Genomic DNA, 144,179 nt, shown 5'->3' with positions numbered 1-144,179 from the left:
AACAATTTCGTGTCGAAGACGTATAAAAATAGATACCTAAAATGTCAATATTTATTTATTTTTTTTGATAGATAGATAATTTATTGACGTATACATTCAGTACATAGTCATTTCACATACATTCTGTATAGTACAATCATACACAATATCATGGTACATGAACAAAAGTTGTAGCACAAATTTTCAATTTACATATTTTTTGGAGAATGAACGTTAACACCATTTGGTACTAAAGTGAACTTAGCTATTATAAGCGTTTCCATTCTTAAAGATATATAAAGAGGATTTTAAACTTAATCATATGCTGCGATTATATTACATTTAACAATGTTTCATAATAGACACATTATCAAGTAATTTCAAGAAATAAACAATGTCACTTTTAAATACAACGAGACAAATTTATATATTGATTTACAGAGCATTTAGTAGTTCAATTCGATGTTTTGAAGCATAATACAAATATTTACCTAAACCTATTAATTATTACATCACTAACATTTGTGATATTTTAAAATAAGATAATCAAAGTTGACTTTCTAAATAATCATGCTGCTTTTTCTTCTAAAACGTTGTTGTTGTTGGTTTTTTTGTTGTTATGTTTTAAATGTTTTATACGATATTATTGGCTGTAATACAAAGTCCAATACAGAATGTGTTGCAAAACCATAAAATTAGCATTAAATCATGTTTTAATTTTCTTTCCTACACTGATTAATTATTAATTATTTAACCTAATGGATAAATAAAGAGGGCAATTCCATTATCGCTTAAACAATTTAATGACATACATATATATATAATGATGAAAACATTATAAAAATGTTACCATAAATCTATTACATGTTAATAAACGACCAAAAATCCGTTTTAAAAACACCTGAACATTACCACAAAGATTTTTTATCACATCAAACTTACAAAAAGGGTGAAAAAGGGGAACATTTTAAGGAATGGCATAAATTTATCATAAAGGTATTTGTATGAAATTAATCTATGCGAAAATTTTCGAACAATTATATTATTGTTCGTTGCGAAGTCAAGTGTTAATTTAAAAGTTCATACCAGGTTCAACGACTTCAAAACTGTTTCAAAAAGTAGAAATGAATACACTTATTAATTTACTTTGATAAATCATATGGTCAGAATAAGCGATTTGGAATTTGATGAACTTGGAGTCTCTGATGTACTTATATCTGATAGGTTTGGTAAACAAGACTATTATTTTTATATATTTCAATCAAGACAGGAACTTACTTTCACATAACAAGTTGAACGACATTCCACCTTTATACAGTGTTTTTTTTTAAATATAAGGTTAATTTAAAACAAATGTGTACATCATTTTAATCTAATATATGATGAGTTCATCCTCATTTGAAAAAAAAGAGAAAAATTTATATTAGATTTAGAAAAAAATGTTGTGTTATGATTGGTAACTTTAGTTTACATAATGCATAGAGAGATATTTATCTTCGTGATTTTTAGATTAAGATCATTCTTTTGTGAATGAAAAGACCCTGTCCAATAACTGTAATAATGGCATTGCTCCCAGCATCAAACAATATTAGAAAATTATAACTATAATAGCGTTCTCTAGACAAATGCTCAATATTTATTGGTGATGGTACTACTTGAGTAAATATCTTGACTAATTATAATGTGTTTGTTAAGAAAATGAAACAAGTTTTTGGATTTTAAAGTATCATTTTATTTTACATAGTAAATTTCCCAGGACTAGTAGGGCTCTGTATATCTACTACAAAGAGTAGTACTACAAAGAGTTTGTTAAATTGTAGGAGATATTTGAGATGGTGTTTCGACGATTAATTTGCCTTTCCATTTATTTAAATCTATTCATAAAAGAGATATATTTTCAAATAATCATTTAAAATCTGAAACATATTGTCAATGTACAACATACAAGTTTTAATGTCTGAAATCGGGTTTTACTTATTAGTTTATACTGAGTTATTAAGTTAAACATATCATCTAGTACTGTTATAATACTTATGAGGAAATATGGGACGGTCTGTTCACTCACAATAAAATCAGAAATTGTATTCACCTTCAAAATGACTTGAAATTAGCAAAGTTATATATCAAATATTCCTGTTTTTTTTATTAACTGGCTAATTAGGTCACTGATATATGTTTGGCAGCTGAAACACAGTTTCCCAACTGTCATGGTGTAATTTTGTCGAATGCAATATGTTTTTACTTAAAAGAAACAAATACATCAGCAGAAACCCAGCTATGTTATCAATATTATACAAGCAGACTGTTTATTATAAAATTATTTTAACTTAACTAGGCCTTGTTATAAGGACAATGTCAGGCAACCTGTTTTAGAATATTTCTTGTCTTCTATTTTAGTATCTGTGGTGCTTCCTACTTAACCCCTCGCACCTGCTGCCATTTGTTTAATAAATTATTTATTCTTATCCTAATATTGAGGAAAAAAACCTTGGCTTTTTATTGCCTCTTGCTGGTTATTTACTACAGCATTTTGAAAACATGTGATATTCTCTATTATTTTAACTCAATGGCCATTCTAGCCGAGAAGTTGATTGAACCTCACATATGTTTAAATAGTTTTACTATGTTTTTTGTCGTTTTTACCCCATATATGATATTGTTTTCATTGTACACCTTTTACTGTAAATGTCGTCAGATCTTTATTAAAGTTAAGAAAATTGTGGTACAAAATATGTTGCCTTTTAAAACATAAATATCCGCTTTTTTGCACACGATGTAATAATTGTAACTACTGTTTTAAGAACGTTCAAATACAATTGTTAATGTATTTCATAAAGATCCCATAAGACCGAGTCTGCAGTTTTCAATTATTCGTTGTTTTTTTTATTTTTTATTTAATTGCAGTTCAATGATTCGCCATGAAGATGTTATGCGTACACAATCTTTTTAAATTGCTTCACATAATGTTATTTAAAATCTGTATATTTTTACTGCACTAAAACAATATATAATGACGCCTAGTTCAAGAAATAATGACTGTAGACCGGTAATAATTGTTGTTTTGGTACATTTCTAACTTGTCTAAACATAAACATTTTAGTTGGGGTTTAGTTTAGCCTAATCGGGGGCTGCGTTCTGTGAACGTGGCTTTACCTTGTTGATCTTGGTTCTCATCTTTTTTTAGTATTATTATAGTATAATGTTACATTACCTGAAATGAAAACATCTAATTGAAACTATAAGAAACTAATGATTGCAGGTTACACAGCGGCAAGATAACTGGTAATTACTTTAGCAGTATTTTTTTGTTTCTTTTATCTTAGATGTGTTTAGAAGGTTTGTTATTTCCATTAACACACATTTTCTTCTCTTTTATTGTCCATTGTCATGTAATAAACTAAAACAAATGATGGTGAATTTTATGTCTGGATCTTTTTTTCAACATATTGAAGATACAGCCTTGCAATATTACGAACGCATTTGACGAACAGACATATAGACATGTATCAATGATACACCGAGGTGGTCACTGATTGTAAACAATTCAAATACACTATCACGAATACTATCCAAAGAAACCTTTACGCAACTTATGAACAAAATAATAATCAAGAAATATCTGCATTCTTAAATGTTAGACCTTTCCGTGTAAATCTGATCAAATGAATGAATTATGAGTTTTCAAACTTATTTATATGAGTCTAAGCATTTGATCGTTTTTTATATTTCTTTGATGTTAATTGTATCTTAAAATCGATCGATTTATGAGCAAGCATTTAGAATTTTAACTACATAGAAAGATGATATCACAAATATTGTCATTACAGGTTGCACAAAGATATATAAATCTTTTACTTGTTATCTTGTTTTAATCAGTAATTAATTTACACGTTTTCCCACTCAATACATTAACTCAATGTTATCTACCAAAATGATCTTGTCTGGTTCCTATTTGAATCGTTAAAATATAGTTATATTTACAGAAATAGTGATTTTATGAAAGTATTTCATAGAACCAGTGTCTATTTTCACCTATGATTTACTTAGAAAAAGCTATTTTAATCATTATCATGGAAATGAATATCCAATAGTCATCGGGCTGTCCACACATTCATGTAAAGTGTTTGAGTTTTTGGCAATTGTCGGAAGATTATTTTTGTTCGAGTGTGGCTTTGAAAATGCACGGGTTCAATTCATTAAAATTGTGAAGAATGGAACTTTTAGGCTGTCCAAAAGATATTTGAGAGTTACTTTGATTGAACTTGTTTTATGCTCAGCAGTGGTTAACAATGATAGCGGCCGTGCTCCCTTACACCCTCTTAAATGGAATTTAACATTGAATAATAGTAAATGGCAAACATATAAGATTTATGAAACATCCATAACTATGTTCATACCGCAGTTATCATTGAAACACCTCCATGCAATTCCAACTTTGTACACAGTAAACGTAAGTTAATTTCTTAAAAAAAATAACAAGAATAAAGATCAACAAGGCAAAGGCAACGTCCACAGGACGCGGCCCCCGACACACCCAAGTAGGGCATCCAGAAGGCACCAAACAAAAACCTGGAATTGGACATGTAATGTGAAATAATATAAACTAAAACGGGCCCATAAGGGAATTAAAGGGACTAAACCTAAAACATTTTTTTGGTATCTTCTTTCTGTTTTTATGACAAATCAGACAACATAGTATTGTTTAAGTTAACGAAAAAAGCGTTCATTTTAAGTAAGCAGTGTTTAAAATATTTTAGGTGTGATTTTTGTTGTTGTTGTCCTGTGTAGTTCTTTTTGTATTTCATACCTATAATCTTTTTAAATCAAGTTTGATATTGACAATATTTAAAAATTTTCTTTTCATTGTATGGTCTTGCTAATCTTATAAACAAGTGCAGGTGTCAAGTGCTGTGTGGCAGCTGTAAAAAGTTGCCCCGTACTTCACTTCAGTGTTGTTATATTTTTCTGGTCCTTCGGGATCATTGATACCAGCACTATTAAATGTTGAGAATTGAGTACCGCTCAAGCCGGTGCTAGGGGGCGTGAGGGATGTTGCACTTATTCAGTATCCCTTATGTACAGACTCAATCAAACCGAGTCTGCAATTCTTATGTAATTTTGTTGTGATTAATGCTTCCGAGGGATCACTTTGTTTCCAGATTTTTTATTAGGAAAGTTTATGTACAAGCACTATATCTTACTATCCTTAGTATTTCAAACAGAATCGTCTGATATTGGGAAAGATTTATGAAAGGAATGTTACAAAAAATGTTTACCTTCATGATTGCATGTCTCATTTTGATGTTATCATAAGAATGTATAGAATCCTATTGGGAATTTTATACGTAATTTGTCGTCTGCAACACAATTATAAGCGTCAAATTTAATTCTTTGATCTCTGTCACTTCCTCTTAAATCTAACGACGAGCGATATCCTTATTGACCTTTTACCTGCTGGAACCGGGAGTGATTAGTCCTTGCCTCCAGCTTACCAAGCTGTATTGTTTAATAAACAGCACAACACTTAATAGTGGACAAATTTCAAATTTATATTACATGTTAAACTTTTCTCGATAATTTACGTTGGGGTGAACTTTAAAAACATTTCATAGCCTAATACAACACAAACATAAAAACATGAAGTATACATGCATATTGAAATATTAAGAATTACGGCACTTTAAATAATGCCGATAAAATATCACTAAATGAAAAACTCGAAAAGCCAATTTGTGCAAAGCAATTTGATATATCATGAATATCATAAATATGGCATAAAGCAACAGAAACATTTGTTACTTGACTATTGTTTTCACGTACATTTTGTATTTGCTTTTGGTGCATGGTGCATTGAACAGTACATGTATTCTTCATTTTGGTTGTAAAATCTATTTGTAACAATTTGAAATTCAACAATCATAGCTTTACATTATAAAAATGCTTTTCTGGAGTACTATACCTTTCTTATTTACAAGATAGCCCACCTTGTAAAATTATTCTGACAAGTTAATATGTATTTGCCTCGCTTGGTATATACTGTTTGTAACGTGACTTTTGTAGGTTGACAATGAGAGAATCAAACTTATCTTTAAATTGTGGCGCGTGTTTTAATTTGATAAATTTCCGTAAATAACCAATTTCTATTACACTTCTAGTCCAATCAAGAAGATTTGTATCCACCCGAGAGCACTAAATTAGTAAATATATCACTGTAAAAATAGAAAGAGCGGGAGGGTAATATGTTATTGTAATTAGATCTTGTAACTCAATAACGGTCACAAAACACCCTACTGTTAGCTTACACGATATAATGTCTAATGTCATTTCCTAGTACGATTGAGAGTGATGAAAAATAAAATATATATTTTTGACTCATTCGACCTTGACATAAAATAAGATAAAATCGCCCATAAGTTTTACGAATCTCATTTAGCATCAAATACATGTATATCACATGAAACATTTTACGACTTTCATAATTGTCCCAGATCTGAAAACAATACATGCACAGCAAATGTTTCCGTTATATAATATTTGTCAGTAAAGACGTGTCGCAGCTTTACATTCAAAAATACTTTTCCTCTACTCCCGGCCTTGGATGGTTTTATAATGTCGATAGAAATATTTTTTTACTTTCAAAGAGGAAATAAAACTACTTCCAGCTGCAGTTGCTATGCTTTGTTATCAACATTATTCCAGTAGTCTTTATTTTATATCACCCTTACTTTACAAGACCATGGTATAACAGTAATAAAAGGCAACATGTTTTTTTCCTTCTGTTTTAGAATTATAATTGATTTTCTTTATACTGTCCAATTTTGCACCTGCTGCTATTTTACCAGTTGATTATTGTTAAATTAGTCTTAAGTAAGAATCTGATATTATAAAGCCTGCATATCACGGATAAGACGTCATAAGACAAATTTAAAAAGCAGGCAACATATCCTACGGGTGATTATACAGTATTAATGTAGGAATACTGGAACAACCCATGTTGAAAAAGGCCAAATAGAAGAAACTAAAATACCACATAGCATGCATACACAACAATAATTTCGTGTTGAACGATCTTCAAGGATCGAAACTATAACATCTTTGATTATATGTACTGGGCGACTTTTACAGCCTCCACACGGCACAAATAACACCTATGTGGCAATAAAATAGAGAAAAACGAAATTCTTAAAGAACGCCCAAAACAACAAAATTGAAAATGTTGCACGCTCGGTTTGATTGAGCCTTTTCATGGACGGTACTGGAAAGTGCAAGTAACCGTACTGGCCCCCATGCACCGGCTTAATCAGAATTCTACATTGAAACATGCAAATGGTGAAATTTTGAATTTAGAAACATCCGCAGATGGAACTTTCAATGTGACACGTTAAGGCCTTTGGTTTATCAATCTTTGAATTGTTAAGAAGCTAGCTGTATTGTAGTCAAACGTTTTGAGAAATTATAGAGCTTGTTGATTTTAACTAATTGCATGTTAAACAATGCACGTACTTGTTAACAAAGTAACTCATGTACAATTAGAGTGTTTGAAGAGTTAAACAGCAGTATTATTATAAATTTTATAACTTTAATATGTTTAAACGTTATATTTTAAAAAAAAGACATCCTTTCTTTCGTTGTATGTGGACACATTGTGGTTGAATGACTGATACCTTTTTAGCAAATTAAAGGTTTTGTTCGAGATTTAATGTTGTCATAACTGAATTATTTCTTTTCAAAATATTAAAGTAATAATGCTGTTGTTTATGTATGTTTTAGTGAGATATCATATTCAAATAAACATACAAATAAAATTCTGTACTGTTTAATTTTTAATCCATATCTAATATTATAAATTAACAAAACTCAATCATTTTTATAGAATAGAGAAAAGAAAGTCCAACAGAACAAAATTGAAAATGTTGCAGGCTCGGTTTGATTGAGCCTGTTCATGGACGGAACTGGAAAGTGCAATTACCGTTCACGCCCTCTAGCACCGGCTTAAGCAGAATTCAACATTTAACACGATAATGGTGTAATTTTGAATTTAAAAACATCCGCAGATGTGTTCAAACGGCGGTTATCATGGAACCCTCAATGTTACACAGTAGTGTCATTCCATGAAAAGCGGCGTATGGTCTCCAAGTAAAAGAATGCTTTTGCCCTAAACGAGAAAACAATGGGCGGAACTAAATAAAATGGAATTTTGAAAGGGGATCTGAGGTTATGAAGCCTGTATATCACAGATAAGACGTCAAAAGACAAATTTAACAAGAGGGCCATGATGGCCCTAGATCGCTCACCTGAATTATCAAACTCATCCAAACAATTACCTAGACAAGCATTCTGACCAAGTCTCATGACAGGTGAGTCAAAAATGTGACCACTACAGTGTTAACAAGGATTATCCATATTTGAGCAGTGCGACCTAGTTTTTTACCCAGGTGACACATATTCAAACTTGACCTAGAAATCATCAAAACAAACTTTCAGACCAATTTCCAGGATACTTGGATCAAAACAGTAGCAACTAGAGTGTTAACAAGATTTTTCTATTTTTAGCTCCGGTGACCTAGTTTCACATGCGATTTCGAACTCATCCAAGCAATTACCTAGACAAGCATTCTGACCAAGTTTGATGATAATGGAGTCGAAAATGTGACCACTAGAATGTTAACAAGGTTTTTTCCATATTTGGGCGGTGTGACCTAGTTTTTCATCCAAGATGACCCATGTTCGATCTTGACTTAGAAATCATCAAAACAAACTTTCAGGACCAATTAACAGAATATTTGGATCACAACAGTAGCCACTAGAGTGTTAACAAGATTTTTCTATTTTTAGCTCCTGTGACCTAGTTTTTCATCCAAGATGTCCCATGTTCGATTTATTCCCAGCAATGACCTAGACAAGTTTCCTGACCAAGTTTGATGACAATTGAGTCAAAATTGTGACCACTAGAGTGTTAACAAGGATTTTCTATTTTTAGCTCCTGTGACCTAGTTTTTCATCCGAGATGACCCATGTTCGAACTCATCCGAGTTATTACCTAGACAAGCATCTTGATCAAGTTTGATGATGATTGATGCAAAAATGTGACCGCTAAAGTGTTAACAAGGTTTTTCTATTTTTAGCTCCGGTGACCTACTTTTTCATCCGAGATGACCCATGTTCGAACTCATCCAAGCTATCAACTAGATAAGCATCCTGACCAAGTTTGATGATGATTGATGCAAAAATGTGACCGCTAGAGTGTTAACAAGGTTTTTCTATTTATAGCTCCGGTGACCTAGTTTTTCATCCGAGATGACCCATATTCGAACTCATCCGAGCTATTATCTAAACAAGCATCCTGACTAAGTTTGATGATGATTGGGTCAAAAATGTGACCACTAGAGTGGTCACAAGGTTTTTCTATTTTTAGCTCCTGTGACCTAGTTTTTCATCAGAGATGACCCATGTTCGAACTCATCCAAGCAATTGACTAGACAAGCATTCTGACCAAGTTTGATGATGATTGGTTCAAAAATGTGACCACTAGAGTGTTCACAAGGTTTTTCTATTTATAGCTCCTGTGACCTACTTTTTCATCCGAGATGACCCATGTTCGAACTCATCCGAGCTATCACCTAGACAAACATCCTGACCAAGTTTGATGAAGATTGGGTCAAAAATGTGACCTCTAGAGTGTTCACAAGGTTTTTCTATTTTTAGCTCTTGTGACCTAGTTTTTCATCTGAGATGACCCATATTCGAACTCATCCGAGCTTTCAACTAGATAAGCATCCTGACCAAGTTTGATGATGATTGAGGCAAAAATGCGACCGCTAGAGTGTTCACAAGCAATTGTGGACGGCCAGACGGACGACGGACGACGGACGACGGACATTCATCGATCCTAAAAGCTCACCCTGAGCAAGCTCAGGTGAGCTAAAAAGCAGGCAACATAACCTAAGGGTGATTATACAGTATTCAAGTAGGAATACTGGAACCACCCAAGTTGAAAATGGCCAAGAGGAAGAAACTAAAAGTACCACATAACATGTATACACAACAATAATGTCGTGCTGAACGATCTTCAAGGATCGAAAATATAACATCATGGATTATATGTAGAAGACTCATTGACATTGCATGAAGTATGTAATTAAAAATTGATTGTTTCTTCATCGGTTATTTGTGTGTTATCGTTCACAGATAACAGTTTTTACATTTTTTTTCAATAATAGATTAAGAATAAAAATATATAGACAACAATTCAAATCAAGACATGCAAGCAAATATCACGTGAAAGTTGTTTAAATAAAATTTTAAAATGCATTGTAATTTAAGAAACTTCTTAAAGACTAATATAAAATATATCGTATATAATGTACGATTTTATAAACGTTCGTCAAAGATTGATTTTGTCTTTTTTGGCGTTCTAATTAGTGATTCTGTATTTCACTATTTCAGTTAAGATGCAAATATGTTTTTGGTAACATTAAATCTTTACACATCACGAAAAAACACCATTTTCATCATAAGTCTATATATATTTAGGGAAAGACATTTCAGAGCAGTTAAAGGCCGTGCATGCTTTTTATTCAACACAATTTGTGAAGTCGGCTATTAGTCATCTGTACAGCAAAATCATATTGCCATGGAAAATTAATATATTTTATCATTTTCTGACAAATGATCAGGAAATGACAAGATGTTTAACTGTTTTATAAAAATGCGGTAAAATAGAGAAAAATAAAAGAATCCCCAAAAGACGTACAAAACAACAAAATTGAAAATGATGCAGGCTCGATATGAAGGAACCTGTTTATGAATGGTTGTGAAAAATCCAAGCTATCGCCCATCCCTCTTACATTTGCTGAAGCAAAGAATTCAACATTAAATATGAAATGGTAAACAACATCCGCAGATAATTTTATTCTTATGTTCATACGGAGCTTTATAGCATGTTTAATGTGACACGTTTGTCCATTTCCTGAAAAGCGGTGTATGCTCTCCGAATTAAAAAAAATGCTTGTGAATCCTTAAATGAGAAAGTAATTGAAAAAAATAAATAAAAATCAATTTTGAAAGGTGATATTTTAGTAAATGAAAAGCTGTAAGTAAAGAATCAATTTTTAAACGTTCATCAGGAACAGTTTATACTTCTCATGTTTTGTAATGTTTACCTGCTTTGCTTACCATACTACTTATTTTTGATAAAAACTTTATCATTTATTGATTTACTTACTACGAAAATTTATATCATGTTGTAATTTATTTAAAGATGAGTTTACATGAACAATTATATTTAATTTTAAACTATATCAAAGATATAAGTAAGTGATATGTTGATCTTGCGAATTTCTTATTTTTTAAATTAAAATAAGAACATTTAAACTGCCTAACATCATACCACAAGAACCGCAGAATTTATAAACTACAATATCCTGCACGAAAATTAGTTTCATAACCCTGTTAATATTCAGTAGTGCCTGTGAAACGTTTGGTACATGGAATATCAGTTATTCTTTCCTGAGAAAAACTTTTAAAGAATCAAACAGAAAAACACGGAAAACATGCGTACTATAAAATCTGAATTACAAGCAATAAAGTGTCTACAACAGATGAAAGCAAAATATCGTATACACCGAGGCCTACATGACGTCTGGATGAAAATACAACATCTTTCATAAAAATATATATTTGGCATTTTCGACTTCAATAATTTCGTGTCGACGACATATAAAAAGTAATTCACATACATGTATTTTTCAAAGAAGGTACCTAGAATATCAATATTTATTATATTGCTAACATTTGTGATATTTTAAAATAAGTTCATCGAAGTTTATTCTCCAAATAAATATGCGTCTGTATTGATTAAAACTTTGTCTTTTCAAACAAAGGATTTTATATTTTACAGGCTTTTAAACAAAATTCAATAAGGAATATATCACGAATCCCTAAAATGGCCCATAAACATGAAATAAGCATGAAATCACGTTTTAATCTTTTGTCCTACTCAGAAAAATTATTTAACCCAGTGGCTAAATTATGAGGACATTTCCGTCATCAATCAAAATTTATATTGATGTATAAATGACGAACATATCATAAAAATATTTCCATAAATCAATTACATGTTAATAAACAACATATAATCCGCTTTAAAAGATTGAAAATTACAGCAATTTTGTTTGTCACAACAAACTTACAAAGAGTTTCATGTAGGGAAATTTTAATGAAGGTATGACATAAAATAAAACAAAAGGGTTTTAGTATGAGATTAATTGTTTGAATTTTTTCTTTCGATAATTTTCAAGTAAATACTTTATTGCACTTTGCGAACTAAAGATTTTATTAAAAAGTCCATTCCAGGTTGACCGACCCCAAAACTGTTTCAAAAAGTAAAAGTTTATATATTAATTCATTTATTTTGATAAATGTCAAAGTTTAGATAAACAAATTTTCATGGACAAAAAATGGGGATTAAATAAAATATCCACAAAGAATGGGGCGTATTTTGAAAATTTCTAAAATTTTACTTAAAATCTGATCCCAAAATTTTTGGAAAAATTTAAGAATATTACCTATATATATTTCATTCAACACAGGCACTTTCATTCGAGTAGCAACGCCATTCCTCATCTTCATTCATAATGAATCAAAAAAGAAATAAAGTATAGTGTATTAAGATTCATTCTAACACGACCCGCATTTTTCCCTATTGAACATAGAAGAACCGAAAGTGTGTGTTATTATGCTATAAAATCACTGTTTGACGTTCTATATTTAGACATGTGACGTAATCATTATACACGTGACGTAACCACTAAAAATGTGACGCGCTGACAATAAGTACGGAAACAAATCAGGCGCAATTTAGCTAATTATTATGTACGGCAGCATTTATTTGTTGATGTCGTGTTAGAATCGAAATAATATATCCAAATCGGTGATTTTATTGCTTGATAACATCACTGTTTGTCGTTCGGATGCGCATCATTATATCACTCGGGCTACGCCCTCGTGATATAATTCCCTGCATCCAAACTCCAAACAGTGATGTTATTGACAAAAAGATTTAAAAGATGTTATTGAAATTGAAAGTACACTTATTGTGTTGTGCTTGGTAACTTTAGTACAGTTTATGCAAAGAGATATATTTATCGTGATTTTTAAACTGAAGATCATCACTGTCTCTTCCTTTTATTACAATATCTTTTATGGTGGCATTATTCCAAGCAACAACAGTTCTGGTATATCATATTGAGCATCAAACAACATTAAAATAACATAAATATAAGATAAATATAGCGTTCTCAAGACACCAGTTCAATATTTATTGTTGATGTTCCAACCTAGTAGACATCCTGGCAAATTTTATTTCATTTGTTTGAAAATGTTACAAGCCTATGGATTTTATGTTTCCACCTAATTTAACAAGGATAATTTCCCAAGATGATAAGTTCTGAATATCTACAATAAAGAGTCGGTTAAATTTTAAGTGAGGGATGGTGATTCGATTATTCCTTTGCCTTTCAACAAATAAATGATATTTAAATCTTTTCATTAAAGACATATATTTTCAGATAAGGATATTAAATCTGAAACATGTAAATTTACAACATACAGGTTACATTGGCTGAAATCGAATTTTACTTAATACAAGTACTTAATACTAATTTAAAGAAATTTTATTTTAAAAATTTATTAATTTAAAGGATAACAGTACGGTTATGTTTTTGTGAGGAAATAGGGAAAATTTTAAACCCCAAAATCCCAGGAAAGTTATTTACCTTTCCAACAATGATTAAAAAATTTTTCCGGCAAAACGTTCCCTTTGGGGGTTTTTTATTTAACCCTTGCAAATTGGGTCAGTAATAAATGAAAGCTGATTTTGAAGCTAAAACACAATTCTTCTTCTCTCTAGCTATTGGTGTATTTGTGTCAAATGCGATATGTTTGAACTTTGAAAGACAACAAAACATGTCTGCAGTGAGCCAGCTAGGTTATCAACATTATACAAGCAGACTTTTTATCATGTTATCATGCAATAATTCTTATTTTACAAGACCTTATTATAAGAACACTGACAGGCTACCTGTTTGATAACTTTTATTCCACTATTTTGTGCCCCCAATTTGTATTTTTATACTTCAACCCATTCGGGGAAACCCGGGTCCCCAATCTTTTTTGTTGTGGGTTTTACTTTTTTTTATAGGAAAAATTTAGAAAAGAAATTTTACCCAAATTTAAAGCATCTTTTAGCGTTGTTTTTGTTTTTTCTATTATATATTCTTTTTTATTTTAACTCCGTTTTCTCCACTAGTGAAGCAGTTAACCAAAAATCACTGAAACATTTAGCTATGTTTGTTCTCTTTGCTTTACATAAGAAATGACGTTATTTTTAATTAACGCTTTTTACTATAAGTGTCGTCATATGTTTATTAAACTGTTAAACTATGTATGTTGCCAAACCTTTATTCTTCGTACATTACGTAATAATTGTATAACTACACACAATTTTTAAGCATGTTTAAATACAATTGTCTATTATGTTAAATTTTTATTTTGTCATTTGTGTATGAATGAGAAACTGAAACTAAATTAAACAAACATTTATATTTGGTAAAATAGTTAATATACTAGTATTATCCATGTAATTGAAATACGAAACACTGGATTGCAGTGCTTTTAATGGAAGAATGGATAAGAAACCCTTATTTTTTGATTCCGTAAATGTGCTTGCTGATATGTCCTTACGTAATTGACAGTTGTAACTTTAAAGCATTTATTATTCTAAAATCTTCGTAACCTCTTATCCCCTCAAATGTAAAATTTAATCTAGTTCCGCGGATTGTTTTCTCGATAGGGCACTACTATCTTACTTACCATACGTTGCTTTTTATAGAAAGTCATAAGAGTGTAACATTGTATTTTTTATGGTCGCCGCCTTGTAAACACATCTTAGGCCGTTTCAAAGATCTAAATTTCATCATTTCCATATTAAATGTTGAATTTGGCATAAATGTAAAGGGGCTATGATCTATTAATGAGTACAGGCTCAACTTAACCGAGCTTGAATCGATGTCAATGTTACCGTTTTGGGCGTTCTGCAAGGTTTCCTTTTGTATTCTTATGTTTGGAAAAGTAAAACTTTAATCAATCTATCAATATCCAGAATAACTTGGGAAAGTTATAAAATGTTGCATCGTTCTTCATTAGAGTACTGTATTTGTTTGGTAATTTGGAATTATAGATTCAAAGCCTTGTAGTGTTCAGTGTTCAATACCTGTCAATCATGTGCTGGGCACCAGTGTTAAAGATGTTTTAGTTTTCAATTCATCACAAACCCGTGTAGCCTTAAAATCAACTTAAAATAAGTATGTGTGTAAATATACATTAACTTTGCAAATGAATTAAATCATCTGTGTATGAAAGAAATATCAATAATTACTTAAAATACAACTTTCATTGTATTAAGGCAGTTATCCTGAAAAAGATTTGCTTTAAACACTTTTAAATAATTTAATTAAAACAAATTATTAACTTTATTCTAAATATAATTAATATTATAATATAATGCTATAAGAATGAATAAAATTAATCGGGTAAACAATATCTGATTCAGACTTTAGACATGTCGTGTCAATTAAAATTTTCAGACATCAATTTGTTGACATCATGTCTTTTGTCGTCGTCTTTGATATCAAATCACGTTGATAAAAATACAACATGCACTTGTGAAATTAAGCAAGTTGAATTACATGAAAGTTGTTGACGAGGTTGTATAAAAACACCTGTTTCTTTAATGATGTCAAGGTTTCAAAATTAAAATTCACGAAATTACTTTTAGTTTAAACCAGTGTCTAAAAACGTTGCGTGATTTGAGCAAATTATGTTGGTATTCATTGCGCGTCAAGCTGATTCTTTCTACTGTTAAATGTTGTTTTTGTACATTTCAAATAAACTTATGATTGTGAATATGAATGGTAGAATAGTTGTAATTGCGTAAATAAACAAGTGATAAACGTAAATATCATGTTTGTTTTTTTATTTTTTATAATTTTCTAAATGCAATAAAATATAAGATCAACAATTAAATTCAAGCAAAGTCTTATATAGTTAAATATGTTGACTAAAGTTGACTTTTACGATGCCCTGTAGGAGCACATTTGTCTCGGAGCACATTTGTCTCACGAAGTGTGACCGATGTGTTCGTAATCATTCATATTTGCGACAAATTGGAAATGAGACAGATGTGTTCGACACACAATAGAAAGGACACTCGAAGCACATTTGTCTCACATTTTTTCCATAAAATTCTTAAAAGGTAATAATTATGTCCATCTGTATACCGGCTACCAGCCATTGATCTGTGTTTTCTGTATTTATAAATACAGAAAACACCGTTTTAAGGTCACTTCCGGTCAGTCAAAAACTTCCTGCTTCTGCTAAAGAGTCATATATTATATTAAAGAATATTCCTGTTCTGCATGTCACAATGAAAATTTCTACAAGTACAGCATCCAGAACCTAAACACATATGCAGCAATTCTCTTGTTATCGTTATTAATTGTGATACGTTTATTTTTAATGCTTAAAGTTTTATAGATGATTTATGGCACTAGAAATATTCTTAGCAAAAACAAGGTAGTATCTACGGTGGCATAAAGGGGACATAGAATTTTCTTATGTATTACGTTCGCACACGATAGATTTTCCGTGGCCACGCGATACTATTACGTGCGCACGCGATAGCTATTACGTGCGCACGCGCATATGTATTGCGCATTTGAACCCTGACCCGGATCCTTGCATGAATAGTTCGACAACCCGTGTATGTGTCGAACCTACAGCGGTTAGGAGCAAGTGGTTTTTTTAAATCACTCGGCCACGGAGGCCCTTAAATGATCTATGGAGAAAATAAGAAGACCATTACACTTCATCAGAAATATATGTATAAAAATCGTCATTTTCCAAGAATTGCGGCTTTCAAGTTCGCCATTGAAAAGGCACTTACAACATGCACGAGTTCTTAAAATAATCCGGATAATGCCATTATTATGGAATATCGGGCCACTCAGAATCGGGCGACCGCGACATTCTGATGAGACGCGAAGTGAGGCACGATATTGTAACAGGAGATCTCGCAATGTCGAAGTATCCCGTACCAAAAGATTTCAGGAATGAATAAATTTTTACTTTTTTAGATAGGGCAAGTATGAATTTATCAATATTCAAATAATGATTTCTGAGGAAGTTAGATGCTTGTTACCCAAAGAAATTCGCGATAAATGTGAAATAATGCGTCATAAAAGTAGCAAAATGTAAACAAAGTAGTATTTTGACCTCAAAACAAAATTCTAAATCACTTTTACTGTACAAACTGTAAAAAAAGCAGCAATGTAAAAATGCTTCAGGTAATTAGCCAATGAGTAACTTTTTGGAGCTATAAAAGTATACCAAAGGTAAAAGCTTTTGAGGAATACAAATTAAAGCATTTCTCAGGCATAATGGGTCTTTAAGTGATTTTATGTAGACTATTAAGGGAATACTACTTAGCGGTATATGACCTGGAATCAATTTCTTGTCTCGCGTCGACGAACGGGATGCAAAGCAAGACGCGAGATTTCGGCGAGATGCGAAACGAGTCACGATATTGTATCATTCAATATCAACCGATTACGGTGTTCCGTTTGGACATAAGTAACATTTTTGTCTCCCTGAACAGCTATGCACAATGGTACAAATGTGAAATTGAGATGGTACGATGATTAAAACACGATGGCACGATTGTGAAATCACGATGATGCGATGACACGATAGAGAAAATAATGTTGTGTTTTCATCATAATGTCATCGCAATATCATCGTATTTTCACCATTGTAACATCGTCTTTCACCATAGTACCATTACGTTTTCATCATCGTACAATCGTTGTTTCACGTTCGTACTATTGTGTTTTCACTATCGCACCATCGCGTTTTCATCAAGGTACCATCGTGCCATCGCGCTGTCACCATTGTACCATCGTGAACGGGATTTAGTATGTTTCAGTGTATGCCTTCAGGTTAAGCCAATAAATTTCTTGAATTAGAAATATTATAATTAATAGTTCACTGTAGGTTTTTATAAAAAAGCATAAGCAAACCTATTGATGATTACACTTGAGGTAAAACGGCGAACCTCGATTCTTAAAAAGAATTTCTGCCGTGGGGAAATATGTGAAAAATAATTCATAGAAAATGACATGAGACAAATGTGTTTTCTTGTCCCTTAAAAACACATGAGACAAATGTGCTTTCTTGTCCCTTAAAAAACTTGATCGGTGCACATTTGTCACACAAATGAGTTTTTTGGGGTAGACATTTGAGGTCCCATTTGTCTCATGTGGGACAAATGCGACCGCATCGGTCTTACGTAAGACAAATGTGCTCCGAGACAAATGTGCTCCTACAATGCCCCCTTTAATATATTTAACAAAGTGTTTTGGCAGTGTACAATGGCTATCAACGCAGTTATTTTAAAACACTACAACAACGTTAGAAACTGTTTTATATTCCATTTCAAAACTTAACTCTAATACTCGATTAAAACTCCTTTTCGTAAGGCTATTACGTGGGTGATTATGACTGTAGGTAGTTACTGTTGGGGTGATAAAGACAATTGATTCTTACGTTGGTTTTGTTGGTCAAGGTCATTGCAAGATCATTGTCATTCCGTTTTTAATAATTTACCAAACTTTACTCGAGTAAGCTGTTGTAAGTAAATGCATGTTTTATGTACCGATTTGATAACGCTCATTCAACATGACTGGCCAAAGCCTGTAAAAGAAGCAAATGTGTTGGGATTTTTTAATGTTTTATTTAACATTATACCATAACTTGCCACGTAAAGCTATGTACATAAAACGACAGACTTTGTCTAGAAAAACATGTAAGAGAAGTCTGACATATATTCTTTGTTGTACTTTTCTTTTATAAGATGTTTTTATCGACTTACCTGCACACTGAAATATCAAATGATTAGTGCACTGGTAGTATTGCTTGTAACAATAAGTATTATTTTGAATAAATAATCAATTATAAAACGGAAATGAATGGATTTTACCCGATTATAGAAAATAATACGACGTCTACGTTGGAAATAACATTCCATGTAGAACCGTATTTTAATGTATTGCTGTTTACAATGATTTCTAAAGATTCATCAGACACAGCTATTTCCGGTTTAACAGTTCCTTCTTTGCCTATCTGGTGCAATATTGGTTTATCTGTCTGGCAAGCCTGTTGTGTGAGGTTCAGAAGGGAAAATCATTTTTCACATTGAATGTAGTGTAAATATCATTTCAATTTTTATTACATGCTAAATGTTAAAACGTTACATGATAAAATCAAGTGTACTGCATTCGGCTTTACTTATACGGAAACACATGAACTTTGTATGGTCAAAGATATATCCAATACTAATTTGCTCTTAATCAATATGAGAAACATAAATCAAGTAACATGTTGGCAAAGATTGATCTACACACATACCAATAAGTGAATGTTACTCTTTCTTGTAAAATATTCACTAAGGAATACTTAATTTGCATACGACATTACGTGATACATTAGGTAAATAAATATCTTTAACAACAATACCTTCCGGGCAAATAAGAATGTTCTGGTAGATGACCGTAAGTTATTTATAAAGCATACTATACTTGTTAAGGTTTGATATACTGAATACGATATTGTTTTCTTCAAATTAACCTGGAACAGGAACTGAGAGTACACGTATAGACAAAAAATTCTGAATTTAGAGCAAAAAAAAAATATACTGAGTTATTAACAGCATATAAAAATGAAAAAAAGTAACATAAAGAGGATTAAAATAAATTTGGATCACAAAAATTATTCTCCATCACTTTTTGTTCCTTGAAAATAAAAAATGTTATTTTCTGCTACGATGAATTAAATGACTTCCTGTTGAAAACTTGAAAAAAAATCTGCATATACTTCAAAACTCAAACACATTTAGTCGCCTGTTACGGTCACACGGGGATAAACGGTGGCTGCAATTTTACTCAGGCAACTTCTTAGACAGAAAAGGGATCTAAAGTGTATGCATTTATGCGATTAAATTGTCTATACCAGCCTCGTTAACACAAATCTAAACTAAGCACTCGTACTAGCCGTTTGACTAAACAGGATTTACTCTCATGTATTATTTACGTAAGCTTACTTATTCGCGAGAAGTTATTTTCTAATGATAACAACAAAACTCTAAAAATAGCTTTTATTATAATATGTTCAATCGCTTTAATTTAAATATTTCATAAATTGTTCATCAAACTAAATTCGCAAAATGAGCACATCTTTATTTGTCGTCTATGCATACGTAGTTCAACTATAAAATGTCCAATAGAATTGAAGCATTAAATTATTCTTTAATATTCTTTATCAATTATTCAACCAAAATGGATGATTTGAGAGAACATTTTCATACTCGATTATGATTTAAATTGATGAATCATGACAAAGATATGATAAAATTGTATTCATAAATTCATTAAATGATAATAAACGACTCATATTTTGCTTCAATATTGTACATTCTCGTAATATTGGTTGTCTCAACAAAGAATCGAAGAACATGATAAAGAGAATTATTTTGAGGGCATAGAATAAATTAATCAGACTTGTGTAAGAATGAAGAGAATCTAATGAAATTTTCTTTGCAAAACATTTTAAGTAAGTAATGTATTGTACTTGTGAAGTTAATTTACAGATCTAATATCTTATGGCTCTTGTTACTGGGTCGTGTTGAGGCTGCGTTCATTGAACGACGCCTTTCCTTGTTGATCTTGTTTATCATATTTTATAGGTACATGTATGAAAGGTAAGAGGAACCACAAAGAGCAAAAGAGCAATACAAAATACGCATGTAATAAACTAAGCGCCTTGATAACAAAGTTCACCTTCCTTTTTGTTGTCAGACCTGAGCAAAAAAGAAGAGAAACGACGCCAAAATAAACAAATATGGACATGCATATCATTTCTGGTGAACGAAGTTGGAATAGCATTAATCTGTTCCATTAAAATGCCGTAATCACTGTCAGTTTAACAGTTTATTTGAAAATGCTTGGCCTCATAGAGGCATCAGTCACATATACAATAATATATACATATAGTATGACATATAAAGAGATATCCACGAAATATGCTGATGTATTACATGGCAAATATAAATCAAAAATGAAAGTGTTACATTATGAAAATAAGCTTAGTTATCAGTTACTTAAATGCTGAAATAATTTTTTTACAGAATACTGCAAGTTTTAACAATATACTCCTATCTGTGCTATTCATTAACATAGAAAACTTGATTGAATTAACATTAGTACTATACTCTCAAGTAATATATTTTTTTCTATCAGTATTAAAGAATTGACAATTAAATAAAAATGATATTCATCACCAAGTGAGCTATTATTGCATAAATTACACACTCTTAATTCTCTTGGTATATTACAAAATCTACCAGACTCAATAGGCATTTTATGGTTCATACATCTAAAGCGCAATAGTACCAAAGCTAAATGAGATGGTAAAATATCTAAAAACTTTTCAAATCTGAATTCACTTTTGTACATTCTATAATTCAGACATTTACTCGATTGTGACATTTCACTATGCCAATTTTGAATGAACTGATCTTTCAGTCTATTTTTAACAATTTTCTTAAACAATGGAAGAGAAGTGGCAACATTATTAATCCAAAAATTTGATAAACCCAGTGAATCTAGTAATTTACAAACACTATTCATCCATGGAGTTTCAACACATTTCTACAATACAAAGAGTGTGACATATCATACAATATATGGCTTATTGATTCCTGTTTGCTACTTAAAATCTTATTCCAAAAGCACAAAACTCTACTTTTTATATGAATAGATAAAGGTAATATCCCTAAATCTCCATAAAGCATACAATTTGGAGTACTTTGTTTCAAATTTAATATGAGTTTATAAAATTTTAATTGAAATCTATCAATGATATTCACATTTTCAATTCCCCACACTTCGCTACCATATAACAATATAGGTGCTACCATGCTATCAAATAAATGAATTTGCATACTGATAGGCAAATCCAATTTTCTAGCCTTAACTATAATTGAAAACATAGCCTTCCTTGCCTGTTCTAATAAATGATTCTTTGTTTTAGCAAATTTACCATTATAAGAGAACTTAACACCCAGATATGAAAAATCATCAACAATTTCTAGCAAATTACCTTCAAAACTAAAGGCTGGAATATTACATAAACCTCTTTTACTTTTACAAAAAACAACAATTTTTAGTTTTACTAGGATTAACTTGTAAATGCCATAATTGACAATAATTTGACATTGCATCTAGTGCTTTTTGCAGTTCTTCAGCAGATTCAGCAAATATGACAGTGTCATCAGCATATAAAAGAATATACAATTTAAAATACATTTCAACATCAGAATCACTCAGGGTATCATTTACAATGTTTGATAGTAGATCCAGACCATTAAAATGTTGTGACAGGAAATAGTTTAAATCATTTAAAAATAAAGAGAACAATATGGGAGATAAATTTTCACCCTGACGAACGCCTGTATGACTTGTAAAAAAATCCGACATATGACTAAAAGAATTAATTTTAACACAAGATTTAGCTTGTAAATACATGTTATAAATGATCTTTATACATTTACCATCAACATTATTGCTAATTAATTTCTGCCAAAGTGCAGTTCTATTTATGCTATCAAAAGCCTTTCTATAATCAATAAAAGAACAATATAACTTTTTACCTTTAGACAGATATAAATCAATCAAAGTTTTCAGAGAAAATATATGATCAGTAGTGCTATACTTTTTCCTAAATCCAGCTTGTTCTTCACAGAGAATATTATTACTTTCTAAAAAATTATTGAGTCTAGAGTTAAGAACATTTGTGAAAAGTTTCCCAAAACAACTAAGTATAGTAATTCCCCTATAATTATCTGGATCGTCTATGTTACCCTTGTTTTTGTATATTGGTAAAATAATCCCTTTACTCCAAACTTCAGGAAAAATTCCAGAATCTAAAATAATATTAAACAAATAACAAAACACATCAAACATGCTGTCGGGTACATTCTTCAGATATTCATTCAATACATGATCAAAGGAAGATGATGCTTTATTGTTTTTCAGTGAAATAATAGCTTTACGTATTTCTAATACAGTAAATGGTTTATCTAAATCAGAGTTATTTGACGAGACATTAGTTATATCAAAGTCATCAATGTCAACTTGAGTGTCAACCTCATTCAATTTACTAAAATGATCAAAAAAAGCCTCAGTTGTTACTTTATTAATAACTTCCTTCCGATCACCTGAATATTTGTTCAATAGACTCCAATAAGATCTAGGATCTTTATTTTTTAAACCTTAAATTTTATCAACAATGCTTTTCTGATATGCTCTAAACTTTTTCTTAACTTCTTTTTTATACTGTCGGCTACTACAAACTAAACTATCTTTATTTTCTGCAGTAGGGTTCCTGCTATACATGTTTTTATAATTCATATATTGAATACGAGCATTTTTACAATCACTATCAAACCAAATTTTATTGTTTTTCTTAGACTTCCTATGATTAACATTTTTCTTTATAAGATCACAACTTACAGCTGCATCGGTTAAAATACCAGACACTTTACCGGTCAAATGATTAACAACATTTACATCAAAATTGCGATTTTCACAAACATCTTTAAGCTCATCCAATAAATTTGATACAGATGTGCTATCAAACTTCTGCTTATAACTAGCACTTAAATTTGAACTCCACACAGGCCTATAACAAACATCATATTTAGATTTGATACTTGTATCCATAACATTACAATCTGGTAAAATGTTCAATTTAAAACAAAATTCCAATGCACAATCCACATCAGATAAAATTGGATCAAATTGCAAAACACTAAAATATGTTATACAAGGGAACAAAATTCCTGACATAAGCAAATAATCAATCAAGCTACCATTACCTTTATTACATGTGTTTCTACCAATATATGCATCATTACCACATCTACCATTACCAATAAAGATATTTGCAGATTTACACAACTGAATAAGTCTCTGGCCATAATTATTACATTTGCTGTCACAAGAAAAACGTTCAACAGGGAAACCAAGTTCATCAAGGTTATTCATAACTATATGTTGCATGGTAATATCATCAAAATTTTCATTAATTACATACTTATCAAAGTCAACAAAATCACTCAAGGAACCAGTTCTTGCATTGAAATCACCAAAAATACAGAATAAACAGTTTGCAAATTTGATTTTCAAATCAATAATACAACTTTCTAAGCTATCAAATAATTCAAGAGAGCTTTAATGAGATCCTTCAGGAGGAATATAAACATTTCCAAAGATGACATCAGAATCTTTGCATTTTAAAAATAAAAAATTCTCAGAGCTACAATCTAACACAGTTAACTTTGTGGATAAAGATTTCTTGATAAAAACTCCCACTCCCCCCGATTTATTACGACATTTATCTCGAAATTTGTGAAAGAAAACATAGTCTTTCATACAAACAGTGTCATATGCATCTAATTTAGTTTCAGAAACAAAAAATATATCGTATTTTTCAACAAAATTAATGAAGTCTGGAATTACAAGTTTAGATCTAAGCCCACATACATTTATAGAACAACATTTTGTAATATTAGAAATATTAGACATACAATATACATGATCATGTGAAATATCATCACAATTATTAAAAGAATTAAGCATACTTAAATCACTAGAGTTAACAAGTGATGATTTTAACTGACTTGAGTAACTTGTACTCGAACAAGGTTGAATATTTATTAAACACTGATCTATACACACATATTAATTTGATTAGAGTCATATTTTGAGTTCATACTACATGCCCCTATATCACTATTATGGTAATAAAAATCAACGTGCGATAACTGTTTATTAATGTTGTCATTTTTACTCACATGAACATACATGTCGGTGTTTTAAAATTCTAATATGTATACCATTTACTACATTTGTAATTTTAATGTTGAATTTCTTTAAAGACAGTATTAGGGGATGGGAACATACGGAATCATTCATTTCTATGAATAAATTCAATCATCCAAATCCTTCACTATCTTTTTGCATTATTGGCGACGTACCTTTAAATTTCAGTTTTTATTAATTAGACCCGTGATGGAAAATAGCTTTTCCTGCGCATGTTCTGAGCTATACTCTAACAAACTGATCTGACGGAAATTTCTAAAAGCTCACTTTACAAAAATGTATGGACGGCTCCGAAAACTATTGCATTCTCATTTCCATTATATTGATCAAAACAGCTGTTTTAAGAAAATCATTGGTGAAAATAGATACTTGTTCTAAGAAATATATTCCGTAAATAATCAACGATTCAAATCGGAACCATACAAGATCAATTTGGTAGATAACCGTGTATATTAACTACTGATTAAAATAACGATAACAAGTAGAAGATTTATATAGCTTTGATCAATCTAAAATGACAATATTTGTGACATCATATTGCTATTTTATTTAATTGTCGAAATGCTTGCTTATAAATTGTTTCAATTTAACTTACATTTTACATCAAACAATCGTAAAAAACAATTAAATGCTTACCCCCACATTGAAATGCAGTCATTCAGATTTACAATGAAAGGTCCACCAGTTGAGAATGTAAATGTTTCTTGATCACTCTTTTCTCATCTTCAGTCGTAAATCTTTTTTTTTTGGATTTAGGATTTGTAATAATGCATTTGTTCTATACGACCAGTAGCCACCTGCCACTATTGAAGTAATAAGTGCTTTTATTCAAAAGTGTAACCAAATTCAATATTTCACCAAGTTGAAGTTATTGTTGTGTATACATTTTAGATGGTATTTTTAGTTTCTTGTATTAGGCCTTTTTCAATTTGGATGGTTCCAGTATTCCCACTATCCCCCTTAGGATATGTTGCCTGCTTTTTAAATTTGTCTTTTGACGTCTTGTCTGTGATATGCAGGCTTCATAATCTCAGATCCCCTTTCTAAATTCCATTTTATTTAGTTCCGCCCATTGTTTTCTTGTTTAGGGCACACACATTCTTTTACTTTGGGACCATACGCCGCTTTTCATGGAATGACACTACTGTGTCACATTGAAGGTTCCATGATAACCGCCGTATGAACACATCTGCGGATGTTTTTAAATTCCAAATTTCACCTTTTTTGTGTTTAAATGTTGAATTCTGCTTAAGCTGGTGCTAGGGGGCGTGTACGGTAACTTGCACTTTCCAGTACCGTCCATGAACAGGCTCAATCAAACCGAGCCTGCAACTTTTCATTTTTTCCGTGTTGGGCGTTCTTTAGGGATTCTTATTTTCTCTATTTTGACATTTTTTCTTTGGGGAGCATACGTCGCTTTTCATGGAATGGCACATTGAAGGTATATGAATACCGCCGTATGAACGCATCAGCGGATGTTTCTAAATTCAAAATTTCACCATTTTCGTTTTAAAATGTTGAATTCTGCTAAAGCTGGTACTAAAGGGTGTTGACGGTGACTTGCTGGTACTAAAAGGCGTTGACGGTGACTTGCTGGTACTAAAGGGCGTTGACGGTGACACTTTCCAGTATCACCCATGATCAAACAGAGCCGTAACATTTTATTGTTGGCGCTATTAGAGTTCATTTTACACTATTTGATTAGTCCTTGGTCTTAAGGCCCTGATACAGTACACGTATAAATAATAAATAAGCAGCAGGTGCGAAGCTGAACATTGTAAAAAAAGAATAAAAATATACTGAAATAGAAAAAGGAACGTTTTTGTTACAGGTTGCCTGTCATTGTTGTTATATCACAGTCTTGTCATGCAAGAATTATTACATGATAAAAGTCTTTCCCAATCACATTGATGGCAAACTGGGTTACTGCAATTGCAATGTTATTTTCTTATCTCTTGGAAAGTACAAAATACTGCTTTCATATGTTGATTAAAATTGAGAGTGAGAAGAAAGTATTTTCAGGTTTATACGAGCTGCAATACATGCATCACGGATAAGTTTAGTAAGGAAATTTTTATACAGATTATTGCAGATTCTTTGAGAAGTTTGAAAGTCTATTATGTTTTAATTTATTCGCTCTATTCCTCTTTTTTGAGTAAACATTATTCGTGTACTAAGCTAAAAATGTGTTTTTTACATATTTTGTTTTCAATTTTATAAAACATCTTTCCTTGTTATGACGACAAATGTTAGATAAAATATTCATTCCTTATCATGACTCTCCGAGGGTTCACCCTTTTTCCAGATTGTCATTTATTTAAATGTATTGAGATTCGTAATCATGCAGGCAAGAGATTTTTTATACTACACAGTACATTTATTAATGTGTTGTAAACTTCATGGACTGAAGGGCAACATTGAACTAGTCCTCAACACTTCTCACGTCATTTGCTAAATGTAGTAAAACTTATGAGTGATTTTATCTTTTATCTTAATAGTCCACATATATCACTCAGTTTTGTGTTAGGAATTAAAATTAGATCATGTTAGTAAACATTAGAATGTATAGAGACCGATATCGAGTTACAAGCCCGAATTGCAATAACATATATGACCCTGTCGCTCTTTTTGTTTTACAAAAACATATATACCAATTTAGTGTTCGCACTAGGATACAATTATTCACTTCTTGATTGGACTAGAATTGTAATATGAGTATTTTGAGCATTAAGACGTATACAAAAAGGCAATTTATCTAATTAATATGTATGTCGTATTTAACAGATAAGTTTTATCTTACAAAGTTACGTTACAAACTTTTCATGAGGCAAATACACGGTTACATTGCAGATTGAGGTCTGCATCGCAGATATAGGTCACATGATCCGAAATCGACGATTGGCGCTTACCGTTAATGAAATATATGTTTTATCGCACAGTCGCCGTGACACTTTAGAAAAGCAGTTTAATAAAGTAGGGCCATTGTTGAATGTTTAAATTACTACAAATAGAATATATATACATATATACTGTATATATAATGGAGAAAACACTTAAATAAAAAAAAATACACAGACTCTTGACACCCAAAGCGTATAACAATATTCATAATTCATGGAAATAATTGTTAAGTAATAAATGTTCTTTTCGATATATGGCATGTTAAAATTCATGAGATTTTAAATTGCTTCTTAATGTGTTATTGGCGCAAATTACCGATTTTTATTGTTTAATGGTTCTATTTAGTTGGTCTTTTTTGTGATATTGTCAAAAATATAAAGTGTAAAATTATTTCTTATTTCAAGTGAAGCACTTTTAATTAGAAAAAAAATAATAAGATAATAAAAAGTATGCTTAACATCGAATTGAAAATCGTTATATTGTGCGATTCTTAGCCAGCTTGAGCTTTTTTTTCTCAATTTAAATGACGGTTTGGGACAAACGAGGTAAGAGAGTGATTTAAAATCTTGCATACAAGTTATTGATCTACAGCTACACCAAAGAGTACAAAATATTTCAAGTGGCTCACATGAAAAGCAGCAACAACAAAACAAAACAAACTCAGTAGAGTCCATGATCACTGCCGTACGGAGACACTAGTAGATGTTTCGTAATACTTTTATGTAAACCATTTACTTTTTTAAATTATATTTCATTAAAGACAATGGTAGGAACGGCATCTTCCATTAACCATTGCTGTACAGGAATATGTTTAATCAAACAAATCCATATTTTTTTGCCGTGTTCTACTGTTCACAACTTTCATTATGTATACGTCTTGAAAAATGCAAAAAACTCAAACAATTTACAAAAATGTGTTGACGACTCTGATTTTTATTGCATGCTCATTTTCATAAAATTGTATAAGAGCTTTTTCTAAGGAAGTCTTTGAGAAAATAGATTCTGGTTCTGAGAAACATCTTCCGTTAAATCACCATTTAACGATTCAAATCGGAACCCGACAATATCATCTTAATTGATAGCATTGAGTTAATGTCTCGAAACGTGTAAATTAACTACTGATTAAAACAACGATAACTGGTAGAAGATTTATATGCTCAATCTTCAATGACAATATTTGTGACATCATTTTGCTATTTTATTTAATTGCAGAATGCTTGCTCATAAACCGAGTCCAATTTAAGATACAATTAACATCAAACGAACATAAAAAACGATCAAATGCTTACATCCATATGAATAAGTTTGAAAACGCATAATTCATCCATTTTATCAGATTTACAATGAAAGGCCTACCAGTTGCGAATGTGAATTTTTCTAGAAATTCTTTCCTCTCGTGAGTCATAAATCTTTTTTTTATATTTATTTAGTATTTCTTGTATAAGGCCTGTAACCACCTGCGTGTATGATAGTCTTTTCTTACCTTTTGGACATTGTAAAGCTCAAGAATTTGTAATTTTGAAAAGCATTTCTGTAAGAAATAATTTATTTTTTCGAAGCTTTATTTATAAAACAAAAAAAAGAACTTTTATTTTGTTTAAATTTAAGATAGTTTGGAAAAGTTGTAGACATAAAAAATTGAAACAATTAATTGTAGTCGAAGCAATATTTATTACATTTTGTTTAAAACACATTGCCGAACGTATGCTTATTTTTGATTGGAAATAACGTTTTTTTTCATTAATTCAAAATGAAAATTGTACAATACAAACATTTTAATCACTAACTTTTGGGATTTTTAAACTTTATATGGACTTTTTGTCAAAGTTCAACGTAAGAGTGCAGTACTGTAGTAAATTCAAACATTATCCAATAATCTGAAAGATAAATCGAGAATATCTTCTGCCACTGATATTCAACGTCGTACATGAAAACTGTGCAGTTCAAATGCATTTGAAACAGTGTAATAGACAATAATAGACAATATATAAACCACCAAAACTAAGTTGTACCTGACCATTGGTAAAGCATTGTATGCATCCTTAAAAGCAGCACGTCTAACTTCAACAAAAAAATGTGTAAGTGCAGTTATTCTAAGTATACACGTATTCGGTAAAATATTCATTCCTCACTGTGTTTTAATAAATTTCATATGATCTCGTTTATCATACGGGCAATAATGTCAGACTCATTGTCACCAGATTACTACTCAATAAATAATTATAAAAATGTGTTGTAAAACGTATTGAATAAAAGGAATGATCAAATTAGTCCTCAATATATGTATCACCCTTCTCATTAGATTTGATTATATGCAGTCAAACCTATGAATGATTTCATATTTATCAAAATCAATGCCGAATTAGTCCACAATATACAAAATATAGAGGATATTTGTTTGTTTGTGTGTAAGATGAAATTTTATTTCATCAAGTGGGCTTTAAAAACAGTATTCTCACGAGTGGCATAGCCACGAGTGAGAATACTGTTTTTAAAGTTCACTCGATGAAATAAAATTACATCTTACACAACAAGCAAACACATTTTTTTTTTATTTTATGCTTAAAAATAAGTTAAAACGAAATTTCCATAATATTAACGTTAATATTAAAATATGTTTTCCCCATTGAGAGCCCCATTTATTCGGAATTTCTCATTAAATACAAGAAGTCTTGAGCTGAAAAATTAGTTCCACAATCAACGTTAAATGACGGTGATATTATTCATTTTATTAAAAAAAATATGAATGATCGCTTGTTTTAATAATAAAAACAAACAATTCTTGTAGGGGAAAAAGTCCAACCATCCATCCATATTTCCGTTACTTACTGCGAATTTATATTAGACCTGGCTTTGTTAAATGTAAGCGGCAGCCATTTTTTAAAGTTGTGTATTTCATGGGAGGAAAATAATTGTGTTTGATTCAGAGGGATATCATTTGGATTTGTTAGTAAAACACCTTTTTAAAAGAAAGAAAACTTATTTGAGGATTGTAACAGACAAAAAATAAGTGTTGACAGATGTGAAATCATTCAAAAAGCAGCAAGGAAAAGGCTGGCTCAGGAACGCTGGGTTGTTTACTTATTCTACGGGGATAGCTGTCATTGCTTTTCAAGTTTTCATAACGCATACGGCAGTTATTGCTCGTAGGATACTTTAATATGCCTAAATATCATCAAGAGCAGTTTTGCATGTGGAAGGAATGTATTTTTCAGACTGTAAAAATGAAACAAAAAAATTAAGAGACAAAATTTGGTGATTGGAATTTAAATGAATAGAAGTAACTTTTCTTCTTTTTATTACTTTGACATTTAAGTTATTTATCAATTTCAGCTTTGCTTTTCTTTAAACAGCCTGACATTGTCAGAATTGTCAGCAAAATTAAAATTGAGGTACTACATGGGTAAAATCTTAAAAAAGTAGTTTCGTCATTGAAAAGTGTGAAATTATATTTTGATAATTTTCACTGTAAAATTATCAAATATAATTTTCACGGATATAGAGGATATTTGTTTGTTTGTGTGTAAGATGAAATTTTATTTCATCGAGTGGGCTTTAAAAACAGTATTCTCACGAGTGGCGTAGCCACGAGTGAGAATACTGTTTTTAAAGTTCACGAGATGAAATAAAATTACATCTTACACAACAAACAAACAAATTTTCTTTTTATTTTATGCTTAAAAACAAGTTAAAACGAAATTTCCTTAATATTAACGTTAATATTAAAATCTGTTTTCCCCATTTAGAGCCTCAAAAAAGTCGAATTTCTCATTAAATACAAGAAGTCATGGACTGAAAAATAAGTTCCACAATCAACTTTAAATGGTGGCGATAGTATTCATTTTATTAAAAAAATATGTCTGATCGCTTGTTTAATAATAAAAACAAACAATTCTAGTAGGAGAAAAATTCCAACCATCCATCCATATTTCTGTTACTGACTGCGAATTTATATTAGACCTGGCTATGTTAAATGTAAGCGGCCGCCATTTTTAAAGTTGTGTATTTCACTGGATGAAAATAATTGTGTTTGATTCAGAGGGATATCATTTTGATTTGTTAGTCATACACCTTTTTAAAAGAAAGAAAACTTATTTGAGGGTTGTAACAGACAATAAATAAGTGTTTACAGATGTGTAAACATTCAAAAAAGTGGATACGAAATTGGAGAACTCGGAAGCCTTACGAACGCTGGGTTGTTTACATATTCTTCGACTGAAAGCTGGCAATGCTTTTCAAGTTTTCATAAAGCATACGGCAGTTATTGCTCGTAGGATACTTAAATATTCCCAAATGTCATCAAGAGCAGTTTTGCATGTGGAAGGAATGTATTTTTCAGACTGTAAAAATGAAACAAAAAATTAAAGAGACGATATTTGGTGATTTGTAACTTGAATGAATAGAAGTAAGTTACTGTAAGTTTTCTTGTTTTTATTACTTGTGACATATAAGTTATTTATCAATTTCAGCTTTGCTTTTCTTTAAACAGCCTGACATTGTCGGAATAGTCAGCAAAAATAAAATTGAGGTGCCACATGGGGAAAATCTTAAAAAAGTAGTTTCGTCATTGAAAAGTGTGAAATTATATTTTGATAATTTTCACTGTGAAATTATCAAATATAATTTTCAAGGATAAATCAGTAATCCACTGAAAAGCATAAAGTAAAAATCAGTAATCCACTGAAAAGCATAAAATAAATACGTATATTAATTTTATATATCACAATTTCGTACAAGGGAATGAAATTGTACAGAATAAGCTAACAGTATATTTTTAACAGTATATTTTAATAGTATATAATGACAGTTTCTGATTAACAAGACATAATTGCAATAGCATATTCCGCTCTTTTTTAAACAAAGATCTATTAACAAATTAAGAGCTCGCAAAAGAATACAGTTATTTCTTTTAGATTGGACTAGAGGTGTTATAGAAAGTTTCGTATTTAATTCCCAATAGGTGTTATACATTCTTATGATAGCATCAAAATAAGACATACAATCATGCCGGTCAACATTTAATTCCATTTTTCTTGCATAAATCTTTCCAAATATCAGACGATTAATTTTATATACTTTAAGATTTTAAAATATATAGTGATATAGTGCTTGTTCATAAACGAACGATTATTAAAACTTTCCTAATTCATACATTTTATTAGCAAGACTACACAATAAGAAGAAACAACGTTTTATAGATTGTCAATAGTATTATTGATTAATTATTTTTTATTGGTCAGAAAGATAAAAGGAACCCTCAAGAGAAAATAAAACAACAACAACCCTAACAAAAAACAACAGAAAAAAAACACACACAAACAAAAACGAAATAGATAAGATAGTTCAATGTTGTCATATACCTTTTCAGTAAAATAGCAATATTGGTCAACATGATTTTTGCGATAAAAGGTACAATATCCATGAAATGGATGTCTGACAATTTTAATTGACACGACATATCTCAAGTTGCAAAGATAATATAATTGGGCTGGATTTAAATTGCTGTCTAAGCTACTTTTGTTCTCAGTTTAATTCGAGGAGTAAAAGAAATATGTATGTAAAATTGGTAATCCGTTTTCGCAAAATTGTTTTTACAAAGGCAACTTCGAAATTGTATAGTTTTCAAGTTCGATTAAATGATATGACATGATTCCTTTATGTACATTTGCACGTCCATTGTAGTTGACATGTTATTGAAAATATTTGAAAAAAATGTTTTTGAAAGTGACCACTACTGTAAAGCGATAAACAAATAATGATTATGTTAAACGGCAAAACATAAATGACGTTAATCTAATGTACATAGTATTAACGAATTATATTTTACAACATTTATTCGTTTTTTTTTAAAACCTGTTTCCTTCACAATAACTTAGTTTTCTCTTTTGATCTTCAGTGACATGGATAATAGATTGAAATTAACTGAATTCCACACTTCATGTTTATGTTTATTTTATTTTCTTATTCACAAAGACTCGAAAATGCATAAATAACGAACAAAAGTACCACATATATTTGAACTTCATAAAAAGGTATGTGAAACTATTCATTAATGACTAACACAAAATCTTGGTGTAATCTTTAATATGTCAATTCTTTTATCTAATTATAAAGTCTAATTTAGAAGCAATATAGGGTGTAAACAGATCTAGAATTAATTAATATTTTTTTTTATCTATTTAAACACACTCGCTGTGAGTTACCAAATAAATTAACTTTAAAGTATAATTTAACTATAGCTGCAAAAACAATTAACAATAAACCAATGATAAAGGACTTGATTAGTCCATAGCCTCTGTGGCCTTCCACTATACAAATATAAATAATGTATTGGAAAATAAGCAGCAGGTGCGAAGCTGAACAGTGTTAAGAATAAGAAATATACTATGAGTAAAACGGGAAAAACGAACGGTTTTTTTTACAAGCTGTCATGTCTTTTACATCATATTCTTGTAAAGAAAGAGTTATTACATGATAAAAGTCTTCTCCACTGTTGAGCAAATTAGATTACTGAAGCTGAATGTTTTCCCCTCTTTTGAATTACAGAAATATTATTGTCGACATAATTCAACTGGCCTAGAATGGGAGTAATCGTTATTTAGGTTTTCAGCTGCGATACATTTGTTAAAGGCAATGTTTAGTAAGCGACTTAAACAGGAACGTTTGATGTAGATCGTTGTTGATTCTCAGTAAATTTTGAAAATCGAATGTTAAGCATGTTTGCATGCATTCATGAATGAATTTTTTGGCTGAGACGTATGCCTCTCACCCATGACATTGTTAGAGAATGCCCTTCCGTTGTCACAATCATGTTTTCTAAAAAGACAATAAGATTTCATAAATCACACACATAACTTAATGGGAGTCAAGGTCAAGCCAAATAAGTGTTTTATCATTTAATATAGCTTAACAGGTTTTATAACATATCGTTAATTGTATAAGTACTTTGATCTGTTTTAAGGTCAAGGTCAAATTAGTACTCAATATATAAATCTTTTACACTTTTCATTAAATTTGATTATATGCAGTTAGGCTTATGTGTGACTTTATATATTTTTATCTGTCAAATTCAAATTAGTCCACTATATCTTATTTATCACTCAGTCTCGTGATTGGAAATGTATTTTTTTTTCAAATTATCTAATAGCGGATTAATATGTATATACAAATATATATTTTCCAATTTAGAGGCTTAGTTGTACTGTCCACATCGTATGCGATAAGTATGAAGTTTGATCTCCCACCGACGCTTGGCTTTAATAGATTTTTTTTTATTTTGTAGGCCGAAGTCATGGTCCTTTTACCTGGTGGACGTCGATCTACTTCAGAAAAGCAGCATTATGTAATAGAGCCATTGTTGAATAAATAGCATAGACAACTAAAATAGAGAATCAATGAAATCCAATACGCACACATCAAAGTACATACACAATGTTCATGACCAATGAAAACACATGTTAAGAAACACAATTTAACAGGTCAATTGCATTTTCGGCGCAAAATGTCTTACCGAGTTTTTCGTTCAATAGTATCATTATTACAACTATTTCATGTTTTTGCAATCGGCATTATTTTAAGTGGCCTATTGCTTACGCTTTCATTAATACAGCATGTTATTATACATGTATTTGCTTGCTGTTCCGATGTTTTTAATATGTCATATAATGATTTTTAAATTCGCCCGTAGGTGAAATATAAAGGTTTAACGTACTGCTGTTTAGTGCTGTTTAAGCAGTTAAGCTTGGAATATTTTTTAAATTATCTGAAAGCAAAGGCTTATCAATCCAATTTCTTCCAGTAAGTCAAACGTTAGAATTGCCACTGATGCTAGCATACACGTAAGATTTAAGAGGAAGTGACAAAGATCAAAGAATTTAATTTGACGCTAACAATTGTGTGCAACGACAAAGTTCGTATTAAATTCCCAATAGGTATTTTACATTCTTATGATAACATCGAAATAAGACATGCAATCATGTCGGTACACATTATTTCTCGACGATTCTTTCATAAATCTTTCCAAATATCAGACGATTAATTTTATATGTTTTTAGATTTTAAGACATAGTGTGTGTACATAAACTAACGATTCTAAGAACTTTCCTAATAATTACATTTTTATTAGCCAGATCATGCAATCAGAAAAACGTTTTAAAGATTGGAAATATCAATCTTACAAATTGTATAGGTATGAAAGATAAGAGGAACTATAAAAGCTATACAAAATAAAAACAGGTGCTCACTTGCAATAAGCGCCTTTATAACAAACTTTTCCTTCACTTTGTTGTCAGAGCTGTGAAGAAAAGGAAAACCACCGAAGTACAGATGTGTTCAAGTTTTAATGGTCTCCAATATAACATATATTTATGGTGAACTAATTTGGAATGGCATTAACAGTCAGACCTGTGAAGAAGAACAGAGAGGAAAGACACCAAAATACAATTTAGGGACTCTAGTATAACATATAAATGTTTCCTGAACAAAGTGAAGAAGTCATTAACATGTTGCAATAAGATTTCGTGATTTCTACTTGTGGATTTTTCATAATTTCTAAATGTGTACCATTTACTATTTTTTCATATTGAATTTCATTTAGGACGGTCCCTATGGCGCAGTTGTTATTATTCATAAACCACTGCTGCACATGTACAAGTTCAATTGAAGACAAGTGACGGAAAAAAAAAAAGAATAACTTTTTCTAAGGTAGTCATTGGTTAAAATAACTACTGGTTCTTAGAAATGTATTTCATAAAATCACTATTTCTGTAAATGTAACTACATTTAACGATTAAAATTGGAACCTGACAAGATAATTTTCATAGATAGCATTGCGTTAATGTCTAGAACAGGAAACATGTAAATTAATTACTGATTTAAACAACGATAACTAATAGACGATCTATATGTTAAGTCTGTAATGAGACTATTTGTGACATCATCGTGCTATCGTATTAAATTACCGAATACTTGCTCATAAATCAAGTCCAATATATCAAACTTACATTCATATAAATAAGTTTGAAAACACATAATTCATTTATTTTATCAGATTTACAATGAAAGGTCTACCAGTTGCGAATGTGAATATTTCTTGAAATTCTTTCCTCTCCTGAGTTATAAATCCTTTTTTTGTATTATGTATTGCTTGTATAAGGCCTATAACCACCTGCGTGTTCCTTGTTCTTTAAAACGTATCTATGCGTCATAAACGTTACTAAAATAGCCATTTTTACCTTTTGGCAATTATAAAGCTCAAGAATTTGGAGTTTTTAAAAGCATATCTATAAGAAATAATCTAATTTTTGTAAGCTTTATTTATACCAAATTTATAAAGATAGTTTGGAAACGTTGTAGACATGAAAAATAGAAACAATTAATTGTAGTCAAATATTTCATCACGTTTTGTTTAAAACACATTGCCGAACGTATGTTTATTTTTGATGGGAAATGACGTTTTTTTTTATTTATTTAAAAGAAAAATTGTAAAATAGAAACATTTTAATCACTAACTTTTGGGATTTTTAAACCATAGATTGACTTTTTGTCAAAGTCCAATGAAAGAGTGCAGTAGTAAATTCAAACATTATCCAATGATTTAAAAAAAGTCGAGAATATCTGCTGACACTGACATACAACGTCGTACATGAAACTGTGTAGTTCAAATGCATTTGAAACAGAGTAATAGACAATATACAAACTACTAAAACTAAGTGGCACCTAACCATTTTGCATTCATCCTTCCAAATAAAGCACCTCGATCTAACTTAAGCAAGAAGAATGTGTAAGTGCAGTAATTCTATACATGTATTCGATAAAATACGAGTATTCATTCCTCATTGTGTTGTAATTATTTTTTTATGATCTCGTTTATCATACGGGCAATAACGTCTCATTGTCAACAGTTTATATCTTTTTATACTACTCAATGCACTATAAAAATGTGTTGTAAAACGCATTGGCAATTTCAATTGATTTAAGGGCAGGATCAAATTAGTCCTCAATATATGTATTACCCTTCTCATTAGATTTGATTATATGCAGTCAAACGTATGAGTGATTTCATATTTATCAATATCAATGCCAAATTAGTCCACAATATATACGTATATTAATTTTATATATCACAGTTTCGTACTAGGGAATGAAATTGTACAGCATAAGCTAACAGTATATTTTTAGTAGTATATTTTAATAGTATATAATGGAAGTTTCTGATTTACAAGACATAATTACAATAGCATATTCCGCTCTTAAACAAAGATCTATTAACAAAGTAAGAGCGCGCAGAAGGACACAATTATTACTTTTTGATTGGACTAGAGGTGTAATAGTAAGTGATTGAAATGAGGATTTCAGAGCATTCAGACGTATACTCTACTGAAATTTAGATTCATGTAATTAAAAAATGCGTTTTATTCTGAAAGTGTGTTTGGTTCGCTCATTGTCAACCTTTGATTGTCTCATTGGCAACCTATAGAAGTTGGGTGACAAGCAAAACCTCAGGCAAATATAACATATACATTGCAGACGGGTTTAGTTGATTGTCCGCATCGCATGCGATAAGGGTTTGGTATCCCACTGACACTTACATTTTATAGAATTTTTAATATTGTTTAAGACGGTTTCAATGTGTGTGTGTTAGTTTGGTGGTATCTTTAGAGAATAAGCTTTATCAAGTTTTGGCCATTTTTGAATGTTCAAATTACTACAAATAGACTATACAACTAAAATAGGGGAAACCCCAATTGAATCTAATATGCAGACACTATTGACAGCAAAAGGCGAATACACAATGTTTATTATCCATGATAACAGTTGTTATTTCCCCGATATATGGCATATATAAATTCATAATATTTCAAATTGCTTTAATTGTTTAATTGTGTTATTGGCACAATTGGCTTACCGGATTATTGTTTAGTGGTATGATTATTATTGTCAGTCGTACTATTTATGATGTTTGTCGGCAGTATGTTAAGTGGCCATATCCTTAATATTTAATATAAATTGCGTGCTTTAATGTTTGTTCCCTATTTTTTAAAACATTTTGTCAGAACAGAACAGAACAACACTTTATTAACTCTAGTTACATATAGCAACACAAGAGTGTACAATACATGGTATATCAATATATGATATAATAAGTGACATGGCAACGGAGCATCTGAAAAAAGGTACCATCGATATTTTTATTATTTGAACATCTTATTATTAAAAGAAGTTGGATTCGGGGGTAGATGTCCATACATTTTGAAGAATGTTTAACATTATTGGTCAATTTTGAAACAGGTTATAGGTATAGAGGCGTGGGCGGATCGATGATGTTTGTAAATAAACTCACGCTATGTTGGTCACCGATATTTGCCTCCAAATTATCATTTTCATCAAGGGGTTGTAATTCAATAGAACTATTAGCATATGAGTTATTCAGGGCATCACCCCCAGCCCTCTAGGAATTGCTGTTAACCGTTATCTGCCGTATCCTCATTTGTGAAAGGCACGGAATCCCGTGTCGGTGTAACACATAGTGATGCTGTTGAGACAAAATGCTTGTCTTTTTGTCGTGATTCGTAGTCGCGCATTGACTGGCTGTATTCGTCTACGTTATCTGCCTCATTATCGCTGCTAGAATTGTCGTCTGTTACCATTTCTGATAACGCGCCAAAAGCATTATTCTTAAGCACGTGATTATCTGTACGCTGCGTTTGCAACGTGTCATGTTGCTTTGTAATGGTATCTCCTTTAGCCGACGTGCGTTCTATGTGACGTGACATTTGCATAACGTTTTGCCAAAGTGGAAATTCATCTTGCACTACTCTGTTTTTCACAATAAGTTTTGCGGGGTAGCCAATATAAACAGTTTAAGGGTTTTTTTTGACCGCTCTTCCTTGTATTTATGCCAGATGCGTAACCTTGCTTCAACAATTTCCTTGGAATAATCTCTGTTTATACCAAAGTTATATTTACCCTTCAATTTATACGCACGAGATAAAATGTGCTCAACAGTTCGATAATCATTGAAACAGGCTATAATTGGTCGTGTCTTCCCCGGATTCACTTTTCCAAGCCGGTGAGCACGTACTACACAAATACTAGTAAGGTCAATATCAAGTTCATCATGGAGAAATGATTCTACAAGCGTATCACAATTTTCAGATAAATAAATTTCCTTAATACCTCGAAAAACTAAGTTATTTCTGCGGTTACGAGCTTCAGCGTCAATGCTTTTATATTCAAGGGTTTTGACTCTCCTATTTAGCTGCACATTAGCATCAGACAGATTTACAATATCATTTTCAACATTTGATACACGTGTATTAAGATTATCTGTGTTATTGTTTGTACACGTCAGCATTTTAAACAGTGTCACGAGTTTATCATCCAAGTTCATAGATTTAAACTGTTCAATAGAAAAGGAGTCAGACTTACACCTCTCTATTTGCTCATTATATGTTCCACCAGTGGAACTCCTTTGCCTTTTTGAGCTTTGTTTGGTTTTAGTATGCCAGTCGTGTGGGTCAACGTCACCGCCGCTATGATAATTTCCCCGTGCACGAGCAGAGCTTGATGTAAAGTGCCAATTAAACTCCATATATTCTGCTTGTTTCTCCATTTTAAGAGTTCACTACCAAAGTTTAACTATAAATCCAGTGTTTCATCCAGAAAACAGTTAAAATGATATATCTAAGACTAGAAAAACAATCAAAACTTATAAGAGCTAATATTGACCGCTCCGTTCTACACCATGTCACGTGATCATTTTGTCAATAAAAGTGTTCGCTTCTAGGTGAAATATCGATAAATTTTTCACATGTAATTCAAAGGTGTTCACCATTAAGTCCTGTTTGAGCAATTTACCGTGTACATTTCTTATCATTCTCTGAGGCAAAGGCTAATCACTCTAAGTTCAAGTAGGTAAAAAGTTAGTGTGGCAATCCATGCTAGCATTAACGTCATAAGATTTAAGAGAAAGTGACAAAGCTCAATTAATTTAATTTGACGTTCACCAAAGTGTTGCAGACGACAAATAACGTATTTAATTCCCAATAGGTGTTATACATTATTATGATAGCATCAAAAGAAGACATACAATCATGCCGGTAAACATGTAATTCCAATTTCTTGCATAAATCTTTCCAAATATCAGACGATTAATTTTATATACTTAAAGATCTTAAAATATATAGTGATAACGTGCTTGTACATAAACCAACGATTATTAAAACTTTCCTAATTCATACATTTTATTAGCAAGACTACACAATCAACAACGTTTGATAGATTGTCAATAGTAATATTGATTTATTAATTTTTTATGGGTCAGAAAGATAAAAAGGAACCCTACAGAGAAAAAAAGCAATATTGATCGACATAATTTTTGCGATGAAAGGCACACTCTCTTTGAAACGGATGTCTGACAATTTTAATTGACACGGCATATCTCAAGTTGCAAAGATAATATAATTGGGCTGGATTTAAACTGCTGTCTAAGCTACTTTTGGAGTAAAAGAAATATGTATGTAAAATTGGTAATCTGTTTTCGCAAAATTGTTTTTACAAAGGCAACTTCGAAATTATATAGTTTTCAAGTTCGATTAAATGATATGACATGATTCCTTTTATGTACATTTGCATGTCAATTGTAGTTAACCTGTTATTGAAAAAATATTAACAAAAATGTTTTTTAAAGTGACCACTTCTGTAAAGCGATAAACAAATAATGATCCTATAAAACGGCAAAACATCAATGACGTTAATTTAATATTATTAACAAATTATTTCTTTTCTAAATTTATTCGTTTTTTGTTTTTTTTCAAAACATACTTCCATAAGAAAATTAGTTTTTTCTTGATCTTCATTGACATGGATAATAGATTGAAATAAACAGAATTCCACTTCATGTTTATGTTTATTCTATTTTCTTATTCACAAAGCCCAAAAATGCATAAAAAACGAACAAAATTACTCCATATATTTGAACTTCATAAAAAGGTATGTGAAACTATTCATTAATGACTAACAAAAATTTTGGTAAAATCTTTAATTTGTCTATTCTTTTATTTAATTATAAAGTATTCTTTAGACGCAACATTGCGTGTAAACAGATCTAGAAATAAATAATAAAAATTGTTTATCTATTTAAACACACTCAGTGTGAGTGTGTTTCTTTGTTGCCAAATAAATTAACTTTAAAGTATAGTTTAACTATAGCTGCAAATACAATTAACACCAAAACAATGATAAAGGACTTGATTAGTCCATGGCCTCTATGGCCTTCCACTGTACAAATATAAATAAAGTATTGGAAAATTAGCATCAGGTGCGAAGCTGAACAGTGTAAAGAATAAGAAATATACTATGAGTAACACTGGAAAAACGAACGTTTTATTTACATGCTGTCATGTCTCTTATACAACATTCTTGTAAAGAAAGAGGTATTACATGATAAAAGTCTTCTCCACTTATATAGGTGACCAAATTAGGTTACTGAAGCTGAATGTTTTTTCCCCTCTTTTGAATTACACAAATATTATTGTCGACATAATTAGACTGGCCTAGGGAGGGAGTAATAGTATTTTAGGTTTTCAACTGCGATACATTTTTTTACTGACAATGTTTAGATAGCGACTTAAACAGGAACGTATGATGTAGATCGTTGTTGATTCTCAGTCAATTTTGAAAATCAAGTACTGTTTGCATGCATTCATACATATATTTTTTTGGCTGAGGCGTATGGCTCTCACCCAAGGCATTGTTAGAGAATGCCCTTCCGTTGTTACAATCATGTTTTCTAAAAAGACGATACGTACCTGAAAAAATTTGTTTTACTAATCATGACTTACTTTAATTCATACGCATAACTAAATGGGATTCAAGGTGAAGCCAAATAAGTTCACAGTTTTTATCATTTGATTTAGCTTAACAGATTTTATGTAACATATCGTTAAATGTATTAGTACTTTGATTTGTTTTAAGGTCAAGGTCAAATTAGTACTCAATATATAAATCTTTTACACTTTTCATTCAATTTGATAGTATGCTGTAAGGCTTATGGGTGACTTTATATGTTTTTTTTCTGTCAAGGTCGAACTATATCATAAGAACTTTCGTAACCATTACATTTTTATAGCTGCAAATCTTTACAGTTAGAAGAAACGTTTTAAAGCTTGTCAAAATCAATCTTGATTTACAAATTTTATAGGTATAAAAGATATCAGGAATTACAGTGAGCATAAATCATACAAATAATAAAATATAATGCTTACTTGATATAAGCTCCTTTATAACAAACTTCTCCATCATTATGTTGTAAGACCAATAAAGAGAAACAGAGACACCGAAATACAAATTTGTTTTTATTGACTCGAGCATAACATATATATACAAATTATTTCTGTGTTTTTCTGAACAAAGTTGGAATGTTATTAACATGTTGCATTAAGGTTCCGTGATTACTGTTTTAGGATGTTTCATAATTTGTAAATGTGTATTATTTATTATTTGTCAATATTGAATTTCATTTAGGACGATGAAAGAGGGCGCAGATGTTATTATTTATTAACCACTGCCGTACATGAACAAGTTTAATTAAACAAACCTTCCATTATTATTTTTTTGCTTTATTATACTATTTTAATGAATCAGACACGTAACGGACAAGTGAAGAAAAATAGATTTTTACGTGTATTTTCATAGCCATACACTTACTAATGAGTTTCCAACCCCCTCCCCTCCAAACAAAACAAACAAACAAACAAAAACCACAAAAAACAACAAAAAACTTAAGCAGTTTATACTTATGTGTGGACGGCTATGGTTTCATACTCATTTCATGATATTGTTTGAAATAGCTCTTTCTAAGGAAGTCATTTGTTACAATAAATCTATTTCTGTAAATATTACTATATATTTGAGGATTCAGATCGGAACTAGAAAAGATCATCTTCATAGATAGCATTGAGTTAATGTCTAGAACAGGAAAACATGTAAATTAATTACTGATTAAAACAACACTAACAAGTAGAAGATTTATATATCTTTGTGCAACCTGTAATGACGATATTTGTGATATCATCTTACTATCTTATTAAAATCGTGAATACTTGCTCATAAATTGAGACCAATTTAATATACAATTAACATGAAACGAACATAATAATCGATCAAATGCTTAGACTCAAATAAATAAGTATGAAAATACATAATTCATTCATTTTACAAGGGAATGTCTGACACTCGATGATATGGATATTTCTTTGTATTGAGTCGTCCACCTTTTCGTATTAAGTATTTGTATTGTATAAGGTCAGTGACCAACTGCGTGTTATCTATGTGTCAAATGTGTTGTTAAGATATACTTTTTTCCATTGTTTATGCACAACAATTAAGTTTATGTTTTATAAGCAAATATGTAAGAAATAAACAAAGATTTTTTTTTCAAAAATAACCTGGACATATCTTTACTAATACCACAGAAGTTTGATGACAATATAGTTTAGAAATGTTGCAAACTTGCACAAAAAAAAAGAGCAATTCATTGTAGCCGAAGCAATTTGTAATCAAATAGAATGTGGGTATATTATTGCTAGAAAATAACGTCTTAAAATAGCAGATTCTAGGTGTTTTACAGGAAATAGTTGAACAGATACAAATTATACGCTTTGTTTTAGGTTTTGAACCTTCTGGTACTTGTTGTCAAAAGCAAATGCAACAAGCAGTAGAAAAATTTAATTGCAGAACATAATCTGAAAAATAAATCTAGAAGATCCGATTTGTGTAATGCAAATGACATAAATCAGAGAACCATTTATTTTTATGCTCTTATAGGTATAGAAATATTTGCACAGATTAGTATCGGCAATATTGGTAGATTTTTGTGAAATATATGAATATATTTCAGGCATGCGTCCAGAGTATTTGCTAAGAAGGGGTCGCAAAATTTAAATAAGTTGAAATGTATATTCCTGCAAAAAAAGGTTGCTATATTATTATCGCGAGTCTTAGAAATGTTTGCGTGATTTTCAAAACTATTTTCGTGATTCGCACGATTCTCACGTTTCGCAAATGTTTAATTAATAGATAAAACATTTCAATAATAATATGCGCAAATTCCCAATTACTATTTCTTGTACCACTTATTAATAACTTAATGACTACACCAGTACGTACATGTTTGCAAAAACGTAAAATTTCTTTACCTGTAATGATAACCTGAAAAAAACACATTTGACTTTCCTGACTTACAAACAGTACTCGATTTTCAAATAAATGTTTTAGTAACGTATAGAGTGTCCGGGAGTGGACATAAGGGCAGCGACAGGAGGAGAGGAACACTTTATGAATAAAATTAAAAAATCTAAAACGGGCCCATATTGGAATTAAATGGACAAGGGCTATAAGGGTAAAAAAGAACACCAAGCATGCGGTATGCCATTTAAATAATTGGGTCATAACCTCTTTTAATAAACCGTTTGATAATTTTAGTGACGACAGCAGAAAAAATACTATAAGTTTACTGTTATACATTTATGTAACTTAAGCTGTAAATACATTTAACTCCAAGAAAAAACTATTAGTCCATGGCCTCCGTGGCCTTATACAATACGAATATAAATAATATATAGGAAAGTTAGCAGCAGTGTAAACAATAAGAAATACACTACGAGTAAATTAAAACAGGTAAAAGGAATGCTTTTTACATGTTGTCTGTCATGTCTCTTACATCACGTTCCTGTAAAGAAAGAACATTTTACATGATAAAAATTCTTTTCAGTTATTTTGATGACTAAACTGGGTTACTATAGATTCTTTCCTGTTTCTCAGTACCATAATATTGCTATTCACATAACTAACTGGTCGATAGAGAGTTAAAGGGAAAAATAGTATTTTAGGTGTTATCTGTGATACAGTTTTTACTCAATGATATATGCATGTATATTTGTTCAATCTAATGACAGTCAACCAATGCATTGTTAGTGACCGCTCACGACCATGTATGTATTCGATATGACATTCATTCTAAATCATAACTTTATTTATTATCATACGGGGATCTAATTTCGATTCAATGTCAAGCCAAATAAGTTCAAAATTTTTGTCTTTTAATACATCTCCACACAATTTATAACATATTGTATATATATTGGTACTTTCAGTTGATTTAAGATCACAGCCAAATTAGTCCTTAATAAGTAAATCTTTTTAAACTTTTCATTAAATTTGATAACATGTCGTAACACTTAGAGGGGACTCTAATTTATTTTTTCTGTCTAGGTCGAATTAGTCCATAATATATATCATTCTTATTCTTAAATCACTCAGTTTCGTGTTTGGAAACGTGATTGTTTCGAATTAGCTAATAGCAGAATAATATACATGTATATACCAAAATATATTTTCCAATTTACTGCTCGCAGAAGGATATACTTATTCTCTTATTGATTGGACTAGAAATGTAAAAGAAATTTGTGAACATAATAATGAAAATAATATATTTCAAAATTGCGTCTTGATTTAAAAATGTGTTTGACTTGCTAATTGGCAACTTACATTTTATTTTTTTTTTTATTTAATTTTTTTTCTTTTTTTTTATTATTAGAAATTGGCAACTTACAGAAGTCGGGTAGCAAACGACATTTCAGGCAAATGTGTCAGATAGATTGCAAAGGGGCTTAGTTGAAGCATGCGATAGGTCCAAAGTTTGATCTCCCACCGACGCTTATCTTAAATACAATATTATTGTTTTTATTTTGCAGCCGTTTGTCATGGTCTTTTTACTACTAACATATTTGTGGATGTCGTGCTTTATGAGAAAAGCAGCATTATGTAATAGAGTCATTGTTAAAGACTCAAATTTCTGCAAATAACACAGAGAATTAATAAAATCCTTATTGCACTCAACATAGCACAATGTTTACGATCGATGAAAACAAATGTTTAGAAACACATGTCTTTTTTACATGTCTTTTTTATGGCATATTTATTTTAAATTGCTGTAACAGTTCAATTGCATTTTTTGCGAAACATGTCTTACCGAGTTTTTCGTTCAATAGTATCATTACTATTTTATGTTTTTGCAATCGGCATTATTTTAAGTGGCCTAATGCTTACGCTTTCATTAATACAGGATGTAATTATATATGCTTGCTGTTCCGATGTTTTTTAATATGTCATAAAATGATTTGTAAATTCGCCCCAAGGTAAAATATAAAGGTTTAACGTAAAATGTGTTCATAATTAAGTGCTGTTTAAGCAATTTAGCTTGGAAAATTCTTTAAATTATCTGAAGGCAAAGGCTTATCAATCCCAGTTCCAGTAAGTCAAACGTTAGAATTGCCACTGATGCTAGCATACACGTTAGATTTAAGAGAAAGTGACAAAGATCAAAGAATTTAATTTTACTATTACAATTGTGTGCAGACGACAAATTACGTATTCAATTCCCAAAAGGTATTTTACATTATTATGATAACATCGAAATAAGACATGCAATCATGACGGTAAACATTATTTCTCAACGATTCTTTCATTAATCTTTCCAAATATCAGACGATTAATTTTATATATTTTTCGATTATAAGACATGGTGTGTGTACAAACACTAGCGATTCTTAGAACTTTCCTAGCCATTACATTTTATAGCAAATCTTTACAATCAGAAGGAACGTTTTAAGAACTTGGCAATATCAATCTTGATTTACAAATTGTATAGGTATGAAAAATAAGAGGAACTACAAATGCAACACAAAATGACAATGTTTGTGATATCATCTTGCTATCTTATTAGAATCAAGAATACTTGCTCATCAATTGAGACCAATTTAAGATACAATTAACATCATAGGAACATAAAAACGATCAAATACTTACACACAATTAAATAAATTTGAAAACACATAATTCATTCATTTTATCAGATTAAGAATGAAAGGTCTACCAGTTGCGAATGTGAATATTTCTTGTTGCACGTATGTAACCGACTTCATGACAACATAATGTTGCTTAAGAACAGGAATCAAAATCATTGAAAATTTATGTGTACTCCTTTGTTTTCCAGTTGTTTGAAAATAAATCACACAAATCTGGTTCTTGGTTCAGATGTTTCATTGCCGACCATTTTTGATACTCGCATTTTGAATACCAATGGAGCACTATTTTGTCTTTCACAGGAACTCAATTTACACTGCAAGAAAAAACATATGACGGTGCAACGTGCAACACATGTCAATAATTTTAAGATGGTATACAATAAAATTTGCCAAGGCTCTCTTGATAATGATAGGAGAACTAGGAAAATGAACGTGTAAACGTCACAACGATTCTTCCTTCATACTATAGCAGGCAGGATGTTCTGAGAAGTCACGTTATGCGTTTCATACCATCGCAAAGGGGCTTACCCATCAGTTTTTCAGTTTTTATTTAACTTTTTTTATTTATTTTAAAGGGAACTAGTTCAATTGAAATATTTTAATCACTAACTTTGGGATTTGTAAACCATATATAATTTCAACATCCTTGCATAAATCTTTCCAAATATCAGACAATTAATTTAATATACTTATATAAGATTTTAAAATATATAGTGATATCTTGTGCTTGAACATAAACGAACGATTATTAAAACTTTCCTCATTCATACATTTTATAATCAAGACCACACAATCAGAAGAAACAACGTTTTATAGATAGTCAATAGTAATTAAGATTAATTAATTTTTATGGGGCAGAAAGATAAAAAGGAACCCTACAGAGAAAATAAAACAACAAAAAACAACAACAAAAAACACAAACAAAAACGAAATAGATAAGATATTTCAATGTTGTCATCAACATTTTCAGTAAAATAGCAATATTGATCAACATGATTTTTGCGATGAAAGGTACAATATCCATGAAATGGATGTCTGACAATTTTAATTGACACGACATATCTCAAGTTGCAAAGATAATATAATTGGGCTGGATTTAAATTGCTGTCTAAGCTACTTTTGTTCTCAGTTTAATTCGAGGAGTAAAAGAAATATGTATGTAAAATTGGTAATCTCATTAAAATGTTACGTTCTCACAAAATTATTTTGACAAAGGCAACTTTGAAAACTTTTAATTTTTGAGTTTGATAATTGATATGGTATTATTCTATTTAAAGATATATTTTATAGATACATTAATTTATCATTTTTATAATAGGAAATCAAATTCTACGTTCCTCTTATGCACATTTGCGCTTCCATTGTTACAGTAGTTAACCTTTTATTGAAAAATTAAGAACAAAATGTTTTTGATAGTGACCACTGCTGTAAACCTGTATCCATAGAATGATCTTGTTAAATGGCAAAACATGAATGGCATTACATCTGATGCATTTCAAGATTTTTTTTAATTATGTATTTTCGATTTTCAATTTCAATACATGCTTACATCCAAATAATTTCTGTTTATTATTTGATCTTCATTGACATGGGTATTTAATTAAAAAAAAACGGATTTTCACTTCATTTTTATGTTTATTTCATAGAATACATGTAATGAGCAATTTTATCACATAGTTGTTAACTTTATAAAAACAGTATGTGAAACAATTCATAAATGGCAAACACATAATCTGTTTGTAAAGAAAGGTATCGTAAATTGACCACACTTTGTTCACACACATTACCAAATAGATAAAAAAAATCTTTAGAAGCAATATAGCGTCTTAACATATCTAGGAAAAAGAACAAAAAAGTTAATCTATTCAAACACCCTCATTGTGCGTGAGTTTCTTTGTTACTAAAAAGTTTACTGCTATACATGAATGTAACGTAAAACTAAACCCGTAATACAATTAACACCAAACCAATGGGAAGGGACTCTAATATTCCATGGTCTCCATGGCCTTATACATACAAATAGAAATAATTTATTGGAAGAATAGCAGCAGGTGCAAAACTGAACAGTGTAAAAAAAATAAGAAAACACTACGAGTAAAACAGAAAAAAGGAACGATTTTTTTTCACATGTTGCCTGTCATGTCTCTTATATGTCTCTTGTAAAGTAGGAATTTATACATGATAAAAGTCTTTCCCAGTTATTTAATTGATCAAACTTGGTTACTGTAGATTCTTCCCTGTTTCTAAGTACCATAATATTGATATCGAATTATTTAATCCGGCCGAGAAAGAGAGGAAGGGAGAAATAGTATTTCAGGTACAGTTTTTACTGACAGTGTTTAGCAAGTGACTTTAACAGAAACGTTTGATGTAGCTCTTTGGAGGTTCTCTGTCAATTTCGAAAACGAATGTGTAAATTTTTGAGCGGATCTTTTCCTCTTAATTGTTTTAACATTCATTGTTGAGTTGCATTCATGCACTTATTTTTGCATGTATTTTTTCCAATATAATGACACTCAAGCAAGACAATGTCTTCCGTGGTCACAACCATTGTTTTCTAAAAAATCAATACGTTCTCGATAAAAATTATTCCTTAATAATGACTATTTATTAAATATAAGATTTCATAAATCACATTGGGAGCCAGATGATATTTAAAGTCAAACCAAATAAGTCCACACTTTTTTATCTTTAAAAACATCTCCATACATTTATAACATATTGTAAAATGTTTTGGTACTTTCAGTTGATTTATGGTCAAGGTCAAATTAGACCTCAATATATAAATCTTTTAAACCTTTCATTAAATTGGATAATATGTCGTTACACTTATGAGGGACTTTATTTTCTTTCTTTTTTCTTTCAAGGTCGAATTAGTCCATAAAATATATTATTCTTATCCTTAAATCACTCAGTGTCTTGGTTGGAAATGTAATTGTTTCCAATTAGCTAATAGCAGAATAATATACATGTATATACCAAAATATATTTTCCAACTTAGTGCTCGCAGGAGGATGTAATTATTTTCTTATTGATTGCACTAGAAATTTAATAGAAATTTGTGAACATAATAATGAAAATAATATATTTCAAAATTGCGTCTTGATTTAAAAATATGTTTGATTTGCTAATTGTCAACTTACAGAATTCGGGTAGCAAACGACATTTCAGGCAAATGTGTCAGATAGATTGCAGAGGGGCTTTGTTGTAGCATGCGATAGCTAAAGGGTGTGAACCGCCACCGAAATTTAACTTAAATACAATATTATATTTTTTGCAGTCGTAAGTCATGATCTTTTTACCAGAGTAAGTAAGTAAGTAAAGTTTATTTATGTAACACAGGCCTCCGGCCCAAAATACAACATAATACAACAAACATGAAATAGCAATGGTAAAATACAATGAGATGATCATAGATATACATGTACATAGTATATTGTAATATAAACATTGGTAGACATCATATCAATTTTTCTTTGAAGATATATAGAGATATTAAGAGAATTTCGTAGATCAGTTGTAGAATATATGTTATTTTGGTTTTGGAGTGATATATGTGGATATATTACCTGCTAAGATTTTATATCACCCGAGCCGTTAGGCTCGGGTGATATTTTATCTTGGCAGGTAATATATCCACATATATCACTCCAAAACCAAAATAATAATTTTATTACCCTTCCCCTGCCGAGTTTAGACGATTTTTTAAAAAATCATTGCTGTTTCAAATGAAACGTCGAAATAAGATTCCCTTTAGGGTACCTCTTCGTCACAACATGACGTCACATAAATACATGACGTTTTTTCCCGTATCTGACGAATGTAAACAAGAGAAAAGGAGTAGTCTATTGAACGCACTTTTTTGTAATTAATATCAAGCTATCACAAGGTCATATTTGTTTTCAATACTAATGGTAATATGTATCATTACTCTACTTTGGTAAATGTTTATCATTTGACAGTTAAAAAGTGCTTGTAAATCGGAATTTTCACCGCGTAAAATCGAACCGTACGCGCATCACCTCAGCGCATGTTGTTTACAACGTTGGGTACCCAACGGGGAAATTTAGTGTGTATATTACCCGTCTGGCTCGGTTATATCAATTTCTTTCGGGTGATCAATATCCAATCAAAAAGGCGGAAAAAATCTGGAAGGGTAATAATACACTATATAATTACCTTTATAATATTTTATGTATGTATTTTTAAGTACTGAATTGGCGTCTATATTTAAGTGCATGATCGAGAAAACGTGCGATACTCTTATATAATGTCACATCTGCGTTTCATAGAACAGATATAAATTTTTCACGTGAAGGATTTTTCACCAATATATCTGGTAGAATATTTTTACGTATAGTATTAAAGTGAATACAAATCAAGAGAATGTGATATTCGTCGTCTAAGCCCGTAAAACAGAGAGGACATATCCTTTGATCAATTGGTATATTATTGAAGAATCCAGTGTTATAACACAAGGGCAGTAAACCGCCTCTTAATTTTACAATGAGCGACCTGTAATATGAATTTTCAATTTGATCTAGGTACGATTCTCTTATAAAGTCAATTTTAATACTTTTATAAAACAACAGTCTACTAGATGAATCAAGAGCCTCCCGCCATGTTTGAACATCAATATCGCGCAATCTTTGAAATAATTCGCGACAGAACAAGTCAATATTTCCTTATCCCTGGTTAATCCATACATGACCAAATCCATTTATGAAAAGAACACGCCTAATTTGAAATGCCCAGCAATCAATGTTATTTTCTGCCCACCGGTATTGTACTTTATAGCATAATAAAGGTAATCTTTTTTCATTAATTTTTAGAATCCTAAACCAGTATTTGATTGCTTTAAGAACTCTGTTACAATATAGTGAAAAACGGCCCAACTCTCCATATACATACTTATTAGGAGTTGACCAGTTTAATTTCAATGCATATTTACAAAACTTGTTATGTACGATGTCAATATCTTTACCTTCATAAGAAAACCAAATTTCAGAGCCATATGTCAATATAGGTTGTATTTTGTGTCAAAAATTTTGAACAAAAGAAATATAGGGAGTTGTCCGAATCTGTATAAATTAGTTTTAAGTGAAAAAATAGCTTTATTTGCTTGTTCAGATAATGTTTTTTGACACATATACCATGATAATCTAGACGAAAACACTATTCCTAAATATTTATAGTAAGACGTTACTTGTATATTTTCTACGCCATAGAACCATTTTTCATAAGCACGCAGGTAACCACCATTCCTGAAGACAATGACCTTTGTTTTATCGAGATTAATTTTTAGATTCCAATTATCACAGTTCAACTTTAACCGATTAATCATTCTCTGAAGCTCTATTTTTGTTTCGGCAATTAGAACTAAATCGTCGGCGTAAAGTAAAGTGAATATTTGTTTAAGTTCTAATGAGACACCATGGCAACCATCACTAACATAATTATTAAGGTCATTTAAGAATAGAGAAAATAGTAATGGTGATAGCATAGTTTATTGTATATAGCCTGTCTATTAATTCGGTCAAATGCTTTTTCAAAATCAACAAACAAAGTATAAAAACGGCCTTGAGGTTTTTGTAGATACTTGGTTATAAAAGTGCACAGGCAAAATATATTATCTATAGTGTTATAACCACTCCTAAACCCACCTTGTTCTTCACCTGATACAGAGTTTGCATCACACCATTTCTCAAGCCTTCTATTTAAAATAGATGTAAATATTTTACTCAGTACAGGTAGTAAGCTGATTCCACGATAATTGCTTGGATCGTTTTGGTTACCCTTTTTAAGTACAGGTGTGATAAGTGAAATTGACCAATTGTCGGGAAATTCACCATTATCGTATAGCTTATTATATAACAAACATAAAATCGGGATAAGTCTGTCAGAGGCTGCTTTAATAAACTCAGCTGTAATGCCATCAATACCAGCTGATTTGCCTAATTTGAGTTGACCTATTTATCTTTATCTGGAGATATCTTATAAATATGTGTGGATGTCGCGCTTTATCAGAGACATAGACCATTGGTGAATGCTCAAATTTCAACAAATAACACAGAAAATAAATTGAGTCCTATATGCACTCAACAGAGCCCATACACAATGTTCATTATCAATGTAAACAAATGTTAAGAAACACATGTCTATTTTACATGTCTTTTTTATGGCATATTCAAACTCATGATATCTTAAATTGCTTGAACAGTTCAATTGCATTTTCGGCGCAAAATGTCTTATCGAGTTTTTCGTTTGATATAATCATTACAAGTACTATTTATTGTTCTTGTCGTCGGCATTATTTTAAGTGGACTAATTCTTAAACTTTCAAATACAGCATGTTTTTATATTTGATATCTGTTCCGATGTTGTTTTTCTAATATGTCATATAAATGTTGTTTTTTTTAATTCGCTCCCAGGTGAAATGTCACGTAAAATTTGTTCATTATTCGGTTACGTTTAAGCAATTTTGCTTGGAATATTCTTTAAATTCTCTGGAGGCAAAGGCTTATCAATCCAAGTTCCAGAAAGTCAAACGTTAGAATTGCCGCTGACGCTAGCATACACAATAGATTTAATAGGAAGTGACAAAGTTCAAAGAATTTAATTTGACGCTTACAATTGATTGTGTGCAGACGACAAATTACAAATTTAATTCCCAATAGGTATTTTACATTCTTATGATAACATCGAAATAAGACAAGCAATCATGTCAGTAAACTTTATTTATCAACGATTCTTTCATAAATCTTTCCAAATATCAGACGATTAATTTTGTGTATTTTTCGATTATAAGACATAGTGCGTACATAAACTAACGATTCTTATAACTTCCCTAGCCATTACATTTTTATAGCAAATCTTTACAATCAGAAGGAACGTTTTGAGAGATTGGTAATATCAATCTTGATTAACAAATTGTATAGGTATGAAAGATAAGAGAAACTATAAATGAAATACAAAATAATAAAAACATAGTGCTTTCTTGCAATAAGCACCTTTATATCAAACTTTTCCTTCACTTTATTGTCAGAGCTGTGAAGAAAGGAAAATCACCGAAATACAAATGTGTTCAAGTTTTAATGGACTCCAGTATAAAATATATTTATGGTGAACTAAGTTTGAATGGCATAAACACGTTGCAATAAGATTTCGTGATTTCTACTTGTGGATATTTCATAATTTCTAAATGTGTACCATTTATTTTTTAATATGAATTTCATTTAGTACGGTCCCTGTGGCGCAGATGTTATTATTTATAAACCACTGCTGTACATGTACAAGTTCAATTGAACAAACCCTTCAATATTTTCTGCCACATTGGACAATCTTAAAGTCCTGCATTTTTACAATTTAATGAATCAGACACATGACTGGAAAAAGGTTTTTCCGTATATTCTTAGCCTTACTCTTGCAAATGATCGTCCAAGATTTGTAACAAAAAGAATGAAAAAAAAAACCAAACAAACTTAAGCACTTTGCAAGTATGTGTGGAAGGCTATTGTTGCATATTTATTCCCATGATATTGTTTAATATAACTTTTTTAAGGTAGTCATTGGTTAAAATAACTACTGGTTCTTAGAAATATATTCCATAAAATCACTTTCCCTGTAAATATAACTACATCTAACGATTAAAATCGGAACCAGACAAGATCATTTTCATAGATAGTATTGCGTTAATGTCTCGAACAGGAAACATGTTAATTAATTACTGATTAAAACAACGATAACTAGTAGACGATTTATATTTTCAATCTGTTATGACAATATTTGTGACATCATCTTGCTATCTTATTAAATTACCAAATGCTTGCTCATCAATCAAGTCCAATTTTAGATATAATTAATATCAAACGAACATACAAAACGATCAAATGCTTACATCCATATAAATAAGTTTGAAAACACATAATTCATTCATTTTATCAGATTTACAATGAAAGGTATACCAGTTGCGAATGTGAATATTTCTTTAAATTCTTTCCTCTCATGAGTCATAAATCTTTTTTTATATGCCCGAACGAATTTCGGGCATATCATACCCCCTGGCGTCCGTCCGTCCGTCCGTACGTACGTCCGTTAGCAGTTTGGTTTCCGGAGCATAACTTAAGTTCCATTTGGCCCACAGTGTTTAAACTTCATAGGATGATTGTCCATATTGGGTATAAGACCCCTATTGATTTTGGGGTCACAAGGTCAAAGGTCAAGGTCACTATGACCTTAAAACTGAAAACAGTTTCCGGAGCATAACTTAAGTTCCATTTGGCCCACAGTGTTCAAACTTCACAGGATGATTGTCCATATTGGGTAGAAGACCCGTATTTATTTTGGGATCACAAGGTCAAAGGTCAAGGTCACTATGACCTTAAAAATGAAAACAGTTTCCGGAGCATAACTTAAGTTCAATTTGGCCCACAGTGTTCAAACTTCATAGGATGATGGTCCATATTGGGTTGAAGACTCCTATTGATTTTGGGGTCACAAGGTCAAAGGTCAAGGTCACTATTACTATGAAATTGAAAACAGTTTTCTTAGCATAACTTAAGTTCAATTTGGCCCACAGTATTCAAACTTCATAGGATGATTGTCCATATTAGGGAGAAGACACCTATTGATTTTGGGGTCACAAGGTCAAAAGTCAAGGTCACTTTGACCTTAAAACTGAAAACAGTTGTTGGAACATAACTTAAGTTTGATTAGGCCCACTGTGTTTAAACTTCATAGTATGATTGTCCATATTGGCTAGAAGACCCGTATTGATTTTGGGGTCACAAGGTCAAAGGTCAAGGTCACTATTACATTAGAAATGAAAACGGTTTCCGGGGCATAACTAAAGTTCCATTTGGACCACGATATTGAAACTTCAAAGGATGATTGTTTTGTGAAGGAGTTAATACTTTATTTAATTCCCATGTCTTACAAATTCTTCATCTTTACTAAAAAAATCACTTTTGGGCATATAATGTTCCGCCTAGCGGTGCTCTTGTTGTATTATGCATTTCTTGTATAATGCCTGTAACCATCTGCGTGTTCCTTGTTCTTTGAAACGTATCTATGCGTCATATACGCTACTAAGATAGCCTTTTTTACCTTTTGGCCATTATAAAGCTAAAAAATTTGGAGTTTTTGAAAAGAATTTCTGAAAGAAATAAAATAATTTAATTTTTGTAACTTTATCTAAACCAAATAACTTTGATTTTGCTTAAATTAAAGATAGTTTTGGAAACGTTGTAGGCATGAAAATTGAAACACTTAATTGTAGTCGAAGCAATATTTCATCATGTTTTGTTCAAAACACATTGCCGAACGTATGTTTATTTTTGATAGGAAATAACGTTTTTTTTTTTAATTTATTTTAAAGGAAACTAGTACAATTAAAATATATTAATCACTAACTTTTTGGATTTTTAAACCAAACATTATCCAATGATCTAAAAAAATAAATCGAGAATATCTACTGACACTGATATACTGTAATTCAAATGCATTTGAAACAGAGTAATAGACAGTATACAAACTACTAAAATTGAGTGGAACCTGACCATTAGCCAAGCATTGCATGCACCCTTACAAAAAGAATGTGTAAGTGCAGTTATTCTATACACGTATTCGATAAAATACGAGTCTCTTATATGAACTCGTTATCATATGGGCAATTAAGTCTCATCGTCAACAGTTTATATCTTTTTATATTACTCAATGCATTATCAAATGTGAGTCATTTCAATCTCAATCTCAATATATAGATATATATATTTTTTATTAACAAAGATCTTTTTACCAATTTAGAGCTCGCAGGATACAATTATTTCTTTTTGATTGGACTAAAGGTGTTATAGTAAGTGATTAAAATGATTTGTTTGTTTGGACTTTTACGGCACGTCAACACATAACTGGCCATATCGTGCCGTATGCTATAAAAGGCTTAAAATGTGATGTAAATGACAATAAAAAGGAGCCAATTAGATCCTAGAATACAAGTTTATCTCTTTCAAATAATCAATGATGTTTTTTTATGGAATTGTATTAAAGAGTTCTTTGAGTGAATTTACACAAATTTACATAAAATCTATTACGGGCATTTAAAAAATCATGACATTCAAGAAGAAAATGCTTGACAGTAAAACATTCATTCGGCATCGAAGAAGAACTGTTTGATCATGGTGGTTTAACAGAGATAGAGATGGTGACACATCAAGAGATGGGTTTATATCCTGAAGTTTATTAAACAGGGCATTGTCCCAATTTGCTTTCCATTCAGATGATACGAGTTTATTTATAGCCTGTCTAAAATCACAAGCAGGTAACAATAAGTCAGTTTTTGAAAATTTAATGATTGTTTATCTAAAGCATCTACTTTTTCATTTCCTCGTTTACCTACATGACTTGGAATCCAATATAATTTAACAGATTTTGTTTTAAGTATATCATGAAATCGTACAAAGAAGTTTCTTTATCAGGATTTCAGAGCATTCAGACGTATACTCTATTGAAATTGAAAATTATTTAATTAAAAAGTGCGTTTTATTCTGAAATATGCACTCATTGTCAACCTTTGATTCTCTCTTTGGCAACCTATAGAAGATGGATGACAAACAAGACATCAGGCAAATATAGCAGATACATGCAGACGGGTTTAGTTGTGTGTCCGCATCGCATGCGGTAGGTCAAGGGTTTGATATCCCGCCGACTCTTACCTTTTATAGAATTTTTAATATTGTTTAAGACGGTTTCAAGGTGTGTGTGTGTTTGGGGGTATCTTTAGAGAATAAGCTTTATCAAGTTTGGACAAAACCCCACCAGTTAAAACCCCACCACTCAAAATTTTATAGAGTGGACAAAACCCCACCACTTAATTTTATAGAGTGGACAAAACCCCACCACTTACCAATTATTGGGCAATATTTGATGAATTAAAATATATATAATATACAGTACACATTTTCACATTTTATTTTTTAATTTCAATATAACATTTGTGTAATATAAGAGATTATACAAATAATTTACAATCAGTTAAATCAACATCAAAGAGTAGTCATTTATTTGAGACTGTACCACATTTATGACCTTGAATTATCCATTATTTTTAGTTTCTTCAAATTCATTTCATCAATTTATTTATATAAAAAATAAGCTACTTACTATTAATCAAGAATGTAGCACGTTTTCATCAATTAATGATTAAAAAATAGCACATTTTTACAGCACATTTCTAATTTATTCAGTTTTTCTTCATTGTACTTCATTGTACTGAGTTTAAGTGGATACTGCGGCTAATAGCCTAAATAAACTCGGGTACAGTCTTCTCCTTATTGATGAGTTGTTCAGACATTCTTTTGAGTTTCTGCTGATGCACAATTGTTTAATTTTTAACATGTTTACAAAAGTTTTGTCCACTCTATAAAACTGAAGTGGTGGGGTTTTGTCCACTCTGTAAAATTAAGTGGTGGGGTTTTGTCCACTCTGTAAAATATAGTGGTGTGGTTTTGTCCACTTTATAAAATTTAGTGGTGGGGTTTTGTCCACTCTATAAAATTTTGAGTGGTGGGGTTTTAACTAGGGGGGTTTTGTCCTACATTCATTTTTTAATGTTCAAATTACTACAAGTAGACTATACAACTAAAATAGGGGAAACACCCATTAAATCCAATATGCACACACTCTTGACACCAAAAGGCGAATACACAAGGTTAACAGTTGTTATTTCCCCGATATATCGCATGTTTAAATTCATAATATTTCAAATTGCTTTAATTGTTTAATTGTGTTATTGGCGCAATTGGCGCACCGGATTTTGTTAAATAGTATGGTATGATGTTTGTCGGCAGTATGTTTAGTGTCCTTATCCTTAATATTTAATATAAAATGCGTGCTTAAATGTTTGTTCCCTATTCTTTTAACCTTTTGTCATTAAAAGTCTTCGCTCCAAGGTGAAATATCGATAAATATTCACATGTTATTTAAAGGTGTTCACAATTCAGTGCTTTTTAAGCAATTTACCTTGTTAAAGTCTTATCATTCTCTTAAGGCAAAGGCTAATCACTTTAAATTCCAGTAGAGGCATTCGAGGCTAGCATTAACGTCGTTAGATTTAAGAGAAAGTGACAAAGCTCAAAGAATTTAATTTGACGTTCACAAAAGTGTTGCAGACGACATATTACGTATTTAATTCCCAATAGGTGTTACACATTCGTATGATAGAATCAAAAGAAGACTTGCAATCATGTCAGTAAATTTTTAATTCCAACATCCTTGCATAAATCTTTCCAAATATCAGATACTTATATAAGATTTTAAAATATATAGTGACATAGTGCTTGTACAAAAACGAACGATATTGAAACTTTCCTAATTCATACATTTAATTAGCAAGACTACACACTCAGAAGAAACAACGTTTTATAGATTGTCAACTGTAATATTGATTAATTAATTTTAAGGGTCAGAAAGATTAAAAAGAACCCTCAAGAGAAAATAAAACAACAACAACAACCCTAACAAAAACAGTAACAAAAAAACACACACACACAAACAAAAACGAAATAGATAAGATAGTTCAATGTTGTCATCAACATTTTCAGTAAAATAGCAATATTGGTCAACATGATTTTTGCGATGAAAGGCACAATCTCCATGAAATGGATGTCTGACAATTTTAATTGACACGACATATCTCAAGTTGCAAAGATAATATAATTGGGCTGGATTTAAATTGCTGTCTAAGCTACTTTTGTTCTTAGTTTAATTCGAGGAGTAAAAGAAATATGTATGTAAAATTGGTAATCCGTTTTCGCAAAATTGTTTTTACAAAGGCAACTTCGAAATAATATAGTTGTCAAGTTCGATTAAATGATATGGCATGATACCTTTTATGTCCATTTGCACGTCCATTGTAACGTCACCTGTTATTGAAAAAATATTAATAAAAATGTTTTTAAAGTGACTACTACTGCAAACCGATAAACAAAGAATGATCCTATAAAACGACAACACATAAATGACGTTAATCTAATGTAATTAAAGAATTGTTTTTTACTATATTTTCAAAACATGCTTCCATCAAAATAATTTAGTTTTCTCTTTTGATCTTCATTGACACGGATAATAGATTGAAATAAACAGAATTACACTTCATTTTTATGTTTATTTTATTTTTTATTCACAAAGGCCCAGAAATGCATTTGAACTTCAAAAAAGGGTATGTGAAACTATTAATTAAAGACTAACAAAAAATCTTGGTAAAATCTTTAATTTGTCTATTCTTTTATCTAATCATAAAGTCTTCTTTAGAAGCAATATAGCGTGTAAACAGATCTAGATATAAATGATAAAAATTGTTTATCTATTTAAACACACTCACTGTGAGTGAGTGGGTTTCTTTGTTACCAAATAAATTAACTTTAAAGTACGGTTTAACTATAGCTGCAAATATAATTAACACCAAATCAATGATAAAGGACTTGATTAGTGTATAGCCTCTGTGGCCGTACACTGTACAAATATAAATAATGTATTGGAAAATGAGCAGCAGGTGGAAAGCTGACCAGTGTGAAAAATAAGAAATATACTAGGAGTAAAACAGGAAAAAAACGGTTTTTTACATGCTGTCATGTCTCTTATACAACATTCTTGTAAAGAAAGAGTTATAACATGATAAAAGTCTTCTCCATTTATACTGGTGACCAAATTAGGTTACTGAAGCTGAATGTCTTTCCCCTCTTTTGAATTACAGAAATATAATTGTCGACATAATCAAATTGACCAAGAGAGGGAGTAATAGTATTTTAGGTTTTCACAAGGGGCAGGACGTGAAGTGGTTGCACACTTGGTTCAAGCGAGCGAATTGGTTGCAAACTTGACAAAATGGCGAAAACGGCGTGATTTTTTGAAACGGGTGAAGGAATTTTTGCCAGGCAAGTGGGTTTCTTTGTTATTTTGAAGTTCATTAGTATGTCTATTCCATAATGCAATATATATGCCACACTCGGTTAAAGGTTTCAGCATCCTAGATTCTGTTTTGACGAAGTTATTGAAGATATAAACTGATCATGTAGATTTTTTGAAATTTGACATATGACTGTTCTGGCCGGTTTTTCTCCTAATTTATTCAAATTTGGAAGTTTTGAACTGCATTTAACAATAACAAAATATGTTTCTGTCAATGCTGTATAAACGGTTTAGTTCGCAAGTCCGAAGATAACGTTCAATACACAAAAATATCTTGTTCAAGCACATTTTGGTTGCAGACTTATACTTCAAGCATTTTTGGTTGCAAACTTTTGTGTCAATAATGTCATTAATGTGGCTTGCATATTTTTAGCGAGGAATAACTTATCATTTTTTTTAATAATTAGCAATATTATGGCAATTATACCGGTTCATCTAATAAGAAATATATATACAAATTGTGCATGCGTGCAGATATATCCTAACACAGGGTCTTCAAATAGATATATATAGCACAATATGCTAAATTGAAGTTCAGTTGTGTTTATCTTCATCATTTTTTCTCCTCGATATACTCCTTTTCTTTTTACAAAGTCTTGGGATGCTGAAACCTTTGACCGAGTGTGGCATATACATTGCATTATGGAATAGACATACTAATGAACTTCAAAATAACAAAGAAACCCACTTGCCTGGCAAAAATTCGTTCACCCGTTTCAAAAAATCACGCCATTTTCGCCATTTTGTCAAGTTTGCAACCAATTCGCTCGCTTGAACCAAGTGTGCGACCACTTCACGTCCTGCCCCTTGTTTTCAGCTGCGATATATTTTTTACTGAAAATGTTTAGTAAGCGACTTAAACAGGAGCATTTGATGTAGATCGTTGTTGATTCTCAGTCAATTTTGAAAATCAAGTACTGTTTGCATGCATTCATGCATTTTTTTGTTTGTTTTTGGCTGAGGCGTATGCCTCTCACCCATGAAGGCATAATTTACGCTGAAAGTACTTGTGTATTTATACTTTAGCACTGTATGAACGTTTATTTACTCCAAATTTATTGTTATTCTGTCTACGTTCTTGCATCTTTCTTGAGATCGAGTGTTTTGAAAGGTATTTTGTAGATGTAAATATTTTCACAAAACTATATATATATTCCAATTTCGAGGCTTAGTTGTACTGTCCACATCGAATGCGATAAGTATGAAGTTTGATCTCCCACCGACACTTGACTTTAATAGATTTTTTTTCTATTTTGTTGGCCAAAGTCATGGACTTTTTACCAGGTTGGGATATCTTATATGTGTGTGGACGTCGATTTACCTCAAAAAAGCAACATTATGTAATAGAGCCAATATGGAATGTCCAAATTACTACAAATATCATAGACAACTAAGATAGAGAATTTAATTTAATTAAATCCAATACGCACACATCAAAGCACTACACAATGTTGTTCATGACCAACTAAAATAAATGTTAAGAAACATATGTCTTTATTACATGTCTTTTTTATGGCATATTCATACGCATGATATTATTTTTATTATAAATTACTTACTCATTGTTTAGTTTTATTGTTTAGTTTTTGCAGTCGGCATTATTTTAAGTGGCCTTATGCTTACGCTTTCATTAATACAACAGCTTGCTGTTCCGATGTTGTTTTTTAATATGTCATATAATGATTTTTAAATTCGCCCCGAGGTGAAATATAAAGGTTTAACGTAAAATTTGTTCATAATTAAGTGCTGTTTAAGCAGTTTAGCTTGGAAAATTCTTTAAATTCTCTTGTGGCAAAGACTTATCAATCCCAGTTCCAGTAAGTCAAACGTTAGAATTGCCGCTGACGCTGTCATACGCATTAGATTTAAGAGGAAGTGACAAAGATCAAAGATTTTAATTTGACGCTTACAATTGTGTGCAGACGACAAATTACTTATTAAATTCCCAATAGGTATTTTATATTCTTATGATAACATCGAAATAAGACATGCAATCATGTTGGCAAACATAATTTCTCAACGATTCTTTCATAAATCTTTCCAAATATCCGACGATTTATTAGATATATCCTCCAGTTCTTTATTTCGACGCATCTTAATTACGACGCCATTTTTGTTTTGACCTCGATTTCGCTTTGGGGTTTCCGTGTGACGTCATTCCCGCGCTTTTTTGTAAGTTAACATTTTCGGTGATTTCTATCAGCGAAAATGTGGAAAGTTGGCGATTTTGACGTAATATTTTCGTACTTTTTAATTAAAACACTTAAAAATGATGTTTTTTCTTATTACTAATTTTGTATAATTTTGAAAGTATAGTTTTCTCAAAATTGATAAAATGACAGTCGGACCAGCCGACACCCTAACTCGCCGCTATTTTTAGAAAGCCATGAGATAGTATTATGACATGGTATGTGACCACCAAATATATAATTCACTGTGTAGGAAGGTGTACTCGTTAGCTCATTATTGTGTGACTTTATGGATGCATTTATATTAAAGTTTGTATTCTATTAAGTTCTTTTTTTGTTATGTTGCTTTATTATTAATATTATCTATGTTATTTTTTACAGATCCCTGAAGTCAAGATCAGGAATTATTCACCAACTTCAATGACAACAGCTATCTATTTTTTTTAATGCAGAGAGACATAATTACTGCTTGTCAATATGCTGTATTGTATATCTGCTACTGGCATAAATTCAGCATTGCTGAATGGTAGTACTCCTGTGACAGATGGTACTGTTTCAGAGAGTGATTGAAGCATATGATTTAAGCTCTATCTCCAATCACATCTGATTTCTTCCAGAAAGGTCTGAATCTTGCCCAGTTGTTATATTTTATGATCATAAGCATAGATATCACATCAATTTCAATATTGTTCAATAGGCAAGACAAGAAATGATTATTTTACTTATTCACTTGCTCATACATGCAATGTTCTACAGCCCATGGATATCTATAGGTTGTTTCAGGCCTTTGAAAAACATTTCAATAGGTGCGGACATAAATTTTGAGAGACCTGTCTTGTCAGGGTCTTTCAAATAGAAATTATATTTGAAAGACCCTGGTCCTGTGGAAGGTCAATCACTAAATTACATAATGACATATTTAAGCTTGAATTCAGTGCCTATTTAAATATAAAGCACTGTTATCCAAGATTTTGCAGTCTGTTTTCAGAAAGCCTTTTGAAAACCAGTCTAACTTCTCCCTTTCACTGAGCAAGAGAAATCTCAGTCAGAAGACCAAGCCATGCAGCCAGCCAGGACCAGGATTTAAACCTTCTTTCCTGCCTGAAAATGAGCCACTCATTAAGTCTGACACTGTTCCTGTTATATCTGAAACTGTCTCTCCTGCTTCTTTTTTTCTTGTACAAAGAAACCTCACTGACATGTAAAAAGCCGCCTACTAATGAAAGAAAATATTTTAGCACAATTGTGAGTGGTAGGGCAATAAAACGGATGTTATCTTTGTTGTTTTGGTCTACCTGTAATCATTGTAAAGCATGTTTGAATTTAGTCTTCTCAAAAAACTGAAATCCTGATAAACTGAAATAATTGTCATCTTTTATTTATTTACTTTTGTGCTTGAAATGTTTCGTGCTGTTTACAAAATTGCTGTACATCATTCTCGCAGTGAAAAGGAAGTGTACTTTCGTTTTAGTAAGATTAAATATAGAAACCAATCAAATGCGTCGTTTCTCTGTACTCTCATATCCGCCATATTGGAAATCCATGCTTGTCATATTTTGATTATTTTTGTGTTAAGATAGTTTTTAGTTAATGAAAAAAGTTGTAAATGATGGAGAAATGAATAAATTTTTCACTGCTTAGGTAATTTGTTAGTTGTCACCTTATTTTGTTACGGTAAATAATGATTGTTTCTTAGGTGCGTCGGAACTACGTACACCAGGATATTTTTAGATTATAAGACATAGTATGTGTTCATAAACTAACAATTCTTAGAACATTCCTAGGCGTTACATTTTATAGCAAATCTATACAATCAAAAGAAACATTTAAAGATTGCAAATATCAATCTTGATTTACATATTTTAAATGTATGAAAGATATCAGAAACTACAATGAGCAAAAATCATACAAATAATAAACATAGCGCTTACTTGATATTAACACCTTTATAACAAACTTCTCCATCAGTATGTTGTCAGACCTGTGAGGATAAACACCAAAATACAAATCAAATTTGTTGAAGTTTCAAGACTAATATAACATTAACATGCAAATCATTTGTATTTTAACACAAGTTGGAATGTCATTTACATGTTGCATTAAGGTTCCGTGATCAATACTTGTGGATGTTTCAATTTCTACATGTGTACCATTTATTATTTTCTGATGTTGAATTTCATTTGGGACGGTGCCAGGGGGCGCAGACAGCATTATTAATTTACAACTTCTGTAATGAACAAGTCAGTTGAACAAACCCTTCTATATTTTATTGCTATATTGGACGACCTTAAAATCCTACTTTTTACAATTTTCATGAATCAGACACGTAACTAGAAATACCTTTTTCTGTGCATTCGTGCATTTTCATAGCCTTACTCTTGCAATGGTCTTTCACTCTTCCAAAAATTGCCAAAAAAATCTTAAATACCTTGAAACAATGTGTGGACGCTATTATTGCATATAATTTAAAAAAAGTTTTTCCTTAGGAAAACATTGGTGAAAATAGATACTGATTTTGAGAAATATGTTCAATAAAATCACTATTTCTGTAAATATAACTATATTTAACGATTCCAATCGGGACTAGACCCGATCATCTTCATAGATAGCATTGAGTTAATGTCTAGAACTGGAAAACATGTAAATTAATTACTGATTACAACAACGATAACAAGTAGAACATTTATACATCTTTGTGCAACCTGTAATGACAATATTTGTGATATCATCTTACTATCTTATTAAATCAAGAATACTTGCTCATAGATTGAGAACAATTTAAGATACAATTAACATCAAACGAACATAAAAAAAACACTCAAATGCTTGCATCCATATTAATGGGTTTGGGAAAAGATAACTCATTCATTCTATCGGATTTACACGAAAATGTCTAACATCCGAGGATTTAGATATTTCTTGGTTATTATTTTGTCGTCCTCTTGAATCGTTAACATTTTCGTTTGTGTTAGTGTATTTGTATTGTATAAGGCGTGTTATATGTCTATGCGTCAAATGCGTTACAAAGACACAGTTTTTCCATTGTTTATACTCCACAATTAACTATATGATTTTAAAGCAAATTTATAAGAAATAAACAAAAAAATTCTTTTGAGCAACGTGCAAAATAATCTTAACGTATCTTTTCTACTCTTACCACAACCGTTTTGTTTTTCTTAAAAATAAAGATTGATAAGAAATGTTGTAAACATGCAAAAGCGGAGCAATTTGTTTAATCAAATTGTGTTCAATGACACCTTTGGATATACTAAGTGGGTTTTATTTTGAAAACGTTTTAAAGTCGCAGTTTGAAAATGTTTCTCTTTTTTTTTACATGAAACTAGAAAAAATACAACATCAAAATACAAACAGATTAAGAACTTTATGAACCTTATTTAGAGTAACTGACAAACACAATTGCAAGAATGCAGTGTAAAATTTTAGATACCAGCACATAATCAAAAATGGAATCTTGAAGATTTGCTGACACTGAAATGCAACATTGCATTTGTAAATAGTGTTATTTATATAAGAGTCCCATTTACATTTATGCTCCTTTAGATATATCGACATTCTCAAAAAGTATCCTGTCGACCTGACCAACACAACAATGTCCAATTTGCACATTAAAAAAATATGAATAAAAAAGTAACAATGATATTTTTACAAAAGACTGGGCCCCACACATCCAAATTCAAAATTATTTTAACATATTTACTGTAACCTCTTTAGTGCATTTTTTTAGGATTAACTTTTCCCAAATATAACACCCCCAAGTTAAATGCCAAATTTTTACCCTTTTGGGGATAAACTTAATTAAGAAGAACATACTTTTTGTAAACTACAATACTATTTTAGTGATCGTAATTGTTATTATTCGTGTTTTAGGATTTCCCAAACAAATAATGATAACACTTTAAATAAGTTCTTAAAACAGGTTACGCCAAACTAAATTTTGAATTACATGAAGTACGCCAACTCTGAGTTTAAACAACTAAATTTGCATTAGTTAAGGAATTTTTATTTCTTAATTGTAACTTACAAAGGTCTAATATCTATGGGCTTTGAATATTGGCGCCTTATAGACTTTACTTTGTGATCATGCTGGAGGAGCGACGTTCTATTTATAGCCTTTGTGCTTCTTATGAATTTAGACAAATCAGATTGCACTTAGGATACAGCTTAGCCGATCGAAATTCGTCAGGAATTCCCATATCGGATCAACGGGTTATAATTACAAAATATAAATAAAATGCAATCAGTTAGTTGAGAAACATCAGTTACAAATCAAAATGAATTACTGCAATTATGGTAAATTGACAGGATTAAAACAATTTAATAAGAATTACGGTTACTATACTGTACCCAAGTCATCTACGCGAATGACCGGGCAAATAGCGATGTCTTCTTTTAAAAGAGTAAATCATTACAATTAATTTTTTGAACAATTTGCGATACAGAATGAGATAATAATAATAGTTACATATTTCAAACACATGTTATGCAGTAACGTGAGGTAAGATTCAATTTAATACGAAAATTCGGATGTTACAACGTATCTACCTAAAAACATAGATGGCAGCCGCCTCCATTTACATTTTAGAAAAGTTTTAAGATGAAATGATGATAAATTAACAATAAAGTACTGATTATTTTAAGTGAAAATAATAAATACTAGAAAAATGTGGAGTATCAGTCATATAGCTCAAAGAGTAAAGCTGTGAACATATTAACATTCTAATATCCAAACCAGAAAAAAGACAATATTGTTTTGTATAAATGACGTTATTATGATTCCAAAGTATTAGATAAGTTGCTGATATAAGTCTTCTGAACATAACAAAATTATTTAATTATTTAATGAGAAGGTCTTAAAATAGAATAATTAGTAAACACTAAAAATATTAATTTGACTACATTACTATTTTACTATTACTATACAGTGAGATGTATACATATGTAATTATAATAACAGCGTCTATAGACGGAATAACACATTTCAACTACATGTATTCGAAAACTAACGGAAAACACAAACCAAGGGAGATAATGTTATAATATAAAATGTGTGCAATCAAACGTGTTTTATCCCTTTAATGAAACAAGACTTATGAAAGAGATTATGAAATTCTAAAAGGTAATATAAGATTTTATCATTTTTTTTTTGACTGCAATTGTAAACATGTACTCTTCCATAAAATGCTGTATGTATAGCTTCATGGCTATTAATAAAAAGGATGATTAAACATAAACTGATTGTATAATGCTGTGTTTTCACGGCCGATCACAGATTAAACTCGATCAGCACGATGCAGTAAGCGGTCCTACTCGGTCCTGCATGCTGTGAGTCGGGGGTGGTCGGCAGCGGTCTAACGCTTGGTTCGGCATGGCCTCGGCTTGCCTACCCGAGATTTTTTGAGTTCGAAGACGAACTAAGATTAAACCGGTCGTGAATGGCGATCTTGAGTAAGTGATCGAGTATCTAGTTGAGTCGAGAATAAATCGGTGCAACGTCTAGTTTGGTCCCTGGGTTATCAAAACGGTAACATCAATTTGCCCCCGATCATGTACACGACATCTCGAATTCCTAATTCGTAGCCATTATCCCGATGCAACACCGATCACGCGGACCCTCTGCTCTGTTCGATCTATCCGTAGAATAACCTAGACTTACTACCCGACTCGGCAACACAACAACAACACGATCGCTCCCGCATAGTAAATTCGACCCATGAAGCACGTGACCTGACCAAACAATATTAGATGTAAACTTATTGTTGGTCGTCTCATTAGCTGTTAGACATAATTTGAAAGCTAGAGCAACTTTCCCAAACTTAATTGACAACACAATGCAAAGCAAGCAAAAAGGCCAACACGGAAGTAACACGTAGTAGCACCATCTGGAACCACACAAACATGAACTGCTGCAATCCGATCATGAACTGAATGAACCAGGAATGTTTTGAAAAGCAATATTATTCTAAACCAATCGATGACACTATTCACGACTCGGATTAACTAAACAAAGATCATTAATAACGCAATCTGTCGGGTGGAAATCTGGCAACGATCGAGCAGAGGTCCAGTTAGTCTAGTCGAGATCGTGTTTGACTCGCGTATAGGTCTGGGTGATCGAGAAAAAGTCGGGTGGTGTTGGTCGGTTGTCGTCGAGAAGAAGTCGTAAAACATCGTGTAGGATCGACTTGAGGTCGTGTAAGAGTCGTGAGTGTGCATTTAATCCGGCTTGGTCGGGCTTCATCGAAGAATTAATGTGATCGGGACGATCGAGTTGATCTGATCGGCGGTGAGAATATAACATTATTGGCACATGGAATGAATAGTGTATTACATTTGATGATGAAAATACATACAAAAGGGAAATTAATTTATCCCACGCATCAAAATGTCCGATTTATATCCCTTTAAAACGGCGCCACGGAAATATATTCAGTATAGATTTTATCAAGTTCATGTCATTTTCGAGGATATGTACTTGGTAATTGATTACTATTTCATTAGCTACGGTTTATAAGTGAGACCATATCGATGTCAGTCTTTTACAATTATTCTTTACAAGCAAATAAAATCAGGGAAATAACCTTATCATGAATATGCGTCGAATTTAACGAGTTATTTCCCTTTAAAAAGTTTTATGTATGAATAGAAGAAAAAGCCGTAAAGATGTGTTATCAATTGTCTCGTCTGCCATTTATAGTTGTGCCGTTAGCTGAACGAAGGTCGAATAGCTAGATTTACAGGATAATTGCATGCCTTTGTAAAAAGAAATAAAGGCACTCTTTCACAATTAAAGTTAAATGTTAACACCGCATGGCTTGTCATAAAACGTGTTATAAATTATATGTAGTACTGGCAAAAAATAGTGAAAATAAGTCTTAAATGACACAAATATAGTTGAAAGGTATTACTCAAAGTTGATGTGTGTTTTTTTTTTGTTTTTTTTTTTTTTTTATTGGGGGGGGGGGGGCGGATTTTGTTATTTTTCTCGAGCGTTTCATGAACGTTTTGAATCAATGGTTTATTTTCACACCTTGTATTTGAAGATTCATATCTAGACTTATCTATCCGACATATTTGCCTTGTAAAGAAATAAATTAGTCGAAGAAATATACAATGTATACGATATTTTGAGTACAATCAAAATGCTTAATAGATTATCAAACCCATGATAACTCAGAAATTATCATGTTATCATTTTTGAAAGGCTGAGCTGATGATATACAAAATGTATATTTTCTTTCCTTCGGTTTTTATTATTTCTTTGTCCTGTCTTGTCTATACTCGAAAAGTCATGGAGAGGCACAGGGTCAAAAGAAATGTAGCTTTGCGGATGGAAAAATAAAGGTATTTGAAGCAAGCTTTAAGATCCTGTAACACAATTGTTTATGATTTTAATTAAAAAATATGATGCTCAAATTAAGATTTATCAATATTGTAGGTTTCAAAAAGCATTATTTATAAAGATATTACCGAATTTAACATTTCATGTTTCATAACTTTTCAGTTATTTTAGGCCAGCGGCCTATATCTTGACATTATGACTAATTATATTATAAAATTAATGTTCTGTTTTATTCATTCTTACTCTGTTTTTTTTTCTGTTAAAAATGTTATCGTCCTGAATTTTAACACGTAAAATTTATAAAAGACTATAATTTATGACGAAATGTGTAACCACAATTAATCAATTCAAAATACTATGCCGTAAACAAATTATATTGGTGTCAAAATAAGACACCCCCACTTGGTTACAGGATTTTATTGGTAAAGTTTAACTGCTCAACAAATATATACATTATAAATCAATGCATTATGTGATCTAAAATTTGAACTTGATCAAAAGTACGCTATTACTTTTAGGATAACTTGTCTACTTGTATGATTACTTATATACTTGAATTTTAACTTTCTACATTGGTCTACAGATAAAAAAAAGTTTTTGGCAAGAAGCGATTGGTTGCAGGAAGCCTTCACGTTGATTTTTAATGACAATTAAAAATTTAAAAAATAATCGAATTAGTTACTATGTTCTCAAATTGACAAACTGTTAAAGGCTTGTTTAAAACAGATGTGATTGAAAAATATATATATTATTATATTACCATTATTCCGTATGTAGATGGGTACTAAAAAAGGTCATTAAAGGCCCATTATGCTTCAAAAAATGTTTTTATTTTAATTTCTCAAAATCTTTTATTTTTGTTTTCCTAAATAATTTCCCAAATTGACCCAAATCATCTTTTGCTTCTGTTACGTTTTGCCACTTACAGATTTAGTGATTTAGAATTTAGAATGGAAGTGAAAATAATGAAATTACTACTTTGATTACATTTTGCCAATTTTATGCCAAATTATTTCATATTCAGCGCTCATTTATTCGGGTCAAAAGCACGCAAGGTCATAAGCACGACCATTATCTAAAGGTTATGAAATTAATGTTTGCCTTTTCTTCAGGATTTTTTTTCTTCTCTGAAAAAAAGTTAATTCAATAATCTCATTAAACAATTAGAAAGAAGGTATGGTGCTTTAAATTGTAGGCAAATCTGTCTAAGCGGGCCGGTTTTATACTCTTTGAAAATAATAATTAGTATCTCTTGACAGGTTTTCTCTATTGACAGGTGTTTTTGCGGGTTTTTTTTGTCATAACAAGCCAGACTTTAAACGCTACATGCGAAATATCTGTTCAAAACCATTTAAAGATTTAGTTTCAAAGCTGCAAGCAACCACATGAGTAAATAAAATAATAATAATAATAATAATAATAATAATAATAATAATAATGTATTCAAAATCAAAGTGACATATTGCATGTTTCGTGCAAAGTATGATTGAATTTACATATTTTGTAACAATAATTATTTTTACTTATTTTGAAACCATAATTATGTCTATCTCTTAGCTAGCGATATAAGGGGAGTTTCTAGATAAATTGACTCGATTGATTGATTGATTGATTGATTGATTGATTGGTATAATAATATGTCTTTTAAATTAGCCTTGGTCATTTCAACAAAAACTTGACATTAAGGTTATTTTTAAACAATTTTCAAATTTTCATAAAAAGCGGGCATGAATTTTGAGGCGTACTACTTAAGATGATAGCACAAATATCTCGTAAATAGCTGATGACCCTTCACGTTTTTACAGTTGTTTAAATAAGTCAAGTTCTTGCTGATTCAGTACATTTATTTAAAGAGAAAAGTTTATACAAACATAACAGTAATAAATGAGCCGCGTCATGACAAAACCAACATAATGGGTTTGCGACCAGCATGGATCCAGACCAGCCTGCGCATCCGCGCAGTCTGATCAGGATCCATGCTGTTCGCTATCAGTTTCTCAACTTGTTATAGGGTTTGTAAGCGAACAGCATGGATCCTGATCAGACTGCGCGGATGCGCAGGCTGGTCTGGATCCATGCTGGTCGCAAACCCATTATGTTGGTTTTGTCATGACGCGGCTCATATTATCTTTTATATTTATTTTTATTCACGGTTATTTGATTTTTAAATCTGATTTTATATTTAAACAGAAAAAGATGCATCCTAATATATATTACATCGTCGTTATAATTCAAATTTTAATCATGAAGTTTTTCGTGACTAACGTTTAACCTATCTGTGTACCGTTAGATAAGTTAAATATGTTCAATTCATTTCTGTTTCCTTATTTTTTTAAATATGTTCTGTAAGAATTTGCAAACTGATACGCGCCAAACTGTACGTAGTATTTATTTCTATCAAAGAATTCGTATGAAATGTGAGATTTCGGAATTCTGAAATGATATAAAAAGCTGCACAAACTGATTTGAAAAAGAAATACATTCCTCAAAACATTCCTTCATAGCACACACTTTTAAGCGCCTTCAGCACTTTATATGGGACAAAACCTCTTGTGGTGATATGTGTTGCATTCTTTTTAGTATGTGGCCAGCCATTATAAATAGCAAATGGTAAATATTAACGAATATTTCAATACTAATGTATTTCAATAAATATATAAAAGACTGTGCAGTTAATTTCCTTTTCACAAAGCTTTTAACAGCGTTACTGATTCTTTAGATCATATGTTTTTCATCATTTAACATTTATTCAAATAAATAAGCGTCCACATGATCAAGATTCAAAATATATGTATATCATAACCTCAATGATATTCCTAATAAATGATACGGAAATCTACGAAGACAACCGAGTTTCGACGAATGAATGACATTTACAGTATGTCAATTAATAGCTATTCCTGTCTTGAATCAGGAAATAAGCCGGGTTTGAAATGAATGAAATGTTATTCAATAAGTTCTTTTTTATTATTAAATCAATATACTATTCATGTTATGCTATGTTCCTTACCATAAAGAAATATTTGTCGGATGTATAGAATATTACGAAGCTTTTGATATTTTGCACACTTGTTTCTTGTTGTCACTTGTATTTTACTGTGTTAAAATATTTCGTTTAAATGAAATAATAGTTCGTTTCATCGAAATAATAATTCGTTTCAAATAATTAACATTTCGTTTCAATATGTTATCCTTTCGTTTAAACGAATAAACGAAAAGTAAAGAATAAAATGTGACTGTAGTGTCACTTAAGGGACTGCGTAAAATATCACATGATACCATGACGTTTTTATTGATTTTTTTATAGGACTAAGATATAACAAAAGCTTCGTCTATTCTCGTATATCACCGACACTATCGTATGTAACTTTAATCACGGCGTTCGCATTAAGTTACCTGGGTGACATCCGGACGGTTTTTTAATCATATTCAATTCATTATCGTACTTTAACTACACACATAAATACATATGAGCCGTGTCATGGTCATGAAACCAAAGTAATGCGTTTGCAACCAGCATGGATCCAGATCTGCGCAGAATGTTGATTTTGTCGTGACGCGGCTCATGTATATATTAGATTTCAATGGCGATATTCTTAATCCATCAAACGCATGCATGAACTTATTATGTGTAATATGTACGGCTGACTCCATCAAGGGTTTGTGCTGATCTTAATATTAAAAATTATATTGCAAACAACCGTTTATATACGGTCATATAACCTGTCAGGAATTTTAGAACAAATCAACCTAATATATTATGCAGCAAACTTGCTTTTTGAAGAGAAAAGTAAGGTTTCTCAAAAATTGACAGCAGCCGTGTCATTCGGAACTGCCTCGGCTTTTATCTATAATAACCTCGGAAACAATTCGGATTGAAAGTAGTTCTACCACGTGGTTCAGATGTAAACAGAAACAGAGATAATGTAAAACGAATGTATATATTTGACATCAAATGTCTGTTCCGGTACTCTTATTCTTGAAAATATGTCTGACTACAATTTGTAATTTAAATATGTCCACTGATGTTCAATTTTAAACAAATCCGACTAAATGTCAACAGGTTGTTTTTTGTACTTCCGGTTTCTATAACCATAATAGTAAATAATAAATAATGTATTGTTTTCTTTTGTACCTATGAATTCACTTATTTTAGGTGGACTTTTACTACATATATTGGAAATAAACTTTTCAACAACTCCCAGCAATAAATTACTATTTGTTTACATGTTTAGTTTCTTAGCGAAGGTAAGATCGAAATACCGCACCCGTTCTGTGTATTCATACTATTGTGTTCGAGGTCCTTATCCGAAGACTGACGGAAAGGGCCGAGAAGTTGCGATTGCAGCCGTGTATATAAAACTATTGAAGCGTCACGATTATCCAATGAAAAGCGACGTTACAAATGTGCAGTATTACACTATACACGTATAATGTAATAATGAACGCAAGCCTTGTGACACATTCCTATTATGGTCCTAGATTTTACTCTTTATATTACCTTGTACAAATTTACAGTCATCAAGCTGTCGATATAATGATTACTAAATATGTCAATATTTGGAACAATCACTGTTTTCGTCAACCAGTTGTCGTCATAGTAACTATTTTAACTTTGTTTTCGTCAACCAGTGGTCAATAAAGTGATCAAATTAATGCACTTTTAAATTATTAAAGTTCTAGAACAGGGCATTTAGTGTTCTATTTTTTTGCATTTTACATGATTCTTCACTAAGACAGAATCTAATATCAATAATCACGATTGAATTAAGAAATTTAAAGATAAATTAAGCCTTAGAAATGATTAATGATTTTTTTTTATTTTTTTTTTTTTTTGTTTTTTTTTTTCTTTAGAAAAAAACTTAGTTTCTTCTAGTAATTTTTAAATACATGTAATGTTTTTGAATTAAATAATGTTTGATTTTGATAGGGCGAAGAAAGAAGCTTTAAATGTGAAACAATATGTCCATAAATATAGCAAAATGTTTCTAACGTAATATTTTGTTTTCCATACAAAATATCAAATCAGTACAACTTTACCATTGGCCAAAAAGCAAAAGATGGTCCGGCTTTATGGCCAATGAATACAATATTTAAAAGAGTAACAGAAGATGAAAATAATACAAATTTAAGGAATTTAAAATTACAGATTCTTATTACTTAATGGGCCTTTAATGGAAGATAAATCATTAACATAAATTTAGCGGGTGTTGAGATAAAGGTTGGTATTGTATGGTAATGATAAGAATGCTATTCCTGTCAGAAAAACAAGCTCCAATCCTTTGTACCGTTACAACAATGGCAAAAGTCAATGACGTGAAACAATCGCATAATCAATGGTTATAATACAATGAAAAAAAATATCCGTAAAATAAACAGTAGCGCACACAATTATATAGAATAATGCTCTCTTTCTGACCACGGACAATATGTGTGTTAATATTTGAAGAACGTTTAACTCTTATAAAAGGAATCGATGACATTGTATGCTCATGTACTTTGTTTGAATTTATTGGCGTTCCAGATTTTGACATGATTATCCATTTGCAAGCTTCATAAAAATATAGCATGTCTGTGAGGCTATTTTTTGTATAACAAAGGGTGTTAATTTGGTACAGAATGAAAAGGTAGTCTGGATTACCTGCCCCATTCATATTACTATTAGAAGTACACTGGGGACCGGATTATTTGAAAAGGCGAGACTCGACCCCTGATAAACGAGCATCAAATTATCCAACATGGGGGATTGATCAAACTTTGATAAAAAAAATCGATCTGCCCTGCAAATATACGAATATTTCTCTCCTTTTTCAATTTGAATTAAGCACGGATTCGCCATAAAGGTGGAAAATTCTATTAACAGGCACTATTTATGACCTGTTTTAAAGTTGATGTTTTAAATATTGTCTGCATTGACATTATTCAGCCGACTGTCTCGATGTGAAAATATAAAACCTAGCCTTTGAAATGATTTGAATACATATGAAATCTGAAAAGCCTTAATTGTTGTTTGCTGTATAATATGTTTATAATACATTATTTACAACTTCGTCATATTTTGTTATCGGTATCATCCTTAACTTATTTTGTCATATAACATATTTCGTCTCACATTGTCACTTTCCGTGACTTATTTCGTAATATACCGACACATTCCGTGACCAATTCCTTTCTTTTTCGTCATTTTCCTGACCGTTTTCGTCATTAGCGTCTGCACGACGTTGACCAATAAAAATCTTGTCGTTAAAATATATTGCAAGATACGTAATACAAACTAGTAATTTATCGTATACTTAGCCATTTTAATAGAATTCGTCAGCAATGAAATTTAAGAATATTAAAATGTTAAATTTGTTTAAACTGAGTTGCGAGTCCTTGACGGTTTTGCTGTTCACCCTTGGTCTATTCTAACAACAAATATCATTCACTTATCATAAAGTTGTATCCTGGTAAAACATTATAAGGACTTCCTTGTGTATATTCTGCGATCTTATACATTGTATTTGCCTTCACTTTCAATTTTAATCATATATTCAACCCATATATTGGTTATCAACTTAAAAAGATGTGACCCCCTGTGATTTTTCCTAAATTTGTCACAATTAGGATTTTCTTTAAATCGTGCAAAGTTTTTAGAAAAATCTTTCCGCTAGTTTACTTTTACCTTTATGTTAAAATGTAGAACAGTAGGAAATATCTATAAAAAAGTTAGAAGCGACAAACTACGTGTAATATATAACATTAACAAGTACACACCTTGCTTAAAGGTCAAAATTAAATACGTTAATAGAGTAATCGATTGAAAGGAATCACAAAAAGACTTTAACTTAGGTTTCAAATTACCATAATTGCACGTGTGTCAATGCCAGTTCAATATTTTTAAGTTAGATATAACAAAGCTTGGTACTGGGAAAAGATTTTATCGCTGGTCTAAATGTTAATATGATATTGCCCTTGTCGTCTACTGCGACGGTTATTTGAGCCGTGTCACGACAAACAAACATCCGCGCAGTCTGATCAGGATCCATGCTGTTCGCTATCAGTTTCTCTACTTGTAATAGGGTTTGTAAGCGAACAGCATGGATCCTGATCAGACTGCGCGGATGCGCAGGCTGGTCTGGATCCATGCTGGTCGCAAATGCACTATGTTGGTTTTGTCGTGACACGGCTCATTTAATCAGCAGGGTCCAAACTATCGACCGAAGGTCTTAGCAGTGATCGAGTTATTTTCTATATAATTCAATTAACAATAATCAATGGTCAGTCACGTGATGAACGACTGAAAAATTTGTACGGAAATGAATATTGATATTTCATGTTTGAATATATATATGATAAATAGGGGGAAATGAATTTATGCCCTGATGATTCCATCAATACGGTTAGTCACGTGACAATACGCCCGACAACCGCGTGACATTCTGATCTCGTCTGCTTTTTTGTATTGCACGTGGTGGAATTAAAAACACAAACGGAAGTACTAGAACTTTTACGACCATATGCGTTTTTTAGATTCTGATATTTTTTAACTTAGCCAAATTTATATTTTTCGGCCAAGAAAAATATGATACCCTATGCAATTTTAAACCTTGTGTGAAATATAACTATATACGTATGCATAAATTTTAATACAACGCTAAAGATTTACTTGACTAATTCAATTTGAAAAATCCTCTTTGCTTTTTAACCTAGATTTCTTGTCATGGATCACTTTTCATTTTAACATGAAAAATACAAATATTAAAAAGTACAATGCAGACACCAATTTCTAAATTGTTTACCATCAGAAGCTTGATATTGACTTTTTTCTTAAATCTAACAAATCATATTAACCCATTTTCGAACAATTTTAAAATTAGAACACAATAGTTTTATTTAATTGTTTGATGATATTTGATATTGTATTTACGTTTATTTTGGTGGTAACTATCATCTATAGAATTTTTACAAATGTATTCTTATATATACAAGCACTTTGCAAACATGATTAGCTGATCTAAATTTTCGACTCCTGAGCAAAGATTTTTGATTTAAGGCGTGAAGAAATAAATTGTTCGTTTAAAAGCTACCATATTGCATTTTCATTTTTGCTCTTTTCATTTTTTGGGTATGCTTAATGGATAGGGTGAGAACTTGAATCGTTTAAAACGAAATAAATAAATAATAAATAAATGAATAAACAAATAAATAAATAAATAAAAATGCCATTATTATTATATATAAGCTCGCGAAATTTATTGTTTCCCTGGCATTTAAAACATACTGTAAATATTATTATCAAAATACATGTATATCCATCATTAATGGAATTTATGAATATCTTAGATTTAACAAAACCTAATAAAATGAGACATTGCATGCATTATTTTTTCAGACATATATATTCCGTCATTTCCTACAGCAGTATTGTCTCTTAAACTATTGAAAATCAGATATTCTTACTTCTTGTATAGCGCAGACAGTTTTTCTGAAAAATTATTGAACCACGTAATGTTTGGCAAAGTAAAAGAAAACAAATTTGGTAATTTTATCGACTTTGTGATCAAGTCCATTAAAGGTCTTACAAACCACTAATTTATATCATTTGGCCGTGTGGGAAGTCTTAAAGTAGTATAAACTGATTTTTAAGACATTATGAAAGTAGTGTCCTTTCCATCTCTTGGATTAGCCTTAAGAATGAATTATAAATTTAAAGTTCAGCATTTAGGAATAGTTGTAGTTATAGGGATATTAATATTTTTGATTAAGAATATTGGGTATCTCGTCAGTGAGTTTGCTATACATCATAATATCAACGTTGATGTTTGTGACACATGTTCCATGAAATATAAGAACCATGTTCGACAAACTAAAAAAATACCAAACATTATGCATCAAATATTCTTTCCGGTTAAAAGTAAAACGCCATCAAAAGAGCTAGTAGATGCACGTGCGAGTTGTATAAGTGAGAATAAGAATTTTACTCATTATTTATGGAATGAGACGGAAGTAGTTAAGTTTATTCGGAGGGAATATCCTCACATGGAAAAGAGATTCAGACGATATGACTATTGGGTCCGGCGAGTCAATGTTGCCAGATACTTGATATTATACCACTACGGGGGTTGGTACGTCGACCTTGACATGACGTGTATACGCAGGTAAATATTTTGTAGATTTATACATTATGTTAAGATATAGAATCTTTATACTTCTGCTATTTGAAAGATTTATATAATAATTGCTTGTAACAAATCATAGAGGCAAGTTCAATGTTATTGTTTCTTCAAGCGAGAATTTCAATTATAATTCATTTACAACGATTGTTTTACAATGTTCAATTAAAGCGTTCATAACGTTCATTTTACAGCGGTCATGGCGTTCGCTTTTACAAGCTCATAATCTTTAACTTTTATGATGCTCACGATTAACTGAACGGTGCTGTGATAATCCCTATAACATGCATATATATGAATTTATTGAATATTATTATGCTTAATCCCTTACCAAGGTCACCTTCTCACTAAAATGAAGTTAAAAACGAATTCTTTTTGATTGACGAATTTTCAATCGATTTATCTTTAAGTAATATTGCTATAAAGTCAATTTAACACAGTGCGGAAAAGAAATTAAAAGACGCTTTGAAAATCACTTTGTGTAGAAAACTCATACACATATCGTTTAAATTTCTGTCAAATTTAACCAATATATATGTTAAAAGTTGAGCATTTGAACATGAACATTCAACCAATGTAAGTTCTACATTGAATCTATGTAAAATAAGTTTCTTATCAGTATAAATTCTAAATTGAATTGATGAAATAGGGACTATGACATTAGATATACTCTATGCTCATCCTTGCGTAAAATATTTCTATTACAGAATATTTATTGAAATTTATGCAATTCTTACCGAATATGTCCAATTTGAATAAAATAATGATTAAATTATGTATTGTAAGCTGCGTTTCCTATAACAAATCAAGTAAAATTGGTCTTTTCTTAAAAAAATACTGCCAGCTTTTTAAATGATACTAAATATTCATATTGTAACCACCTGTAGTGTGTAGAATTTTAAACAGAACATATCTACTTTGGGTGAAGTTAAAACATAGTTATTTTATATTTACAAAGGGACTGCGTAGCAATTATAAATATTTTCAAATATGAAGTTTGAGCATATTATATCTTTAAATTGATATGAATTCTAAATTGAATTGATGTAACATAATAGTTATCAATATAAATTCTAAATTTAATTGTTGTATTATAATCATTTTAACAATACGAATTCTAAATTTAACTGAGATTTACGTACAAAGTTAAATCAATATATAGAGGATATTTGTTTGTTTGTGTGTAAGATGAAATTTTATTTCATCGAGTGAGCTTTAAAAACAGTATTCTCACGAGTGGCGTAGTCACGAGTGAGAATACTGTTTTTAAAGTTCACGAGATGAAATAAAATTACATCTTGCACAACAAACAGACAAATTTTCTTTTTATTTTATGCTTAAAAACAAGTTAAAACGAAATTTCCATAATTTTAACGTTAATATTAAAATCTGTTTCCCCCATTGAGAGCCCCATTTTACGGAATGCCGTTAGGGCCATCGCCTATGAATGTGTTGATCTGAAACGCGATAGTCGATAGTACGATGGTGAAAATGCGAAATCACGAAACTACGATGGTGAAAACGCGAAAGTACGATGATGAAAACGCGATAGTACGATGATGAAAACGCGACAGTACGATACTACGATGATGAAAACGCGATAAACTATCGTGTTTTCACCATCGTACTGTCGCGTTTTCATCATCGTAGTTTCGTGATTTCGCGTTTTCATCATCGTACTGTCGAGTATCGCGTTTCAGATCAAACCATTGATAGGCGATGGCCCTAACGGCATTCCGGAATGCCGTTAGGGCCATCGCCTATGAATGTGTTAATCTGAAACGCGATAGCCGATAGTACGATGGTGAAAGCACGAAATCACGAAACTACGATGGTGAAAACACGATAGTACGATGATGAAAACGCGATAGTACGATGATGAAAACGCGATAGTACGATGATGAAAACACGACAGTACGATGGTGAAAACGCGATAGTACGATGATGAAAACACGACAGTACAATGATGAAAACGCGATAGTACGATGGTGAAAACGCGATAGTACGATGATGAAAACACGACAGTACGATGGTGAAAACACGATAGTTTATCGCGTTTTCATCATCGTAGTATCGTACTGTCGCGTTTTCATCATCGTACTTTCGCGTTTTCATCATCGTACTTTCGCGTTTTCACCATCGTAGTTTCGTGATTTCGCGTTTTCACCATCGTACTATCGACTATCGCGTTTCAGATCAACACATTCATAGGCAATGGCCCTAACGGCATTCCGTACCATTTAGACGGAATTTCTCATTTAAATCAAGAAGTCTTGAGCTGAAAAATAAGTCCGCCAATCAAGGTTAAATGACGGTGATATTTATTCATTTTATTAGAAAAATATGAATGATCGCTTGTTTTAATAATAAAAACAAACAATTCTTGCAGGAGAAAATTCCAACCATCCATCCATATTTCTGTTACTTACTGCGAATTTATATTAGACATGGCTTTCTAAAATGTAAACGGCAGCCATTTTTTAAAGTTGTGTATTTCATGGGAGGAAAATAATTGTGTAAGATTCAGAAGGATATAATTTGGATTTGTTAGTCATACACCTTTTTAAAAGAAAGAAAACTTATTTGAGGATTGTAACAGACAAAAAGTAAGTGTTGACAGAAGTGTAAACATTCAGAAAAGGAGCTAGGATAATGGAAAACTTGGAAGCTTGCTGAAGGAACGCTGGGTTGTTTTACTTATTTTACGAGTGATGGCTGTCAATGCTTTTCAATTTTTCATAAAGCATGCGGCAGTTATTGCTCGTAGGATACTTTAATATGCCCAAATGTCATCAAGAGCAGTTTTGCATGGGGAAGGAATGTATTTTTCAGACTGTAAAAACGAAACCAAAAAAATTTAGAGACGAAATTTGGTGATTGGAATTGAAGGGATAGAAGTAAGTTTTCTCTCTGTGTTACTTTTGACATTTAAGTTATTTATCTATTTCAGCCTTGCTATTTCTTTTAACAGCCTGACATTGTCAGAATTGTGCGTAGAAATAAAATTGAGGTACCACATTGGGAAAATCTTAAAAAAGTAGTTTCGTCATTGAAAAAAGTGAAATTATATTTTGATAATTTTCACTGTGAAATTATCAAATATAATTTTCACGGATAAATCAGTAATCCACTGAAAAGCATAAAATAAAAATTCTTAATTCAATTTGTAAACGATTGCAAATCAATTTAAAGTACATTTTTTTATAGAACCAGCATAAGCCATCAAAAGCCGGGTGACAATGATCTACGGACAGTATACCTATATAATATCTCGGTTATCCTTCAGCTCCTGTAATGTAATCTCTAAATCAAACAAACCATTTGTTTGCCATTTAACAAGTTTACGTTATATTTAACTTTGTTTGTATTTAATTTCGTCTCTTTATTGTTCTTTAGAATTTTGTCTCTTTATTGTTCTTAACAGTACGCCGTTGGCGTAAATACAAATCAAAATATTGTGGTGTTGGCATTTAAGATCAATTTCGGTAGCAGACGAACTAGTAAAACACTTATCTTAAGACCAATTTTCAATCTCAGCATCGATTTATTTAAATTTTGTGAAGAAGTTTTATAATATATTTAGTCTATGTTAAAATATTTATCAAAATTTAAATGTGTTTTTTTTTTCAGTTTTAAACAGCTTGCAGATGAAGCATTCCGCATGAACAAAAGTGTAATTCAACATTACACCTTCCCCGTGGGGACGTCTAATGACTTTTTTGGTATAACGCCAAGACATCAGTTTTTAAAGTCGGTGCTAGACCACTTACCCAACTCCGATAGGTGGTTCATCTTCCCTTACCCTAATACAGTTCTTACAACAGGTAGACTATATTATTATAATAATTATAAAGGTTCTGTACCGTAAAACTTATGATACAGATCATTGCAAGATAGAGAATGAAAACTTGATACCCAATTCTAATTTTAGATTCCTTTTTATCAATAATAAAAATATCGCAATACAAATTATTAAGGATGAAAACATTTTCATTTTCTTGAACACATCTTTACTGTAAATCAAAATATTTTATATATATTTATAATGTCATGCTCAGGGATATTGTGTGATTATTGCGAAATAAAGCTTCTTCTTCGTATCCTTCTTTATACTTGTTTATGTAGAAGGTATAGCCTAACTGAATGTCTCCAAAATTTACAAGTACTGGTGGTATACCATGAAACATTGTAATGGCCCCAAGCTGGTTTCGAACCAAAGAGCTATGCTGTGAATCAGGCATCTTAAGCACACCCTCTTAATAACTACTCTCCGTAGTTGGACTCTGTTACATTTCTGTTCTTCATTTATTACAGTAATACTACCTAGGCGCTATTCACCTCTTTTAAAAGATAACATGATGTTCCTTCTCATTTGGCCATTGCAATAAACTAGATAGATATGTACTTTAAGTACAAATATTTGCCTCATACAGAAAGGCACTTGCGACTTATTCAAGTTATCAGCTTTGGAATATACAAACGAAATGTTTACATCGAATAACACATCATCAAGCATAAGTTCTATTATGCATACACAATCAAAAGGATTCTTAAAATGAACAATGCATACCCATTTACACTATTGTCCGTAAAATAAATCTTCAAACTAGGCCTGCATATTTTTCAAAGTTGTTGTAATGGTCAGCAAAAAGTATTTCAGTTTTACTAGGAAATAAGTAATGATGCCTTGATGATGCCTTGAATGTCGTAAATTTTATAAAAAAAATTGCTTTTCTGTAGCATTGGCAATATTCATATAATTTTAATACCCGTTGTAAGAAGAAAAAAAGAAAAGGATTTTACATATAGACATATATCTTTTTTTCAGGAACGACGTATATGTGGGGGAGATACCTAAATTACCCGTATAAAGAGGAATTTTATATATTAGAACAAGAGGCAATTAAGGTCTATTTACAACATCATCACGACTCGGCCTGGCATGGTTGGGACGCTCAACTTATACGTTTCTTTGTACATCATTACCATCAACTGTTAATTCTATGTCTTCTAACAACTATAGTTGCTATATATCTGTGGATATTACGAAATAAACGTATCTTGAGGAGGACTAGCAGGGAACATACAATTTTACAAAATGGATTGAAATGATAACTTCCAGAAAATAGTGATATGTTTAGTGATTTTTCGTATAATCTGTGATTTGATAATATCAAGAATTTAAAAAGTAGAAAACTCAAGTTGAGCAACAATTGGTATTTTAAAGTTGGTATATTCCAGGTAATAAAGTTCGGTAAAGCTCGGTAAAACTCATAAATGGAAAGCGTCAAAACCTTTTTGGAAAGGAATATATTTATAAATTTATCATGTGTGCATGCCCCATTCCCTGCCAAAGCACTTGATATAAACAGGTCAGCTTCAAAAGTTGCATCTTGTTGAAAAACCTCCTAGTCTTCCATAGTCATTTTAGATGTCCTTTTTACAAATATAAATATATAGAAATTCGGCAAACTTCGTCATTTTCCGTTCTTTATGTAAATATAAAAGGCATTTAGTTGTCAAGATTCTTTTCTCTGTGCCTTATAGGCGTTTATTTAAGTTTTATCGTGGTTACGAAAAGTGATGGAATATGTCGAATTTATTTTACGACGGATGTATATCGCCGATGGATTGTAATGTATATTTTGTATAAAACAGCCAAAAATCTTTTCATTGAAACCTAACTTGTTGGAGTTTTTGATGTTGTTTTTCATTATCAAAAAGTTATAGATAAATACACATGTTTTAAGTGAACTGGTGTGTAGAATTTTATAAAAGCTCTATGAGTATTTTTGTATTACTTTACAAAGAACAATTTTAAAAATATAATTTTTGTAATAAGGGAATGAATAACAAAAGTATAAAATTATTGGCCTTTTTTTATAAAATCTGACGGTTGATTCTCAAATATTTATTTTATAGATTCCATGGAACATTCAAACACATTTACAAATATTTGCTAATTTGGCAATTTTCAGGTGTACAAGCTGAAACTCCTTTTATATTTATTCTTGTACCATTTTAAAACCACTGTTTACACAATTTGCTTTTTGCAAATAAAGACTTAAATTATTTATATTTTATACATTTTCAATGCAATTATTAAAATGTTTTTTGAACGAAAGAACTATTTTAGTTATCTTTGTAGAAAACTTCAAATTTAACATGGTAAATATATTACATGTACCATGGTACATATATACATGTAGTAGCAACAAACCACGACGGATCGTTACCACGAATGTTTTGCTTAAAGCGTACCATTGGCAGATTATCTTTTTTTGCTGTTCTATGCCACGATTTCAAATATATCATTTATATATGAACATTTCGTCATAGCCGAAAATGGGTTATAACCGTATTGCATTTTATGTCACACCGGAATTGCGTCATATAACCGCCATATGACGTCACTCCAACTTTGCAGATGGCGCAACACCTCAAGCACCACGGTGTACAATATTTCCAGCACAAGGGATAGAAAATATTGAAATTCTGTCTGAGTTACTTCCTCACAAAAACGAATCCAAAGACCTTATCGAGATTCGAGCCCACAGCAGCGGGTGGCATATGCTGCATTCAATGTGCGTCACGAATAGCTTATAATTTTTCCAACCCATACGACATAAACAATGCGACACACGATCGTCTGCTTAGAGTTGGCTTATTTATTGTTAGATGTTGGCGTTTTGTATGCATTCATTTAAAAAAAAATGTCTCTTGTCAGTTAGTACAAAGCAGCGGGGTATCTCAATAACGCTTGATTGGGTTCAACACCAATGTCTTACAATATTTCAATATTTCAGAGTATATAAAACCTAATACAAATGCTTATTTCCGGTTCAAAGAAATGTAAGCAGCTATGCAATGAATATGAGCATTAGTGATACGGGAAAATTGGAAGTATCTCGAATATGAAAAATAAATCAAAGCAACGAATTACGCATGCCTAAAAGCGTTAACTTATCTCAAATTCCGGTTAAGTCGACATTTGGTTATTTGATCTTTTCAATTGATATGAAACAAGCATATAATGGATAGGGCTCTTGCCTATAGCCGCGTCACGAAAAAACCAACGCAATGCGTTGGCGACCAGCTTCGCTTACAAATCCTATTACAAGTAGAGAAACTGATAGCAAACAACATGGATCATGATCAGACTGCGCGGATGTGCCGGTTGGTCTGGATCCATGCTGGTCGCAAACGCACTATGTTGGTTTTGTCGTGACGCGGCTCATATAGTTCTAAGTAGTAATTAACATTACTATGTTTTGTGAGCACTGTATAGATACCGACGCCTAAGCACAGTAAACGTCATAGTCCGAATTCTGGCACTTGAATCCGACAAAGTTAAAGACACAGAAAAATAAGGTAGCAGTCTTTTGAACTGGACATGCTGAACGAAATGGTAACTTTAGTACATTTGTAAAAGTATGTAAAAAGTTCTCAAAAATTCATGTATTTATCTATCTAAGTATTAATACGGGACATATACACTCATAACTGATACGGACGTAATAGATTTTCTTGCTGTAGACTGAATTCTTATGTCATAATTTATCTTAAATATGATACATGCTTTGTAAACGAAGATTTTGTCTCCAAGGTGGTTTTGCATCGTGTCAAAATATAGTCGGTAGAAGAAACACAACTGTGTAAACATAAAAACTCAAAAGCATTTGTGTCAACCTATGCTACCTAAACTTATTTTAGCAGGTTGTTATAAAATCCCAAAATCTTTAATTAATTATGAATATCATTCAAGTTTGATTTAATAATTATAAAAAAAAACAATTTTGGCTAATCTGGAGGCATACAGCTTTAAATATAATTGAATAAAAATCCATTATTTATGTTTGAATATTATGTTAATTTTATTTCTGTTTTGCATTCAAGATAATAAATTATGCTTTATTTTTTTTTTAATTCTTTTTAACATATATGTATTTATACAGCTCTATATTCATATGCATAACGATTCAATGATTTTTTGTTGTTGTTGTAAATGACTCATTTTCAAATATTTATTTTAAAAATAAATGCCATTGACGTATTTGTTTTATTCTACTTGTTTCTATTGTGTATCAAGTGACACACCCGTAAATCAATACATACATGTGGACCGTTTCAAAATTATTTCTAAAGTAAATAGTTCGCCAACCGCTATTTTTTGTAACTTGATACCCTTAAGCAAACTCTTATATACATTTTCGTGCGCGGATTAATACAAAATCTTTCAGGCAATTAAAGGTGGGAGTCACAGTATGGCTTTTCGCGGTGTAACTTCTGAATAGGTTAATCAGAAGGATATCAATGCGAACTTGATCCCATAGGGATATTCTCAATTTTTTTTTGAAATTTATATGCGTGAATTTTTGCGACACAATTTACATACCATTACATCAAATTTTATGAATAAAACATTTTGCTGCTACACAATTTAGCACAGATAAGATAAAAATTATGACCACATGAACAATAAAATCGAAATATTTGCCCAGGGTGCTTATTTCATTTTGTTACTTAATATTGGATGAATATTTAATGTTTAAACAAGTATGAATTGAATGGAACATATAGAAGAAAAAATAGTCCTAGGCGGGATTCGAACCAAAAGCGATAAGGGACAAGTGGGCTGTAGTCAACGACATTAACCATTCGGCTACGGACGCATCTTCTTTTAATGGGAGACCGACACAATTTTGGTACTACAATAAACAAGAGGATCTAGGGGGTTTTTTTATATGTAAACTGTTAAGATTTTGTTGTGATAGTTCTGCCCTGTTTTTGAATTTAGAAAGTCTATTTTAAAATTCAAGGATATTAATATCAATGAGCTTTCAGTTTCAGTTTAGAGTTTGGCCAGAATGCACAGATGTAGATGCTGTCCTAGCTCTACCATGGTGATATAGTCTAATTACTTTCAATTCCAGCAATTAAAGGGTTAAGTAAGAATACAGTGTACGTTTTAAAATGGTGAAAAATTTGTCCGCAGCTCATTTGTATTTTTATACCCATTTATTCAATACAAGTCATATAGCGCCTTTTACTTATATATTCATGTTTATTCGATTCTTCATAACATAACAACATTCCTGAAACGCATCGGGAAATCCCGATTTTTTTTCATCTTTTCTTTAATAATTCACCAAAAAGTAAACGTTATTTCAAAAGATTTATAACATGGTATGAATCTAAAGGTATAAACCTTTAGGAAATGTCCGGTACAATACAGATATCAATATCCTTATACATTTATACCGTCAATATTGATAGGACGCATTCTATTCAATTCGACGCATTCTATTCAATTCGACGCATACCAACCAGAAAACAACTACCCCCAGTGTTGGTCTAAAATGAAATATCGGTTATTATCAATAATCGTTAATTTTGTTAAGAGTTAACTTTCAGAAACGGTGCAATCATTTGAGCAAATTCCAGTCGAATTTTAAAATATATATACTGAAAAATTTAAAAAAAAAATCGACATTACAGTTTTCCTTCATATATGCACCGTGTTTAAAATCCAATGCAATATTTATTTCATTCGTCAGAAGCGGGTTTCGAGGTTACAGGTTAGCATCATTTATTCCTGAAAATTTCAAACCCAAGCATCAAAATACTTAAATATGTTTTTCTCTTTGTTCCAGAAAATAGGAGTTTTTTCTTATTTTAGATAAAATACCATAATGGAAACTTTCATAAAAAAAACAACATACTCTTTCACTAATGATGTATGTTTTGAATTTCTACCTGTACAAAAATTAAAGTTTTAATTATTATTTTAAATTTTATTTTTGCTGGTGTACACATTGAAGTTTGTAAATAGTTCTGTTTTACAGAATACACGATGAGTATAAACACCCATTTCAACAATTCGCACCAACGTGCTCATGTGCACATGAATTGACAAAGCAATATCTAATTCTATAGTTTACACCAACGTGCATGAATTGGCACAGCCATCCAATTCAATGTTTCCCTTTGTAAACAAACAGAACGCTGTCCGAGAGTACATGGTTAACTAACTTTTGCCAAAGACTTTATTTGTGTGTATCTCCGTGATGAAAAGTAGATCCATTAAAACGTACACTATGTTTGGACAAAGTAGTGGTATTATGTATATACCTTTATAGTTTAGTTATATGATTCCAAAATCTCGCAATATAAGATGGACATAGATTTTTTCTATCAGTTAATACACGAAACGTTGAATGGATAAAATAGTTTTTTGTTGATATTTATTGAACCTCATACGCGCTTCTTAAAATTGTATTTTATTTTGTGATTGAGAGCTTAAGCACGCGCGTTACAATCATGAAGTTATTCAACTTGAAGAATAAGCGTTATTTCGTCTGCTTTATTTTCGGATGTTTACTTTATTTTTTCGTTATACGTCATTTGATTTATTTATATTGTGAGTTTATAATTAGCGTTAACGTAAACGTAGAAACTTGTGACAAATGTTCGATGAAATATCAAAATGACGCTCGTAAAACAAAGAATATATCAAATATTGTTCATCAAATTTTCTTCCCGGTGAAAAGTAAGACGCCGCCAAAGGCGCTAATGGATGCACGTGCAAGTTGTGTTAGACAGAATAAGAATTTTACTCATTATTTATGGAATGAGACGGAAGTAGTTAAGTTTATTCGGAGGGAATATCCCCACATGGAGAAAAGATACCGGAGTTACGACTACTGGGTCCGGCGGGTCAATGTTGCCAGATACTTGATATTATACCACTATGGTGGGTGGTACGTCGACCTTGACATGACTTGTGTTCAAAGGTAAGTAACAAAATCCCTGTTTTTGTATTATCTTTAAGAATATGATTCAATATAAAGAATATGTTGCGTATATTTCACTCTATGGTAAGAATATTCGTTTGTAATATATCTTCGTCTAAATGACCTTAAGTACTAAGAAAGAGAAAGTTTTATGTCCAGATATATGGTATTTTATGGCAAAATATCCCTAAAAGACAGATTAGTTCAACGATGTGTCCATAAAACTAAATGACAGAGTCAAGTGTTTGCAGTGGTTACCGGTAACCTAGAGTAGGACTTGACATTATACTGTATCATACCGGGGCGTATAAATTAACTCATAAACTATTAAATTATTTATCTATCGGACATTTTAATTTCAGTTTTTATTTACATTTTTACTTATTTCAGAATTTCGAGGCGGCGCTCGATTATATTATTTACTGATATATCAAAATTATGTTAAACAGATGTAAATGATATAAGGCTGTAAGTTACTTATTCTATATATCATGTACATTAAGCTGTAATATAAACGTCTATTGAATAAAAAAAAAAATATTTTCAACGGGTCGGGTCGATATCATGTTACTGCTGGGGAAAAAAACGGAACATATCCGATTTCTGTTTTTTTTTTCGTGTACATGAAGTTATCCTTTGTAGAAAAGTAACTTTTGTTCGTAACCAAGTGCACGTTTCTTTGTTCATTACTGTGTAGCCATACAAACAACGGCCCTGTTACAATAAAACTTTAATTATTTGATTACGAAATCGATACAAAATAAATATACAAAATAGTGTTAACTTTTAGTACGGTTAATTGATTTCCCATTGTAGACGGTTTTGAAAGAATTGAAAGAAAAGTAAACAATCTATTTGTACTCCAAACCTTAAAAATAACCATAACGTTTTTGTGAAATCCATAATTTGGTGTTTTACGACTTTTGAAATAGCAGCATTTTTTGCTAAGGGCTAGATTATTAAAAAAGAAATGAAAAAGATCTTAATTTCTAAGACTTATTGCATGTTTGAATTAGGCTACACAGCCTACAAAAAACAAATAAGGTAACTGCCTACCCACGCTTGTGTTGATAACATATTAGGTTACACTGTCTTCACATGACTGTGTTGATTACAAATTAGGTTACATTGACTACACATGATGTATTGATAACAGATTAGGTTACACTGACTACACATGATTGTGTTGATAACAGATTAGGTTACATTGACTACACATGATGTGTTGATAACAGATTAGGTTACATTGACTACACATGATGTATTGATAACAGATTAGGTTACACTGACTACACATGATGTATTGATAACATATTAGGTTACACTGACTACACATGATGTATTGATAACAGATTAGGTTACACTGACTACACATGATGTGTTGATAACAGATTAGGTTACACTGACTACACATGATGTATTGATAACAGATTAGGTTACACTGACTACACATGACTGTGTTGATAACAGATTAGGTTACACTGACTACACATGACTGTGTTGATAACAGATTAGGTTACACTGCCTTCACATGACTGTGTTGATTACAGATTAGGCTACACTGTCTACACATGATTGTGTTGATAACAGATTAGGCTACACTGACTACACATGATGTATTGATAACAGATTAGGTTACACTGACTACACATGATGTATTGATAACAGATTAGGTTACACTGACTACACATGACTGTGTTGATAACAGATTATGTTACACTGACTACACATGACTGTGTTGATAACAGATTAGGTTACACTGCCTTCACATGACTGCGTTGATTACAGATTAGGCTACACTGTCTACACATGATTGTGTTGATAACAGATTAGGCACATGATTGTGTTGATAACAGATTAGGCTACACTGACTACACATGATTGTGTTGAAAACAGATTAGGCAACACGGACTATACATGATTGTGTTGAAAACAGATTAGGCAACACGGACTACACATGATTGTGTTGAAAAGAGATTAGGCTACACTAACTACACATGACTGTGTTGATTACAGATTAGGTATAGTGCCTTCACATGATTGTGTTTATTACATATTAGGTTACACTGCCTATACATAATTGTGCTGACAACAGATTAGGTAGCACTGCATTCACATGACTGTGTTGATTACAGATTAGGTACAGTTCCTTCACATGATTGTGTTTATTACCAATTAGGTTTATTACCAATTAGGTTACACTACCTACAACTGATTATGTTGGTAACAGATAAGGTTACTTAGGCTAATTAGGTTACTCTGTCTTCACATGATTGTGTTTATTACAGATTAGGTAACACTGCCTACACATGATTGTGTTGATTACAGAATAGACAACAATGTCACACATGATTGTGTTGGTAACAGGTTAGGTTACACTACCCACACAAATGTGACAAATCAATTTTTTACAAAATTAAACTTAACTAGTCCAAGTAGTTCCATCGTGTATAAACCGAGCTTTTTTTACATAGAACTTGAATAATATGGTATCTCATACGCATTTAAATTAGCTATATATAAAAGAACATGATAAGTAAGAACATGCAAATTCATTTTTAAGTTGAATTGCAAAGTCTCATGCACAACATCGGACACACCCTTGGACCTCGATATGGATTGCAAAATATCTTTAGATGTAGAAGACATATAGATAATACATTTTTGTTTAAAGGAAGCAGACGACAAATCTTGTTGTCCAAAAATTATCATTTCACTAAACTTGATAGTTTCAAAAATGCACTATCAGCCTCTCCTAAGTTGAGTTACACTTTCTGTGACTTTCTGTCAGTTGACAAAAATCGGGACGATAAATTGACATCCACTGGTTAATTGCAAAGCTTCTTACGATCAATTGCGATATATTGGTAAAATAAAACTAAATAAAAAGAAATGTATAGATTTTCCTTTCTTTTACATGTATATTTGTTCAATTAATACTGTATGAAATTTATCTTTAGGTACTTGAATCAATATGAATCGATATGAATCGATATGATATGATATGATATGATATGATATGATATGAAATGGAATGAAATGATATGAAATGATATGATATGATATGATATGATATATAAAAAGCTTTCTTTTGAAAACCGTATGTTTGAAACAAACATTTGCTATATAAAGAAAGTATTTAAATGAAAAATATGAATTTTCAAATTTGTAAATATCTGTCTTTAATTAAATATCATGATTTTGACAAGCAGGTTAAAATAAGTTTTAAGTTTGACATTCAACAAAACTCTATATGATAGCTTGAATTTGACGTTGATGAAATTTGTGGCTATTTGAACTTTATCTATTGTGCAACAATTCAGATATTCCTTCCAAAAACTAGTAAGTGTCTTCTATTAACCAATTGCATCAAAAAATATGCACTTGCGACTTCATATTTCAAACAAATACAGCCTCAGGTGTTTGTGTATTTAACCTAAACTAAGTAGTATAATTTTCATATTTATTTAGAACATTAACATTTAAGTAAAGTGATGCAAAATGACAAAATGAAGACAAAGTACAAGTTTTTCATTCTGTTATATTTGGTTACCAACATGTTTATATTGATATATTTCCTTTTCAACCTCCATATTAAATGATTGCATACTTTCTGCCTTAAAACTCCAAATTTCATATCCATAATCCGGAACTAGCCAAAGAATTCCAAAGACATGTAGAACCTTTATAAGACGACATTTTAGTACTGACATAGATGACATAGATGTCTTATCTTTAAGGTTTTTTCTTCCATTCTATAATCCTGAGCTATTTTTGCCCCTTATTGCATAAATATCTAAGAAACACAAAAAAGATAAAAACAAATTCATAACTAACCTATACAATAGTGAGAAAAAAATCTCTAAAGAAGATCCAAAACGTCAAAATTGTAAAATTTAAAATACTTCCTAAAATGCCACTCATAACTTCTGACTCAAAACCTTTTGACAAATTATCATATCTCTAATTCCATTGTTGCATGAATAGGTCGTAAAACATCAGACTTTCATTTACATATGATGATAAAATAACTTCTAAACAAACTTTTTTATTTCATTTTCCAGCTTTTCCGTATTAGCTGACAAAGCATACAGACAAAATAAAAGCGTGGTACAACACTACACCTTTCCCGTTGGAACGTCTAATGATTTCTTTGGTGTTACTCCAAAACATCAGTTTTTACAGTCGGTGCTGGACCACTTACCAAACTCCAACAGATGGTTCATTTTCCCATACTTTAACACAGTACTTACAACAGGTATGATATTTTATTATTGAAATACCATACTTTCCCAAATTGTAAAATATCATCAACATGTATAAATATATTAAGTGTAAACAGATTTTTATATAATCTTGACTTTGTAATTTGTATTTATCATTCTGAAGTCCACTTCCTGAAACCAGATATTATGGGTGTGATACCAGGATGCAAGATACATGGTTATGACCCGAGTAGAGTTCGAACATATAACCTCTCTAGGTTTAGGTACAGACACCTTTACCACTATGACACCGCTTTCCTTTGATTTAGCTGTCGTATTGGTAGACATTTGTGTATGCACATTGTTATTTTCTGTAATAATTCAACAAAACCTATTAAAGGGGATTGGTCTGTAATGGAAGGTCTGTAATTATGTTGATAGTATAAAAATAAGAATTACACATATTAACCGATCATGAATGAATTATATATGGCAGCTGTTGGCAAGTGTGTGATACATGTTCAGATATTACATACATTTATATAGCAGATAATAGCATGTCCTAGAACAAAATAATATTATTCAGCAGATAAATGTTTATTCTAATTCACTAAGAATAATATCAAACATATTTTTCTTCAAGCAATATTTTATAAGAATATCTGGATGATTATTTCTATTGTTTTTTCTCAATATTTGAAATACTTTTGGAAAATGTGCCCATTGTAGACTAATCCACTTTAAAGGAAAATGTTATGAACATGATGCTGTAACGTCTGACGATGTTGAAACAACTTTTCCGTGTGTAGATTTTATTATTTAAAGTTTTCTTATTACCTAAAATATTACTAAGTGCAGATGATTAATACATCTCAATTAATATCTGTATTTAGTAGCTTTCGACCAATTTCTAAAAGTCCAAATCACACGGAAGACTCGCCAATATTTATATAGTTTCGCTTTACATTTACTTAATAGATTTTATATTGACAGTGTTTGTCAAACAGTTTACCACTCTCAACATGTATGAACTTGCTGAGCTACTGAAGAGGTGGTAACTAAATATTACTGGGCCAATACTGTACTGTAATTGGTACACCAATCTGGTTATTGATAATCTGATCTAAATTAAAGCAAGTATTGGGAATCTAAAACACACGTGTTGCAAATGATTTATCTATCAAATTACTTGCCTTTTGACGATATGGCTTCGGCCGCGCTCTTTATCTTATTTAAAACAAATCAATAGTTCTGCCAATTGTCCTGTAGTACATGGAATGACACTGAAAACGATCCGCGGTCTTCCACTGTTTGTAAATGTGAATAAATAAATAAATTTAAAAAAAAAGACACCTGACGATGTATCTAAAAGCTTAAAACGATCCGCGGTCTTCCACTGTCTGTAAATGTAAACAAACAAATAAATAAATTTTAAAAAAACGACACCTGACCTTAAAAGTATTGATGTTTCTAAAAACTTAACGAATATATCATTTGTATAATAATTCCACCAAACAAACACTTGTTTTCTTTTTCTTTAGGGACAACGTATATGTGGGGGAGATATCTCAACTACCCGTATAAAGATGACTTTATGATTTTGCAACCGGAAGGAATTAAAGAATATATTGAACATCATCATGACTCGGCCTGGCATGGATGGGACGCTCAACTTATACGCTTTTTTGTCCACTATTACCATATACTGTTAGCTTTAACAGTTATATTTATATTCATATATGTGAGTTTTTGTGTTTGTATTAGGTCAAAGGTTTCAAGGAAATTTACGAGTGATGTAAATGACAATATATCAAAGATTTTATGAGGCAATGCCAGTATACCATTTTGAAAGTATGTATATGTTTATAATTTGTTGGAATTATGAATCACAGATGTTACATGTACATCTAGTCAAATAACATAGGGTATAATTGAAAGCCAGAAGTGTTTAAAAATTATTATAAGCTGCCCTAACAAAAAAAAAAATGAAATAAAAAAACACAAAAAAACAAATAACACGTAACAAGAAGAAAATGAAAAATTACCGGAAGTTCTCTTCCAAGATGGAAATATCAGGTCCAACTTGAAATTATGAATTGTATAAAGATGTTGAACACTAAGTCAATGTGGACAAAAGAGGCCAAACGTTTCAAATGCGATAAAAGTTTGTTCCTATATAAACCGGAAGTTCTTTTTTCGAGATAGCGATGTTAAAAGGTCCATGGAATTTGGAATCTTGGATATGAAGATGTTATACAGTAACAGTTAATCAATGTTCACAGAAGAGGTGGATTGTTTTGAAAGCGATTAAAAATCGTTCTTGAATAAAAATATGTCAACCGAAAGTTCTTTCTACAAGATGGTGGCATGGGAACCTCCTTGGAATAAGGAATCAAATGAAGATGTTTTACTTACATTGTTGATAGAAAGTTTCAAAAACGATAGCAAACCGTTCCGCATCAAAATTTGTAAATCCGAAGCTTTATTTATTTTTAAGATGGCAGCGAAAGGTCCACCTTATATTAAGGTACCTGATGTACATCTCCTAAAGTAAAAGTGTAGTGCAAAACTTTTTATCCGTCCCTCAACTATAAAATGCAACCGGAAGTTCTATTCCAAGATGGCAACGTAAAGTTATTTGTTGTTCATAATTTCTTGTGAACAGACATATCAACAAATTGTGTTTTTGTGTTTTTTTTAAACATTTATCAACAGCCACATTTTGTTCGATCTCAGCTTTCTTATTCATGTAAATATATTTCCCGAAATACTACTCATTAACATTTTACACAATTTTAATGACCTATTAAATTTAGTGATATGTTTGACAATGTCAAGCAGACGACCGGCACAAATCAGAGTAGCGTTCTGAAACGTGCAGACGATTCATTTACCGACCATATGATGTCATAGATAATAAAATCATGAAACATCATTTTTAAAACTAGACTTAATCAAATAATAGAAATAGATTTATTGTATTTATTTAAAGTGTGATAGATTTAAACTAATGAAATAATAACTTTTTTTCTAAAACTTTGTGTCTTTGTTTATTGTTTTATTTTCAACCCATTTAAGGCCCAAGACCACAGTTATTTTTACTGTACGTTTGTATGTTCTATATAGACTAATCTGAGAGAAAAATATTCGGTTTGCTGTAAAAGATGGGTTGACTGGCTACTTATTTTTATTACTTTTTTTTTCACTTTTATGAGGTTTGTACTGTCAAGACGGCCGGAAAAAGGCAAAGCACCCTTGTCAAAAATCATCATGTGCATATGCCATCATTCAAATTGTTTTCAATTTATCGATCATTTCATATTTCCTCTAGTAAAATGTGCCTTTTCGCTATGTTTTTTATTCAAAAATTCATAAATACCCAGTATCAAACATAGTCACTATTTCTTGTGTAACTACTTCCGTATTGTGGAAAAAAAGAGAAAATAACTGTTGTCTTGTGCCATGTAAATAAGACATTTTTCAATATTCTTTATTCTTGTATGTTGAGAGTTTGTATGTTTTAACAATTTGATGATGTCAATGGTTAACAGTTATTTATTAGGCAAGACTTGCTTAACCAAAAGAAAAGAAAAGTGTTGATCAAATTATGCAACCTGCAAGGAAGGCATAATATAAGTTATGTGTGACGTTAAAACATTTTTTTAAAGTAAAAAAGTGATAAATATATTAGTTTGTTGTATTTTCATTGGCCATTTAAAATCGTAAATAAATCCCACAAAGTTATGTTTTTTTCTAAATATAATAAGTAGATTTCGTTTTATTTCACCACACATCGTGAGACTGTTTCTGTGAACAATATAGTACATGTATTTTAAAGGGTTTTCCCCCATTTCTACGTCCTATGAAAAGCACGCTATTCTATCAGTCATATGAATCTTTTGTCAAAATGAACTACATCGCAATTCAGACACTTCTCATATTAAGACATATCAGGTTTCATCCCATTTTATATTAAAAATGTCTCATCACCTGCTTATTCTTTTCTATTTTAAATGTAATTCAATATTGAGAATCTTTTTTTGGAAAAGAATGGGTGCGTTTGTTTTCGACCATAAGGGCGAAAAAAACTTTTCAAAAGTTATCCCAATTCGCATTTTTGAAGGTTGTATTATATAACAAGTCATAAAATTAAATGACTTGATTTAACGTTTATGTTTTGTATATTGAATAACATTATTTTTTAGTATGTGCAAATATGCGATTGTCAAAAGACTACACCGTCTACATTTAAGTTCCCGTTTGTCTATCTAACTATACAAGTCTATTCAAATATCTTTCCTTTAAGTTTTGGCCGAAGACCGTCTAAAATCAGTTCGACTTCCGTAAAATTGACAGGAATGAACTGGATATATGTAGAATTTTTATTGGTCATTTCAAAAATACAAGCTGTAATCTGGGAATCTCATTGGCCATTCTAAAATAAGTTAAATAATATAAAAGATTTCTGAAATGGTTTATGAGTCTAATTTTAAATAAACCTAAAGGAGTTCCGGAAACGAAATTTCGTCTTAAGTTTCTCACATATTATAAGTTTTTTTCATTTTCTAGTAAAGTTTTGCAGATATTCAAATTTAAATTTAACATTTCTACACGAATACAAAAATGCGAAATGATTTATGCAAGCAAAATCAGATTTACCCCGGCCAAGTTTCTTTTTTTTAAAAGATACTTCTTGTTTACTTTTTGAATTTATAAATGATTTCTTACAGAGCTGCTGTGCTAGAGTGAAATAAATTAAACAACAATTAAACGATAAAGCAGTTTATTGTTTACTTGTCCATATTTTCTCTTCATAATTTTAGAGACTCCACTGAGGTGTTTTGACATGACAGGACTGGAAATAATTTTTTGAGTTTGATATTGCATTTGATGTAGTTCTATACCAATTGGGCGTCAGTGGAGTCCCTTTAATGCATGCATTTCATGCAAAAATGTAACAAAACAACAATATATCACACTCAAGGGTGATACGGAATGATGTAATTGGCTTTGTATCAATTGCGTTATGGTTGGATATGTATAGTCTGTTCCATTAAAAATGGAAATTAACTTTTGCCTGGTATGAATTACAAGGGGGTGAATCCATGCGCGCGCATCCTTAAAGTTCTGATACCGCGAACACTTCATCGGCCGGTATTTGAAAGAAAAACGGGTGGTGTGAAGAAATCAGAAAAGGTATGAATTTCATTTGTTTTGCAAAGAAGATGTCCTAACTTCTAGTTTTTATATACAAAATGTCTTGAAGTAACTCTTTCCTGTTTTGTCAGTATTTCGCGTTGAATGCGATTTTGATTCTGGATAGTGCGTACACCCGGCGTTGAAATGTTACAGAAAATGAGCAAATATCGATTAAACTGGCCGTTTTAAACGGCTGGAAGTTATTCTGTTGTAGAATCCTTTTCAAAAATATATTTTCAACCTTCGTTCCAATTCATCTGTACTAAAAAAGTATTTAAACGCACTATTTACAGAAAACAGAGATTATGATATTGCGTACACTCTAAAAAAATCCAGATACTGCGTACACATATTTATGAAATTGATAGAAAGTACATTTTATTCGAAGCAGTCTAAGGTTTATAAAATGATAAAGCGCATTGCATGGGTGTTTCATTTGACAATTATTTAAAATCTACATCCTAGAAAATGTTTAGGATTAACATTCCTCTGAACGCAAGTACGAATGTAAATGTGGCAAATCGTTCAAGACTTCTCACGATTTAAAACGCCATGAACAAAGAAAGAGCCAAACAAAGGAATTCAAATGTGATGAATGTGGCTTGGCCTTCTCTAATAATAAAGATCTTAGTGATCACAAAGATAAGCACGAGAATAGAAAACGTTATAAATGTGGAAAGTGTGGCAAAGCATTCAGGTATAAATGCAATCTCTACAGACACTTCATGGGAAAAACATGGTAAATTAAATTGCACAAGAAAATAGCATATATTTGTAACTTGAACTAAAAACGCTTGCAACAAGTTATTTCTTTGGAATGCGTTCATGTTCCACGAACTTTTAACTGTGTTTCCTTTTCATGTGTTCCTTAAGAGTTTTGTTATGATTGAATAGTTTTTACAAATACTGCACTTGACAGGATCTTTACTTGCATATGAGAGATGGGACGAAATAGCTGCTTTGCTTGGAATTTTTTCCCCACAATGTTCACATGTAAATTAATTCCCTTCGTGCATTTTGGAGTGTCTGTAAAGATTGCATTTATACCAGAATGCTTTGCCACACTTTCCACATTTATAACGTTTTCTATTCTCGTGCTTATCTTTGTGATCACTAAGATCTTTATTATAAGAGAAGGCCAAGCCACATTCATCACATTTGAATTCATTTGTTTGGCTCTTTCTTTGTTCATGGCGTTTAAAATCATGAGATGTCTTGAACGATTTGACGCATTTACATTCGTACTTGCCTTCAGAGGAATGACGCTGCATGTGTGTTTTGTAATGGTACTCCGAAAAAGCCACTTGACTACATATATCACATTTGTAGGGGCCATCTTGCCAATGTCGTGCCTCGTGCTGTCTGAGAGAAGATTCACTGGCAAAGAATTCACCACAAAATCGACACACATTCATTTTCTGAAATAAGATATAAATTTGACTGTAAGAAGTAATTTATTTTGAAATGTAGAGTATAATAACATTATCAAGATAGACAATTATTCACCAGGTTTTACATAAATACCTAAACAAATTGCATAAATAAATGTTAATTCTAAACATTTTCTAGGATGTAGATTTTAAATAATTCTTCAAATGGGACACCCATGTAATCCGCTTTATCATTTTATAAACCTTAGACTGATTCGAATAAAATCTACTTTCTATCAAGTGCATAGATACATGTATGTGTACGCAGTATCTGGTTTTTAGTCCCCTACCGGTTTACCGGAGGAACTTTAGGTTTACCCTCCGTCCGTCTGTCTGTCTGTCCGTCAGTCCGTCCGTCAGTCCACAAAACTGGATCTCGCGATAACGCAAAAAGTACTGAACATATTTTAGTGAAACTTGATATATGGATAGATGGCAGTATGGAGATTATGCACGTCTTTTTCTTTTCTTCCTATGTTGAAAATTCTGGTTGCTATGGCAACAAATAGACTGAAAATATGGCAAATTTTACACATAGCCTGGATCCTGCAATAACGCAAAAAGTACTTTAAATATTTTTATGAAACTTGATATATGGATAGACGGCAGTATGGAGATTATGCACGTCTTTTTCTTTTTTTCCTATGCTGAAAACTCTGGTTGCTATGGCAACAAATAGACTGAAAATATGGCAAATTTTACACATAACCTGGATCCAGTGATAACGCAAAAATTACTGAAAATATTTTTATGAAACTTGACATATTGGTAGATGGCAGTATGGAAATTATGCACATTCTTTTCTTATCTTCCTGAATTGAAAATTCTGGTTGCTATGGCAACAAATAGACTGAATTTCAAGATTTCTGATTCTAGTTTTTTCAGTTTTTTTCACTATAAGTTCTTTATTTCTTAAGGTATTTTCTTCAAACTTTAAATATAAGTAGTCATCAACCACATCATATGTGACAAAGTTTACACTTCTAGCACAAAATTTATCAGAATTACCTCCCTGGAACTTAAAATTTTCATGAAAAAAAACATTGTTTTTTTTTTTTAATAACTTCTTCTTTTCTGAACGTATCTACTTCAAACTTCATATAAATGTTTTTTATTATCACTCAACATTTGTGAGAGTTCGATACTCTAGCAAGACTATTTCCAGAATTATGCCCCTTTTGAACTTGACTTTTTTTTTGAGAAATTAGTAATTTTCTTCAATTATGATAGGATTTTCTTCAAACTCCCACATCATAATAATATGACATTAATATGACAACGTTTATAAATCTAGCATCCATATTTCCAGAATTATCTCCTTTTTTTTTAAATTTTGCTTTAAAAATGTTATATTTTGATAACAGGGATGTTTAAAAAATAACTTTAGAGTGTCCTTCAGTCTGTCTGTCTGTCTGTACATAAAAACTGTTCACTGTGATCACTTAAAATAGAAACATAAGTGTATGGCCAATGGCCCTTCAGAATGTTGCTTGGGCTCCTACCGGTAGGGGACTTATGGATTGCTTGCAATACTATGAAAATTGCTTGTTTTTTAGAGTGTACGCAATATCATAATTTCTGTAAATAGTGCGTTTAAATACATTTTTAGTACAGATGAATTGGAACGAAGGTTGAAAATATATTTTTGAAAAGGATTCTACAACAGGATAACTTCCAGCTGTTTAAAACGGCCAGTTTAATCGATATTTGCTCATTTTCTGTAACATTTCAACGCCGGGTGTACGCACTATCCAGAATCAAAATCGCATTCAACGCGAAATACTGACAAAACAGGAAAGAGTTACTTCAAGACATTTTGTATATAAAAACTAGAAGTTAGGACATCTTCTTTGCGAAACAAATTAAATTCATACCTTTTCTGATTTCTTCACACCACCCGTTTTTCTTCGAAATACCGGCCGATGAAGTGTTCGCGGTATCAGAACTTTAAGGATGCGCGCGCATGGATTCACCCCCTTGAATTAACAAAACGACGTTGCAGAAAATTTAAAAAAAAATTATAAACTAAAAAAGTCACCCTCGAGGTTTTTCAGGATTTTTCTCGAAAATGTCTTCGCAAAGTTTAATTTCTCTACGGCAAGTCTCTGTTGTTTATTTTCCGTAGCCATTGCCGAAGTACTCTTTATTTGAAATACTGGAATATTCAACTATATATATATAAGACAGACTTTAAGTTTAAATTCGACATGGTAAGGGCTATTGTAGTAACATCTTGCATGTATTTAACTCTCTTTGATTTTCCAAGAACGGATCACACATGGCCCTTCCGTACCTCGTGTGATAAACTCCACACGATTCATAACCCTATTATACATAACCATTGACTATTTGAAAACGAGAGGGAATTGCATCTTTACTGTAAAGTGATAAAAAATTCAAAAGTTGTTAAAGTTGTATGCCTCCAAATAAGCCAGAATAGTAAAAGAAAATTAAACCTGATAGAGATGTACTAAGATTTTGAGAAAAGTAAAAGGATTCAAGATTCAAATAATAATTAACATGTTATATGAAATAATGATTGTTTTTATAGCATTTAGCTCCATATTTCTATTGCGTGACTCACGCATTAAGGGATCTTTTGCATATTTTGACCTCTTTTTTGGTAAATTACGTGAATTCTATGTGCCGTTTGTAATGTGTAATTTACTTTTTGTGCTCACTTTACAATATTTTACATTTTATTACATTTTTCAAAATTTTCATGAAAATAATCATGAATCTAAATATAATAATTTAAAACAAGTTAAGGGTTTAAATGCCTAAAGCCCGTACTTTATAACAACATAACTTAGGGAAATCTCGAAATAGGCCTAGTTGACAGTCTAGCAGACGGTATTTGATAGGTTGCAAGTTTCTTTGAGAGGGAAATAATTACGGTAAAAGTCAAATATGAACATTACATGAACATTTCTTTGCAAAAGAAATAGGAAAGTTCAACTTTCATTGGAATTTCATTTCTTTGTTCAAGAAGATTTCGCCTTTTATTTCAAGGGAGGTAACTGTCTTTAAAATTTAAGCAGACGGTAATTACATTTCAACCTTTGTGGATATATAGATTTTCATATTAAGCGTTTCATATATCATATTACCATTATTGTATAGAAATGTTGAACCGTCGCATCATTTGAGCCGCGCCACGACACGCTTACAAACCCTGAAACAAGTAGAGAAACTGATAGCGAACAGCATGGATCCTGATCAGACTGCGCGGATGCGCAGGCTGGTCTGGATCCATGCTGGTCGCAAACCCATTATGTTGGTTTTGTTGTGACGCGGCTCATTTAACAGTAAGGGACCATATATTGAGATAAAAACCATGATATTCAAAAATATGGATATGCATTACTCTGTAGCCGAAATACATTAATAATGTCTTAATCCCTTTGAAAAGAAGTCATAGCTTAACTTCTTTAAATGTCATCAATTCAATTCGCATACATTTAACGGGTAACTATTTTATACTTTCTATAAGCAGTTAAAAAAATTAATGCGTTGACCTAGCTTCGCCTACAATGCTTGTGTAAACCTGAATACAATCTCTTAACATTTTATTGCTTTTTTATTCATTTACAATTAAAATCTTGTTAAACTAGAAATCTTTTAACGTATTTTATGACTTAAGTAATTGAAGATTAATACGAGTTAGATACGAGTTAATAAACGAATTAATTGTAAAATGCACTTAAAAAACAGACACATTAAAATGAAATTCTAATTCTCATAAAGTCATTGGTTTGATATTGTAATGAATCTATTCCAAAGCCTTAAAAGGTCATTGAAATATAGGACATAAATTTAATCCTAAACCTCTAAAAAGGAGAGCAATAATAAGAAAAATTATTTACAAAAATAAATTAGCATACGTTTGATTAATCCTTTGAAAAAAGTCAATAGTTTAAAAAATCCATGGGCAATCTATTGATATTAATTTGAACGTTTAAAAAGATATAATACATGTATCTACAAGAAATCAATGTATAGGGTTGGTAAAAGAAATACATGCTGTGGAATAAAAAAATGTATGATTTTTATAATTGAACTATTAACTGACAGATTAGAAAAGGCTAAAAAAAATATTTATCGTGTCATGTAGCAAGAGACTGGCGTTTGCTTTAACTTATGTAATAGTACAGATGTATTCCTTTTGTTGTTAAAATGAAAAAATAAAATAAACAAATAAATAAATAAATAAAATCACACATTATTGTACACAACTAGAAAGAGAAGAATAATGCGTCTATAATGCATAAAAGAATAATGCGTCTAAAATGCACAGAAGTATAATACGTCTAAAATGCAAAGAAAAACATTGCGTCTAAAATGCACAGAAGAATATGCGCCTTAAATGCACAGCCAAATAATGTGTCTAAAATGCACAGAAGAATAATGCGTCTATAATGCACGGACGAATAATGCGTCTATAATGCAAAGAAAAACATTGCGCCTAAAATGCATAGATGAATAATGCCGATATAAGGCACAGACAAATAATACCCCTTAAATGTACAGTTGAATAATGCGTCTATAATGTACATATGAATATTGCGTCTATAATGTACAGATGAATAATGCGTCTATAATGTACAGATGAATAATGCCGCTATAAAGCACGGTCGAATAATGCGTCTAAAATGCACAGACGAATAATGCGTCTATAATGCACAGAATAATAATGCGTCTATAATGCACAGAAGAATAATGCGTCTATTATGCACAGATGAATAATGCCGCTATAAGGCACAGACGAATAATGCATCTAAAATGCACAGAAGAATAATGCGTCTATAATGCACAGATGAATAATGCGTACATAATGCACAGAAACAATAATGGATCTTTAATGTTCTAAAGAGCCCTGACAATGTTGGAATTAAAGTTCAAAGGTAGGGCAATCATACAAATTACCGTTTGTTATTGTATTACTACATAATACAAAAGAAATAAATATAATAAATAAAAAAATATAAAAGAACGGAGACTACATGATATATGACATTGAAGAATATTTTTTTCTTGGCCTTGCAAAATATATTTTTCCGATTGATGAACTGTAGCAGAACCATTTCAAATGATAAATGAATTTATAACGGGTCTGTGTTAAAAGAGTAGAGATGCCAAAAATAAACTTTTATCATGTCGGATTTTTTGTTGGATCTATTATTTTATTCATAATATTGCGCAATCTTGGGTACCTTTTCCAAGAGTTTGCTTTCCACACAAACGTTAACGTCAAAACATGTTCCACGTGTTCAATGAAACATAGAAATAAACTCTTAAATACGAAACGAATACCAAATATTATCCATCAAATCTATTTTCCTCTGAAGAGTAAAACGCCGTCTAAGGAACTGACAGCGGCACGAGAAACATGGATTGGCGCGCACAGAAATTACACGTTTTATCTTTGGAATGAAACGTCAATTTTAAAATTAATTCAGGAAGAGTATGCCCATCTAGAACCAATATACCATAGTTATGACTACTGGGTTAGACGTCTGAACATCATCAAATATTTATCAACTTATCACTATGGTGGCTGGTATGTTGACATGGATGTCACGTGCAAACACAGGTACACATTTTTTGGTTACTTTCAATATTATTTCAAAGCTTTATAAAGATTTATTAATCGCCATTTTTTTATATTTTTGTATTGCTTAACATTCAAAGTATACCTAAATGTACACTCCCTTCGCAACTTTGTGTTTTCACTCACGTTAAGTGAACGATACCGATCCGCAGGACAGTAACCAAAATGGATTCCATATCCGAATACTACTTTTTCTTACTTTTTTTATTATGCATTTTACACACAAAAAAAACACGAATAAATCATGCAAATTTAATGCAATAACATTGTTATAAAAGTAAAAAGAAACCACAATACTGCATTAAACCCTTCATATACCACATTATACCACATTATCAATTTCAGCGTGGATGAACTTTCTGAAAAAGCCTATATAGAGGATAAAAGCGTTGTTCAGCATTTAACATTTCCAATCGGGACGTCAAATGATTTCTTTGGAATTTCCCCGAAGCATCAGTTTATGAAATCAGCACTCGATCATTTACCAAACTCAAATCGATGGTTTATTTTCCCATATCCCAATACAGTTCTCACAACAGGTAATGTATTTTCGTGATTTTTATTATTTTCTATATTGATTGTGTTCAGGATTTTTCAATTAAAAATATATAGGGGATGAAATTGATAATCATTAGTTCTTTGGTGCAGAAATGTCACCATTAAAAGATCGCTTGCTGCAAAAATAAAAAAAAATCCTTTGACGACTGTGATATTAGTAACATGCGGGGGATTTGAGAATATCAATGTCAACTTTATTTAAGTGTTAGATAAGCATATTTAACATCAGCATGCCAATATGATGACAATGGAAAACTGATAATAACATTAAGAATTATTTCACTTTTTTTTACAAAATTTCTATAATCTTAAATGAAAATGTATTCGTATTAGATAGTTACAACAAGTGTAGCTTACTGTTTAAAAGAAAACGATAGTAACTGTTGCGAAAACTTTTTATGGCGATAAGAATTTTTAATTTACGTGTTACTTTACATAATTTAAAGTTTGAAGATTGGCCATAGTAGACAATTCCTAAAAAAGATCAATAACACTTATTCCAGTTTTTTTATCAGTATACAGACACGTTATTTGATCACTTTATAGACACGCTACTTGATCTCTATACAGACATGCTATTTAACAACTGTACGGACACGCTTTTTGATCACTAAACGAACACTTCACTATATGAACATAATATTTAATTACTATACGGACACGACCGCTATTTGATCACTATACGGACACGCTATTTGATCACTGTACAGACACGCTAGTTGATCGCTATGCAGTCACGCTATTTGTTCACTATACGGGCACGCTCTTTAATCTCTTTACGGACATTTTATTTGATCACTATACGGGAACGCTATTCTAACACTTTATGGGCACGCTATTTGATCACTATATGGCAAGCTATTTAGTATATTTACGGATATGCTTTTTGATCACTATGCGGGCACGCTATTTGATCACTGTACGGAGACGCTATTTGATCACTATACGGACACTCTATTTTATCTCTATATTGACACGCTATTTGATCACTATACGGACATGATTTTTGATCACTATACAGACACGTTATTGATCACTATACGGGCTCGCTATTTGATCATTATACAGACATGCTATGTGATCACTATACGGACACGCTATTTGATCACTATACGGACACGTAAAATTTCAGTGACGTTTAAGATAACTTCGGAGATTTACTTAAAGCTGTCGTAAATATAGTAGTTTATTTGTAAGTTTGAGTATAGGGACATCTTCCTTCACTCAAGTGGTATTGTATTAGTAATTTAAAAAGTCAACCTTCGAAGAAGTTTACACATAGCTGTCTAAGTTTTTACCAAAACCTTTCAAAATATTTATTTTTCATATGAAAATCAAGCAGAACTGAGAAACAAGAATAAGTTGAGGAATTCAGAGAGGTGTTATTGATTGTTAAGTTATAAAAGTAAAACCGATAGAAGCTATATATAAATTCATGTTGATAAATCATTATTTACATTAATTTCAGTTGAAGTGGTTGAAGGAGCCAGTTTATGTCTTAAAGCGACATTAATATGGCAAAACTCTAGTTGAAAATGAGCATGTTTTATCGCATCAATACTACGCCGGTTGTCATAGTAACAAAAACACAACAAATAAGTATAGATATATTTCGAAAAAAAATGACTTTCATCATTTTTTGAAAGATATTTTGACTTGATGAATAAAGGAGGTACTAGTAAAAGGTCAAAAATTGGCATTATTACAATGCTTTTTACATATAAATACTTTCTTGGTTTTGTATGGTTATAAAAATTGAAGGCACATTAAGCCTTAAAAATGATAAATTTCCATGGTTCAAGTAATTGGTCAATTTCTGAAACATATTGGGTCTTTAATTAGAGTAGCTATTTAACGAATAAAACATATTTGCCAGATTGTTTTAAACACTCAACAGGTTAATATATTCAAAATGTTTATACTTTATTTCAGCTCCATTTCAAAAATAGAAAAACACATGTTTTCAAGGTAATTTTTTAAACAGTGTTCTTAAAATTAAAAAAATATGTATACTTAAAATGAATTTGGTCTCATTAAAACAATAAAAATGTATTATTTGGATTTTTTTTATAAAATACTGCTTTAAAATAAATTGTTGATAAAGTTCTAAGTGATTTAGAGTGTACATTTATCTAATGTCAAAAAGATATTTTGTTCTAGAACATTTTATTATCTGCTAAATGAATATATGTAGGGCTGATCTTTGCCACAAAATTAGAGCCAGACGGCTCTTCAGTGTAGCGGCCGATCAGGTCCTATAATCAGGCCCGTCGTCACGATTTTGTGATTGGTGCGGCCAATTTGGTATATTTAAGCCAGAATCTAGGGGGGTACGGGGGCATGCTCCCCCGGAAAATTTTTTATTCTAGGATGCTCTCAGGGGCGTTTCCCGTATATTTGGCACAGTTTACAGCCTGTCGTTTAATTACAAGTTATAGTAATATGTCAACGATTTTTTACAGATTTTAGTGCGTCATATGTTTTAAGGGTGTAAGGTTTGCATAACGGACGGGCAGGTGTACTTAAAAGATGAATACATGTAATTGATATTTAGAAAATGAAAAATGAACAATAACTAATGATGTTATAATTCTTTAGATGCATTTTTATCTGATAATTATAATAAACAAATGCAAGAAATATTACAGTACGCGGATTATTGTTTAATATAAATCACACAATGGTATAAGCTTAAATAGCAATCGATGCCATGATGAGAGAAAAGTACATTACGAGTCAACACTAACCGCTTTTTGTTTAGCAGTAACTTGTATTTTGCTCACAATAATCTTGCAAAAATCAGAGTCTCATTTTATGTAAATTTTCCAAAAACACATTGCCGTCGTTCTCTGGTGGTAATGAACTCATCGGCAATTACACGCCAGTTGAGTGAATCTGTCCTGTACTTATGAATATGTAACACAATTAGATTGTTCAAACGTACTTGAGACATTGTCGATCTCAGGTATGTTCTTTATTCTTCTGAGCGCCGAGAATGTCCTTTCTCTGGTAGCAGGCGTTACTAACAAAATATTTAACAATACAACGACCTTAGAGAACAGTGCTCATTCTAGCACCGACTGTACTAAAACAAATTTCAAAGCGTCAGGTAGAGTAACAGTACTTTTTCCTGTTTTTGTCAAAATGTGAACGTAGCAGCTGAAGCTGCACCTCTAAGAGGTCTCGTTTAATATCGTTGCCATAGAAATCACAAACAAAACCAAGTTTTCTAGTGTACTCGGTCTTCAAAGGTTGTGCGGACTTAATGAGTAAATCCTCCACGTTCTGAAGTACGCGATACCCGGTTGGTCAAATCTCTCTTTTACATTGGCCATTGCAAGATCGAGTGCTTCAAAGTACTTAGGCCGGAACACGTCCTGCACTGTAATTATGTAATAGAGTAAATTGAATGAGTTTACAACTGAATTTATTTCCAAGAGCTGAATGAAAATATATTACACGAGCCTCTTGCGAGTATAATATTTTATTCAAAGAGTTCAATACATTCAGTATGAACTTACACGAATTTAATATTCTGTTTATTACATACCAAAATTAAGGACCTTTTAAAGTGAAAAAAGAACCATTTTTCATTGATGCCCATAGAAAAACGATAACATTTGAAGTGTGTATTACGCAAATGACGTCAAAATATATGCACGGCCGTGCAATACCAATTTCACGGAGTCGCAAAAATGGCACTGATCAATGTTGTTAGCTCATTTGTTTTTGTATTTTGATACTGAAAACTCTTAAACTTAGAATGAACTTTTCCAAATTCAAAGCAGGGCAAAACCATTACAAAAATTCAACAACGTGTCTTAAACATATAAATTAATGTATTTCTTCGTCTAAAACCAAACCGTTAAAGATTATAATATACGGGATACATTGAGAAAAGTAATAAATCCATACACACCCTACATATTACCATTTCATACATGTGGTTTGTGGTACATAGAGGACAGGTATTAAACATGATATTCGTTCTATTTAAAAAAAAATACAATTTTATGACGACAATTTACAAAACGACCGCGTTACACATTTTAACGCCATGCTATTCAATTGAAGATATTTTTTATACTTCTTCTTTTCAATTTATTTTACTTACGCCCTAGAGTTATATAGAAATATATTTTCTTTACACTGCAAAGTGATCAGTTATTTGCAATACTTTGAAAGCAATTATTTGACATTTTTTTAATTAAAAGCGGGATAAATGAAAATACGGTTGGTAAAGGGAGGGTACCTATAACTATTGTTGACAAAGGGAGTTCACCATCGGATAAATGCATTTTTCTAGATATCTTTTTATATTAAAAAAGGGTGTGATAACTTCACGCCTACTAAACGGTGGCTCTTTCACATTTTGGTGATCTGTTTAAATGAGAGCCATCGACACTTCCGTTGCAGAGCCCTCGATGAAAACAAGGCTGAAAAAGGTAAGAAATTTTAGTAAAAATATCAATTTAAAAAGATCATGCTTGTTTTTCAAAAATCGAAGAATGTCATGCCACGTAGAACATTTTTCTCATCATGTTGGGTGCAGTTTCGATAAGAAATACCCTGAAATGACGTTGCTAGAACTTTTACCAAATATAACATCGTGGGTTTTCTTTTACGAGGAGACACATTTTGAGTGATTTCCCTACCGTAAAGTAGATGCTGGCCCACTTAATCGTGCATATAGCATTGTCCCAACCTCCTCTTTGGACCAACACAAAAAATAACTTACAGAACTTAGTTGAAAACCAAATAATCACATTTTTATTATTGTGATCGAGCCATCGACAAGGTGCTGGCGCCATCGGCAATGTGAATGAGCCCTCGAAAATGTGATGGAGCCAACACTATCATTCATTTTGTGATAATATGATGGAGTGTAACCGTTATTATACGTAACTGATTAACATATACAATTTCATATGCATCGTATCACTGGGTTGACATATTGAAATAAAATACGCGATTTGATTATTCGAATTCATTAAAATTGAAGTAAAACCTCTTTGTATAAAATATTAACAGATTAGGCACACAAAAATAGTTTTTAACTTTTAGTCGGTAAAGTTTCAGTTTTTAATTTTGAAATTTATGTAAATTTCAGGTGGAATCTCGACATGAATAAGGGGATACAAAAAAGATTTTCATGTGATGTGTGTGGAAAGACGTACGCCAATAAGGCCAGGGTTAAATTTCATATAAAAAACTATCATGAGCAGGCGGCGACCAGTACATTATGTGGTATATGTGATGGGCAATATGCAACACCATCTTCTCTTAAAAGGCACGTTGAACGTGTACATACACGGAAAGGGGAACTTGTGTGCACGATTGAAGAATGCATTAATTCATTCTACACAGAGAAAGACAGGACGGACCACATACGAATTTTATATGAAATTTAACCCTGGCCTTATTAGCGTACGTCTTTCCACACACATCACATGAAAATCTTTTTTTATCCCCTTATTCATGTCGAGATTCCACGTGAAATTTACATAAATTTCAAAATTAAAAACTGAAACTTTACCGACTAAAAGTCAAAAACTATTTTTGTGTGCCTAATCTATTAATATTTTATACAAAGAGGTTTTACTTCAATTTTAATGAATTCGAATAATCAAATCGTGTATTTTATTTCAATATGTCAACCCAGTGATACGATGCATATGAAATTGTATATGTTAATCAGTTAGGTATAATAAGTGTTACACTCCATCATATTATAACAAAATGAATGATAGTGTTGGCTCCATCACATTTCCGAGGGCTCATTCACATTGCCGATGGCGCCAGCACCTTGTCGATGGCTCGATCACAATAATAAAAATGTGATTATTTGGTTTTCAACTAAGTTCTGTAAGTTATTTTTTGTGTTGGTCCAAAGAGGAGGTTGGGACAATGCTATATGCACGATTAAGTGGGCCAGCATCTACTTTACGGTAGGGAAATCACTCAAAATATGTCTCCTCGTAAAAGAAAACTCACGATGTTATATTTGGTAAAAGTTCTAGCAACGTCATTTCAGGGTATTTCTCATCGAAACTGCACCCAACATGATGAGAAAAATGTTCTACGTGGCATGACATTCTTCGATTTTTGAAAAACAAGCATGATCTTTTTAAATTGATATTTTTACTAAAATGTCTTACCTTTTCAGCCTTGTTTTCATCGAGGGCTCTGCAACGGAAGTGTCGATGGCTCTCATTTAAACAGATCACCAAAATGTGAAAGAGCCACCGTTTAGTAGGCGTGAACTTACATTGATATATTTCATTGTCTAACTACTGACAGACAAGCGGAGAGACAGCGATACTCATTTTTTCACCCATGAAAGCACCGTACATCTAAAAAAATGTATTTCAAAAGTAAAATATTGTAAAGTGAACAAAAACATTAATTTACACATTACAAACGGCGCTTACAACCCACATTAATTACCCAAAGTTTCCAAAATATGCAAAAATAGCCCATACTGCGTTAGTAACTCAGTGGAAATAAAGTGATAAATACTGCAAAAGCAGTCATTAATATCACAAACCATATTTTAACATATCAATTATCACTTGATTCTTAAATCTTAATACTTTTTATTTTTAAATCTTTGTATATTTTTCTCAAGTTAAAATTTTCTTGGAATATTTAGGCTTACCTGGAGGCATGCAGCTTAAAAGGCTGATCAGCCAATGGTGACGACAGCACATATACAATATCACGATTGTACATGTATACATTGACAATCTGAGTTAGCATTTTTCACTATTTACAGTTAAAAATGTATATTTTCTGTTCCTTGTAGGCACGACGTTTTTGTGGGGGCGTTATTTAAACTATCCATACCAAGGCGAATTTCTAATCCTTGATCAGAGGGAGGTATCTAAATATATTCTACATCACCATGACTCCACGTGGCACGGCTGGGACGCTCTCGTGATAAGGTTTTTCGTGCATCACGTTCCATTGTTTATTTTATTGGTTCTCTTGGTACTTGCCATTTTTGTTAAATTATGTTGTCTTAAACGGTCAACTAGCATTACAGAATGAGACATGAAGAAAATAGTTTTTTGTTAAGATTTAAAGTATTTTTACTATAATGATTATACATATATTGTATTTTTTTAGCGTTTTTCCTTAAGTGCTTATGCCTCATCATTTTATAAACGCGATTTAGTAATAGTGATTGTCATTTATTTTTGAAACCTTTTCCACTATATTTTTTTGTTCCGTTGTTAGGGTATCTTGAAAATCCCGCGTCAAAAAGTTGGATTTCACTGTTATATATCTTATTGCAGTATTAGTTAAATATTATTTAAACTAGATATAATTTTAGTATAACCAATACAAAAAATAATTAAAGGGAAACAATCTAGAGTAGCTGTAGAGAGCAAGGTGATCTAAGGGAAGTAACTAAAATAAATATTCTAGCTATATACCATTACCTGATGATTTAAGCCCCTTGAACATATTTAATAACAGTAAATGCATGTAACATATGCTTTATTAAAATGTTGTGTATCTGTGTTTTTGTTGTTGTTGTTGTTTTTGTTTTGTTTTTTCTTTTTTTTTGGTGGGGGGGCGATTATTTATCGGCTGCATTCCGGATGTTATGCTATTTATATAAGAAAATAATTACGAATTATTTGAATAATGTCGTATGTTTATTGATATGTTCATACACAGTACCATTGAATGTTTTTGTATAACAATGATGCAATTGTAAATTTTCAAATGACAAACTATCAATACACTCGATAAAATTGTAATTATCTATAAAAGACATTATATGAAATTTGCTTACGCCGATTCGATTCAAGTTATCCAAAAAGAATGTAAGTCGTCTGTTTCTGGAAGAGTTAGATATTTTATAATAGTTCCTTGCGATAAATTCATATAGAAAAAACGTGTAAAACACGGCTTAAATAAGAACTTACACACGAAAAATAGTAAACAATTATGAAAGGGACTTAGAAATAATAACCAGATAAGAAGCGTGTAATAATGAAAAGATTTGGCATTGAATTCATGAACAAGAGACGCGTATCTATGTTTTGTATTTCATAAAGTCTTTTTTACAAAATCTATATTCACCGTATTTTGAAATCCTTCTCAAATGTGGAAACAATTCATTCGCATATTCATATCTTGATTTAAGTAACCCCATATAAGTTATTAAAACACTGAAATACGTTAGTTTTTTTCCTGCAATGATTTGTTTTATGTTTGTTCTACAAGTCAGTATCAACGTCTGCAATGTCACTAATTATCAACACCTTAAAGTGCTACACAATTGCCACTGGTTTTATAACGTCTGCTTCTTGTATTATTTTCTGAAAGTCTTTCACATCTCCGGCTTTAATTTGCTTCTTTCTTTCCGCGTCTAATTTGTCTTGTTCGTCTTTGTAACGAATGGCCTCACGTGTTTCTAAAGTGTGCTTCTCTGCTCCTTGCATCAATTCCCTAAAGATTACAAACAAAATACGAGTATATCAATTTCCACCTTCATAACTTGATTTTTTTTTGTTTTAAGTTAATGACTATATACCTCTTTGTGTATTTTTACATTACATGGAAGCATAAAAATGAACCACATAACTTAATCAATGGTCGTCTATTTTGATTGCAAAAGAGACCACAGAAGCTTAACTTCATAAAGACGAGTTTGTAAATATGAATAGAGTGGTAACACTTAAGAGCAGTGTTAAGTTAACAAAAGATAACGAAAGATACAAAAATGCTATTATGAAGTGGAACTACTTTTTGGAACTACTTTTTCAATTGTTATTGTTCCTTGTATTCTTAGCAGGGATTTTATTTAAAACTATTTTACTACAACATATACATATACGAGGGGTTATCCAAAAATTCGTGGACTTTTTAAATATCTTTTGAAAGTAATCAACACGTTTTGAAACGAACAGTTAACTGCGTCAATAAATAATGATTAAATATTGCTTGTAAATAAGCACATACATGGCACCCGGCGCACGGTAGAAAAGCGCAGTTAGTCATCGTATATTTTTTTGCTAAAAAACTACAAATTAACGTAGAATACCCGCTAAACATTGCATATTTCTTCTATGATGTCATTAAAGTAATTCTGTAAAATTATGGACGTCATTTCCGTTAATTTTTGTTGAAATCGCCAGAAACGCCAGACGACGATATTGTTTACAACGGGAAAATGACGGACACGCAGAATTTAGAAAATAGCGTGATCATAAATTTTTGTTGTAATTTGGGAATGACACCAACAAAAACATTTGAAAAAAAAAAAAAAAGAAAAAAACAGCAGGCGAACAGAGAAAATAATATTTCACTATCATTAATGTTTAAGTGGCATAAAAATTTAGTGATATACATTACTTTGTGAAGCAGTAATGGTTATTGGCTGCGTAACGTTGAAGCAGAAGTTGTATGTAAAATATTATGACGTTGACGTCAATAACTTTTTGGAGTGCGCCGCAGTCGCTGACATGTGTTTATGTAAAATTAAATATTGTTGTAATATAATAAGCTACTAACATGAATTTTTCTGTGTTTATTTGTTATTCATTCTTTTAAGCAGTGTAAGATTTTCAAATCAATATCTCAAATACATTTTACGCAACAAGAAAGTCCACGAATTTTTGGATAACCCCTCGTACATATATAACAAACTGTCAAGGGAGGTACATAAGTAATTTGTTAATAAAAGATAGCGAAAGATACAAAAAATGCTATTATGAAGTGGAACTACTTATTTGCAATGATTATTGCGCCTTGTATTTTCATTCTAGAACTATTTTACTACATCATATACATGTATACCAAACTATCAAGAGAGGAAACTAGTCATACAAATTAACACTTAGTTCTACACTTTATTTTTGGAATTCATGAAATAGATGCATAAAATATACTTAAGTGATATCTATTAAACTTACTTCATGTCTACAGTACCGCTATTATCATCGTCTAGGTTCTTCATCAAAATTTCTATCTCAAGATCTGTCATATCTATTCCTACACTCTGTAATTCATAATACATTTTATGTCAATCGAAATTATAGTATGATATACAAATATCCTTGATTATAGGTTATTGCTTTTAGTCTTCCCATATTTTCAATCACCTTGTATCAATACCAGGTGATATTGCATATACATGTGCAAGTATAATGACTCATTATTGATCAATGAATTTTGTATAAAACTAATTTAATTTTTTTCAAGAAACGGGCGCCATGATATTAAAAATGAGAGAAAATGCTTACCCTTATTCCTTGCTTAAGTTCACTTAAATCCAGAGAAAGACTACCATCACGATCAAAGGTCAGTAAAAGGTCAACCAATCGATAGCCCGCTTGATCTAGCCATTCTTTCAACTTTGTCATAGGATCAGCTTGGTGATGTGCCCAAGGATCATACTTGGCGTTTCTGAATGACGTCACATCTAACATGACATTACCATACAAAATGGTCGCCTGCTTTTCTTCTATCATTTCGTCTGCAAGTTTCTTAAAATCCATTTTCACTGTGAGATTCTGAGATTAAAAAAGGTGATATATCAAAGGCGTTTAAATACATGGTAATTAACGAAAAAGCAGCCGATAACTTTTTTTCAATCTTAATTTTCCATAAGTTTTATATGTATAACACAAATCATGATTTCAGTCTCATCTATGTTTCCATAAGATGACAGTTTTCTGTTTTATTTTATTATCACAGCAAAGAAAATGATCAGTTTTAACTAACTGGTACAACATTGGGAAACATGAATATATTATAGTCAATTGTTGACTCATCGACTTTCTTTTAATTGAATATGATGAGTGAAAATAAGATTTTAAGCAGGACTATATTGTTATAAATTTGTATATAATTTATCAAAACATAACGGTTTTTTTTCTTCAATAAACATAACATGTATATAATCATATAGATCTACATCATATCTAAATACATACGCCAAAATTTAAATGTTTGATGTTATTATGAGAATTTCTGTCAGCCGCCACTAAAACCACATATCCCCCTTCTCCTTGAATCGTGTTGTAACCTATCTGTAAACACAAATTGTCGTCTGTACATTTTGGTCAGTATATCATAACATTCCAGAGTAAAATGGACAAAACATTCTCTTGAATTCTATTACAAAAAAATTAATACTATCACTTAGAGGAAAACAAGTCTTGGTATCTTTTTGATTAAATATTGATGTCAACGAATACATTATATCTACGGCTTTTAATAAGATAAGATATCTTAATGAAAAGTAAATATAAATGTATATAGTACATATGTATATAGTTTACAACAGAATTTTACTGACTTATTTCTGAACAGAAATTTTTGTTTTCTAAATTATAAAACACAATGTCTCTTTCTTACAATAAAAATCAAATATGGCAAAAAGCTAAACGCATCCAATCTCCTACGCAGTGATCTCCCCTTATCAGTACATTAATCTGCCAAGGCAGTTAATCATTGTGAGGAGTTTGAAGCGCACCATGTAATTCACAGTATAATGGAGAATGTTATGAAAGTTTATTTCATGGGTGAATATCAAACAAATAAAAAAAAGTCAGGAAAAATAATTAAATGTAACTTACATTAAGTTTTTCTAAAGCATCATTATTCTGTATGCCTGCAGCTATATGCGGTGCACCTTGCAGTGGTATTCGGCAGAAGCTTATGTCCAATTCTTGTAGAGTATGGTTATCTCGCAGCATGTCCTCTAATGCTTTAGCTCCTTCCAATCCAAACCCATTCATACAAAGATTCAAGTATTTCAATCCTGTATTCTCCTAAATATCAATAAACCAATGTTTGATATCAAGTTTTCAAAAAAAAATGTTTACTTTGGTTTTTCTTTTGTGGCAACTGTTGGAAGAACATTTTAATAACTTTTTCTCCATCCAGTAACTTCAGTTTGTTATTAGGGCAATAACCAAAACGTTCTAAAAGTTCCTCTGCATTAAGTAAATTCTTATATCTTTCCTTTTATCAGTCATTAACCTTTAGCCTGTTAGCAGTGACTGAATCTACCCGGAAAAAGATAAGCTGGCACATCCGTGTCGTCTAATCTTTGTCTGAACCTCTCGCTATTTAGTCAATAATTATTTTGAAATTTTCCCAAAATGATGATGGGGTTTTACACATTGAAATATGGACAAACTCATCTAAGGCACCTAGCAGGATAAGAATTTAAGAAAATGAAAAGATGAAATATTATATTAGTTTTATTTCACGATTTATTTATTTGCTTCCTTTTTTTACTTCATTCTGTCCCAGAAAATGGTATATTTTAATTGAACAATTGCTACCTGGTTCTTTACACTCATGTTAAAATACAAAATAAAGACGGTCGATGAGACAAGAATGAACTTACAGCAACACCTTCTGCAATTGTACAGCATCCCCGCCATTGAAAATGGTTCCAACTCAAATCGAGTGTTTGTAAAGTGTCGTTTTCTATCAGGGAATCTTTTAAAAGTTTTGCTCCTTCGTCTTCAAATGAGTTATGTCGTAAAATAAGTGTTTTCAAGTCCGTATTTTTCTGTAATGAGAAAGGAAAAGTGTTACTAATTAAGATAACGATAAATGAACACGAAAACAAAAAGGATTTACGAACCATTCATAGGCACGTAAAATATGCCGATAATAAATACTAAAAAGAAAAATCAAGATAACAGCTTTGTTCGATCAAAACAAATAAAGTTTTACCGAGAGCATTTCATAGAAATCTTCAGCCGCCCCATCCTCTATATTGTTCCCTGAAATTTTAACAAAGATATTATTTATTTATTTATTTCATAAACTTAGAGGGATGTCAAAATGGATATTTTTTTAAGTCATTTGTTTGGTTTACAATAGAAGCGCAAAAACCATACATTTGTTTTTGACATGATGGGATTGGAAATAATTTTTCGAGATTAATGTTTCGTTTGATGAAGGTCTAGACAAATAACTTGTGTGAAAATTTTCAGATAATTATCCTAATTGCGAAAAATGACCTGCAACGCTTTTCAATAAAATTGTGCCAATTAAAGCACAAAATATGATTGACAATTCATTTCTAAAGACATTCCTTTCTAATATTTTGTATATATTTCTGTTTCAAGTGCCCCATGCGGTCTCTGTGAAAAAAAAAACATATCTCATGTTTTAGGCTTATGGACCACAGTGGAGTTCCTTAAAATCGTTGGCAGACAGACAATTTCATTACCTTTGAGATCTAAATATGTTATTGTTTTGTTTTCCAACAGTAAATCACAGATTGCCTTCGCACCTTCTATGCCCATTTTATTTTCAGACAATATCTGAAAGGAAATGAAGAATTTATATCAGACAAAACGACAAAGTGAATTTATCATCATTACTCGGACGATTATATTGTAAAGAATTTGAAAATCTATTTGAGCAAATGGCTAGCTCAAGGATGTGCTGATGTAAATTTTGATAACCGGACTAAAATACCATAATTAGAAGTCCGGACCAGAATTTCGGACTTGCCAGTAAATATAAACCAATAGAATATAGAAAAAGAAAGCATAAAGAAAGCCAAGCACTACAAAATTGAAATTGTTGAAGGCTCGGCTTGACTGAACCTTTTTTTCATGAATGTAAGCTACCGTCCACGCCCACTTGCACCGACTTAAGCAGAATTAAACATTTGAAATGATCTGGTAATATTTTGAATCAAATAACAGAAAAAAACATCGATGAAATGTATGAACTTACGAGTTCTGTAACATAAACATTGTCTTTAAGAACTTTTGCGAGGTAGTTTGCTCCAATTCCTAGTATATAGTTGCCTTCAAGGTCCATTTTCTCTATAGTCGTGTTAATCTACAAACATTTACAGTTATAACTTCGTTTTCGTTCAGATGTCACTGCATTTGGATGGACTATTTTTGTCTAGTTATGTTCCAATAATATTTTTTGGGGAATATTTCTGAATTAAAAAAACTGTAAAAATATGTGGAAGTCCGAAGCAGAGTGGTTAAGATATGTGAATCACTATTTCCACACAGTGGATTTGAATCCCGCCTCCGGTCATTCGTGGCTTAATAAGATGCATGCATCACCTGAGGTCTTCATGCAAATTTGACATTGCAAGTGTCGATGTGACTAAAAACTATTAAACGGCGAACTTTTTGTGTGTGTGAAAAAGCAATAACCATTAAATATATACTTACACAAATATACATTTTTGGCACTTCTCTGATTATTGATTTATTTACACTAGTACTGTAAATAAAGGATAATCTTAAAACATACCTCAAGAGGGTCAGACATTGCTTTTACTCCCAATGGCCCTAAACCGTGATATTTCATAATGAGCTCCGTATCTTGCATATGTTTAAGGAAGTATGTGATTGGCTGAATTTCGAGTTTCTGGCACATGCGCAGATAACGATTAATTCCCGTCGTATCTCTGTCATACAATTCCGGATTCAACCATCCTAGAAGCAAAAAAAGTCGTACAAGTAAATACTTCAGGTCAAAGATAAATGAACAAACATTAACAAGCTTTAACATTAACAAGCTTTAACATGAAGAGCTGAAGGAAAACATGAAAGCAAAGATGTATATTTGTGTCGTATGCTACACTTCACAATTTCACTTAAGACCTTATTAAGAATTAGTAGGACCCACACAAAAACTTTATTGTCATTTAGAACATTTTTTGTTAGGCCAAAAAACTAAAAAGTAAGGTAATTTATCTGGACCAGTTGCTGGATATAGAAAGAAACATGATGAAAATAAATAATTTCTTGTTTATAACGACTGCACAATTCAAACAACACGCCGGTGTCCTTTAAGTAACACAAAAAGAAACAAGATACTACGTTAACTTACTATCTGAATCTTCCATTTCAAGATCAGTATCATAATCAGCATCAGGTTCCATCTCTGACATTGAGGATACACCTGACACACCTGTACCTGTTGACCTCGGCATTGTTTCATCCAGATCATCTCCAGTACGAGATTCGGGAACCAGCAAATCTTCTTCATCAAAGTCCTCCTCATGAATAGCCCCAAGATCTCGCACGCTTGCTTCTGTTAGAAAAACCTGGAAAGACACGGTGAGTGGTTTAGAACACTGTATTGTGATGTTGTATTTATGTACGTGTTCGCGTTCGTGCGTGTGTAAGCATGTTTGTGTGAAGATATAACCTTTATCTTACCATATCTTACAATAGTATCATAGAAAAACAGTTTTTAACTAAAATACGAAACTTAGTCATAAATCAGATATAATCAACATCTTTGTAGTGGGATAACAAACTTACAGGATCCTTTTCAGAAAGCGTGATGTCGTCCAAACTTCTTGGACCGTCTGTGGGATCAGTCGTTATGTCATCCGGTGTCATCGGCTCAGAGAGTTTGCTTAGCGATTCCTTAGTAAGTCGGGACTTGACTGGGGACATCAGGCGTGGTGGGGTCACTGAAGGTAACGGTGACCCTCCCACTTTGGGAAGCACTTCACTTGGCATTTTGACGGGCACTGTCTGTAGTGAAATTGAAATTAAATCAGATAGGATACATATATAGTTATAAAATGTAAAATATGTATACACAAACCTCAAGAATATGTAAACATAATGTATACAAGTACCTAAATTTACACATGCTTAGGTAGAAACAAACATAACATTAACAACAATAGCAGAATTATCAAACGTATCTACTTGTTTAAATTACATATAATCATCCAAGTATAAAAGATACCTTATGAATGCTAAAGCTTTATGATTATAATAAAGATTGAAAGAATTTTCAAAGGAGATTTTATATTTTTGAGTTAGCTTCTTTCCTTAGTACATAATCTTGAATTATAACTTATCTTCATAAAAATAACAATTCATTTGATTTTCAAAAACTGTATTTGTAAAATAATGATACTAACATGAGTCAGAGTGTTATCAGGTACGTTTCAATTTTTTTTTTTTTTTTGAAAAATATAAAGATTTACAAATTATTTAGTTATTTTATTATCTACATAAACTACATTAATATTTATCAGTTTCTAAAACACCAATTGAAGTTAATCTATGTTATTTTTTACTGAATCAGGCTTTAAAGTTTTAACCTCATAGATAGGGAATCAAAATTTACTTACCTTTTTACGCTATTCCTTGTTTACTTCAGCACTTTTTGAAGGAAAAATCGCGCGACATAAATGCACTTCCTAAATTATTTCTTTAGAAACGTCGAACATATGTATTTAATTATCCATTATGTAAGTCTTTGTCTTTTAAAACTCTTAACCTACCTATAATGTCCGTATTTTTCATGTACTGTTTTTAATTCTTTCGTCAAACATTCATGTTGCAAGTTAAAGTTCTTTATCTGCGAAAATGTCATTAGACAATTAGATTGACGATAAAATATCTGTTATTAGCCATCGTTATATACAATACAATGATCACAATATATCTTTTGATCTCGAATGATCCTACTCAATACACTCTAAAGTTAGGAAACAAAAATATAAAAAAAAAACTTCAGTCTTTTATTTTATGAATCTCGCATTTGATATACCAACTATTGTTATAAATGTACCTAAACAGTTGAGCGTTTCGAGTTATCTTAAATTTGATAAATATTAGTTTTGTTTAATAGTAATTGAATAATATTTTAAAACTTGATGTACTTAAACTTGATAATAAAGCTTATAAATTGTTTTTGCATTTTGATGAGATTTAATCCACCCGTTATACCTATTGACAAATAAATGGTAAAGTGACGGGCGTCAATAAGCCTGGCTTATCTTTGTTTTGTTCTTCATGTCTCCAATGTGCATTAAAATGCAAATTAAATTGCAAAACAAACAGCTGAAGTTTTACGGTGTCATTTTAAATGATAAGTCAATCTTTTATGAAGCCTTTTGATTTATTATACTCTTCAATTAATGTTCCAATTTTTATGATCGTATTTACATTATCTATTTAAAAAAAAACTTTGTATCTTTTGATATTTTATTGATACAACAGCGTACTGTTAAACGTATTGTAAAATTCAAAATAAGTGTATGGTAATCGGTGATTCCCCTGTCTATGATTTTACAGGGCCACCGTTTAGTTAATTTACGCGAACGAAAAATAGTTTTTACGAAAGACTATTCATGGTTATCGCCCTTTGTAGCCTTTAGAAATAATAAGTTTTCTTATTCTCACTCATTACGAATTATCGTAAATCTTTTAAAGATAGCTTTATAAATCACTGGCCGACGGCAGATTGAGGCTGGACAGTTCATTTTGAGCTTAAGGGCTACATTTTCTGCTCCTTAATTGCACGATTCACCCTCATCATAGCTGGAAATACGATTTCTCAGATCTAATTTAACAGTAGGTCAATAACTTTGACTAGTGTCTGACATTTGAATGTTTTTTTTTTTACTTTTTACTCTGACTTAACGACTTATGTACACATGTGATTGTAAAGCATATCCAAATTTTCTGCTTAAAAAACCAGCGGTACCTGCTTTCATTTCTGTTCACATTTCGCGATTTTTATACACTTCTTTTAGTTTAAGATTATTCTTTTTCTAATTGTAAATGTTTTTTAAAACTATTCCTATACAAACAATTTTCTCTACTAAAAGAATCGTCCTAAATAATTCGATTTTATAGAGTATTAAAGCAAAAGCTGTAAGCCATACAGGTCTTACGTCCAGTCTTTGGCAAAGAAAGTGAGATTACACATTAAACAAATTTATATAGAAATGATGATTTCGGATCATCCTACAAAGCAGTACCTAGAGTTATTGCCTAAACCTAGCTTTATGTACCCACTACCAACTAATATCACCTTTAATTCCTCAAAATATGCAAATATTTTTCTTACTCCGCCAGTTATAGGGTAGAACTTTGGTGATAAAAGTAGTAAATTTTGACATATTTTTCATAATACATTCAATTTTTTTTACATGACTTGTGAATATGTACACATTTCTCGTAATGCAAAGGTTATGAGTTTAAAGATTTATTTAACCCATCCGGAGTATTCCGTTTTATAATCATTACACACTTCATTGCCTTTAGTTTTAAACATATGATATTTTTAGTATGTTTTTGATTATTTTTACACAATCAGCGGCATTAACAAATGTTTGTACGATATAATATTCTAATTGTACTGTGCTTGTGATATTCATTCATAGCACTGACTTGTCTTTAATCATGTCAATGTCCATTCTTTTATATTCTGCTTTATGCAACGCCATCAGTGGCACAGCTAAAATATAAACACCAACAAGAGCCCAGTTTGCCCACCCGGTTTCTGAAACAATGTCGATGATTTGTAAATTATTGTTTAAAAAATCTATCTGTTATATAATGAACATACATATATAGAACAATATTTTAGCACATATTTATAGTTCCCATCATACCGTTCTTTAAGCTTTGCTTCTGTATGAGATAATCAAGAATTCTGTAGATATGCAATTGTTTTTCTTTTTACTATTAACAAAAATGATTTATCTGTTTTAAAATGATGTTGTTTAATTGCTTCCAAGAGACTTCTCCTTTTCCAGTTTGTTTGTATTTTACCGAAAAAAACATACTTTGAAAAAGAAAGAAATGGACTAATGTCCTCTTATGTTTTTGCTGATAGAATTAGTTTGATATTCAAGTAAATTTGTAAAAAGTTTTAAACAACACTTACAATAATTAATGATATTTGCAAAATAAACAAAAGTAAAACTGTAAAAAAACAAGATACATACCAATATTAGGAATAAGTTCTATACACATGAAGATTGTTGCTCCTAGATTAACAATCATACCAAGAAAGCCTGCAATGACGCCTTCTCCAACAGGATACGCTGTTTCACATGTTATCTCTAGAAACAGTGGCATGCTGCTACTAATAAGGGCATTTCCAATAATTACAGTTGCATAAAATGCCTCTGAAAAAAATAAACAACAACAGAAACACGCACGGTGACTCCATTGAAATGAAAAGGTATCTTTGAATTTTAAAATTTTTTTCAAGTCACCTGCTCGATCCATTGCACCATCAATACTTACACATTAATATCATGTTTACAGGTCAAGTTAATCTAAACCATTTTTATGTTAACAAGATAGCGTATACTGAATGCACTTGAAGAAATTTATAATAAACAATTGTATACAATGTTTTGCTATTAGAAAAGATCTTTATTGTAAATGTAAATTTTCCTTTAAATGTTTTATGCTTGATAAAAATTTAGTTACCCCATCATATTGATAAATCACAATTAATGATAAAATTCAATCGAAAACATTTATTTTTGTAAACAGTCTTACATAGATGTTGGCAGTAGATATTTCTTTTAATGTAATACTTTAATATGTACCTTACTAATTATTCAAATGTATTTCATGTATAATATAAAATATGATAGTGAATATCACAAGGCAGAACAACGGCAGAGTAATATCACAAGGCAGAACAACGGCAGAGCAATGCATCATCAAAATAAATGTGTGCATACTACCGGTATTTATTCAAAGACACATTTATTTGTCTTTTTTCTGTTCAGTGTTTTTACGTTATATGTAAGATAAATAATGTACCTTTTGACTTTGGCAGAATATCAACACACATGCATGTAAATAAGGAAAAGTCAACAGCCACACAAATATACAACACTGTTATAAACAACTTTGTCTTCTTCTGGACATGATCAGCAAACCTGAAAAAATGTTTAGTTTTTCGGTCAAAGCATGCTCTTTTTTTTATAAATCTAAAATAATGCAGTTCACCAAAGTACGATGTACTTATGCTCATTGTTTGTTTTTTTTTCTTTCTAAATGAATGACTTCAAAGCCCTTTATGCCCCAGAAATGCTCTTATTTTATTTCTCAAAAGCTTTCTTTTATTTGGTGTCCCGTTAACTTGTTATAGTTTCCAACATATTTCCATAGCTTATGACCTGATCAATCTGTAGCTTCTGCTGTATTTTTGCAATTAGTAAAGTAACAGTGAATAAGAATTTTGAATGGAAATCAAAATAATACCTTGTTAACATTTTGCTACTTTCACAACAAATACCATCACATTTAGCGCTACTTTCTTTCTGTCATAAGCTTTGAACACGCTCTTACACGTTATAAAAGTCATGTTAACTCTTCCAAAATGAGGGAAAAAATCATTTCTGAAGCATAATGTGCTTTAAAAAGTTGTTGTTTGTGATAAAATAAAAAAATATACAAGATAAAAAAACAACAGGTGGGTGATTAATTTATACCTACATATCTCTTATATAAAAAATAAGAGCAATGTCACCTGCCAAGAGCAATTCCACAGACAACACCAGAAATCGATCCATAGAAATTCATCCAGCCAGCATCTGTCTAATGACAGAAACAGTTATCATTAAATTCGATGTAAGAAATTATATAACTGTCTATGTTTTATAAGAAAATGGTAAATCTATTATAAACGCAGCAAAACATTTTGACTATATTGTATTGTTCATGTAAAATGTGGAATAAAAATATATGTGAGAACATTGTAAAATGGACAAGACTTACCTTTTTTCAGATTTTTAGTATTATTTCGAGATTTTTTTTGTATTCTTTGTATGGAAACAAAAAGTTAGTTACAAAACGTAAGATTAAATATAAACTCGTACCTGTGAGACGCCATATGGACTAAGTACGACATCTAATATTGATGACAAGTTTCCATAAAATCCCACGGGGATAGAATACATTGACGCTAGAATCCATACGGATGGGTTTCTAAAGAAAACATCTCACATAATTCAATTTCAAACAAAAATTCAGTTGGAGTTCGAAAATTCCATATTGCATTGACGTTTCATACAATAAAACCAATATTTTAAATCAGATTAGACTGTAATGAGGATAAAATGGTGCATGTACATAGTAGAAAGGAAAACAATCCACGTACACTGCTAGTATCATAAACTTGATATAAAATTATTATTTTTATTATATAAAATCTATTTTTGAATAGCTACCATCTGTTTACAATACAATTTTTTAAGCTGCATTCACTCAGTATTTAGAGAAATGGATTACCAAATATTGTATCCGACTTTGCAAAATCTGAAAATATCATTGATATATATGCTAACAAATACGTAGTAAGGATATCATTTTCATGCTCAATATTTTTTGTGTTTTTTTTAAGTAACTTACTTTACTAGTTTTGTAATTCCCTCCTTTAGTCCGTACCGACCTGTACTCGCAGTTTTGCTTGGAGCGGTTTTTGGTGCCGATGGAAGGTACACGATGCAGCATAGCATCAGAAATATTGCAAACCCGAAAGCTTCACAGAAAAGATAATAATTCATGACTATTTATCACTGTGCAAACAATAAAGACGTAAACATGTTCGTTGCTTTCATATGCGTTCTGTTAATTAAAAAACAATCAATAGGTATCAAGTCTGATTATTTTCTTTTCGATTGTATCGTTTTCATCAAGTTTTTTTTTTCAAATATTGTATGGCAGTATAAATTAACAAATTCGTGTAGAATAATTTTGAAATAATGAAAGATAGTTATTTAAAAATGAAAGATGAGTTATTCATATGACAAACATGTACAAATATTCAAGCTCAGATGTTATGAGTACTATAACAGGTTTTGAAAGCTGAAGAAATTACGGAAAGGTGATGTAAATGTATGTGTACTTACACGTATAGTGTAGTTTCATCATTTGAGATTCAATAAGTGATGTGTCTAAAACAGAAAGATGAGTCTGTACATTTATTATTAAGTGTATAAAAACCTGAATTGAAAAATAAGGTAAGACCGACCAATAAGTTACGTTAATATATTTTAATATGTGTATATTTTACAAACAATAATTAAAATATTCAAGATTTAAAATTCAAAACGTTGTCGACTTGAACATTTTTGCAATATTTCTTTTTTCTTTTGGGGGAGTGGGTCATCTTGTTCTCAACCCTTTACCTCATATATACGCAAAACAACGCATTTTCGACCCCCTCCCCTCTTTAAGGCCTCATAGTGAAGAAATGTCCTGTTTGGGCCCCAAACACATGTTTTCGTTTGAGAAATGTTGAAAAAAAGTGATCACTTTTTCGGCGCCGTCCCCCATCAAAAAGGTCCTTCAGGAGGTTGCCAGAAGGGGGATGTGTCCCCTTCTGTTTGGGGGGTTTGAACGGGGCGGCAGTCCCCCTCATCGCCAAGAAAGTTTTGGACTTGTGAGAGGCTAAAAATGACCCCAGGTCAATCATAAGGTAACGTGTAACCAACGCTGAAAAGCCTTTGACTCTATCTGAATCCATCGAGAAGTTGCAGCACTTTGAAATCAATTTAATGGAAAAAGTCAACGCAAAATAGTGATTTTTGGCAATTTTGAGATGTCAACTCGTTGCCATAGTAACAGGAATTTAAAGACTGAGCATATGTTGTTACAAAGGCAATGGTCAAGTCAACATTTGTGCCAAGTTTTTTTTAGTATTGAAGCAGTTTTTATAGTTTTATAGCAATTTGAACTTGTAACGGGATACTTTTCAATGAAAATAGCCATTTTTCAAAGACATGCAGTAATGGGTTTGAAGAAACTATTAACATATTAAATACAATTCAGCAAAAAGGTGTAGGCTATTTTATGTGGTTTTAAATGATGTATATTTATGTCGAATTAATACTTAGATATTCTAATTGTGTCTTGAATGAGATGGATATACTTAAACGGAGAACATAACGTTCATACATGAAGGAAGTATGCTTGTGTGTTATTATACATTTCAACATGAATTTGAATTTACTTCAACTAAATACTCATTACCCGTTTCATTCAGAATAACGCTTGTTCCATTTCTGAAAATAAAAATTGTTTGTTTCGGATAATCTACTATCACATATTCTGTTACAAGTATATAAATGCCAAATTATATCCAAAAAAATGTTTGAAATAACAATAAGGCTATATGATTTATAAGAGCAAATAAGACATATATTTATATAATGAATTATAGCAAATTTAAGAAATATATATTTTGTTCATGCTTTCGTTGCCTTCATCTTCTTATATTTTTTAAGTAAAACAGCAATAAAGCTCTATGTAGAGCAAAAACCTATATTTTGATATTTTCATCATCGTTTCAAAACAAGAGGTTTGTTCTATATAAATTGACTTACAACTTTGGCATCGAAACTGTCAACGGACCTGTGAAGAGAATGTTAGTGTTATTGTTACTGTAATCTGAACAAGTTTTAAAAAGAAAATAATAACCTTGTTTTATATTTGAAAGCAAACTACTTATATAAACGGACTCGGTGAAATTATCTCTCTGTATGTTTTTAAATACAAAATCTCTTTAATAAAAGTTATCTTTTGATTTTTTGTAAATGCTTATATTTCGTTATCTTTATTCAGAAGAAATTAGTGTGTGTATTTGTAAATATAACAAAAAATGCACACCAATTTAAGGAGTTTAGGTTCTAAAATGTCATGACAACAGTTTATGATTACAACTTTCATGTCCACTTCCGGTTATGAAATTTCTGTCTTATTTATGAGTTTGTGTTATAAATACAACTACGAATACTATGATAAAATAGAATATATCAATACCAAATAAATAAGCTGCAGCAGCACCTAATGCCGCGGCAAGAGCAGAAACAGCTGTTGCAGTAGTCCTCTCTGTGACCTTGAACCATGTTTTTGATACAACAGTTGGGATACACATGGTTACACTAGTGGCTATACCATTTAAGCCTTGACCAATGGCAATCAATCTAGAAAATGTACAAAGATACATGTATATTGCACATCAATTTCTCTTCTGAGGGTGTCCAGCTGCTCCGCTAACATTCTAACATTCTGTAAATTGAGCTATTTGTATGTGTCTTAGTTCGTATATTTATACCTTCTTTCTAATGATCATAACCACTATGGTTTTCTAGTGCATACAGTATCTTTTCATACACGACATCAGTCCTTGTTGATTCAAGAAACCGGGGTCGATCATGAATACTTGAAATTGCAATTCCTTGTTTCTGGGTCGAGGTTTATAAAGTATGTTTTAATTATTAAACCTAAATTCATTTGTGCGATTAAAAAGTAACGTGGATTATAAGAAATTATGTCATTTTCAGTTTGCAATTAATAACATGTAAAAACTAAAGTGGTATTGGCAATTTAAGGTATAAGAAACTACTTGTATTTTGATGAGAAGGTAAACAAGAGGGCCATGATGGCCCTAGATCGCTCACCTGACTTATCAAACTCATCCAAACAATTACCTAGACAAGCATTCTGACCAAGTCTCATGACAGGTGAGTCAAAAATGTGACCACTACAGTGTTAACAAGGATTATCCATATTTGAGCAGTGCGACCTAGTTTTTTACCCAGGTGACACATATTCAAACTTGACCTAGAAATCATCAAAACAAACTTTCAAACCAATTTCCAGGATACTTGGATCAAAACAGTAGCAACTACAGTGTTAACAAGATTTTTCTATTTTTAGCTCCGGTGACCTAGTTTCACATGTGATTTCGAACTCCTCCAAGCAATTACCTAGACAAGCATCCTGACCAAGTTTGATGATAATTGAGTTGAAAATGTGACCACTAGAATGTTAGAATGAACAGAATATTTGGATCACAACAGTTAAGAGGGTTAACAAGATTTTTCTATTTTTAGCTCCTGTGACCTAGTTTTTCATCCGAGATGACCCATGTTCGATTTATTCCCAGCAATGACCTAAAAGACAAGTTTCCTGACCAAGTTTGATGACAACTGAGTCAAAATTGTGACCACTAGAGTGTTAACAAGGTTTTTCTATTTTTAGCTCCTGTGACCTAGTTTTTCATCCGAGATGACCCATGTTCAAACTCATCCGAGCTATCACCTAGACAAGCATTTTGACCAAGTTTGATGATGATTGATGCAAAAATGTGACCGCTAGGGTGTTAACAAGGTTTTTCTATTATTAGCTCCGGTGACCTAGTTTCTCATCCGAGATGACCCATGTTCGAACTCATCCGAGCTATCAACTAGATAAGCATCCTGACCAAGTTTGATGATGATTGAGGCAAAATTGTGACCTCTAGAGTGTTAACATGGTTTTTTATTTTTAGCTCTGGTGACCTAGTTTTTCATCCGAGATGACCCATGTTCGAACTCATCCGAGCTTTCACTTAGACAAGCATCTTGACCAAGTTTGATGATGACTGATGCAAAAATGTGACTGCTAGAGTGTTAACAAGGTTTTTCTATTTTTAGCTCCGGTGACCTACTTTTTCATCCGAGATGACCCATGTTCGAACTCATCTCAGCTATCAACTAGATAAGCATCCTGACCAAGTTTGATGATGATTGAAGCAAAAATGTGACCGCTAGAGTGTTAACAAGGTTTTTCTATTTTTAGCTCCGGTGACCTACTTTTTCATCCGAGATGACCCATGTTCGAACTCATCCGAGCTATCACCTAGACAAACATCCTGACCAAGTTTGATGATGATTGATGCAAAAATGTGACCGCTAGAGTGTTAACAAGGTTTTTCTATTTTTAGCTCCGGTGACCTACTTTTTCATCCGATATGACCCATGTTCGAACTCATCTCAGCTATCAACTAGATAAGCATCCTGACCAAGTTTGATGATGATTGATGCAAAAATGTGACCGCTAGAGTGTTAACAAGGTTTTTCTATTTTTAGCTCCGGTGACCTACTTTTTCATCTGAGATGACCCATGTTCGAACTCATCTCAGCTATCAACTAGATAAGCATCCTGACCAAGTTTGATGATGATTGATGCAAAAATGTGACCGCTAGAGTGTTAACAAGGTTTTTCTATTTTTAGCTCCGGTGACCTACTTTTTCATCCGAGATGACCCATGTTCGAACTCATCCGAGCTATCACCTAGACAAACATCCTGACCAAGTTTGATGATGATTGATGCAAAAATGTGACCGCTAGAGTGTTAACAAGGTTTTTCTATTTTTAGCTCCGGTGACCTACTTTTTCATCCGAGATGACCCATGTTCGAACTCATCTCAGCTATCAACTAGATAAGCATCCTGACCAAGTTTGATGATGATTGATGCAAAAATGTGACCGCTAGAGTGTTAACAAGGTTTTTCTATTTTTAGCTCCGGTGACCTACTTTTTCATCCGAGATGACCCATGTTCGAACTCATCCGAGCTATCACCTAGACAAACATCCTGACCAAGTTTGATGATGATTGAGGCAAAAATGTGACCTCTAGAGTGTTAACAAGGTTTTTCTATTTTTAGCTCTTGTGACCTAGTTTCTCATCCGAGATGACCCATGTTCGAACTCATCCGAGCTATCAACTAGATAAGCATCCTGACCAAGTTTGATGATGATTGAGGCAAAAATGCGACCGCTAGAGTGTTAACAACTAAATGTGAACGGACGACGGACGACGGACGGACGACGGACGGACGGACGACGGACGACGGACAATCATCGATCCTAAAAGCTCACCCTGAGCATGCTCAGGTGAGCTAAAAAGTTTATTATATACACAGTGTATTATTATTATTATTATTATTATTATTATTATTATTATTATAGTGTACGTATTTAAATGAACATACATTGTTGCAGCCTGATGTTGTAGTGTAATTATCCTCGTTACTGTGACAACCGCCATTGTGACCGTACAAACAATCATTGCGATACGAATACCTTCAATATGGCATTGCGTAAGTTTATATAAAATTATCTTTTTGTTAATTATTCTCTCTTTTGCAATTCAATATTAATATCTTCATACAGATTTATTATATAATTTCTTTAGTATATTACTTTGTACAGAAATTCTTTGAACATTTTGCAATTGAACCCAGCGTGATGAACGGGTACAGCATCAAATTCCGGAGATGATAGTTTCAAATTCCAAGAGTTTCTTCTTTGATATACATCACTTCTACGGTCAGTGAATAAGACACGACACCTCGTAATCAATCGACCATACGGCATAATATAAAGCGCATTTCTAGTTTATGAAAAAAGATTTTGACAATAATTTCAAAACAAAAACCAAACAAAATAAAAGTTACCTTTCGTTTTTACAAACTACAATTGTCAAATTATGTTAATGATGTTTTTAAAATTAATAAATAATATAACTTAATCAACTGAAAGTTTAATTACATAAAACTGATACAAGAAATGCAGAGCACAAACACGGAAATACCTTACCTTTACAGTCAACCAGATATACTCCGAACAAAACTGATAAAAATCCTGTGATATTTCCAACGTTAACGACCCAAAATAGTGTATTGTCCGTCCATCCATATAAAAGGGTATACGCTCGAAATTGGGGGCCCGGGTCCCCCAAAAAAATTTTTTAATACGTTCCCCAAGGGGACACGAGGGAAATGACTACCATTGATAGCAGACATTCCCTTTCAAACACCCGGGGCTACTGTTTTATACTTGTGTAAGGACATTTATAAATGTCTTTTACATTTTCCATTCGTTATTTCAAAATTTTTTTATTTAAAATGCGTGTTTTGTTTCTTTTCATTAAAACCTTAATTATCAAAAATATACAATCAAAAGAAATGAGCAGATTTTAGCTATATGTACACAATTATGCACTGTTTTAAGCAAGTACTTCATATCCGAATAATACAGAGCACAATTTCTCTGTAAGTTGTGTAAGTTCCGAAAGTCCCTATAATTATATTTACGTTAATCAAATCTCATTTGGGAAATTCCATCCATGTAAGTGAAATAGTATAAACAACGTTTATGTTGCAAAAATCAAAATGTTTACAATCATAAGGTTTATTTTAGTATAGTCTTGTTATCAATATTTTATCAGACTGATTATTGTAGTGACGATAAAAGTAGGACATGTATATCCGATACCAGATGATGTTCCCATAAATAACAATACGCTTAAAATAGATAAAAATGATTAGTCCTTGAACATATTTATAATCAGTATGATGCGCGCGCATTCATGACTTTTACCACTACGGTCTACAGCAAGGTTTATCACAACTAATCTAAAATTTTACTTTTCATTTAAGTTTCGGCGAAATTTAGGATTTTAATTTTTACTATTCTACTGTATATATACAACAAAACAGGAAGTTGTGACACTTGGGTCAGGTTCGGTTTGACTTTATCTATTCAAAGCCGGTAGTAACATTTACTGGCTTTTGAACGGCATATTTGCGCATGCGCAATACAAGAAATTTCGTGTTACATATATAAAAAAGATTCTCTATTCTTTATATATTTATTTTTTTGTAACAACCCAGATCACAATATGATAAACAATGATAGATATGATGCAATTTACAAATAAAAATAGTATTTTCAAGGAATTGTATGTAGATTACATGGATAACAAACTTGTGTAAAAAGTCACAAATGAAAACTGTCTAGAAGAAACAAAATTACAATTAAAAAGAAATTTGATACAACTAATGGCATACAACAAGTTTTATCAATTTAGTTACGAGTAGAGTTTTAAATAAAATCTTTAAGAGGAAATCTTTTAAGTATCAAAATCATTCAGTTTTTATGGATATTTAGACACATTAATAAAACAAAAAAATACTGATCTATGATTGTTACAAGGATAACTTATTAAGCATGAAAGCTTATCATATTAACTGGGTCCTTTAAAACAAAACCAGAAATTTAAAGCAAGTATCTAATTAAAAACATTACTAATATTCATAATGACGAAGTAAATAATAATGTCATATAGTGTCAACTTAACATGTGCAAACTATGTCATCAACGTAGGTTTACAATACAATGCACAGTATAAAAAATAAGCTAAATTTATACTAAATATCACAGATAATTTGGCAAAGCTCTAATTTCAATAATATAGAACATCATCTTTATATTGCGCTGTCCAGTTTGTAGAAGGTTTTTTTCTTGGTTGGGTATTACGTTGCACAACACAATATAAGTCATATGGCGACATTCCAGCTTTACTGGTTCAAGAAGACCTCAAGTGCCCTTCTGTGTATTATTTCAGACACAAAAGAGAACCCGAGTAAAACCACCGACGTTCCGGAAGCTGTCTGGGTTTCTTTTAACAGAAGGTTTTAAATCAAATTCAAATTAAATTATATAAAACAGAATTTTATAACTATTCTAATCCTAATTCAACTGTAGAAAAATGTTCAAGTGCATATCTTATTATATTGAGGAATGTAAAACTTTAATTTATCTGACCTTGTGATATGTTTGTCAGGGTCACATACGATATTTGTTTTCATATATGCTTGAAAATTATTACAAATTGTTTATGCATATGTTTAAGTCTTGATTGTTTTACTCTATCTTATATGAAACAGAAGTAGAACATAACTTTCGTGTAAAAGAAGAGAAAAACGGAATCCCTAAAGATTGCTCAAAACGACAAAATTGAAAATATTGTAGGCTCGGTTTGGTTTTAAGACTTTTATAAGGAGGTACATGTAACTACACAACCCAAATAGAATAATTTCTATATGTATTTAGACATATGTACACATACTGTAATTTATTATATTTACATTTTCTCTATGCTGTGGAAAAAATATAACACATTTCCATTTGTCAAGCTGTATATTCTATTGCAAGTAAAATTAGTCTAGTAAGTAAAATTATTCAAATAAAACAATCCCCTGAAAATAATACGCAAGCAATTCTTTTTAAGTACTGAAACCATTTTTGGAACAATTTATGTAACTTGTCATGATAAATCAGTAATAATGTCAATGTCAATTCTTTTATACTGTGCTTTATAACACATCATGAGAGGGATAGCAGCGATGTACACACCAACCAGTGCCCAGTTAGCCCAACCTGTGTCTGAAAATATAACCAACAATTTTTATGTTAACGTTATGAATGTTTCAAGGTTAGAGATATTGACCTTTTTTGCCAAAGCTTCCTTCAAGATGCATTCTTTGAAATAATGAGAAAGTTTGTGAACCTCTATCCAATCTCATTTCTGTTTTTAAATTCACCAACATGGTACGAAAAAAACAAGAATTATCGCTAGACTCTGTTGTAATTACATTACCTGAGCAATATGAAAAACTTTGCTCTGTCAAAACCATTGAATTGTTTTCATAAAAGTTAAATCATGTTGTCTCATGTTTGTTTCAGTATCGCAATATAATGCATGTGATCCAAATCAAATTGAATAAGCACGATATAATATTTTTTGTGTGACAAAATCAAAGAACACCCCAATGTAAAAAACCCTCTTTTTTACTTTTATAGCAACATGTCCTGCTCAAAATTTAGGCATAATTGTATTCGTTGCTTTTATTCAGTAAGTAAAAGCAGATTTTTCAGTACCGGACAATCGCAAAAATGCAGAGCAAAGGCTACTAATTAAAAGAAACGGTCATGGCACGCAACCCAACACCCTATCTTAAAGAAACAGAAGAAAACATTCGTTGTCATACCTACCTACATTCGGAATAAGTTCTACTGACAGGAACGCTGTTGCTCCTAAATTGATCATCATACCGAGGAAGCCTGCAGTGACACCCTCGGCTACCGGGTAGGAGGCTTCACACGTTATCTCCATAAATAAAGGCATACTGCTGTTGGTTATAATACTTCCTATGATGATTGTGGCATAAAATGCAACTGTAATAAAAATTTGAAACTACATAGTTTCGAATAAAATATTATCACAGGGTATGAAGTTTATACGAGTGATATCAAGAGCTGTTTCACTTCTCATTGTTTTTCCTATTTTGAAAACCTGCAATATTCTTCTTGATTTTTGCTTAAGTTTACTTCCAAATAGATATCTTGCTTTTTATCAATTCTTGATGTCACAATTATGTTAATTTACATACTTATATAAAACAAAATTAACTTAACACATTTGACTCGTTCAGTCTGTTGATTGAAATTGGTTGGAATTTTTTTGTCATTGGCAGTAAGTCATGCATACACAGCACATAAAAAGCTTATGAATGCTAGAAAGCACAATTGAGTTTTCTTGAACTTCCAGACATTTTTTCTGGTATGTCAACAATTTGCACAAAACAGATTTGTATTTTTGACACCAAAAGTTGCTATTAGTGAACTGAGTGCTTAAGCAACATCTTAGTTAAATGGTGAAAAGTTAAGGAGACTTAGAAAAATATGTCGGCTGAAATAATACCTTTTGAATGAGGGAGTATCTTTACACACATCAATGTAAACAATGTGAAATCTACTGCAGCACAAATATATAGCAAAACAATTATAGTTTTCGTTATCCTTTGAATTCTGTCGACAAACCTAGAAAAATATTTTTTTGTTTTATCTTATAGATAACATAGGATGTTGATTGTGTTAAGCTATAAAAAATTCATCTTAATGAATTTTTTAGCCATAAATGTTTTCTATGTCATTTTTGTTGTAAAATAATCCTACTTCTAAGCAATCGCTCAAGTTTATAACTTTTCCTAGAGCTAAACTTTAAATGCTAATAACATTAAACTTGGTCAATATAACTGCTATCAATCAAAGTCCGAATTGTACACCCATTTATCAAAACACAATTCCACCGACATGATGTTTTTAATTAATGCACTATATATCAAAAGCTAAAATAAGTGACAGACAACTTCTGCTTTAATGTACTTAAGTATTATTTAATTATAATTGTCATGCACGTGTAAATTATAAATACAGAAGCAAAAAAAAACAAACCATGGTGTAATTGTTCGATACTATCAAAGTCCCATGCAACTATAACATGTTAAAGCCTGATGATAAAAGCTTCAATTTATTTACAGAATCATTTAATTAATCACTCTATTTTATAAGGAGAACTCTATATTTTTTAAAGAACGAAAGCAAAGAGACTACCTGCCAAGAAGTATTCCAACAACCACACCACCGATTGATCCGTAAAAATTCATCCAGCCAGCATCAGCCTTTATTATGAAAAGAAAAACAACTTCCGAAGGGTTTTCAATTAATCATAAGGAGGAGCATTTTCGAAATTCTTGGTACAACATATTTCATTTGTCTTTTATGCTTATTAACTTCTTGTATTTGTTTTTCATTAAAGCTTAAATGTCATTTGAAAAGGATTTATGAACTTGAACTTTTTAGGATTGTAAGAAGATGTAAAATACCTGAGAAATTCCAAATGGACTTAAAACCACATCAAGGATAGATGCAAGATTTGCAGCAAATCCTACTGGTATGGAGTAAACGGCAGCTATACACCAAACCGATGGATTCCTGTAACATTACAAGCGTGTTTACTTTCATATTAAAATTTTGCTTTTTGTTTGAACAAAAGTGTTTTTCTTTGAATGAGATTCGTTCCAATAGTTTATATATTATTAATATAACTTTAACCATTACTTTACAATTATTCACAGTTGATGTAAGATTTATTTGTGCCCGATGTATTTTAAACAAACAACAACATTAAACATACATTAAGTAGGTTGTATGGATTTCTCCAAGAACTAGTATTATGGTTTTGTTGTTGATTTTTTTAAAAGGTTAAGGCTTTTAAGCAGCATGCCTCCAGATTCATGCTAATTTTCATAAAAATTTTGAAAATGTATGAGAAAGTAAGATTTAGTGAAATGAACAAAGAGTTATTTACACACTGCACACAGCACTTACAGTCCAAACAATAGGTCAAAATAATACAACAACAGCCCCTTCTGCGTCAGTCACGCAGTATAAGAATGGTTATAAATACTGCAAAACCGACAGTGCTATAAGTATATAGACAATGACACTTACGTGAGGAGTTTACCTATGCCAACTTTTAGGGAGTATCTATCAATGTTTGCTGTTTTACTAGGAGCTGTTTTCGGTTTGGAAGGGAGATAAATGATACAGCACAGCATCAGAAAGATGGACAACCCAAAACCTAGCAGACAGAATTAGTGAAAAAAATATAAACATAACTTATTAATTAGATTAATGAGAAAGAAATTAGAAGAATTAGAGAACTGTATACTAGTATATGATTATGTAAATAAAACTAAAATGGAAACATATTTTACTTTCTTCACTAGAAACATTATTTTTTATACATAATATTAAAACTTACTCATGTAATGTAAGTCCATCATTTGAGATTCAATAAGTGAAACATCTGAAAACAAATGTAGACGACTCTTATTTTACATACATTAAAAACTGGCAGTGTTACACTGATTACATTTTTATTCTTTTTTCATTGTCTCATAAAGATTTTACGTTTTAAAATCAGTTAAAAACAACTTTAATCTTTGATAAGAAAATCAATTATTTATGTACAGGATCACTGAATAATACCCATAATGTGGATAAGAGGAATAAAAGTATCGGGCAAGTAGTCCTTACTTCAGATGCATCAGCGCATACTTATATGTCTTTAAACAAACTAGTATAAAAGTAATGAAAATATTTGTACCTGTTTCATTAAGTAGAATTTCTGTTCCATTTCTAAAACACAATAAAATAATGTTATACCTAATGTGTGCCAAGTTAATTATTACATACATGATCACTTTTGTGAAAATAATGTTACATAATCATGTTTTCAATTATAAAATTTAACATTTTTAAGTGGTAAAATAATTATATAGAAAATACGGCAAATAAAAAAAGAATTTCATACAACATTTGAATAAGGAAACAAATACGTACAATTTAGGCATTGAAACTGTAAGAGGTCCTAAAAAATAAAAGAAATCTTATAATGATTAGTAAAACTGAGAAAAAAAACTTTGTTATCTTTTATGTTTGTGAGTTAATCAGGGTCTTCCTATTTGAAAGAACCTGGTTTAATGTATGATTTTTAAAAAAAATCTTTCCACCACGTTTTAAAAATTGCATTTCATGTGGGCGTATTTAGAGTAGTATAACAAATAAACAGTACAAGATTGTCAGATGAATAATAAAGAGCGTTTACCAAAAAGAAAGGCAGCTGCTGCACCTAAGGCGAATGCTAGTGTGGAGACAGCTGTAGCGGTGGTCCTCTCCGTCGCCCGGAACCAGGTTTGTGACACGACTGTTGGGGTGCACAATGTAATACTGTTGGCTATTCCATTAAGAGCTTGTCCGATGGCTATTAATCTTTTCAATAAACATGAAATGAGCAGCGTCACGACAAAACCAACATAATGGGTTTGCGACCAGCATGGATCCAGACCAGCCTGCGCATCCGCGCAGTCTGATCAGGATACATGCTGTTCGCTATCAGTTTCTCGACTTGTAAAAGGGTTGGTAAGGGAACAGCATGGATCCTGATCAGACTGCGCGGATGCGCAGGCTGGTCTGGATCCATGCTGGTCGCAAACCCATTATGTTGGTTTTGTCGTGACGCGGCTCAAATAAATTACATGTTTCATATTGTATTTAAAAGCGATTTTGTTCTTATCCTAGAGTATAAAACAACAAGTTGGCACAACTAGGCGCCAACAATACAAATTGATTGTTTGTGAACATAAAAATACAAATATTAACTTGCTATTGCAGTGCAAAATAAAATTGCTTTACAGTTTTAAACCACTTTCATTAACTTCTGGGCGGAGCGGGATACAAGTTCTACACATGTAAAATATAAACACATGTAAAATATAACAATTTGCAAACTAACTAAAAACTTTAAACAACCTTAATTTGTAATCACAACCTAATGTAAATAAACTATTACACCACTTTTCAATGAAAATGCTGTAGATTAAATCAGCCACGTCAGGACAAAACCAACATAATGGGTTTGCGACCAGCATGGATCCAGACCAGCCTGCGCATCCGAGCAGTCTGATCAGGATACATGCTGTTCGCTTACAAACCCTACTACAAGTAGAGAAACTGATAGCGAACAGCATGGATCCTGATCAGACTGCGCGGATGCGCAGGCTGGTCTGGATCCATGCTGGTCGCAAACCCATTATGTTGGTTTTGTCATGTCGCGGCTCAAATAAACTTATACTAGTAATCTTTCGTAAAAAACCTTACATTGTCGCTATTCGTTTATGTAGCGTTATAATTCTTGACGTCGAAGAAAGCACCATTATAACTGTACAAACTATCATGGAGATTCTGATACCTGCAGATTAAAATTTAAAACTCTTTTATACGGTGTGCTGTTTGTGCCAGTAGGACATGCCTTTTTCGGCTATGACCATTGGTGCTGGAAAAAAGCCAAATTCTCCGAAAAAGACATGCTAGAATTAAGGTTAATCTTCTCACATTCTAGAAAATACTTTTTAATTTTCATTGGCATGTATAATTTCGTATACATGATATAAGAATGAGAACATAAACACAAGAGATTTACTAAAAATCTCTCATGGTTACAGGCGACAATATAATAGAACTAGACAGTTAACCGTACTTTCATGACGAAAAATAATAATAAAACAACAAAAAACATAGTTTCTTAGAAACATAAGTATGTAATGTATGATAACAGTTGATTGCAAATCAATTATAGAGCATTGCAAAAGCTTCCAAATGAAAATAAGCTACTGATATTGGACAAACTTTTGAAGAAATAAAATCAGCAGATAAAAGCTATAATTAAGTGGAAGATCTAAACAAGAAGACATTATATTTTAGAAATCAAAAATATTTTCGTATGTTATTCCTACATCACTTCCTAACAAAAGAAGATTAATCTTGTTACATCACGTTTGGTTTTTTTCTCTATATTTACTAATGCGAAAAATCCGTTGCGTTCAATAAATGAAATCAATTTCATGAAAAGTAAAAAGATTGCTTGAGCAAATCAAAAGAGATTAAAGATGTGTGAAGTTGGCGGCCTGGCGGCCTGGCGGCGTGAAGTTGGCGGCCCAGCGGCCTGGCGGCCTAGCGGCGTGAAGTTGGCGGCCCAGCGGGCCTGGCGGCGTGAAGTTGGCGGCCCAAGCGGCCTGGCGGCCTAGCAGCCAAAAAATTTTAATGTTCTAGAAATGTTTTTTAACAATAAAACGGCATTTAATGAAGT

The 144,179-nt window shown here is 31.5% G+C and overlaps 5 protein-coding genes across 6 annotated transcripts; 2 read left to right on the top strand and 3 right to left on the bottom strand.

Annotated features, from left to right (window-relative positions):
• The first annotated feature begins 79,891 nt into the window (after positions 1–79,891).
• Positions 79,892–86,543, top strand: LOC132755883 (uncharacterized). The gene is made up of 3 exons (XM_060746815.1): positions 79,892–80,454; positions 84,100–84,293; positions 85,298–86,543. The coding sequence occupies exons 1-3, from the start codon at positions 79,949–79,951 to the stop codon at positions 85,579–85,581; spliced, it is 984 nt and encodes a 327-aa protein (XP_060602798.1). The 5' UTR covers positions 79,892–79,948; the 3' UTR covers positions 85,582–86,543.
• Positions 86,544–90,463: 3,920 nt separating this feature from the next.
• LOC132755882 (uncharacterized) lies at positions 90,464–100,256 on the top strand. The gene is made up of 3 exons (XM_060746814.1): positions 90,464–91,262; positions 95,327–95,520; positions 97,009–100,256. Exons 1-3 carry the CDS (start codon positions 90,790–90,792, stop codon positions 97,290–97,292), a joined length of 951 nt encoding a protein of 316 aa, XP_060602797.1. The 5' UTR covers positions 90,464–90,789; the 3' UTR covers positions 97,293–100,256.
• Positions 100,257–115,907: 15,651 nt separating this feature from the next.
• On the bottom strand, positions 115,908–125,348 carry LOC132755880 (leucine-rich repeat-containing protein 74B-like). Of its 2 annotated transcripts, none has more exons than XM_060746813.1 (13): positions 124,536–125,348; positions 123,553–123,771; positions 123,116–123,332; positions 122,534–122,718; positions 121,994–122,101; positions 121,479–121,572; positions 120,977–121,026; positions 120,642–120,809; positions 119,863–120,057; positions 119,218–119,313; positions 118,525–118,794; positions 118,195–118,280; positions 115,908–116,728 (listed from the first exon to the last, which is right to left on the bottom strand). In XM_060746813.1, exons 2-13 carry the CDS (start codon positions 123,754–123,756, stop codon positions 116,551–116,553), a joined length of 1,851 nt encoding a protein of 616 aa, XP_060602796.1. In that variant the 5' UTR covers positions 123,757–123,771; positions 124,536–125,348; the 3' UTR covers positions 115,908–116,550. The 2 variants fall into 2 exon arrangements, with proteins under 2 accessions (XP_060602796.1, XP_060602795.1); XM_060746812.1 differs by having other exon boundaries at positions 124,383–125,346.
• Positions 125,349–126,031: 683 nt separating this feature from the next.
• LOC132755885 (solute carrier family 49 member 4-like) lies at positions 126,032–135,540 on the bottom strand. The gene is made up of 12 exons (XM_060746818.1): positions 135,440–135,540; positions 134,833–134,923; positions 131,833–131,996; positions 131,397–131,424; positions 131,044–131,075; positions 129,921–129,965; positions 129,421–129,550; positions 128,889–128,997; positions 128,540–128,607; positions 127,828–127,946; positions 126,993–127,175; positions 126,032–126,544 (listed from the first exon to the last, which is right to left on the bottom strand). The coding sequence occupies exons 2-12, from the start codon at positions 134,907–134,909 to the stop codon at positions 126,420–126,422; spliced, it is 1,080 nt and encodes a 359-aa protein (XP_060602801.1). The 5' UTR covers positions 134,910–134,923; positions 135,440–135,540; the 3' UTR covers positions 126,032–126,419.
• Positions 135,541–137,746: 2,206 nt separating this feature from the next.
• Positions 137,747–143,282, bottom strand: LOC132755884 (solute carrier family 49 member 4-like; the record flags this gene model as incomplete). Its single annotated transcript, XM_060746816.1, is given in 11 exon segments — positions 137,747–138,070; positions 138,680–138,862; positions 139,389–139,507; positions 140,081–140,148; positions 140,353–140,461; positions 140,981–141,110; positions 141,294–141,338; positions 141,639–141,670; positions 141,875–141,902; positions 142,140–142,303; positions 143,192–143,282. Coding segments are annotated over 11 exon segments (1,088 nt in total), but the record flags the coding sequence as incomplete, so codon positions are not given.
• Positions 143,283–144,179: the final 897 nt, after the last annotated feature.

This window comes from Ruditapes philippinarum, unplaced genomic scaffold (genome assembly GCF_026571515.1).
Source record: "Ruditapes philippinarum isolate M1 unplaced genomic scaffold, ASM2657151v2 ctg3738_1_1_1_1, whole genome shotgun sequence".
NCBI lineage: Eukaryota > Metazoa > Mollusca > Bivalvia > Venerida > Veneridae > Ruditapes > Ruditapes philippinarum.
This window is presented reverse-complemented; position numbering and strand designations above follow the sequence as displayed.

Excerpts from the sequence above, each read along its gene's own strand:
- LOC132755880 (XM_060746813.1), bottom strand. The coding sequence starts at position 123,756 with ATGCCAAGTGAAGTGCTTCCCAAAGTGGGAGGGTCACCGTTACCTTCA. Across the intron at positions 122,719-123,115 it reads TGAAATGGAAGATTCAGATA|GATGGTTGAATCCGGAATTG; the intron begins GTAAGTTAACGT and ends TTTTGCTTCTAG. Across the intron at positions 122,102-122,533 it reads CAATGTCTGACCCTCTTGAG|ATTAACACGACTATAGAGAA; the intron begins GTATGTTTTAAG and ends AAATGTTTGTAG.
- LOC132755883 (XM_060746815.1), top strand. The coding sequence starts at position 79,949 with ATGAAAGTAGTGTCCTTTCCATCTCTTGGATTAGCCTTAAGAATGAAT. Across the intron at positions 80,455-84,099 it reads GACATGACGTGTATACGCAG|TTTTAAACAGCTTGCAGATG; the intron begins GTAAATATTTTG and ends TTTTTTTTTCAG. Across the intron at positions 84,294-85,297 it reads TAATACAGTTCTTACAACAG|GAACGACGTATATGTGGGGG; the intron begins GTAGACTATATT and ends TCTTTTTTTCAG.
- LOC132755885 (XM_060746818.1), bottom strand. The coding sequence starts at position 134,909 with ATGATTGTTTGTACGGTCACAATGGCGGTTGTCACAGTAACGAGGATA. Across the intron at positions 128,608-128,888 it reads GTCCATATGGCGTCTCACAG|ACAGATGCTGGCTGGATGAA; the intron begins GTACGAGTTTAT and ends TTCTGTCATTAG. Across the intron at positions 127,947-128,539 it reads TGTGGAATTGCTCTTGGCAG|GTTTGCTGATCATGTCCAGA; the intron begins GTGACATTGCTC and ends ACATTTTTTCAG.
- LOC132755882 (XM_060746814.1), top strand. The coding sequence starts at position 90,790 with ATGAAGTTATTCAACTTGAAGAATAAGCGTTATTTCGTCTGCTTTATT. Across the intron at positions 91,263-95,326 it reads GACATGACTTGTGTTCAAAG|CTTTTCCGTATTAGCTGACA; the intron begins GTAAGTAACAAA and ends TTCATTTTCCAG. Across the intron at positions 95,521-97,008 it reads TAACACAGTACTTACAACAG|GGACAACGTATATGTGGGGG; the intron begins GTATGATATTTT and ends CTTTTTCTTTAG.